Source organism: Castanea sativa, chromosome 12, assembly GCF_040712315.1.
Source record: "Castanea sativa cultivar Marrone di Chiusa Pesio chromosome 12, ASM4071231v1".
NCBI classification, from domain to species: Eukaryota; Viridiplantae; Streptophyta; class Magnoliopsida; order Fagales; family Fagaceae; genus Castanea; species Castanea sativa.
The window spans coordinates 41,723,451-41,867,629 of NC_134024.1; the positions used below are offsets into that span (position 1 = coordinate 41,723,451).

The 144,179-nt window shown below is 34.3% G+C and overlaps 10 protein-coding genes across 11 annotated transcripts; 5 read left to right on the plus strand and 5 right to left on the minus strand.

The window, feature by feature from the left end:
* Nucleotides 1-13,876: 13,876 nt before the first annotated feature.
* On the minus strand, nucleotides 13,877-14,939 carry LOC142620698 (uncharacterized). The gene is made up of 2 exons (XM_075794023.1): nucleotides 14,610-14,939; nucleotides 13,877-14,404 (listed from the first exon to the last, which is right to left on the minus strand). Exons 1-2 carry the CDS (start codon nucleotides 14,937-14,939, stop codon nucleotides 13,877-13,879), a joined length of 858 nt encoding a protein of 285 aa, XP_075650138.1.
* An 11,298-nt stretch (nucleotides 14,940-26,237) lies between these two features.
* LOC142619909 (uncharacterized) lies at nucleotides 26,238-37,401 on the plus strand. Its single transcript, XM_075793271.1, has 5 exons — nucleotides 26,238-26,485; nucleotides 28,171-28,313; nucleotides 28,409-28,516; nucleotides 31,000-31,083; nucleotides 36,916-37,401. Exons 2-5 carry the CDS (start codon nucleotides 28,180-28,182, stop codon nucleotides 37,145-37,147), a joined length of 558 nt encoding a protein of 185 aa, XP_075649386.1. The 5' UTR covers nucleotides 26,238-26,485; nucleotides 28,171-28,179; the 3' UTR covers nucleotides 37,148-37,401.
* Nucleotides 37,402-51,117: 13,716 nt separating this feature from the next.
* Nucleotides 51,118-51,847, minus strand: LOC142618708 (uncharacterized). The gene has a single exon (XM_075791699.1). It carries the CDS (start codon nucleotides 51,759-51,761, stop codon nucleotides 51,381-51,383), a length of 381 nt encoding a protein of 126 aa, XP_075647814.1. The 5' UTR covers nucleotides 51,762-51,847; the 3' UTR covers nucleotides 51,118-51,380.
* A 1,379-nt stretch (nucleotides 51,848-53,226) lies between these two features.
* Nucleotides 53,227-54,024, minus strand: LOC142618709 (uncharacterized). The gene has a single exon (XM_075791700.1). It carries the CDS (start codon nucleotides 53,935-53,937, stop codon nucleotides 53,506-53,508), a length of 432 nt encoding a protein of 143 aa, XP_075647815.1. The 5' UTR covers nucleotides 53,938-54,024; the 3' UTR covers nucleotides 53,227-53,505.
* Nucleotides 54,025-73,300: 19,276 nt separating this feature from the next.
* On the plus strand, nucleotides 73,301-76,924 carry LOC142618255 (UPF0481 protein At3g47200-like). Its single transcript, XM_075791162.1, has 2 exons — nucleotides 73,301-73,876; nucleotides 76,006-76,924. The coding sequence occupies exons 1-2, from the start codon at nucleotides 73,301-73,303 to the stop codon at nucleotides 76,906-76,908; spliced, it is 1,479 nt and encodes a 492-aa protein (XP_075647277.1). The 3' UTR covers nucleotides 76,909-76,924.
* Nucleotides 76,925-80,227: 3,303 nt separating this feature from the next.
* LOC142618867 (uncharacterized) lies at nucleotides 80,228-86,127 on the plus strand. Its single transcript, XM_075791904.1, has 4 exons — nucleotides 80,228-80,612; nucleotides 82,887-82,948; nucleotides 83,092-83,196; nucleotides 85,853-86,127. Exons 1-4 carry the CDS (start codon nucleotides 80,366-80,368, stop codon nucleotides 85,991-85,993), a joined length of 555 nt encoding a protein of 184 aa, XP_075648019.1. The 5' UTR covers nucleotides 80,228-80,365; the 3' UTR covers nucleotides 85,994-86,127.
* Nucleotides 86,128-87,219: 1,092 nt separating this feature from the next.
* LOC142621336 (alcohol dehydrogenase-like) lies at nucleotides 87,220-91,321 on the minus strand. Of its 2 annotated transcripts, none has more exons than XM_075794654.1 (10): nucleotides 91,096-91,321; nucleotides 90,767-90,903; nucleotides 90,152-90,198; nucleotides 89,271-89,500; nucleotides 88,985-89,067; nucleotides 88,806-88,881; nucleotides 88,661-88,722; nucleotides 88,451-88,546; nucleotides 87,853-88,014; nucleotides 87,220-87,736 (listed from the first exon to the last, which is right to left on the minus strand). In XM_075794654.1, exons 1-10 carry the CDS (start codon nucleotides 91,235-91,237, stop codon nucleotides 87,620-87,622), a joined length of 1,152 nt encoding a protein of 383 aa, XP_075650769.1. In that variant the 5' UTR covers nucleotides 91,238-91,321; the 3' UTR covers nucleotides 87,220-87,619. The 2 variants fall into 2 exon arrangements, with proteins under 2 accessions (XP_075650769.1, XP_075650768.1); XM_075794653.1 differs by having other exon boundaries at nucleotides 89,175-89,500; nucleotides 91,096-91,320.
* Nucleotides 91,322-94,341: 3,020 nt separating this feature from the next.
* Nucleotides 94,342-96,659, plus strand: LOC142619212 (pentatricopeptide repeat-containing protein At5g48910). The gene has a single exon (XM_075792282.1). The coding sequence runs from the start codon at nucleotides 94,517-94,519 to the stop codon at nucleotides 96,431-96,433; it is 1,917 nt and encodes a 638-aa protein (XP_075648397.1). The 5' UTR covers nucleotides 94,342-94,516; the 3' UTR covers nucleotides 96,434-96,659.
* Nucleotides 96,660-106,168: 9,509 nt separating this feature from the next.
* LOC142621143 (putative kinase-like protein TMKL1) lies at nucleotides 106,169-110,014 on the plus strand. The gene is made up of 2 exons (XM_075794454.1): nucleotides 106,169-107,728; nucleotides 109,129-110,014. Exons 1-2 carry the CDS (start codon nucleotides 106,300-106,302, stop codon nucleotides 109,767-109,769), a joined length of 2,070 nt encoding a protein of 689 aa, XP_075650569.1. The 5' UTR covers nucleotides 106,169-106,299; the 3' UTR covers nucleotides 109,770-110,014.
* Nucleotides 110,015-116,040: 6,026 nt separating this feature from the next.
* Nucleotides 116,041-121,911, minus strand: LOC142618257 (putative pectate lyase 8). The gene is made up of 7 exons (XM_075791163.1): nucleotides 121,726-121,911; nucleotides 121,477-121,530; nucleotides 120,582-120,647; nucleotides 117,151-117,793; nucleotides 116,963-117,066; nucleotides 116,707-116,845; nucleotides 116,041-116,471 (listed from the first exon to the last, which is right to left on the minus strand). Exons 1-7 carry the CDS (start codon nucleotides 121,833-121,835, stop codon nucleotides 116,250-116,252), a joined length of 1,338 nt encoding a protein of 445 aa, XP_075647278.1. The 5' UTR covers nucleotides 121,836-121,911; the 3' UTR covers nucleotides 116,041-116,249.
* Nucleotides 121,912-144,179: the final 22,268 nt, after the last annotated feature.

Here is a 144,179-nt window from a genome sequence, read left to right on the forward strand (position 1 = left end):
TTCCATATGCGAATAAAACCATAATAAATATCTATTAGTAATTACCATAATTATACATTTAATAGTTTCATATAAAAACGCAATCATAATAAATACTTATTAATGACTGCCATAATTATTATATTTCATATTTAATATTTCATAGGGAAAAGTTAATGGATACTATAAGAGCATTAGTTTAATAATTATTTTTAGAAACATTTTATGGAAAAATGGTAAAGAAATTAATTTTTTACAACCTTTTACATTTCAATTAATTTTCTTCTCTTCTCAAAAAAAAATATCATGAAAGTAGTGTCAAAACTTTCTAAAATTGCTTATTAACAATTTTCCTAATGGTACCCATTAACATGACCATTATTTCATATAGAAACATAATCATAATAAATATCTCTTAATAATTACCATAATTATGTATTTAATAGTTTCATATAAAAAATGAAATCATAATAAATACCTACCATAATTATTAGCTTTCCTATTTACATTTTAGGGCAAATAACACTCCCCTCCCTTGAGGTTTGGGAAAATAACACTCACCCTCAAACTTAAAAGGAAAAAGCATTTTCCCCCTTTGACATTCATTTAACTAAAATTTGTTAAATTGATGTTAAAAATGTTTTGTACTAACCTATCCTTTAGTTAAGAACATATTTTCAAAATTGCCCTTAACTTATTCTTAAAAGTTTTACAAAACCCAAAATTTCGGCAATCATCCCTTCCTGCTCATCCTTTCCCACTTCTTTGAAAACTTAGATTGATGTTAAGGACTTTTATTTACAAATTCAGAGTAACAAATACACCTCAACTAGTCCCCTACAATATCTCATTCCATGGCCCAACAATGATTCCACATTGAATACGACAAAAACTAAATAACCAAGTAAATGTCGACAAAGCCATCAAAATTTCTTGTATTTTAGCATAGCTGAACCATAGATTTTTAGAATTTATGTGTAGATAGATTGTTATGTGCACAATAGTATAATATTCACAAAACAATTTGTAAAACTTTAATTTTTTTTTTTTTGAAAAACCTCGATTTTTGTTATTGTTAATGGGTTTACTTCAAAGTTCAAAAACATTTCCATTGATGGATTTTGTTTGAAAATGCTTGATTTGTTTGTTACACAATGCTTTGGATATTTACTTATGCTCTATTATCTTATTTCTTCTGCATTTTTTTTCGAAGATTTTATATTCGTTGAATGTTCTAAACCAAAATTTTGAAATTAATATAACTAAAAAATTAGTTTTTGAAAAGTAGTTCTAGTATTTGGAAAAAGCCCAAACTATTTCCCTTGTGTCTATAATGCTTGAAAGGTAATTTGTAATTCAGTAAGTGGATGCTACTTGTCAATAATTCAGCCAAAGAGACAATACTTGGTAGTAAAGAAATAAATGTAAAAATGAGTTGGAAAATAGAAGCCAATAGCCATTGACACCTCACCTGACTTGCATGAAGAAAAATAATTAATTTGAACTTTTAGAGTTTCTCTTGTACTTTGAATAATTAAAACTAGCTTAATAAATCTATAAATAGATATCCTGTGTGATGAAAATGTGGTCTAACAAAATAAATTGCAATGAAATAAAAATAGCAACACAACAACACTTTGATAAACATATATATATATACACACACACACACACACATACACACATGCACCTATGTAAATTCTATCCAATTTACCCATGTTTGAAAGTTTTTTATATTGATAAGTGACTCTGAAAATTTCAAACTCATTTTTAAACAATAAAAGCTTGAAAGCTTCGGCAAATTGTTTTATTTCATAAATTTTGAACCAAAGTGTTGGAGAGAGGTGCAATTAAAAAATCTAACAGGATCATCAAATTTTAAAAAATCAATTGGAAAGGTGCTAGAAGAGACTAAAAATTCTACTTAAGCAACATGTTTTATAATATGCTCTTTTCATTTTTTATTTTATTTTATTTTTTGTGAATGCTCTTTGCACTAACCATGGTTAAACTTTGGTAAAGAGAATCTTTTAAAAAATTGGAATATTTCGTTACTAATATTAACAGAAGGGGGAGAGTGTTATTTTTTTCAAATCTCAAGGGAGGAGAGTGTTTTTTCCTTTCAAGTTTGGGGGTGAGTGTCGTTTCTCCAAACCTCAAGGGAGGAGAGTGTAATTTCATATTATATACAAACTCAATCTAAATAACTATCTATTAATAACTATCATAACCAACAAATTTCATATTTATATACAAAATAAAAGAGAGAAAATCATTTTTTGAGATAAAATAATATTTTATTGAACTTTTTTGTATATTATTCAAGTTGTTGACTAGTTTCCAAGATCTTCAACTATTTTACACCATCCACATTATTATGGTTAACTCATATAATTTTTGGTCTAAGGCAAAAATTATATGTGGTTTAGCTCATAATATATTACCACATAAACTTCGAAAGCCTTGTAATTTTACACGTTAGTATTTTAATATATTTTTAAATTTTAGTTTAAAATCTACTCTATATTTAAACCTCCAAATGGAATCTTGCCACGGTATTTTTTTTTTAGACAAATGGTTATCAAGGTTGACTCAATATAATTTGTGAACTAAGTTAATAAATCTAAGAGGTTAATCTCATTGCCACATGAACTTTTGATGCCTCATAGTTTTAAATATCAATATCTAAATAAATATATATATATATTAATTGAATCTAAATTCTATTTTATATTTAAACATCCAAATAGAATCTTGTCATTTTATATTGTTAAGGTTCAAAATTGCAATAAGGAACTAGGCACTTAAAAAGTGAGAGAGGCATAGCCCATGAAGAAGAAAGGCTTGGTCATTAGAAAATAAAGAAGGGAGGAGCTCAGCTTATGGGGAGAAAAGAATAAAGCTCTGGGCCTTAGGAAGAAAAAGAGGTACCAAGGGAAGCATGAGCCAAAGACTTAAGAAATTGATGGCATCAAAGGAAGCCTAAAAGGGGGGCAGGTGGGAGCTAGGCTGGAATGACACAAGATCTCCCAGCCCCAGGGAGGGATCCCCGATGAGAGACTAGCATAGGGGATCCTGGGTGTGAACAACTCAAGATGACATGTTCATGATAAAAGGTGGGCACGAAAAATGAAGGGTGTCCTGTTGGGGACAGCTAGTAATTTCGGGACCAGCACCTAATGAAGAAACCTAGGACCTCAAGCAAAGAAAAGAAGGAAAACCAAGAAGGAAGGTGCCCAGGAGCCTTTCTGGCTACACCATCACCAAGGGGGGATCCGCCCCATTTTGAGAAAACAAACAAGTCATGAGAGGTCAACATCAGAGCATTAGAGTTTTGAAATGTCATTTTTAAGGCCTTGGGGAAAGAATAAGAAACCTTAACCTAGGAGAAGCATTTGGACTTATTCAAAAAGGATCTCCCATAAAAGGATCTCCCATAAAAGGAAGTAAATAAGGGAGCTTTAGATCGTTAAAGCTTAGCAAAATGAAATAAGAATAAAAAGGGTAAGGGACCAGCTACCAAAGCTTTCAGATATGGCATTGGTTCTGGTACCCAGCATACAAAAGAGAATGATGGCTGGTGTTAAGAAGCATCCAAGTAGCACTATAAAAAGGGGCAAAGCACCATCTAAGAGGGGCATTTAGCAAGAAGCACTTAATACACCAGAAAAGGCACTAAAAAGAGAGTTGTGAGCTTGAAATAGAGTGACGAGTGAGGTACTGTAAATGATCCAATGGGAAAATACTTAAGGATACAGTTGGATTCAAAATTATTCAAACTTCACAAGTCTTGGAAGCTCAAAGAAAGCTATCTAAGTCTGTGATTTTTGAACTTTATTGAGCCTTGTGATATATCCCAACAGAGTAGGACCTAATGTATTCAAACACTTGATATAATGAAACATAACAACACTTTATTTAAGTTATTAGTGTTGTAGATAATTTTAGTGGGGCATCATAGTACTTCTATAGCAATCTAGAACAGGTCTCGTGCTTTCTCTTATAGCATCATTTCCCTTTCCTCTCTGTAGATTTCTTACCCTTCCCTTTCCTGTCTGTCTTAAGCCATCTTTGTTTTACCTAAAACCTTTCATTCCTTGTGTCACTAGTCGTTATACTTTATCTTCTCTAAAATATGGAGGTCTTAGACCTCATAGCTTGCACAGAAAACAGTTCGTGGATAGATGCTAGCTTAGAGCTCCCTCCAAACAATTTTTCCCAAACACAAATTCTTGGATCCTATTGGGAAAACTCATAACCCATAAAAACATAGGCATAGCCACCATCTCAAAAGTGGTTAACAGAGCATGGAGACCAGCGTTTCAAATTCAGGTTAGTCGCCTTAATAACAATACCTTTATGTTCCACTTCCAACACGAAGCAAATATGACTAACGCATATTGCAAAAGGCCATGGCCCATTAGAGGCGGGCATTTAGTCTTAAAGCAATGGTTTCTAGCTCTCACATGGCAAGAAATACCATTCATCACCTCCACGATATGGGTCCAGGTGCATGGGCTCCCTGAGCTATGGAAATCCCCAAACAATCTTCGAAAATTGGGTGAAAAAGCAGGAAAAGTCGTCAAGATAGATTTAGCCGGTGAGGGATGTGGAGCTTGGAAGAGGTTCATACGCATTCAAGTAGAGGTCGACCTCCTTCGGCCTATTATGCCAAGTATATTTCTACCTAGAAAGGACCTCCCCCATCTATGGATAAGTTTGAAGTACGAGAAGCTAGCTGATGTGTGCTACCATTGTGGTATTATTGGCCTTGAGACCCATGCGTGCCAAGGAAATATTTTTCTCATTTGTAACCCATTCAGCCATGAACTTCTCGCCTCAGGACCATGGCTAAGAGCGGAGAACGATACCATTCCATCTGAGCTTTTCTATCACGCCGACCAACACACGCCTCCACCATCCCCCATTGGAGTAGATTCAAATATAATGGATTCACACCTAGCCTTGCCAACATGCCAAGCCATGTCATCAAGCCAGGACAAAACACACATTCCTAGGCAAAATGGTGTACTACAGGAGCACAACACTAGTGGGACAGCTCAACAACAATCCATCATTCAGAAGGGGAGTACTGCTGAAGGAACTAGCAGTCACCAGCTGGCATTCTCACCATCACACGTAAACAATCCCTCTCTTATCCCTTCAACTCATGATCTGGACCCAAAAGGCCTTATCCACCCCCACGAGATGGACCCAAAAGCCCAATGCCACCCTTCCTTAAATCCCTAAACAAACAACCTAAGCCCAGCCTTCCCTCCAAGCTTCAACCCACCCAATATTAATCCAAACCACACTCACCTACCCAAACCAGAACCACAACCCAAGGTTAACTCTAACCTAACCCAAGACACATCTCCTTCCCTTCTACTAGACTCATCCCAACCTCAAACACGCCAAGACCCATCAAAGAACCTTACCATCCCTCAGGAAGAACCTGTGACCTCGAATTCCTCTCTGAAAAGGAAAGTTACGAAGCAAGAGATCGAAAGTTTTGCACAAAGGGTTGAGATTGCAGTTCATCCACCAAAAGCAGTATTTTTCGACCCTGTCATAGACACCTCCATCCCTAAATCAAGGATAGACCACTTTATTTTTCAAGAAAGGCAAAATTCGTTAAACCAATGCACCCCTGATTCCTAAGGTGAGTATCTCGAAGTTAAAAAATCCCAATTTGCTATTCCCATCGTAGCCAAATCATGCTCTCTTGCTACTTCTATGGCCAAGGAGGTGGGCCTTATCATGCCCTCAACCTCCCCATAAAGTCCTAGGCTGGAACTGTTGTGGCATTTGCAACGCTGCGACAGTCAGAGCCCTTAAGGCTCAAATAAAAGGGAATAGCCCTGATGTTATTTTTCTTTACGACACCAAGGCTTTGGCCACTAGGATGAAAGAAGTGTTAAAATCAATAAATTTTGTTGATATGTGTGTTGTTGAGGCCAAAGGTACTGCAGGTGGTATCTATATCATGTGGAAATTTGGTCTTTCTATCCATCAAGTAGACTATAATAAAAATCTAGTTAATCTCAAAGTGTCTAATATGATCTGTGATTGGCTCCTCGTGGGTTTTTAAGGCCCCCCATACCTATCCAAAAAGCAAAAAGCCTGGGAAAATTTAATGGCCCTTCTCAACTCATGTCATTACCTTTGGGTCTGCATTGGCGACTTCAATTTCACCACTGATGATAATGAAATGCTTAGAGAAAATCTGTAACCACTAATTATCTGAAGGAGCTAATCTTTGAGTTTAGAGCTATTGACCTGGGCTTTTCTAGTAATGCCTTCACATGGGCTAGAGGAAGATGAAGAAGCTCTGCTATAAAGAAGATATTGGACAGGGGCATTGCTAGCATCTCATGGCATTTAGCTTACCCTAAAGCAATTGTGACTCACTTGGGAGCTATAAAATCTGACTATACCCCTATCCTCTTAAACACCAACCCGCAAGACAGCTTTGTCCACAGACCTTTTAGGTTCGAAGCTGCTTGGATCAGAGACAATGGGTGCAACACAGTTGTAGAAAAGATATGGAATGAGGAATTTAATAGCTCAGCCTTCATTAAGCTTTACAAAAAGCAAGCTACAACGAGAGAAGCACTCCGAAACTGGAATAAGGAAGTATTTGGGCATTGTCAAGCCAGAATCAATCATTTCATGGAAAAGATTGTCGAAGTGCAAAAAAGGCCCCCCTCTGAGCTCAATGGCAGTATTGAGGAAAACCTCCAATTGGAGCTCTCAGAATGGCTTACCAGAACCAAAATTCTGTGGAAACAAAAATCCTAAGAACTCTAGGTTACCAGTTCAAATCAAATTAGGCATCTTTTCTTCTCATCCTTCAAAAATTTATTCACTAAGGAGACGGTCTCCTTCCCTGAGCATCTAGATAATCTCCTTACCAGCTGCATCTCTGAGATGGAAAACTTGAGTCTAAAGATAATTCTAACTTCAGAAGAGATCAAGGAAACACTCTTCCAGATGCAAGATTTAAAAGCACCTGGGCCAAATGGCTTCCCAACGCTGTTCTATAAAGAATTTTGGCCCACAGTTGGCAATGCCGTAACTAAAGCTGTCATTTCCTTCTTCACAGATGGATGCTTAACTAAAGAAGCCAATTCCTTTCTCATTGTACTTATTCCTAAATCATCCAATCCATTAACTATCAACAACTTTCGCCCTATAAGTCTTTGCAATGTTGTGTACAAGATCGTCTTGAAGCTACTGGTTGCAAAGCTAAGATCTCTTTTGCATAAGATTATTTCTCCCTATCAATATGCTTTCATTCCAGGCAAATGGATTGCAGAAAATCAAGTTCTAGTCTGAAAGTTCAAAAAGTGTGTAAAACACCTTAGAACGTTTAGACCCCCAAATACAAAATACCAACACAAGCTTATTATCAAACAATGTATGTGCGGAATATGAAAATAAGCTAAATCAGAATTGGTAAAACAATCTAAGCCGAAATGAATCACAACCACAACAGCAATTAAAAGGTAAAGATTAAGGGAAGAGAGATGCAAACACAAAGACAACATAGTGATGTGTTATCGAAGAGGAAATCGAAGTCCTCGGCGTAAAACCTCTCCGCCGCCCTCCAAGCGGTCAATAATCCACTAGAGAATGAATTTGGGATACATGAACAGCAGAAGACTCTCAAAGCTTAATCTACCCAATGTATCTAAGCCCTCCAAACTTCTTACTCCAACGAGGTTACGCCAAACCTTTGTCTTCTCTAGCTTATCAGATTCTGCTATAGCCTATAGCATCAACCAATATCAATTGGTCCCTTCCTAACTGCTTCCCAAGCACCAAATAGCCTTCTCACAAATGTGTGTATGGTGAGAAAAGGATTTGGCTAAATGTACCTCTCAAGGATGTAACAATGGAGAGGGTGGGAGTAGAGGAATTTGGAGAATCAATGGATGAAGATTGTGGATGAGTCAATCTTGTTTTTCTCTAGGGTTTTTCTCTCAAAATTCTCTCTGGAAGCTCTCTACAATACGTGGGTATAAAGGGTATTTATACTGGTGTGTGTTTGGAATGCGAAAGGTCAGTTTTAGCCAAACAGGGTATTCTGGCGACTCGAGCTCGCGATTGGAACGAGTCGCGAGCTAACTGCTTGGCTAGCTAGAGGTTTTGCCCTGTAGTGCGACAGCTGGCATAACTCTTCAGCTCCCTCTGCATGCTTCACATGTGTGCCTTTTTGGCGACTTGCCAGTCGCGAGCCCCTACTTAAGTGCACACTCTTGAGCTTTTCTACACACTTTCTCACACACTATCCTTACATGATTCCCACCTATATACAAGGGTTTCTAAATGCTGAATTTCAAGCAAATTGGCATGAAATAAAGTCAACACAGTGATTGAATAAATTCAATCTTACAATCTCCTCCTTTGGCTATTCCATGACAAAACCCTAAAACAAACTCTAGACTTAACATGTGAATTGAGAACAGTTGAACAAAACTCACTCACACCTAACTCTAGAATCTGAGAAACTCTTGAACCATATGGACAAGTATATCCTAAAAATAATAACACGATACGATCATTGTAAGCAGAAAACTTGAAATGCATATGGAGCAAGCACAATGCGATCAAGCAAAAATGAATAACAATAGTAAAGCTTGGCTTGACCAAAAATGAGCAATCACTAGAAATAGTGACTACAATGATCATTCTCACAAGGAATGAAAATCCGGATATGCAATCTTGTAAGCTCAATGCAAAGGATCATTTGCATGTCCAACACTCAACCGATACAATAACACAAGGTAATTGCATCAAGGATATAAAATCCAACAAGGGAAAAAGAGTGATGTACTTAAAGAAATGCATAACATAAACAACAAGTACTAAGCTACAAAGCATGGGTACAAAGCAAGTACAAAATAACAAGATGATCTAAAAACACAAAAAAAAAAAACATAGGCCTGTTCTTCAACTTCAATACTCCCCCTATCATCATCATCTCCCCCTTTTTGTCATGGAATAGCTAGTCCTCATTGTCTTCTAAGTGTCTCTGAATCTAATCCAATTGAGTTTGAAGAGAAGTGAACCTTGTATCACAGCGAATGTTGTGATGGTGTAGAAGAGAGGCAAGCCCGGACATCTTGGTGCTTATGTCATGGACGGATGCCAAAATTTTGTCTAACTTCTCATCATAGGAGGATGAACTAGAGCATGAACCACTATGAGAAGTTGAAGTCTCTATCTTGATTCCCTTCTGGCTATGACCAATGCTAGTGTTAAGTGTACGAATGTTGATTGGACTAAGCTTCGGGTAGGGAGACTCATCAACTGATGGATGAATGCCTTTGAGTTTCAGTTTCTTGAGATGAGACAGCAAAAAGGAATGCAAATCCTTGATTCAGTTCTTGCAGCAATTTTGCGCAAAATATGAAAGATATGAGTGCAAATGTCAATCTCTTCATCAGTTATTAGATCATGAAGAAATAAAGCTCTTCCAAGATTCATGTACCCGGTGCTGGATAGAGGATAGAGATTGTGGAACATGATTATTGTAAGCACCCTTAATTCCGAAGATAGGGAAGAAACACTGATTGAATTCCCATTTTGGGAGAATTTTAAGTTTCGTCCAAGAGCATCCCGAAGTAGATCTTCATCCGGTGTCAAATCATCATATACCGGTGGATTAGGGAACATTGGCCGGTTGATATATAGGATATCTACCAGATATACGGGAGACACGGAGAAACTCTTGCCTCTAATCCAACATTTGATATACGGGAGACTCGGATCTCTAACAATGGCATTAGCATAGAACTCTTTTACCAAATTTTCATATGCATCATCAAGATTGGAGAGAAGAAAGTTCTAATCCTTGGTAGCAAACCATTTAGGGATATTGGTGTCCAGGAGAGACGGCTGGTCAACAGCCCTTTCAACCAGCAATGAGGCATCTTTAAAGAATTTCTCATAAGACTGAAAAGTAGCAAAAGATTTGAACTTGATAGGGTCATACTTTCCCATTGGTGATCGAGTCCTCTTTGACCTAGGCTAAAGATCATCGACATCAATCACAAGCTTTTTCCCTTTGTTGCTGCCTCCTTTCACTGCAAATCTTTTGAACGGGGACATGTTTAGGCTGCATCATGTTACGCCAAAACACAACAGAAACCACACAAAACAAGAATCTCTATTAGCACTGAATTAGTCCCAAAACTGAAAATTTAAAGAGAACCCTAAAATCCTGAGGTTCCAAACAAGTCACTGAATGTAGGTGTCCTATATATAACACATTGTGTAACCAAAAGTAGAGTGGAACAACATGTATCTGACACAAACCACACAAAACTCTTTCCAAACCAACAAATATCCATATTCAAGCAGAATATACACAAATATCATCAACAACACCCAAAACAAGAAATCTTAGTAAAGAAACTGAACTACATTGGGTAAGAAATAGAGTCCATATTTTTTCTTGAAGATTGGTGAAGAAAAGTTAAAGACTATGAGAAGTTTGTGTGTGAACACGGTGGGTTTGAAAGAGGGAAAGAGGAACAACAAGATGAATAGTCACTAGTTGTGTGGGAAATCTGAAAATTTTGGGAAACTGTCTAGGAAATAACCCTTATTGTGCAAAGCACGCGATTTTCGCGACTGGATTGAGTCACGAACAAGTCACTAAAATAAGCCGCCAAAAACCCCTTGAGACAATTTTTAAAAATTTTGCTAAGTGTTTTTATCGATTGGAAGCTCTACCCGAGAGTAAGTCGCGACAGGAGTCGCCAAACCTTCTGAGTAAACTCGCAACTGAAGCTTCCACTCGTGAACAAGTCGCCAAACTGAGTCGCAAGAAATTCAAAAACTCAGATTTTTTATATTTTTCTAAGTCTTTTTCACAACTGGGACTTTGACCTGTTGGAGAGTCGCGAAAACTTTCTGGGTAAGCTCGCGACTAAGGCATGTGATTAGCTTGACCCGCGAGGCAAGTCGCTAAAACAAGGTTGCATAGATTTTTGAAATTTTTTAAAACAAAAATACTTTTCAAAAACAACTAAAACACTCCAAAAAAAAAAATTGTGTTTGATCAACATATAGTTGAGCATGTGCAACACATTTAAACAAGTACAATCACACAAATGAATAAGGCATTTATTGAACATAGACTAGTGTGATGTGTGTGAGTACCAAAAATGAGATTGTCCTTAGTCTAATGAGAAGCTTCAATGATCAATTCAACCAACGCATACACAATTAGCACGAGAAGTGATCCATCTCAATTATAGAAATATGCATATATAACCTCCCACAAAACTTGATAGCAATATTTTGAAGCTTTTCATTTGGCTCCATTTACATCATATCATTTGATCTTTTAGAAACAATACATCTCATTTTGAGATCGATGCCTGAAATATTTTATATTTCAATTTGATGGGTAAGCCTTTGGATTTTTTTGCAAAGGCTTTTACAGCTCATTATCTCTTTTCATTTTGAGATTTACATTTGTTGAGCTTTTTAAAAAAAAATAAAAGAGTGGGAAGATATATAAGCACAAGTCTATGCAAGTTTCAAGATCAACAAAAACCATTAGCTAATCATTCATGACAAGTTTGAAGATCTATTTACAACAGTCACATAACTGTCAAGATTTCTCCCACAATGATATGAGTGCACAGAGAACTACGCTCTTAAATGCACAAAGCCATTAATACAAAGGTACAAGGCAAAATATGCTTGTGACAAAACACAACAATGCCGATCAAACTTTTTGGATTTTCTACTTTTTATGTGTTTTTGGATTTTTGACATAAAAGCAAGAAAAGATTGATAAAAACAAATGTAAACACATTCAAAACAAAAAGAAACAAACAAACATAATATGCTATACAAATAGCCAACAAAGTAGTGTGTGCCCTATAACAGAGAAAACATAACAAGATAGAAAGGTAGAGCATACATCACACATGAGATTCAAGGAATTGTACCGACACCGATGGTCTTACAGAGTGATTCAAACCATGGGCCATTGAAAGGCTTGGTGAAGATGTCCGCTTTTTGATTATCTGTATGGATGAATTCAAGACACACAACTTTATCTTCCACTAAATCCCGGATGAAGTGGTATCATATCTCAATGTGTTTCGACTTTGAATGCTAAACTGGATTCTTATAGAGATTTATAGCACTGCTATTATCATAGAAAACACACATTGTATCTTGAAGAATCTCATAATCATGAAGTAATCTTTTCATCCAAAGGAGTTGTGTGCAGCAACTTCTAGCAACTATATACTCTGCTTCAGCCGTAGAGAGAGACACCGAATTTTGTTTCTTGCTCATCCAAGAGACAAGATTGTTTCCAAGATAAAAGTAATCACCTGAAGTACTTTTTCAATCATCCACACTTCCAGCCCAATCTGCATCTGAATATCCTACAAGGCAAGCATTAGAGTATTTTGAGTACCACAAGCCATAATCAGAAGTTCCATTGACATATCGTATGATTCGCTTTACAGCAGTCAGATGAGATTCCTTCAGAGCAGCTTGATATCGAGCACAAACACCCATGCTAAAAGCAATATCCGGTCTGCTGGCCGTAAGATAGAGTAAACTCTCAACTATACTCCTATACAAAGTTGGACTCACTTCTACCCCGAAGGAATCCACGTTAAGCTCTGTGGATGAACTCATGGGAGTGGAGGCATGCGTTTTAGACTCAAATTCAAACTTCTTGACAATATTTCTAGCATATTTTTCTTGTGAAATGAATATGCCTTCCTTCTTTTGCTTGACTTGAAGACCCAAGAAGATGCTCATCTCAAATTCTTTCTTCATCTCCTCTGAAAACTCTATAGCTCGTGCATCAATGGTAGCTCCAAATACTATGTCATCAACATATACTTGGGCCACAAGAAGATAATCCCCATCATTTTTAACAAATAAAGTCCGGTCGGGATACCCTCTTTTGAATCCTCTATCTAGGAGATAATGGGTAAGACGATCATACCAAGCTCTAGGAGCTTGTTTCAAGCCATAGAGAGCTTTCTTCAATTTCAGCACATGGTCCGGGAAGTGAGGATCTTCAAAGCCTTTGGGTTGTTCAACAAACACTTCTTCATTTAGGTTTCCATTTAGAAATGCACATTTTACATCCATTTGGTAGAGTTTGAAGTCCATAGTGCAAGCAATTGACATTAGAATGTGGATAGACTCAAGTCTTGCCATAGGAGCAAATGATTCATCAAAGGCTGCGTTTGGTTCGACGGTAAACCAATTCTGGACGGAAAATCATTTCCGAAAAAAATATTTTCCCGTAAAGAAAATGTACTCATGCTGTTTGGTTGCACCATGGAAAATAAGGGCAGCAAACAAATTCCACTGTTTGGCATTTTCTGAAATTCGTTTTACGGAATTCATTTTCCCATGTTTGGTTTGTTCACACATTTTACGGAAAATATGAAATGCATTTACAAATAAAAACCTGCATTGCCTAGATGAACCTGTAATAGCACAAAAATAATCATCCACTTCAACAGTTACAAAAAGCATCACAAAAATAATCATTGACTTCAACATCAACAAAGAGCATCCGAATATCACGTGGTAATATTTATATCAAAACGCACATAATGTACTTTCACCATTACAAGTCCATGGTATGCAAAATTGATACCTACACGTGGTATACGAACGATACACATGTGCCCTACATGCTTAAAGTCACCACACATAACTTGGGCAATTGTATCGTCCCAATAATACAAAAGAGTTCACATCCTACAGGTTACAAATACATACATAGGCTGCTTACCGATAATACAATTGTCACATATATCATACAATGTTAGGATCATACTAGTACTACATCACACACAATCCCTACCATCACAATCAGCAATAAACAGACAAGTCAGAGTCGAGTGAACAAATAACTATCCATCCAAAGCTTCCTCAACTTAGCAGTCTTGGCCAGAAATCCCCTAGCTACCTTCTTATTTTCACACAGATGGTCAAAGGCAGTTGCGAGCATATCTTCACTATACCCATCCGCCGCCATAGCCATCACCTCAGAGTAAAGACTATTAAAATCAACAGGCCCCCGACTGATTTCTTTCAAGGCCACAGCAATTTCCTTAAGCTGATCAGACAAATCAGTCAGAGCGCTATCATCAAAGGGAGGTGCACGGCTTCTTTTGTGGGACTTTGAAAGTGTGGACCCAGTGGTGGACGATTCTACCACATTCTTCCCCTTATCCACCACACCCTCCTCCCCATTATCAGCCACCATCTCAGTGCTCTCTGCATTCTCATGCTCTGTGTCAATATCAACATATGACTTAGCAAAGCTTCCTGTGGCCAAATCCTTACCCACTACAATGGCCAACTCATCATACAACTCTATCTTCTTGTTCAAAAAATCAGCATGCTTCCGATGCGCCTGTAACGGAGACAGGAACATACAATAACAATGCAATGATCACTTCACTCATAAATTCAATATTCAATTCAATATTGATGTCATTAGATGATTTATGTGAATGATAAACAAGTATAAGCTATTATTACCACAAGAGACATAATCCATGATTTATGGGATAAGAACAATAGAAAATATAATGCACAAATATAGTTGAAAGCCATACCATAACTTCCTCTTGGTACGTCTTCGCATCGCACGTGATCATTTTTAAGCTATCATCCCAACCGAACCCACTCTTCTTTTGAAGAGTTTGAATGGTAGTCCACATTGTCCTCAAAGTACGCATTCGATTCTCAACATACCCAGCATGGCACTCGACCCCAAACTGTTCAGTTATCGCCTTGGCGACAGTAGCGAAGGAACCGGGCTTAAAAGTGTTCGAGGGCTTGTTGCCCTTCGTGGCCTCTTCAGCAAGTACAGTTAGCATCGTCGTGTGCATTGGTGGCAACCATCGAAATTGCTTACTACCCACCTTTTCTTTCCCTTTCGACATTACTACATATGATAATTGCATAGTGAGACTAGCATTTAAACAATCCAAGTAGCATTCACAAATTACTGTGCATATGAACAACAAATCAAACACACATACAACCACGATTATAGATGTGAACAACAGAACGAAACAACTACTGGAAATAACAATGTATTGTTGAAAATAATGATCCTTACACCACCAGAAGTCTACAGTAAATAGATTAAACATATATAAAACAAGAATATAGTACATATGACAATTACATAAATCTAAATAAAGTTCTACTCTCCACTCCTGGTATAATCAGACCACATAGCTTTGCATATCTCATCTCTCTTAGCATTCCACACTCTACTGTCTTCAAGGGACTCCCGACGTGACTGTGTTTCTTGTTGGGAGCCACTACCCTCTACTTGGTTCATTGCAGCTTCCATAATATAGTCAGCAGGATCAACCCCCATAATGTGATTATGAATCACACAACATGCTAACACTACTTTCACTTGTGTTTCAAAAGACCAAAATGGTTCTGCATCCAACACTCGAAAACGTTTCTTCAACACTCCAAATCCTCGCTCAATGGTAGTTCTCAAGGAAGAGTGTCGGAGGTTGAACAATTCTTGTTCATTCTCAAGAGGACGATCACTAAACTCTTTCAAGTGATATCGCACACTCCGATAGGGTGACAGAATTCCATTTTTATTACCATACCCAGCATCACCAAGATAATACTTACCTACATATGTTCAAAAATAAAACCAAATCACTACTATGCTTCGAAAAATGCACAAAATTTATTAAACTAATAAACTCAAAAGGTGAAGTCATCCTATAATACCTGAGGGAATTGAAAATCTCCGTGGCCTAGCAAATGCATCATTTAACACACATGAATCATGTGCACTGCCTTCCCATCCAGCCAATACATAAGTGAACTTCAAGTCAAAACTAATGGCAGCTAACACATTTTGTGTGGTTCCACCTTTGCGACCATGAAACCTTCCTTGTATCTTAGGTGGCACAGATGCACGAACATGTGTACCATCTATCGCTCCAACACAATCCTAATTTTCGACAAACATAATGATTTAGAATTACACAAACTTTCACAATTTACACATATACACAAGTCTTAATATTTACCTTGAAATAGGGGTAGAACCTTCTGCTATCCCTTATCTCTAGGGGTGTATCTTCGCTAGGCAGTCTTATTAGAGCTCTATATAATTTCAGGACCCCCCTAAGGACGACGTTGAAGTATCTATGGACAGTTTCAGTTGATCTATGGAACCGACTACCAATTACACGAAACCTCACATTATGACCAATAATGTGTAAAAAAATTAGCACTTGCTCCGTAACGGACATGTGCGTAGTAGGGCGTATGTGCTCCCCCTCAGTGAGGATGTGACATAAGTGGTGAAAAGCTATAGGTTTCATCCTAATTTGACTAACACAAAGTCTCTCACTTCCATGCAGAATACTATTTATGTAATGCTCTCTTTCGGCTGCATGATTAACATAAGGCGCCCTAGGCAGTCGTCTACGTCGCAATTTCCTTACCAACGCAACCCCCACAAGGAGGACAGATGCAACTGAGGCAAGAACTGCTGCTTTAGTTTTTTTCTTCATCTAAAACATCACAAACATTGTGGTCTAAGAGGTATGCAAACAAGCATGATACTGAGTACACAGTATATAAAAACAACCACAACAGTAAAACAATCCAAATTCAAGCAATCTATAGTTTTTTTTTTTTTTTTTTGAACAAGTGAAATCAAAACCATTATGAACAGCCATAAAATGTTTAATTCCCCTCTAAATAATAATCTAAACATTTTCTACCTAAACAGTAGGGTACCCATCAACAAAAACACCAATAACAGAAAATTCCCAACAAATCACATTGCATTTAATTAAATAATTGTAAGAGCAGCAAAATTGATATTTCTGTATAATTGTAAGAGTAGCAAAATTGAATTTCTGATATCAATAATTTAATAAATAACTAGATAATTAAAAAAAAAAGTAAATCAATAATTAAATAGGTATTTAATTAAATAATTATATATATATATAAGCCATATCGGTTCAACCCAGAGCACCATTTGCAGAGGGTGGGTCGGAGGTTTGGTCGGGTTTTGTAGAGGGGTGGGTCGGAGGTTTGTGGGTCGGAGGTAGGTGGGTCGGAGGTAGGTGGATTGGGTTTTGTAGAATGGGTTGGAGGTGTGTGGGTGAGATGGGTGGATCGGGCTTTGTGGAGTGGGTCGGAGGTGGGTGGTTCGGGATGTGTAAAGTGGGTCGGCGGTGTGGGGGTGTGGGTTTGTCCAGTGGGCCGGAGGTGTGTGGGGATCGGAGGTGTGTGGGTGAGGTTGTGTGGGTGTGGGCCGGAGGTGTGGGTCGGAGGTTGTGGGTCGGAGGTGGGTGGATCGGGATGTGTAAAGTGGGTCGGCGGTGTGGGGCTGTGGGTTTGTCCAGTGGGCCGGAGCTGTGTGGGGATCGGAGGTGTATGGGTGAGGTTGTGTGGGTGTGGGCCGGAGGTGTGGGTCGGAGGTTGTGGGTCGGAGGTGGGTGGATCGGGATGTGTAAAGTGGGTCGGCGGTGTGGGGCTGTGGGTTTGTCCAGTGGGCCGGAGCTGTGTGGGGATCGGAGCTGTGTGGATGAGGTTGTGTGGGTGTGGGCCGGAGGTGTGGGTCGGAGGTGTGTGAAGGAGACTGCGAGAAACGGTGGAGGAAACTCACCGTGGGAGTGGCGGAGCTCGTCGGACGGTGGGTGAAGCTCGGACCGGCTTGAGGCAGGGAGTGGAGCTTGACTGGAGCTTGACTTGAGGCAGCGAGAAGGCGAGAGGGAAAATGAGGGCTGAATCCAATTGAAGGTAAAACACAAATGGAAAAGGATTTCCGGGTCAGAGGCAGTTTTTTACAGTCAAATGTTTGCTATTTTCCATTTGACCAAATTTTCAGCACCTGCCAAACATCCGAAAACGCGTAAAACCATTTCCTGAAACCGTTTACCGTCGAAACAAACGCAGCCAAAATCTACTCCTTCTACTTGAGTGTATCCTTGAGCCACTAGCTGAGATTTATTCCGAATAATCTCTCCATCTTCATTAGTATTGTTTTTGAAGATCCATTTGGTGCTGATGACATGAACATTTTCAGGTCTAGAAACAAGTTCCCATACATCATTTCTTACAAATTTATTCAGCTCTTCATGCATTGACTCAACCCAATTTTCATCTTGAAGGGCTTCTTCTACCTTTTTCGGTTCAAATTGGGCAAGGTAGGAGTGATATGTTACATGATTGGTCAGAAGAATGTTTCCCTTTCTAAGGAGAAGATCTTCATCTAAAGACCCAATGATGTTACTGTCTAGATGGTTTTTAGGTACTCTTGATGATGGTTTCTTTGATGTGGACACTTCATCATTCCTGGAGATGGGAGGATGAACTTCAGGAGGAGTGAGAGGACTTGATGTTCTTGACATTGATCTTGTTTCCATTCTCGAGTTCAAGGGAGTTGATTCCTTTTTCGGTGAAAGTCCTCCAACTTCAATATCAAGAGCTTCGACCTCAGTTGTGGGCTCTTTGGTGCTTGGCCCTTCTTCATTATCAACCATCTCAACTTTTGTTATAGCATCATCAATTTCTACATTGATGGATTTCATTACTGCCTTTGTTCTCTTGTTGTAAACTCTATATGCCCCGGCTAGTAGTAGAATACCCAAGGAAAATGTCTTCATCACTTTTTGCATCAAATTTTACAAGGTTCTTCCAATCATTTAGGATGTGACACTTGCTTCCAAACACTCAAAAGTACTTCACTTTAGGCTTATTTCCATTCCAAATTTCATAAGTGGTCTTCTTTGTTCCCGCTCAGAAGAATATCCTATTACCAATGTGACATGAGGTGTTCACAGCTTCTCCCCAAAATTTTTGAGGAATTTGCTTGTTGAGCAGTATAACTCTTGCCATTTCTTGAATCACCCGGTTTTTTCTCTTAACCACCCCATTTTGTTGAGGAGTTTTGGGGGTTGAAAATTCATTTTTGATCTCATTCTTCTCACAAAACAACTCAAATCTTGCATTCTCAAATTCGTTACCATGATCACTCCTTATCTTGATAATCGAAACCCCTTTCTTGTTTTGTAATCTCTTGCACAGAATTTCCAATTTCTCACATACTTCTGATTTTTCTCTAAGAAACTCCACCCAAGTGTATCTTGAGAAACCATCGACTATGACCATAATGCACCTCTTTCCTCCTAGACTTTCAGTTCTTGTAGGCCCCATTAAGTCAACATGTAGAAGTTCTAAACAACGTGAGGTAGCAATCACATTCACCTTGTGATGACTTGCCTTTGTTTGCTTTCCCATGTGGCATGCACCACAAATTGTCTTCTCTACCTTTCCAAATTTTGGAAGACCCTCAACAGCTTTAAGTTTAGATACTTTAGCTACTTGTTTGAAGTTTGCATGTCCAAACCTGTGATGCCAAAGTTCCAACATGTCAACACGAGCACATCTACAGGAAATTGGTGCCGTAGGAACTATACCATAGCAATTGTCGGTAGTCTTATTTCCCTCCAAGACTTGAATCCCTTTTTCATCAATGATTATGCACCCCTTCTTTAAGAATTAAACAAGGAAGTCTTCATCACATATTTGAGTGATGCTTAAGAGATTTGCCTTCAGCCCTTTGATGTATAAAACATCATTCAATAGAGGTAAACCTGGTATCTCAATAGTCCTTTTGCCGAGAACTTGAGCATGACTCCCATCGCCAAATGTCACATAGTCACCAACCTTCTCTTTGATTGTCTTAAACAGTGATTTATCTCCTGTCATGTGACGAGAACAGCTGCTATCAAGATACCACAAACATTAATTAAATACCTTCAAAGAAGTGTGTACAAACAAGCAAGCATGAGACAAACATTCTTGACCTTCAAACATAAACTTATCTTCATTTTCCATGCTCTTGTTAGATTGAATTTTCTTTTTCAAACTATCAACCTTGTCACACAATATTCTATTTCTTCTTTTATACTTCTTGACCAAAGAATTAGACTCACATAGACTATTATGTAAGATGTGATTCTTATTTTCAAGATATTTTAGCATGTGAACAAATATTCTAGCAAGTTTCTTTGTTTTTAATAACTCTAGGAGTTCATTGTTAGAACAACTTTCAAATATAATCATAGAGTCATTATCACAAACATTTGAACCACAATTCAGCATAGCCTTCTTCATAGCTTCATCCATAGCTAAGGGGTCTAGAATTGCACTTAGGTAATTAAACCACAGCAAGTGCAGCCGCTCTAATACCAATTGAAAGTTCAAAAAGTGTGTAAAACACCTGAGAACGTTTAGACCCCCAAAATACAAAATACCAATACAAGCTTATTATCAAACAATGTATGTGCGGAATATGAAAATAAGCTAAATCAGAATTGGTAAAACAATCTAAACCGAAATTAATCACAACCACAGCAGCAATTAAAAGGTAAAGATTAAGGGAAGAGAGATGCAAACACAAAGACAAGACAACGATGTGTTATCGAATTGGTAAAACAATCTAAACTGAAATTAATCACAACCACAGCAGCAATTAAAAGGTAAAGATTAAGGGAAGAGAGATGCAAACACAAAGACAACACAGCGATGTGTTATTGAAAAGGAAACTGAAGTCCTCGGCGTAAAACCTCTCCGCCGCCCCCTAAGCGGTCAATAATACACTAGAGAATGAAGTTGGGATATATGAACAGCAGAAGACCCTCCAAGCCTAATCTACCCAATGTACCTAAGCCCTCCAAGCTTCTTGCTCCAACGAGGTTACGCCGAACCTTTGTCTTCTCTAGCTTACCAGATTCCGCTATAGCCCATAACATCAACCAATATCAATTAGTCCCTTCCTAACTGCTTCCCAAGCACCAAATAGCCTTCTCACAGATGTGTGTATGGTGAGAGAATGATTTGGCTAAATGTACCTCTCAAGGATGTAACAATGGAGAGGGTGAGAGTAAAGAAATTTGGAGAATTAAAGGATGAAGATTGTGGATGAGATAATCTTGTTTTTCTCTAGGTTTTTCTCTCAAAATTCTCTCTAGAAGCTCTTTACAATACGTGGGTATAAGGGGCATTTATACTGGTGTGTGTTTGGAATGCAAAAGGTCAATTTTAGCCAAACAGAGTATTCTGGCGACTCGAGCTCGCGACTGGAACAAGTCGCGAGTTTGAGTCGCGAGCTAACTATCTGGCCAGCTGAAGGTTTTATCCTGTAGTGCAACAGCTGGTGTGACTCTTTAGCTCCCCCTACATGCTTCACACGTGTGCCTTTTTGGCGACTCGTCAATCGCAAGGTCCAGTCATGAGCCCCTACTTGAGTGCACACTCTTGAACTTTTCTTCACACTCTCTCACACACTACCCTTACATGATTCCCACCTAAATACAAGGGTTTCTAAATGTTGAATTACAAGCAAATTGGCATGGAATAAAGCCAACACAATGATTGAATAAATTCAATCTTACATAGTCCATGAACTTCTTCACAGTTTCAAGACTAGAAAAGTCAAGTCTGGCTTTATGGCGGCCCTCTCTCGTCTTACTTATTTATTCTAGGGTAGGACATCCTTTCTAGAATGCTTGATAAGGAGCTTAATGTTGGAAACATTAGCAGTGCCAAATCAAGCTCTAAAGGAACGCATGTCATATATGCGGATGACATTGTTCTTTTCTCTAAGGCAACAAGGAACGATGCAGAAAGACTAACCCTATGTCTAGAAAAGTACTACAAATGGTTAGGCCAAGCCATTAACAGAGACAAATCTAGCATATCCTTTTTGAAGCACACCAGTCCTAACTGTAGAAAAGCTATAAAGCAGCATCTCCATATGACAAGCTTTAAAAAAGAGTCGCTGTATCTTGGAGCACCCCTATTCAAGACAAGATCGCCTTCTAAAGACTTCAAGTTTCTACAAGAGAGGCTGGAGACCAAGTTATTGGGCTAGAGAAGCAGATGCCTATCTTGGGCAGGTAGATGCACATTGATAAACTCGGTTGCCCTAGCCATCCCTAACTACACCCTGTCATCATTTAACGTCCCAAAAAACATATGTGACAAACTGGATTTGCTCTCAAGAACATTCTGGCGGAACCCGAAAGAGAGAGAAGGAAGATTCATTGCTTGGAAATGTGAGGGTGGCCTTAGATTCAAAAAACCAAAAGAAGTTAACGCTGCGTTGCTCGCCAAGCTGGCCTGGATGGTTGCTTCTAGGAAGCAAAGCATTTGCATGGAGATATTGCGTTCAAAGTATAGGGTAAAGGAAAATTGGCTTGGAGCAGAGCCAATTAAATCTGCCTCCCATACTTGGAGAGCTATAGAAAGAGCCAAAAACTGTTAGAAAAATGGGCATGCTATTTGCTTGGAGATGGCAAATCCATTAATGTTTGGGTTGATCCTTGGGTTCCATGGATTGAAGGTTTTAAGCCGAAGCCAAGAATTGAAGAATACAGTCATATTCCTATCAAGGCTCACCACCTCTTTGACCATTCCACGAAATCATGGGACAGAAGTATGGTGAAAGAAATTTTCACCCCTGCTGATGCACAATCCATTCTTACCATTCCAATCCCACTCTCACCCAGGCAGGACAAACTTATATGGCTCCTTGATTCTAAAGGTATTCTCTTTGTCAAATCAATTCACCAAGTCTCTTTCACTCACTCCGAAGACAACTCCTAAGATCAATCTCATTGGAAAAGTTATGGAAAGCCAAGCTCCCTAAACGTCTCAAAATGCTCATCTGGAGGATAGGAGCTAATGCCATCCCCACCAGGGTGAACCTTAAGTGTAGAATTCAACATATTGACTTTTGTGATTCTAAAAAAGAGAATAGTATCCACCTTTTCTTTCATTGCCACTTCACCAGAGCTCTTTGGGCAAATGTGTGATGGGGACTCCGAATTCACACCACATCAATGACCTCAAGTGAAGACATCATCAAGTTGATTAAAAAACCCTCCAAACGCCCCTATTCCTACACAAGACCTATGGACCATAACTCTTAACTTGTCTATCATCATTGATGAGATTTGGAAGACTAGGAACCACTTTCTTTTCCAAAAGGGCAAGCTTGACTTGCCAAGGCCAAGCTAAACGTGGCTTCAAGGTTCTCAAAGATATTCAAGGTATACTCCCTGATCTCCCACCACTCATCGGACCCTTTCTCAACATCTTGGTCCCCTCACCTCTAGACTGCATTAAGATTAATGTAGATGCTGTGCTAAATTCTTCAAAGTCTGCTCTGGCTATCTTGGCAAGAAATCATCATGGGGATGTGCTTTTATGTGGGGAAAACAACACCATCTCTATACCCCTTCACAGGCAGCAGCTTTAGCTTTTCTATAGGCAGTCTAGCTTGCCATCCAAATGCATTGGAACACGGTTATCTTTGAAGGAGATGCGAAAATTTGCTTCGATGCCTTGACCCTATCTGATCATACCCCCCTGTTGGCATCTGAGCACGCTCATCAGCAACATTCATAGTTTGTCTTACAATTTTTTGTCTTGTAATTTTTGTTGGGTTCGAAGGTCTGCCAATTTTGCAGCGTATGAAGCTATGAAATTTGCTTTAAACTATGTTTTCCCTTTCTGTTTTTCCAATGGTAATCTCCCCCCCCCCCCTCCTCACTTAAGACGGTTTGTAAGGGAGATGCCTCTGTTTGTAGTCCTTCTTAGTAGTTTAATGAAATTGAAGTTTATCAAAAAAAAATTAATAATAAATAACAACACTCTATTTTAAGGATCCCTGATGTTCTTTTATTTGCACTCTTTTAGTTCATTTGCTATTCCTTGGTTATTCATTTAACTCATAAATATATATATATATATATATATATATATATATATATATATATATATATATATATATATGTCTATGCATATTTGTGTTGTGAAGTCCATGTCTTGTGCATAGATTGGCTCGTAAATGGCCCAATAAAGCCGTGGTGAGTCAAGACCAGTCCACCAACTATCTACACCATCTTTTGGAGGCCCAGGATCCCCCCTCAAACCATTGGGCTTGGGCTCTGTCCAAAGTAGGAACCCACATATATTTTCTTTCACTAGGCTATAAAATAGATAGTTACATACATACATACATACATACTACATATATATATATACATACATATATATATATATATATATAAACACAAGCATAACAAATATCTAATAATAATTACCATGATTGTATAATTAATAATTTCATATAAAAACACAATTGTAATAAAATCATATTTTATTGAAATTTGCCATACATTGCATGGATTCTTGAGTAGTATATATCATAATTTCTAACATCTACTACACTTTCATAGTGGGCATGGCCTAATCATGCATCTATTGTATTGTTTCTTACTTTAGTCATACAAATAAATATGCATGTGACCACAACACACTTTGCATGAAAATTTTGGAAGATCTATACTAAATTTTGTTATGCCCAACAGAGCAACTTCTTGTAAGTGTTTTGTTATGCCCTGACTCATCTTGCCACTTAGATTATGCATCCCTAGTCGCTACCAAGTCCAATATCCCAACGCTATGTTTAAACTCTTTGACACGATGTACCCAAGATTATGTTCTAACATCCAAGAAACAACGCAATCATTCCACAATAAATACTAACAAAACAAAAATGTGTTACCAATTAGTCTCCCTTTTACCATCGTATATGTAGATACCCCATTTTGCAACTAGCTTTACACCTAAAATTTAACTTTACACCTAAAATTTAAGGGTAAAGGAGAACTTTTACAAGATAGGCATAAAAATTTCATTAAAATCATTAGAATATTAGATGAGTATAAAGTAAGAACCTAATTCCAAACATCGTCAGAACTCTTAATGATTAAAATGACACATTAGGTGCAAAAGGCAAACAATAAGGCTGTGTTTGGTTCTATGTAAAATATTTTCCAAGTGTAAAATATTTTCAGTTAAAAATGTTTTTCGGAAAAGAAAATATTTTTAGGTGTTTGGTGGTATTTTAAAAAATACTTTGAAAAATATTTTTTAGTGTTTAGTTGTGTTCTTACAAATACTATAGAAAACACATTTTCTACTTTTTGCTCACATTTTCTCAACTTCCAAACAAATATATAATATCATTTCTCAATAGAGAAACACAAAAGAAACAAAAGCCAAAAAAAAATTCATCAAATCCAGTCAAATTGAGAGAAGAAGGAAGAGAGAGAGGTGATTGGGTTCGATCTAGAGGCGAGATCGTGGTGCAGAGGCGAAGGCGAGATCGCGGTGTGGAGGCGAAGGCGAGATCGCGCAACCGAGGCAAAGGTGAAGGCCAGATCGCACGGCAGAGGCGAGATTGCGCAGCGTTGGAGTCAATCTTTGCTTGATCGACGGTGAGAGGCACGGCCCCGACGACGGTGGAGTCTATCTCAAGTTCAGGTGACCGGCCTCTCTCTGTCTCTCTTTCTCTCTCTTGGTTCAGTTCTTTCTTTCTTTCTTTCTTTCTTTTTTTTTTTTTTTTTTTTTTTCTAGAAATGGTTTGAAGGTAAGCTTGGAGATGGGTTTTGGACTGTGTGAGGAGTGTGCTCGAGCTTTCTCTCTTCAGGTGTGGTTTTTGAAAATTTTTTGAAAGTAAAATCAAAGTGTAAATGATTTTCCGTTCAAAGTGGCTTATTTTCCGGTCAAAGCGGCTTATTTTCCGGTCAAAGCATAAATGATTTTTCGTTGACCGTATTTTTTGTAGCGGCCAAACACACATAATGGCGTAAAATAATTTCCTGAAAGTGTTTTTAGGCGAAACAAACGCAGCCTAAGATGGAAAAACTAAGCCACAAGAAGTTATAATGGTTAGGAAAATAATGAAATTCCCATGGAACATACGAAATGACCAAAATACGCCTAGAAAAATTAAAAAAATAGTAAACACAAACATACCATACATCCAAAATACCATCAAAACCAAAACCACTGAAATCATTAAAATGCTCCTAAAATATCAAGTTGACAAGTTGAACTGACTCAAAAAAGAAAATAAAAAAGGTCGAGTCACATGTCAATCTGTTTTTGAATAAAAAATTTTGGATTTGGAATGAGTATTTTTCTTCAAGTTGAGATTTGGGTTATTTGGTAATGTTGTTCTAGTAACGTTGTTTGTATTTTTTAAAAATACATATAAGTAAAAACGTGTGTAAAAATATATATAATGTTATTTAAAAACTGAAAAATGTTACTAAACCTACCGTAACAAACCGCGTGAGTTATCATATAAGAATCCAATTTTGGTGCGATGTAGGGGGAACCTATCGCATGGGATTGAATGGCTTTGTTTTAGTTTTTGGATTATTGGGCCTCCAATTCTGAGCCCTAACTGAAACAAAAAAGGGCTTGCTGAGTTTCTCTTGACTCGGTACCTGAACCCCTCCCTAACTGAGCACAGTCCGAGAGAGACAGAGAGAGAGTGCTGCCGAGACAAGGTCGTGCCCAATCCAGTGAGACGACGCCGTGAAGGTGCTGCGACTGCGACTTGGTGAGTGTATTTTTCTCCCTGTTAATGGGGGGAGAAGATTTTGGGTTTAAAGTTTAAATATGATGCTCCTATGAACCAACCTGTTTCCATTAGGAGTATTTTCTTTTGTTTTTGATTGATGGGTTTTCTTTGACTTGTTCATTACTTAGCTTTGCTTGTCTCTGGGTTTTGTCTTATTTGGTCGTTTCTTTGTTTTTTATATTTGCTATCAGCTCCTTACTGCGTTGTTCACATCTTTCTTTCATCATGTGGTTTTTCTTGTTTATCTGAATGAAATTTTTGGGGTTTCCAATATAGAAATTTCTGCCATGTTTATTTTCTTGATGCATATAACTAATTAGATATTGGCATCAATTCTAGGTTGGCTCTTGACAGAGTAGCTTGTAGTTATTGGTCATTTTTTTATGCCAATTAATGGAATGTTTTTCCAGTAAGTCATCATTGACATCTTTCTTTCATGTTTTTCCAATTTGTTCTTTCTCTTTCCCTGTAACAATGGGTTTTTTTATTTGTGACATTGTGTATGTTTGTGGTGTTAGAAATTCAAATTTGTAATTTTGAAGTTTGAAATTTGTCATTTGTTCACATATTTGTAATTTGATACTTTGTGGTTATTGCTCCTATCAAAAAAAAAAAAAAGTAGTTAGTGGTTGTTACCTTTTATAAGTAATTTGCATCAAAATTAACCTTTTCTCCCAATGATTCTTTACTGTATATTATGAATTGTGATTATTGGTATTTTTCATATATTTTATTTTATTGGAAAGTAGAATCTTATGGTTGTTGGTTGAATACATGGTACCCTCTCACCATTGTTGTGAACAAAATAATTCCACTGGGCTAGCTGTTGGGCCTCTTAGCTCACACACCAGTCCAAAAAAAATAAAAATATCTGAATTAGAGGAAAAAAGGTTTCTAGGGTTTTAATATCTGGGATTCCTACTACTAGGGATTTAGAAAGAACTCTTTCACTCTTTCTTCTCTGTGTTTTGTGAATTTGGATTCCAACAGAGACAAAGACAAAGGTATGGTTGGTTACTTCAGAATGTGTTGAAGATGATCTTTCTTACTTCTTTCTATACCTACTAAGCTGAAGCTGGACTCCCTTAAGTGTTGTCAAAAGTGCGCTTTAGGCGTGCAGCCTGTGTGCTTAAGCTCAAAGCTTGAATCCCCATGTTCTCAATGCTTCACTCTGCCCTGAAAAAAAGCTCATTTAATGAAGCGCACTTTAGGCATGCTTTTTTGGAGCTTTTTGAAGAAGCACAAAGCATGCCTAGGCACGTTTTGTTATTTTATTGCTAAAAAAGATATGGATCATCAAAATTAATTGCTTGATCTTGAAAGAAATTATATGGACCAATGATTTACTACGTAACCTCTATCCTTAAGGTGTTGTATTACACTTTTTTTATAAAAAATTTACGTGTCATAAGATACAAACAAGGTTTATTTACAATTCTTGCGCTTGACACTTTTCCCAACATTGACCTCCTAAGCTTCAATTCTGATTTTTTTTTTTTTTTTTTTTGGGGTTTTGAAGGCATTTATTGAGGTACTGATTTATTATGTTTTCTTTAAAAAGTGTATGCTTGTACATAAATTTCATTAGTTATATATTGTTGCCTCACTTGCAAATTAAGATGTATCCCATGCTATTCAAACTCACTTTGTGTGTGTGAATTTAGTAAATAAGCATGAGGAAGCTAAGGTATCATGAGAAGAAGCTGCTGAAGAAGGTGAATTTTTTGGAGTGGAAGAAAGAAGATGGGCACAGGGAAGCCTCTGTTATGCAACGCTACCATGCCACTCACCCTGATGATTATAAAAAGTATTATTCTCTCTTTTACTTCAATACCCACTTTTTATTTTACCTAGTTTTTAACTGTTTTTTTTACCCTCTTTTTATTTAAATTTTGAGAATAGGTATTCAGGGTTGTGCCGGATGGTGCAGAAGCTAGTGAATATTTTAATGAAGATGGACCACAAAGACCCTTTTCGGATTGAAATGACTGATATGCTACTTGAAAAGCTGTGAGTTTCTCTTTCTTTTTTCTGCTTGTGCTTTTTTAATCGAACAATAAGGGATAAGGAGTAAAGCCTTATGTTGTTGTTGGAGATGTGGAATTTAATTGGCACTGAGTTGAAAACTAGATGAGTAGAATACTGTTTGTTATTTTTTCAATCAGTATGATTGAAACCGCCTTAGAGATTGAACGTCGACTTATCTTATTGCCGTGTTCAATCTAAGACAGCGCTGATAGCTTGTAGTGAACAACCCCCTTATGAAACCAACCGAAGCAGCCTTTGGTACTTAAGTAGTTAAGGTTTGGAACCCTTGAACTAATAATAGTAGTCAGGTAAAATCCATTGTTGTGTACACTGGCTTGAATTTGGGCTACTGAATGTGTTTTGAATTCTGAGCACAAAGTAATTCTTGCATAATAGGCACGTAAATTCTACAAATGGTTGTAGTATGAAGAATCAATGGTTCCCCCCCCCCCCCCCTCCCCCAAAAAAATGAGAAGGAATGATCAGCTCAATGAGGTGTCCTTGGTTTTGGTGCTTTCAAGAATCATGAGATTCCTCATGACCTAGTTGGGTGCTCAATAATTTATGTTAGTTATTTTTTTTCTATAACAAATCGACAATCATATGTCTCTATATTGCTTGATGTTCCAAGTTATTCTTGAGCACAGTTTCCCTAAAAGTGTTTATACAGAGATCCCTTCTCAAAGAAATTGTATAATTTAATGTTGAACAGTGTCCAGGAGACCTTAAGGTTTCTTATGGAGAGAACTTGCATAGCAATGGGGAGTTCACCACAAATATAGTTGTTGGGACTTGTATGTGATACCCCTTGGTCACAGAAAATGCAGCACCAATTACAGACACATTGCAGCTATCTGCTATGGTCCTTATGGATGATGTTCAATTATGGAAGGGATTTTTAGATATTGAATTCTCATTTGTCATCCTTGTTGTAGATCCTTGGTGCATGCACAGGGAGTATCACTTCATTGTTGAATTCTAAACACAAGAGGATCATCCTCATCATCCACAATATAATGATGTGGCTAAAAATTGATATCTTTTGGCAAGAGGAAGAAAACCCACACATTGTTTTATTGTTTGTGTTACCAGAATTATATCTAACTATGAACTATATAATGATGTTTAGAACATATAGGGTACAAGGTTAGGTAGAAGGGCAGTTTGCTTAATGCTTATGTTTGTTGTAGTGGTGGTGCACTTTTTATTTGGCATGGTTATTTTTTGAACTTTTGCTACACCGAATGGGCATATCTTTGAACTGACCCCAAGGGATAGCACAATTGGCTAGGGACTATGCCTCATGAAGCAGAGTTCAATAGTTTGAATTTCCCATTATCCCCTCCGTTCCTTTGGGGCCAAAACTTGAAATAAAAAATTGGCATATTTTTTAAAACTGATTAACCAACTATTCACATTGAAGATTTATATGTTATAGCTCAACTGGTACTTCCTCCTCCCATAATAATGGGATGGAGGTTGAGGTCATGGGTTTGACACCCATTGGGCATGTAACTTACCAATAATAATAAAAAGTTACTGCTAGATTTAACCCAATCACCATGAAGTTATTGTGGGGTGGGGTGTGGGGGAGGGGGTGGGAGAGTTGTGGTTCTCTCAATTCTCTTTGGGAAAAGTCTACTTTCCTATTATTGTCATCAGTCAGCGGTAATATACTGGAAATTCCTGTATAGTTAAAGGGTGTTTCTATTAGTATTGATTTTAAAATTTCCTATGTGACATCCATGAAAGCATTTCTTAAGTTGATGTTCTATAATGTTACCCACTTATCCTCTTGGGGTTTGTACATTTATTTTTGCACCACAGCAGCACCAGGTGACAAGACAGAATAAGCACCTGACCATCGGCATTTCTAGTAGGATTTTGAGCATCCTCTTTCTAATGCAGGAGGTGTCTTCAGCTGTCTAAGCAATAACTTCCCATAAATTTTTAGAACACCTTTTCACCGTCATAGGTTTTTAGGTAATGGCACCAAAGTGTTCAATATCTGATATGTGTTGATATATGGCATAGTTAACCTAGCATCTCTTAGGGACAGACAGCCATAGATGATAGATCAGAACAATTCCATGACTCTGTGGCTTGATTGAGGCTGTCCAATGAGCTCTAGTCAAATGGCAACACCTTCCCGCTAGAATAAGGTGAAGGGTGTGGTTAAGAGTTCAAAACCAATCAGTTTACTTTAGTGTGCAACTTATGAATCTAAAAAGAAACTGATTGAAATTTCATATGAATGTATATGTACTAACTCAATATTTCAGGTCTTTTTGTCTGTTTTTATGTTTGTTTCATGGATTGAATGTTTAATTGAAGGGTACTGACTACTGAGAACTATAGTTCTGACTGAGATCATCCTTATCTAGATAATAATGCCGTTCTTATATTAGTTGTGACTTATTATCAAAGGGTTATGTTGACAGTTGTGTGCGTTTTCTCGATGACAGGTACAACATTGGTGTACTACCATCCAAGCACAACGCTGATGCTCTAAAAGTGTGTGAACGTATAACAGTATCATCCTTCTTTAGGTAAAGAAAAGCTTCCAAGTATAAAAATCTCTAACTGCTCAGTTTCAGGACAACTCTCCCTTGCCTTAAAAGTAAAGAAAGGTGTAGCTACATCACTACGTGTTTTATTCACATAGGAAGGCACCACCATGAATATATAGGAACAATTATAGATATGCTATTCATTTCCACTAGTAGTCATACTATTTTTTTTTTAGAGCGGGTTTGGTAATGCTTCAATCTAGAAAACTTTGAGAATGCAATTATAAAGATTAAGAAAACAACAACAAATACATGCAGGAAACGCATTATTGGCATTAATTAGAGGATGGATTAGAATGGATTTTGGAAGTAATCATGATCATGACCCAATAATAGTTGAATACAAGGAAATTGACTTTTAAAAAAATGGTTGAGTATATTGAAATTGATTCCAAGTTTCAAACTACTTCTGACAATGGCCTTTGGGCCATATGGCACATCCACCCCATTAGTATAGTTGTTGGGAAAGAATGGGGGTTTGCATCTCCTTGGGTGCTTCAGTCTGTCACCTAATAATAAATAAATTACAAAAAACTATTTACTAGTCCTAGGATGAAAGAAAAAGACAGATTGTTATTGTGAAGACATCTTGTATTGCATTTTCTCTGTGGCACTCATACACTATTTTGGCCACTTCTGAATGTTATTTTCTTAAGCTGCATCACATTGGGTTAGAGCATATTCATCTTGCCTGTTCACGTTTCTTGTATTATATGAAAAAGAGATATGATGCCTGTTCACATCTCATGGCTTATGAGAATGTGTGGATTTTATCTCATGTGATCTATAATTCTTTGAAGAATGGCCTAATCCCATGAAGGCCATTTGTGAGTTCTCTTGCATGATCTCAAGGGATCTTGAGACATCAGTAAAATAAATTTAGAGGCATGGCTACCTCGGATTAGTCACAAAAGAGGCCTGGCTACCTCGGTTGAGTCATAGTTTTCTTTTCCTTGTTCTCTTTTTTCTATTTGTTTTTTACTGTTTCTCTTTTTTTGTTATGGGATGTTGAATCCAAAAGAGGTCGAGATTCTTCCCATTTTGTTGCTTTGGGGAATGAGAGTGCAAAGAGGCTGTTATTTAACGTGGAAGAGTTGGTGGCAAAAAATCTCCTGTGCAGTTTTCCTGAATGTTTAGGGCAGGAGATAAAATCTTTATTCTCCAGTTGGGTTCTAATGATCGTGGTAATTTCTTGCTCATTGCTGAACTCATTCAATGTTGGCGTAAGGGGTCCATCATGATACCACAAGGAAGGTTGGGGAGGGGATGGGGAGGCTTTGGACATCACCTGAGGAAGAAGTTAAAGGCTTCTCTTCTCAGACAGGGACATCCTGGAATTCAAAAAGGTGAATTCAAGCAGCCTACGATGGTGAAGGGGAGGCAGAATAATTATGGAATTGTGAATAAAGGAAAAGGGAAAATTTTGGAAATTCAAATTTCGAAAGGTAAAAATTCTGGTGAACATCACCATGATTTTAGCAATGTTTATTCTGGGTAAGAGAAGGCTGGATTTGGGGCAGTAACATCGGTCATAAATGGGATTGTCTCTAACTGTATCCAGGGAAAGTTGACTATGGATATATGTTCTCGTGTGGAGTGTGATTTTGAGGGAAGGTAGGGTGTGGTTTTTTCTGAGTTTAAGGAAGTGGGCCTGGGACAGCCAGCCTTTGTTCTAAAAGAAACCGGGCCCACAACAAAAATTCAGCCATCTCCAGCTGTTTTTAAAGAGACTAGGCCCACATCAAAAGATTCAAAATATTGGAAGCCTCGGGGCCCTTTCGTGAGCCAAGTTGGTCATAAGCCCAAAGACCAACAAGCTGTTGTCCAAGATCCCACTCTCAATAGTCATATCACAGTAGAGCTCCCCAGTGTATTGAGTGCCTCAGTTCTTCCTCTAATCAACCCAAGGTCTTAATATCCAAATAAGGTAACTACGGCGATTACCATGGAGCTCTCTTCCTCTACCGGCAATAAATCTGATGTTGGCAAATCTACACTCGAGGTACATAACCCGTAGGTCAGTTCACATGTGTGTGAACTTTAGAACCCCGAGCTCTCAATCAAGTTCCTACCCATATTCCTAAACCAGTTTCGGTCATCATGGAGCAGATTTCTGAGGAGTTTGCAAAACCTCATGATGACGTGTCAAGCTCTATTTCACAAGTATCAGTTCCCACATGCACCGACATGTTTTCGGAGATCAATCCCAATTCAAATGTCGATAGGGACCTGGTGCACCATCAGATCAAGCAACTCTTATTTGACCATTCATCATGCTATGGACAAGAATAAGTCATGGGTCTCTTCGGACAAGTGGGTTTTAGAACTCGGTGATGGGGAAGAGAGTGGTTGTTCATCAAGATTTTGAGGCTTGTAGAGGTACAATCCAAGTGGGATAGGGTGGTGGTGGAGGATATAGATTATGAGGTTTGGTCCGAAGAAGGTGGTGAGATGATTGAATTTGATTGGCGTGGTTCGGATTGTTAAGAACCTTTGAATGTGACTCAGTTGGCTATATCGAAGTCTATTGAGACCTAGGAAGTGGAGAATCTATCTGCCCTTTTGGAGGATGGTTAGTTTGGAAATCATTATGGTATGTCACCCTGATTACAAAGCAAGTTTCAGGTTTTTGCCTTCTTTCTGGAGACTCTAGTTAAAGTTTTGGAAGAACTTGCTTCTAAGTTTCTTTTGCTAATGATAAACCCAAATAAAGATAAAGATAACATAAATGATAATCTCTACAGATGTGCTATGGTGTGGTGTCCACATCAACTCCCCTAGGGTGGGAGAAATTCTACCCTGTCGAGTAAAGCTCACAAGTATCAAGTGACATCAAAGGCACCTCCATCATCTATCCACAAACTCACTGGGTTAGCATGGCGCCTTCGTCAACGCTCATAAGTGTGGGTGATTGGAGGTAGAGATGAGGTGGTAGTAAGTGTATCCAAGTAAGCCTCCAAAAGAGTGGGATCAAGCTATTGCAACTCCACTCTAGTGATCCATGTGCAATTAAGACTCAGGTCATCCTCGCCAATGAACCAAGAAGCGTTGAACTATTCCATCCCTAGTGAAAAGAGAATGATTATTAATATTGTTCAATGATTATTAATGCAAAGTTTGCATTACATTTGGTGGTGAATCCAAACAACCTTAGGTGGTGAAGCCTAAGGTCTATGGTGGGATTAATCTAGGTGGAAAGCCTAGGCTGTCCTACATCATCAGCTCTATTAATTTTGATTTTGATTTTGATTTTGATTTTGATTTTGATTTTGATTTTGGCTAGCTGATGTCATTTGCTTGCAGGAGACAAATATGGAGCTTATCACTAGGGGCTTTATTGAAAGTCTCTAGGGTTGTCAACATGTTGATTGGGTTATTTGAGCTCAATAGGTGCTTCAGGTGGGATTTTGATAATGTGGGATATGAGGGTTGTGGAGAAGTTGGAAGAAGTTGTGGGTCAATTTTCAGTGTCTTGTAGATTTAGGAATGTGGGGGACAATTTTGAATGGGCCTTGCCAGTGTAGATGGTCCTCATGTGAATAGGGAGAAAAGGTTGATGTGGGAGGAGTTGGCGGGTTTGTATAGTTGGTGGAATTTGTCATGGTATGTAGGTGGTGATTTCAGTGCTGTTTGCTTTCCTTCTGAATGGTTGGGGGCCTAGGAAGCACTGGTGCGGCTCCAGGGCCGCCGCACCCGCACCGGACTCGCGGTGACACGGCAACTCTCCTCCGACGCGCCGATTCGCCCTTTTTTTTCTTTTTCTTTTTTTCAATTCGCGCCAATTCACACCGATTCCGGCCGATTCGGCTCTGATTCTAGCCTATTCACGCCGATTCTGGCTGAAACTGGCCGATATTTGCTTCCTTTTCCCTCTCTGAACCTACCTATTTCATCTTCTTGCTGGGTCTAAACTCAAAGCCACACTGTTTCTTGAAGAGAGTTCTGCAGCACAAGTAGAGGCACTCTTTGGAGCCGACAGTCATCAAGAAGAAGAGAGTCTAGACTGTTTAGAGAACTAAAGTCCTGAAAGCTAAAAAGAAGAAGAGAACTTCAAAGAAAATTTTGAATACACGGCTGGGATGGGATTTGGGAATTGGGATGTGGAAATATTGGGATTTGGTAGAAATAGGACTTAAAAGAGAAAAAGGAGGATAAGGGAATACGTAAGAAAGAGAAGATAGAGAAATAAATAAGATAATTGGTAGGTGGGGCCGGTTTTAGAGTGGAATGAGAGAATAATATATATATATATATATATTTTTTCTAATATATGAACCTAATCTTTTAGTTATTATCTCCAATTACTCTTAAATTGGCATATATTTACAATTATATAAAAAAATATGCTTAGTAATATATAAAAAATATTAATAAAAATATTTTTAATAATTTTTAATCGCCGCACCCGCACCTACTTTTTTAAAAATTGCCGAGTCCTGCACCCGCACCCGCACCCGAATCCGAAAACGCACCTGTGCTTCATAGTTGGGGCTGAAAACTTCACTCAGGTTATGCATAATTTTTCAAAGTTTATCTCTATTAATGGGTTTAATTGTGGAAGTCTATTAGCTGTGGCTGGCCTTCTTTCGCTTGTCACATCTAGGTAGAGGTTGGAGTTGGGTTTATTGTTAGATTCTGGCAAGACATTTGGTGTGGGGACACCCCCTTTGAGATTGTGCTATCTGGAATTATTTGCTATAAGTTGAAATAAGGAGGCTTATGTGACTGATTTGTTAAAGTTCCCAAATAGTGTTCTCTTCTGGGATTTAAATTTTGTAAGAGCCATTCAAGATTGGGAGTTGGAGTCCTTATCCAATGTTCTAGATAGTATTTATGGAGTTTCTTTGAGGGGAGTTAGGGATGATAAGATTTGTTGGAAACCTACTAAGGGAAGAGGTTTGCAATTTGCTCATATTTCCAAATTTTGATAAAAAAGTATATGTGAGTCCTCTTGGAAGACTATTTGGAAGCCTAAGGTCCCTTCTAGAGTTGCTTTTTTTGTTTGGACTGTAGCTTTGGGGAATATTTTGACTATTGATAATCTTCAGAAACGGAAGATTTTGATTTTAGATTAGTTTTGTATGTGTAAAAAAAATGGGGAATTAGTAGACCACCTCCTTATCATTGCCCCCGTGCTTCTGATTTGTGGTATATGGTGTTTACCTTGTTTGGCATTCACTGAGTTATGCCAAAGACGGTGGTAGAGTTGTTCGCAAGGAAAGTTTGGGTAGCATCGGAATAGTACTATTTGGATGGTTGTCATTCATTGTTTGATGTGGTGCATTTGGCGGGAGAGGAATAACCGGCATTTTGAGGATTTAGAGAAAACAGTCTTTGATCTTAAACTCTTCTGATATGGGTTGCAGTTTTAGGTTTTTATTATTATTTATTATTATTATTATTATTATTATTCAGTTAATGGTTTCATGAACTATTGTAATTTATGCTCTTGATTTGTATTTTGTCCCTGATGTATATTTCCTGTATACTCAGGTGACACCCTTCAATTTTTTAATATATTTCTTATTACTTATAAATAATATATTAAAAAAAGGGGATCTTGAGGCACATTTGGCTTTCTTTTTAAGTGTGTAAACAGTAAGAATTTAGAATAAGGCCTCTAATATCCTTCTCATAATGTCATGCTCTTGAAAAGGATTGTGGACAATTTTTTCCCCATTTTTCTCAGATAAACGGACTTGTGTTTCTGTTCACCTAGCCACTAATTTGGTTCAAAGCCTCATCCTTTCACTGGCTTACACAATTTGAGTCTGACATTGACTTTTTTTGTATTTCACTATTTCCTTGTAGGCGTAGGCTCTCAACTGTTTTGGTGCGCCTGAAGTTTTGTGAGCACTTGAAAGAAGCGATCACATACATTCAGCAAGGACATGTGCGAGTGGGTCCAGAGACGGTTACTGACCCAGCATTCCTTGTAACAAGGAATATGGAAGACTTCATTACCTGGGTAGATTCATCCAAGATAAAGAGAAAGGTGCTGCAGTATAATGATCAGTTGGATGACTATGATGCAATGACCTGAGAGCATAACACTGGATATTGATATTATTTTCTCACATCTTCCTAATGAGGCAAGTTGTTTGTGATCTTTGAACATGTGATTTTTCATATGAAAATTTTCCTGTCTTTTATGACTTTTGATTATGATTTATAGAATTTGGTAACTGGAGAAACTGATCATAGATCAGATTTTGCATACAGCGGTTATTATTTAAATGTAAAATGCAATTAGCATCAGAATGTTTTTTTTTTTTTTCCTCAATAGACTCTTTTACAGATATTGGTACTGGACTTTGTCATGCAAAACCATCCATAGAGCCATTTGTTATACTTTTTCATTAGGGCAGCGATGTATTCTGATATGTACATATGTGGTGAAAGGCGATGTGAAATGTTGTACCTGTGACCAAGAAACATACCCGAAAACAAAAGGGACATACATAATAGTCCTCCCCAGCTCCCATTCCGGTTACCCCTTATGTCCTGCACAAGCTTCCCTTTTTCTCTTAACTATGCATATAGTAGTTTCTAAGTTCATGTACATTGCAAGGAAGTGTTCTTATGTTACTGTTTTCTGTGGGCCATCATCCGTTTCGCTTCACTTGGGTTTAGGTTTATTTTTGAGGATTTAGGATTTTGCAGTTTAGTAAAAGGTTTCGAAGAGATTGATGTAACGAAAAAATACATAAGGAGAGGGATGTTTAGGAACATTCCTAACTGGGAAAAAAAAGGGTGCACCATTTATGAATTACGGCCTCGTAATTTTAATTGAATTGATTTTTTATTATCATTAAAGAAAACAAATTTAGTAATTTCATTAATTCAACATGGAACATGCTGGCTGGCACCTCAATCCAAATTATACAGTCAGAGCAAAGCCGTAGAGTATTTTGCTAATCACTTGGCCACACGATTGGCTTCACGGCATACATGGGAATAATTCATAGATCTGAAGGAAGAAGCATTCAAACTTGCAAAATCAACCTTAGTATTGTTTTATTCAGATGACTAGAGGGCCTTATTAGTTATTTACCATCAATGAATCAACTACAGTTTCATAGGACAAACAGTCTCCATTCATTCTCAAAAAAAAATAAAAATAAAAGTCTCCATTAATTCCAATGCTCACATAGCCACTAAAAGTTCTTCTTAATTGAGAATTCCAAGTGATGTGTTATTAACATCTAATTAAGAATCTAAACTAAATTATAAAAGTTGGATAAAAGAATGACACATGTCACATTTTAGTTACAATAGATACAAACATTTAATCTAATTTTCTAATTATAAAAGTTGTATTCAGAAGAACATCCCAAAAAAAAAAAAAAAAAAACCCAGAACTAGTATTCAAATACTCTACTATATCCAGAAAAGCATCCTTAAAACTTAAATCCCCACATCAAACACGAATACCTACTTTAAACTGTAAAAGCCTTGAGAAAGCTGTCATGTTTCTTCGAATATGCTTCCTTAAGCTAACCCCATGGACTTCCAACTACCCCATGGCTGTGCCATTAATATTTCAAAGCAAAAACGCCTCCCCGTTTGGCGTTTAGTAGCAAAACGCTGCTACCATTTACGAAGAAAATTTTGGTTAAAATTCACAACACTCCGAATACCCGAATCTCCTTGTTGAATTGGTTCATATTCCAATTCACCAAATAGAATTTAGAACCATCCAAATCCCCCAAAGGAAACCTCTTTGCAATTTTTCATGGTTAGTCAGTTGCTCAGTTAACAATAATATATATATATATATATATATATATATATATATATATATATATATATATATATATATATATATATATATATATATATATATATATGTTTTTCTAATGCTACAAGAACAATAAATCTTCTATCAAAAATTTGTTGAAGTTGTTGAAAAAATCAAAAAAATGTCTTGATAGTGAAAGATAGCAAGAAAGATTCCTAAGGTTCCCTTCAAGTTAGGGTGAACTCACATGACTTAAAATAACTATAAGAGTGCAAAAATTGTTTCTAGAATTGACGTGAACAGGAAAATAGGTGGCCTGTTTTATCCAACCAAGCCATATGGTGCAAAGGTGACATACGATAGGTTCCTTGAATTGTGCATGGTCAACATTTCACTAGCATAAATATCACTAATTTGTTATTAGTTTTCTCCTCTATTGAACTAATTTGTTATTAGTTTTCTCCTCTATCTCAATAATTTTTCTTGTAAAAATTTTGTAATGCTTAGTGTTTATTTTAGACAAAATAGAAAGACAATAAGAATAATGTAATAATTTGATCATCTACTATATGAATTTACTAATTTGAAAATTGCATGACATATTGACTAATAATATAATGTTTCATGCCTACACAAGAATGCAAATATTGTTTTGATAAAATAAAAATGCAAATATCAATTTCATAACAAAGCCTAGGTAACAAGTTGTTAATGGAAAGTACAAAAATGTTGTTAGTAGTAGACTTAGATTGAAATCAATAACATTTTGCCCCTTAAGTTTTGTTGTGAAAATTTTGTGAAAAATGTTATGCCCATATCATGTACCTATATTTGAAAACTTATTATTGGCAACTTTGTTTTTGTATGCCATTTTTGATGGTTGGAAAATAATCTTTTATATTATCAGAATTATAAAATTTGGGTAATCTTCTCTTTTCCGATAATGAAGTTCTTATCTGATAAAACTTCTCTATTAGAAAAACAAAAACTTCATGAACTCTTTCATAATATCTACCCAGGAGAGTGCACAACAGTAATATGGAAGCATAAACAATGATAAAATAGATGATAAAGAAGAAAATAACAAAATAGATATATTCAAAATAAGGTTAAAACGGAATATGGAATATGAAAACAGAAACTAACAAAATCTTACTTGGATAAAACTTCTGACTTTGGTTAAAATCGAAAACTTTTGTCTTTAATACAAGCTTTAAAAATAAAACTGTCTGAAGAGTTACAAGATTACAAAGTCTATCTGAAGGAAAGGTTACAAGATTACAAGAGGAGAAAGGTTACAAGAGTCTATTTGAGGGAGAGGGAAGGCTATCACAAAGGCTTTCTAAAACTTTAAGTTTCTAAAATTTTTAAGCTTTCTAAATTTTTTAGCTTGTCTTCTGTCTTTAGAGTTTTTCCCTTTTATAGTTGAAGAGAACCATGGTAAGTCTTGAAAAGAACCTGAGTTTGTAGAATTAACTCAAGTTAAATTGTTGGTGGAGGCTTATCCTTACTAAGCAATGGTCTGTCTGAGAATCTGTCAAGTCTTTTTTTACGCATGCTGGTAAATAGTAGTGATAAATATCTGTCTGTCCGTCTATCTGTGTTTGTCTACACTATCTTGGACTGTCTTGGATAAATATCTGTCTATCTGTACCTATCTTGGACTGTCTTTTGGCAGGGTACTATTCACGCATGCTAGTAAATAGTGATCTATCATGATTCTATCATTTTGTCTTTTTATCATATATCATAGGGATCCTGAGAATCTTGAAATAATTTTGGATGAGTCTTGTAATTTGGAGATGAGGATTCCATTACTGTGTCATCTTCATCATCCGAAATCTGTGATGCGGCTTCAAGTAGTTTTTTAAGTTGTTTTCTATCTGATACAAAGGCGAGTTGGCACTGAACTTGACTTTTTTCCAAAAGAAAATGAGAATTAGAGGATTTTTTTTTCTGTAATTCTTGGCAGATATGATCAAAATTAAACTTATTCCACCACTTTAATGAAAACTTTCTGGTAAGCATAGGAAAAGGATACTGAAGATGTTTTTCTATCTTGTATTCCCATCTGATAATCCACAGAAGATTTGAAAACCTGTAAAAGAACTGTAGAAGATGAGGAAAGTCCTTTAGATGAGGAATGCCTGGTTCTTTCTTGAAAATCTCATAAGCTTGTAGGAGATCAGGAGGAAGAATCCTAGCTTTTGGACCATAGGAATTCCACCAGTCAATGAACCATCTTGGTATCATTATATCTTTCTATACATACCAAAACGGAAAAACCAAGTGTGTCTATAAATATTATTTTAGAGTAGGAGGATCCTATCCCAGGCTTCCATATAATCATAGTAATTATAAAACTGGGGTTCAAATTGTACTAAAATGTTCCTAGTAATCCAAGGTTGTGCTTTCCATTGAGAGGGGGTGAGAATCTGTTTTATGACTACTTTAGAGTAGCCAATTCTTTTGGGGTCTTGGGAGCAAGGCATATGTGTTAGTACTATTGAGTTTGTATCAACTAAAAATAAAATGTTTGGGTCTTAAAGGTTTCTGTCTTAGGGTGTTCCCATCCCAAGGGTACAAGCTATCTGACTAGAGAAAGGGTATCTATTATGTGCTGGTATTCTGGTTCAATCCATAGAATAAAATTCCAAGAGTCTTTCGAGAGTTCAATATTGTGGTCTTCTTTTGGTGTTGGGGCTTCTTGAGAGGTAAAGGATGAGAATTTGTATTTTGGTTGACTGGAGGGAGAGGCTAAAGGGGGAAAAAAGGCTGCTACTATATTAAATGGTGTTTTTAAGGGAGGAGTTGAAGTTGAGGGCATGGCATATGACTGTTTGGTTGTTGGATTAGAAGTTGGGGAAAGTGGGCTGAAAGGGTTTGGGCTACATATCACTTGGGGTTTGGTTGAAGAAGTAGTGGGTGAAGTGAAGGAAGGGGAAGGAAGAAATCTGCTAGGGGGAATAGGAGTAGCAACATAGGACTGTCTGGTTCTGGGTTTTGGGGAGTTGCTATTTTTTGAAGGGGAACTCATCTTTCCTGTAAGAATTCACGGGTTAAAAAATCAGGAATTGAATTAGATTCTCCTTTAATATATTCAATGTCAAAGTCAAAAACACTTAAAATGGCTTGCCATCTAGCAAAACTTTGTTTAGAAACGAGATTTTGAACATCTTTTTGTAGAACTTCTTTAGCACTTTTACAATCAACTCTGATTAAAGACTTTTTATTAAAAAGATCATTTTGGAATTTTGAAACACATAATATAATAGATAAAATTTCTTTTTTAATAGTGCTGTAATTCTGCTGGGTAACTGACCAAGAGCCAGAATGGAATCTAACAATTTGTTCGTTAGCATCCTCTTTTGCTACCTGTTTTAAGATTCCACCATAACCTATATCAGAAGCATCCGTTTCAATAATCTTGAAGGCGTGGGGTGAAGGAATAATAATGCAAGGGAGTTGTTTAACATATTTTTTAATCTGTCGAACTATCATAGTATGTTTATTTGTCCATGCAAGAGGATTCTTTTCAAGCCTTTATAATAGAGATCTACATAACTTTCTTAATCCTTGAAAATAATCTGAAACGTAATTTAGACTGCCAAGAAATCTTTGTAACTGATTTTTGTCTTTTATCTCATCTGGAAATTTATCTGCAAATTGAATGGCTCTGTCAATAGGACTTAGGGTTCCCTTATGAATATTATGTCCTAAAAATCGGATTTTGTCTTGAAACAAATTTCTCTTAGTGGCTGAGACAACTAATCCGTTGTGTTTAATTATTTTGACAAATATATCTAAATGTTTCCAATGGTCATCAATTGATTTAGAAAAGATTAAAGCATCATCTATATAGACAATTGAAAATTCTATAAAGGGTGTAAATATATCATTCATTATATTTTGAAATTCACTAGGTGCATTCTTTAGACCAAAAGGCATAACATTCTATTCATAATGACCAAAAGGAACTGTAAAAGCAGTTTTGTATCTATCTTTCTCATCTATCTATATCTGCCAAAATCCACTTTTCATATCAAACTTAGAAAATATAGTTGCTTCATGAAGTCTGTCAAGCAAATCTTTTTATTAGGAATAGGATATCTTATCCATTGTAATGCTTTATTTAAAGGTTTATAATTTATAACTAATCTTGGAACTCCTCGTTTCAATTCTGCCTGTTTATTGACATAAAAAGCAGTACAGCTCCAAGGAGACTTGCTTTTCCGAATTAAACCTTTATTCAAAAGATCTTCAATTTCTTTCTTACAATGTTCTAATAACTCATTATTTATTTGTATTGGTCTAGCTTTAGTAGGTATTTGTCTTTCATTAAAATCTTTTTCATAAGGTAATTGTACTATATATCGTTGTGTATGCCAAAAGGTAGTAGGGAGATTAGAACAAATTTCTATCTCAATCTGTTGTTTGAATAATTGTATTTTATGCTTCAATATGGGGTATGTCAATTGCTGAGCAATTCTTTCATATATTATTTTTGCCTTTAAAGATAACAAATGTCTATCTTTTCTGTAAATCCTTTCTTTGTCAATTTCCTTTATTATGGAGATATTATCAAGCGAGTAAACTTCTTTCGGGATTGGTGGTAGAATGAACTTAAAAAGTATGTCTTTTCCTAGCACAGTAGTTTTAATTCCTTCTTCTACTGTTAAAAAGGGGTAAAGTAAAGTCATAAATGGATTACCTAGAATAATCTTAGAAGAAAGATCTTTAATTAAAACAAAAACAGTTTCAAAACATACTCCGTTATTACATATGTGAACCTTAGGTATTTTGTAATTAATTATAAGTTTTTCTCCATTAGCCTGAGTTAATTTTTCAGATGACTTTTCATAATACTTTAAAGGTATTAGTCCTTCTTGTATACAGTTCATATCAGCACTTGAGTCTATTAAAGCAATTTCTATCAAAGAGAGCTCTTTATTAATTACTAAAGTGATTTCTGTATACCATTTTTGAAAGATTACTCTATCAATTAAGCTTAAGAAATTATGTCTACTATCTGAAACATCATTTTCTAGAGCATCTTTGTCTAATAAAGGAGGGTCTATCATGGGTTTAGGAAATTCTTTCAGATTTATTATTTCTGTAATATTTTGTTCATTTATGTCTATGGAATTAATTTCTTTAATTTCTTGTTTTACCATTTTTGCTTCTGTCATTAAGTCTTGTAAAGTTACTAGTTTTACATCTTTTCCATCTTATGTCATTTTTGTCTTTTCTTTCTTGGCTTTTTCTTGTTTTCTACAGTCCGTAACATAGTGTCCATATTTTCTACACTTAATACAAACAATAGGTATATCTATAGAATCTTTTAAACTTAGTAAATAATCTTTCTTATCTTTTAAATGATTAGGTAGATTATCTATTAATTTCATTATTATGTCTTTTTGTTTTCTTTTTCTTTTATTAACTTTAAGTGGGTTTGTTGATTTTACTCCTTCTTTTTCCCTTACTTGGTCTATCTCTCTTTGCTTAACATTAAATATTTCTATTAATTCGTTTATTATGTCTTTCTCAAACTCTAATTTATTAATTTGTTTAACAATTTTATTATGTCAGTCACATTGTTTTTTAGTATGTCCATATTCTTTACATTTATGACAAATAATATTTCTTGTATGTCTATCATCTCTCTCAGTGTCTGATAACTCAGTAGTATTTAAAACTGCTATGCCTCTTTTTCTGTCTATATCTAAAGGTGAATTTAAAAGTTCTATCTTTTTAGCTAATTTTGTCAAACTATCATTATGGGTATATATGATAGATCTTTCAATTGCTTTTATTCTTTTTATCTATTTTTTCCTTTAAACTTTCATTATTATTATTTTTATTTTTATTCCTTCCTTTGTTGACTTCATCAAAACTATCACTATTATGTCTTTCTTTTTCTATTTCCTTTTTTGACATGTGTTTTCCTATATCTCTTTCTATATGTAGTTCTTCTCATGAAGTTCCTATGCCTTCTAGCTTTAGGGTGTTGACATTTTGTCTTTCAATTATTTCTTTTACTATGCCTTCATTCATTATTTCTAGTTTGTCATGCACTATTGTATTATGACTATCTTCTTTGTCTTCCATAAAAGTTGGCTTAGAGTCTTTCAAATCTTGTTTTTTGCTATCTTTCTCATCCATCTTTTTACGTATAGGTTGTAATGAATTAGCTTCTTTATTATTTTGCCTTTTCATTCTTTCTATCATTTCTTTTACTATCCCTTTCTTTAATATTCTTTTATCTTCCATACGTGTTGTTCTTTCCCAAATCAAGAGATCTTTCATATTATCTTTTTTCTTTCATTTTCTTATATCTTGAAGCCTTTTCTCCTTAAGTCATTTTCTTTGTCTTTATATGTTATAGATATAGGTCTATCAGTAGCTTTTGGATTTTGAAAACTATTGCTATCATCACATATTAAGCTATCTTTTCTAGTGTTTTTTATATCTATAAGATTTATTGATATTTCGGTACTTGTAAAATTATTTTGCTGCCTATTATACCAGTTATCTGTCATGGTTTTTGTTAAAGATGATCTATGATGGGGTTCAAATTCTCTTTCTTTTTCTAAAGGTGAGTTTAAAGCTGTCATAGAGGTCCAAAAAATTGTCTATTCTATTATTTCTTTCATTTTTTCTTATTACAGTAGTGGGTCTATCTATAGCTTCTAAAAATTCTAATTTTTTTTATTAATTCTATGTAAAAAACTATTATTATGTCTATCAATCTGTCTGTTGATTTTATCTCCTATTGATGCTCTCCAATTATTAGTGTTGCTATAGTTATAATTATAATTATCCAGATCACTATCAGAATCAGAATCTCTGTTTCATAATCCATATCATCATTTAACCAATTATTGTCTATATCTCTGATGCTATAACCTTCATCATAATCTATATCTTCCTAGTCCATGTTTCTAATTAGTGTGTGCCTAACCTAAGTGTCAACAAGCAAACAGATAATGAACTGATAAACGTATTTATTTTATTTCCAAGCAATTAATAATTATTGGCATAACTATTACTAATCATTGGTTTCCTTGCTATCGGGACCACCTCCTCAGGAAACTCCATTGCGGGACCACCCAAACACACGCCTGTCCGTCGGCTAACAAAACGGGCTGACCAATGCGAAACTATGGTTTGCCAATGAGTCTTAAGGCTAACCTACACTACCAAGGAGCAAGTAGTGGCTATGTAGTAATATAAGTTCCTAGTAACTTCTTAATTGCAGAGAAATAAAACTCATAATAATAATAATAATAATAATAATAATAATAATAATAATAATAATAATAATAATAATAATTTATTCATGAACTCACAAATATATAATTATTTTAACTACTTTAATTGAATAATTATTTAGATATTTTTGATTGCATGTATTATTAAATTCTTCTTCTTTCAAATTTTTTTTTTTTTAATTTGTGAAGAGCACTTAATCACACTCTTGCATTGACAAAGAGAAAATGCATGACATTGTTATATGCATCGATAAAGTGATACATGTCATCATTTTTGTGTATTCCCATTTATAGGATCTAATTTTTATAATATCTTTATGTGACTGGGTTAAAATTACATTCAATGTAACTTTAAATGATGTTATATCACTCAATATATTTTAATTGAATGAGAATTTTGACAAATCTATCGTTAGATTATATTGTCTTCGTATATTCTTCATACTTTGAAAATTTCAAGATAATCATAGATCATTAATTATGTCATCAATTAATTGTTTAAATTTAAGTTTTTATAATTCAAAATAATGTATAAAAGATGAATTTATGGATCGAATGATAAATTATATCTGATTGGCATGGCATACAAGTTAAAAACATATAGAATATGTAAATTAACAATAGGATTTTTAAAATATGAATTCAACAAGAAGTTATTAAGTAATGTAACATTGCTTACACTGTTAAAACTTTAAGCAATGTTAATTTATAAAAAACTGTTAATTTATTGTATCACAATTAAAAAAAAAAAAATCATGTCAAGTAACAAAATATTTTTATGAACAATTGCATCTTCTACCAAATGATATTCCTACCATTTTTTTTTAAATTAGCAAAATATAAAAATGAACATTAATAGTATCTTAATTTTGTAGGAATTTTAATATGCATCAAATTATGTTTATCTTTAAATGTATTCATTCATATTTGTTGGCTTCCAAACTAGTTTTCAAGAGTATTGTGATATGCAAGCAATCAACAAAAAAGGTAGGAGAATGCGAAAGATTATTGAAGGCTAAGTGTTGGTTAGACCTTAGAAGCTAACTGAATCGAATGCAACCCTTTAAAAGAGAATCATTGTTGGAAGCAGAATTGTAGGGCTATTCATAGAATCAGAATTGGAGCATCAACTGCGGAAGCCTCCAACTAACTCCGCACATGGCTTGCTACCAGTTACTACATGTCCTTAAAAGCCTACCCACTCTCAAAGAATATTGTTTATATGGAAATTAATTTAAACTATCTATCTTAAACCCTACATTGGATCGAGCACCCTTGTGGCTTTTACTCTCTAGCAATTGAAAAGTACTACGTCTACAATATTTTCACAACAAATTATATGTGGTAAGTTGTTATCGGTTTTAATTTAAACTTAAAAATTATATTATTTTTTTGCCCACTAATAACAACCCATAACAATCTCTATGAAACTATTGTAAAAATATTGTGGACATAACATTTTTTCAAAATATTATAGCTAGCTAGGAATGCTTTCATATTCCAATCCACGTGAAGTTAAGTTACGTCTCGCTTACATTGCATTTTTATGGAATAGTTCATCTTGCTAATTAATAAAATTTTGTTTTACAATAAAAACTTCAATGGAAGGGAATGAAATTCTGTATTACAATTAATCAAATACTCCAATGGAAGGAAAACCACGTACAAATTAATCGTTTTATCTATTGAAATCCTTCAATAAATTAAAATTTTTTGGAAGTGTGAAAATCCAGGCAGAGCAGGGGCGAGAGGAGAGGGATAGAAAGGGGCATTAATGAAAAATGGATAAAATGTTTTTCTTTCCATGCATGTTGATGTAGGGTATGCTACAAATAATACGGCCAACTAGACTCTCAATTGTGTGGCTAAGCTTGGGCTAATTAGGGATATCATTTTGCAGTCGGATTCGGCTCTTATCCTTCCTATCATTACTAACTACAATTAATTAATGGACAGTGAATCCACATCATGTGCTCCGAGAGACTAATAAATTGCTATGCCTTCATTTTGCTTTTCAATGTTTTAATTTGTATATGATAATTAATATATATAGGCTTGGGATCATACAGAGATTTTTCCCGTACTACTAGTGAACCTCTGTTTATATGCCAAAATCGACTTGATTCAGCTCAATCCGCCAGTTAGGCTAGTTTTTAGGGGTTGGTGAGTTGGGTTGGGTTGTAGAATTTGTTTTTACAATAGATTGGGTTGGGTTCAGGTCATAAAATTCAAAAACCTGCCTAACCCAACCCGACTCACCTATATTTAATATAAATATAAGTTTAAAATTAAATATATTATACAATTTTGTTGTTTACTTTTTACACATCTTCCTAAATAAAACCTAAACCCTAAGTTCTCCTCATGTAGGGTTTAGGTTGGTTTGATGTTATGCTTAGGATTATTTGGTTATAAATTTGCTCTTATTTGTGATGATGGTGTTTTAATTATCAATTTAATATTAATAATAGTAATTAAAAAATAATGTCAAAAACCCATAGGTCTAACCCGATTAACGTGGATTGGATTGAGTTGGGTTAAATCTCTATGATGAGTTGGGTTGAGTTTGATTTTTTTTAACTCGTCTTGATGGGTTGAGTTGAAAAGTCTTTTAACCCAACTCATGCACACTCTTACATTTAATTATGTCACTTCAAATTTTTGTTAGATAAGAATTAATACATACACAACAAATTTTATTATTTTTAAGGTAATAAATTATATAACATTACTTTCAATTTTACTATTCACTAATTACAATTTATTTTTTAAAAATTGTGAAATTTATTATGCTACCCATAAATTCATGTACAGATGGGAGATAAATACAGTGGTCTCCACGGTGTTTGAAGATCGAGCTTGAGTGCTGCAATATTATCTTTGACTGAATAATTCCCACCTAAACAAATGAATGTGAAACCTAACACCTAAGCTGTGGAGTATTGTAGTAACATTTTGATTGGGTGGCATCTCTTGAGTCTTTACTACTGACACTGCAGAGTATTGAATTCATGAGCAGACCTAGCTGCCATTGCCATTGCCATTGCCACTGCCAGAGCTAGAAAATTAGACATGGCAGTCCTGCTGCCTATTTTAAGTAACAGTGGGTCACCTCATTAAATGCCATTTTTACCAAACATCATAATAACATCTGTCAAGCACAACGTGTTGCATCTTCTTGCATTTTATGAGATGAGATGGAGATCTCATAAACTTTGTCAGGTGAAAGAGATATGTGCATCACTTTAAGGGGTCGGCTAGCTCTTTCAAGCTTGGTGCTACGTTATTTCAGGGTCGGATAACACTGAAATCAAGTGTGATAGCAACTAGCAAGTAGCAAGAGTCCTTAACTCGAGGAATTTGTGGCACCTCAAACCCCAACCAGATCGTGTAATTGAAAGAAAATATATATATTACCCAAATGGAGGAGTAAAAGTAAAAGGCTAGCTCAATGTAATCAACAAGAATGTATGTGGTGAAGGTGCTTTATTAATATATCCAAGGTTTTTGGTGCAACCATTTACAGTCATATTATTGTCTTATCTGAATTTACTGATCTACAGCTTCGTTTAATTTATTAGTATGTTGGTTTTTGGCCATCTGTTTCAATTTTTGTCCTACGGAAGGTGTAATCTTAATTTTGTTTCCTTAAATGAGTTTGGTATGGAATTAGTTGTCACATTAAATGTGTCGGATAGAGAAGATATAAAAGAGTATTTAATATATATAAATCTCAAAGAATTTGGTGTAGCTGTGTAGCCCCATGCTTTTTTTTTTTTGATAGGATGTGTAGCCCCATGTTGCTAGCTACTATTAGGCAAGATTAAAGTTTAAATTTTAAATGTTTAAGAACTTAAAAAAAAAAAGTCTTAATTATCAAAAATTAAAATTAATTAAGATTTGGATGTTATAAGTGTGTGTATATATATATAAATAGGTCTCCAAAATTTGAGACATCCTTGTATAAGCATTATTTATTTAAGATTTGGATCTACTACCATTTCTTTAATGCAATGGATAGAAAATTGCATGTGATAGTATTTTTAAATTTAAATTTAAATTTTTTTGGTTGCTTTTACTCTTTTTAATAATTTTTTGGTTGATATGTAGTTGATTTTTTTTTTACTAAATTTTATAATGTTTTCCCTTTCAATTTACGAAATCAAACAGTACTTTAGAAAATCTTTTTGAAATTTAGTTTTCATAATATTTAAATATGAAAATACTCGTTTCATATTTTTAACAAGAATTGAAAAAGTACATATAAGTACAACAATTTGAAAAACAAGTTGATAGGCCATTGGCGTTCAATTAAATATCAACCATTTGTCACAATTCAAGGGAAAAAAACGATGATATATGGATAAAATAAATGTGTGCTTTAGATCTACCACCATTTCGATCAAAATTTCGAGAATAAATATGAATACACACATACAAGTCTCTTATTTCTCGGCTTGTCCTTTTTTATATGAATGAAAAACAAAATTTTCCAAATACAAAATGGTGTATTTTATATACAAAGGAGTGTTACAGGGCAGGGAAAAGGTCCCTCTTGGCTCTAAAGTAAGCCCGTCTCTAATTAAAAGCTCTTAATTACTTTCCAAGATATTAGAATTAATTTACTACTTATTAACATATAATTAAAAATGCGTTTTGTAATAATCAATAAAATTGATAATACGTTCCACCATTTTGGAGTTGCATTTAAACTTTAAACTTTTTAGCCTGCATGCGCACGTTTGTCGTGATTACTCCATTTGTTTTAAAGGATTTTTATTTTATTTTTATTATATTTAAAATATTTTAGAGTATTTCTTCTAAAATTAACAATACTTCGGCTCCCAAAAAATAAAATCTTGGTACGTTATTGCCTGTAAATTAAAAATAAATCTCTGAGAGTAGACGTGAGGCTGAATTAACCTGTAGGGATCGCTTTCTGAATCAACATTGCCAATTTGCCACTGACTGGGAAAAAAAAAAACCAACGAAGATAGAAAATGTCACACAAAGCAATGTATTCCGATAATGTTTGAATCCGAAACGTTACAACGCCATACAAACCTAAGTAACTCAAAGACTACAAATGGAAACACCTTTCAAACTATTATTTCTGACTACGTTACGTAGACATAAGGAAACACAACAAAGTACTAAAAAACATGTTCTCACACAAGACACAACTCACTTAACTGCCAAAATACTAACAATAAGTTAAAAACACTAGCAGATCGTAAGCTCAACTCAAAAGCCAAACTTCTAGCTCAAGGGAATGGAAGAGCACCGTTTCCACCTCCAGCGCCCCCACCGGCTCCACCGCCAACACCACCACCAAGACCACCCAAACCACCAAGACCACCGAGTCCACCTAAGCCAGATCCACCTCCAAGACCACCACCTAAGCCAGATCCACCTCCAAGTCCTCCACCTAAGCCACCTCCACCTCCAAGTCCACCACCAATCCCAGCAGCTCCTCCAACTCCACCAAAGGGAAGTCCATTACCGCCAAGTCCGGAATAGCCGCCAACCCCACCGAATGAGACGAAGTTCTTTTGGTCGTCGAGGCCAGCATCACTTGGCACAGATCTTGCTGTAGTGTGGACTACAGCAAGAGCAAGAATCACCATGATGCACAATCTTGTCATCTCTCTTCCTCTCTCAATCACAATCACTCTCTCACACACTCTCTCTCTCTCTCTCTCTTTACTGTCGCTCTGTTTAGACTGATGAAACCACACTGCTGGGGGTCACCTTTTATAGGGCAAAAGAGAAGTGGGTGACAGTTGGGAGTAGTAAGTGACGTTAAATGCGAGTTCAGAAGTTTGCTGTCCATGGCCGAGATTTTAGGGTCATCATCACAATATATTCAAGAATAAGCTTTGGAACCTTGTTTAGAGATGTTATACTCTCATCATCACAATATCTAAAAAGCAAAAATGGAAGTTTTTTTTTTATTTTTTATTTTTTGGTGAAAGCAAAAATGAAAGTTGTAACTTCGGTTTCCCTTCTCTTTGGAGAGTGTGCACTATGTGTACGTAAGGATGCGCACTAAACATTTTCCTAAATTAAAACTATAAAAATAATAGGTTATAAATAAAAAATCCAGTTAACAGTTTATCTTTAGAATATTTATTAATTGATTTTTTTATAAAATTTTTAATATTAATTTTAAGAAAAATGTAAAAAGCTGTAAAAAAAAAAAATTTAAAAATATTTCCCAAACTAATTAATGCTCTGCATTTATTAACTTTTTTTCATAAATGAAGTATTATAAATGTAATGTTAGTATCTTTCTTATAGATACTAAAACGATAAAATTTCAATTATTATATGATGTTCCTTTCAAGATTTTTGCTCTTTATCTTCATGTTAAAAAAATCAATTAATTTATAGTGTAAACAGATTTTAAATCTTAGACTTCTTATTTAATAATAAGAAATTTATCCAATTAAGCTATTTAGAACTCATATATTGTTTAGGGTTAGTCTTATGTGAAATAATGTTATATTAATTACAATTTACCATTTCAAAAAAATTACAAAATTGTATTGTGTTTTTAATTTGAAAGATAATAATATATTTATTAATATTATTAGTGTACCATTTTTGTGGAGTATATTAGAATAATTAAACTTTATTTGAAGAAAAAAAACCTAAATAAACATCATTTAATCAGCCTCAATATTTTTCTAATAAACTTTATGATTAGGTTATTGTATATACATCGAAGCTAAAAGAAGATGAATAATTTAATTTGTACCTAACACTTTCACATATACTTTACCACAATCAGGTTATTGTAACTCCTATTTAAGCCTGCATGGGCACGTTTGTCGTGATTGCTTTTATTTTTCTTTTTTATATATATAAAATATTTTAAAGTATTTCTTCTAAAGTGTTTTTGCTTTCACCATACTTCGGCTTCCAAAAAAAAAAGTCTTGCTTTCACCATACTTCGGCATGCCTGTAAATTAACAATTTGCCAATGACTGAAAAAAAGGGGCAACTTTGCTATGCATGGAAGCTCAAGCATTTTAGAGTCATGAAATGACTATCTGAATTCTTTCGTAAACATCAAAGTGAAAAAGAAGAAGAAACGAAGATAGAAAATGTCACACAACGCAATGAACGTATTTCGATAATGTTTGACTACAGAAACGTTTACAAGGCCATAAAAACCTAAGTAACTCAAAGACTACAAATGGAAGCACTTTTCAAATTATTATTTTTGAGTCTTTTGACTACGAACGTAGACATAAGTAAATACAACAAAGTACTAAGACATATCGTTCTCACACAACTAACTTAACTCCCAACATACTAAATAAGTTAAAAACACTAGTAGTCGTAGATCATAAGCTAGCTAAATTCAAATACCAAACTTCAAGCTCAAGGGAATGGAAGAACACCGGTCCCACCTCCAACGCCACCACCGGCTCCACCGCCAATACCACCACCAACACCACCCAAACCACCAATACCACCACCAACACCACCCAAACCCCCAATGCCACCAACACCACCCAAACCACCTAAGCCAGCTCCACCTCCAAGTCCTCCACCTAAGCCAACTCCACCTCCAAGTCCTCCACCTAAGCCACCTCCACCTCCACCTCCACCACCAAGTCCTCCACCAATCCCAGCAGCTCCACCAACTCCACCAAAGGGAAGTCCATTACCGCCAAGTCCGGAGTAGCCGCCAACCCCACCGAATGCGACGAAGTTCTTTTGGTCGTCGAGGCCAGCATCACTTGGCACACTTCTTGCTGTAGTGTGGACTACAGCAAGAGCAAGAATCACCACAATACACCACCTTGTCATCTTTCTTCCTCTCTCAATCACTATCACTCTCTCTCAATCTCTCTCTTTTTGCTGTCGCTCTGCTTTAGTACCTGATTAAACCACACTGCTGGGAGTCACTTCTTATAGGCCAAAAGAGAGTCGGTGACAGTTGGGAGTAATAAATGAGATTAAATGCGAGTTCAGAAGTTTGCTGTCCATGGCCAAGATGTTATGCTTATCCTCACAACGTATTCAAGCATAAGCTTTTGGACTTGTTTAGAGATGTATCATGTATGTCCTCCTTTGTACGTTGTGTTGACTAGAAGTGTAGTACGTAGGCAGCAGTTAAAACGAGGAAAAGTCTCTACAATTTTTTGCCATAACCTTAGCATAATAGAAGGTGAATGATGGAGAAGAAATAATGAATTTATGGGTAAGTAATGACTAACGTTAAAAATTTGATAAAAAGTTTGAGAAATAATTTATATGATTATAGAATTATTATTAAAATTATTATTTAAGGAGCTTCTTTTATTTGGATTCCTCATTTTTTTAGTTTAAAAATTTCCCTACAACTTTATACTTAAGTAGAAACAAAATTAAAGAATAATCCAGTAAAAATACAACTTTAACTCTCATTAAAACATTGTCCAACAAATAGAACCACTCTCCTGTTAATTTTTAAATTTCTTTATCCACTTATAAATTAAATTTTCAAAATAAAAATTATATATATATATAAATTAGATTTTTCATTTTCATGGTTCTAAAATGCCCGTATATCCCTATATTTAAATAGAGACAAAACTAAAGGACAATCCAGTAAAAATACAATTCTAACTCCTACTAAAACATTGCCTAAAAAATAGGATCACTCTCCTATTTATTTTCAAATTTCTTTGTCCACTTATAAATTAAATTTTCAAAATAAAAATTATATATATATATACACACACAAACTTATAAATTAAAATTTCAAAATAAAAATTATATATATATACAAAAACTTATACATTAAATTTTCAAAATAAAAATTATATATATATATATATATAACATACTAGCCTCTGAGCACGCGCTCACGCATGTGCTCAGAAACTCTTCTATATTTTAAGTAAATTTTAATAATTTTTTGATCTTTTACATAAAATGTACTAAAAAAAATTAAACATGTGAATTTGGGCTTACTAAACTTAGGAAGACACTTCCCAAATCCAACTCCCACAATACATTCTAACATATATTTAGATCCAAACAACATGAAATAATTACTATGAAGCACGGGTGCGGGTGCGGGTGCGGGTGCGGGTGCGGGTACGGGTGCGGGACTCGGCAATTTTTGAAAAAAGTGGGTGCGGGTGCGGCGGGACTCGGCAATTAAAAAATTATTAAAAATATTTTTATTTATATTTTCTATATATTTTTACTATTAAAATATTCTTAAAAAACATATTACTAATTTACTATGCCTTGATTCACAAAACAAAGAAAGAAAAAAGCAAGAAACACAAAACACAACACAAAACCAAAAAGAAAACACAAAAGAAGCAACAAATATTCAAAATAAAATTAAGGAAGGATAGATTTAGGGTTTTTGGATCTCATTTAGAGCCGATTTCGGCTGTTGCAACCTGATTCTCGGCATGTTTCGGCCTGTTTCGGCCGTTTCGGGCCCGTTTCGGCAGTTTCGGTCGCCGGCCGATACGGACCGATACGGCCGAAACAGCCCGATTCTGGCCGAATCGGCCCGAATCGGCGCGAGCCGGCGCCGCGTCCGCGCGAGTCGGCGCGAGTCGGCGGGAAAAATAATATGCCACGTGGCCGACGCGGCCGGACGCCGCACCGACGCGCGAGCAGCGGCGTCCCTCGCGCGTCGGCGAGTCCCGCCGCGTTGGACGCGGGTGCGGCACCTCCGGTGCCGCGTCCGTACATCCCAGAATAATTACTTCTAGAGATGATGTTGCTCTATTAGGAATGTAGACTCTATAATGAACTTTAGCAGCTGGGTTGTCAACATGAAGAGACTTCAAAATTGTGGCATATCATTTGTAGCACGGACTTCGCGTCCCCTACCCGTTGATTGCAAACTTTTATCCTGAAAACATAAAATAACGTTCATTACAAAGGCTACATACAAAAATAGTTGTTGCTATGGAGGATAGGAATGGAGGGAGAACATTATAACTACTTAATGATGATGGGTGGAAGTTTGAAGTTGTGTTTGTGAGAATTTGTAGGCAGATTTTTTTAAAAGCGATAGTTCATCATAGTTTACCTTATCCAATTGTTAACTTCTTTTTATTTTTTGCTGGGAATATATATATATATATATATTTATATATATTTTATAATTTTTTTGTTGGGAATATTGGTGGTTAGTTACGGAATAAGAAATAATTTTGAACAATTAAATTTTTTTTAATAAAAATAAAAGATAATGACTAGAAGTTAAAAGTAAAGATTCAATTGAAATTAGAAAAAAAAAAATGAACTCAAATAGGTGAACGTGTACTTGGGATTTGAAGAGGTATATATGCTAAATTTTAGGAACATGGGTGAACGTGAGATTTGATTTTTTTTTTTTAATTTAGTTATTTAATTTAGGATATGTATAGTATATGTAAAAAGTGTGTGGAATATATCTAAATAGAGATAATGTATGTTAATTTTCAGGAAAAAAATGTGTCAAACTTTTGAAATTTGTTAAACCGTTTAGTGATAAAAAGTTGCAAACAATTTCATTTTGGCAATTAGGAAAAAAAAAAAAAAAGAGTACGTTTATGGGAGAGAATAAAATAGTTTTATATATATATATATATATTTTTTTTTTTAAAGAAAAAGTTGTATTAGTACTTGACTACTAATGTGAGAGTAAAATGTGGAGGTGGGAGAAAAAATGTTTTTTTTTTTAATTTAGCTAAAAATTAGGAGTTTTTAAGTTACTAATTTTACATGTCTAACCCTATTATTTAAACTATACAAACAGATGAATTTAAGGGTATTTTAGGCATAAAAATTAAGGAATCTAAATAGGGAATACCCCTTAAATAGTAGTATAAAAAAACACTTTTTTTTTTTGCTACAAAATAGAACCACTAAAAAAAAACCTCACTTATAAATTAAATTTTCAAAATAAAAATTATATATATAAAATAAAAACTTTTTTTTTTTTGCTACAAAATAGGACCGCTAAAAAAAAAAAAAAAAAGCCTCATCGTACATGCGAAACGCATGTGATGAGGGTAGTATAGATAAAGAGAATTGTCTATTGCATATATAATAGATACAATTTCTAAAAAATAATTTGAAGGTTAAAACCTTGACTTGAAGTTATGGTTCCCCTTATTTTTGGAGAGTGAGTATACTATATAAGGGATGTGTACAGACATTTTCCTAAAATAAAACTAAACATTTCATTATAATTTAAATACTTAAGTCTAGAAGAAATAATAAACTTCATAATTTTTTTCCTAACTATAAAAGTAATAGATTATAAATGAAAGATCCGGTTTTAATGAGTATCTTTAGAGAATTTGTTAATAAATTATTTTAATAAAGTTTTAATATTAGTTTTATGAGAAATATAAAAAGTTGTCAAAAAAGTTAGTTACTTTTTTCCCCATAAAAAGTTTTTAGAAACATTCTCTAAACTAATACTCTTAGGACATTCGTTATCTTCTCCCATAAAGGAAGTATAATAAATGTAATGTTAGTGTCCTTTTTTATAGATATTGGTGCGATAAAATTTTAATTTATGATGTTCACTCCAAAATTATTGTTCTAAAATTATTGTTCTTTATCATCATGCCAAAATACTAATGGTTTTTGGTGTAGGCAGAATTTAAATCCTAAATGTCTTATTTAACAATAGAAAATTTAACCAATTGAGCTACTTAAAATCCATACAATGTTTAGCGTTCAGCCTATTGGAAATAATGTTATATTAATTACAATTTATAATTTCTAAAAATTACAAAATTGCATTGTGTTTTTCAAAAAATAATAATATATTTATTATCAGTTTACCATTGTTTTTGGAGTATATTAGAATAATTGAACTTTATTCGAAGAAGAAAAAAAAGACTAAATAAACATCATTTAATCAGCCTCAACATTTTTCTAATAAAATGTATGATTTGTGGATTCCAGCTAGCTCAACTGGTAAAGTCTTTGATGGTTGAATAAGAAATCTGGGGTTTAATTCCCGCCTACACCAAAAACTGATTGGTGTCTTGGTCTAATGATATCATCAGGAGCGGATGCCATAGGTTTAAACTCTCTCTCAAAAAAAAATGTACGATTAGGTTATTGTATATGCATCGAAGTTAAGAAGAAGAATAATTCTAGTACTTAACACTTTCACACACACTTTGCTATTATTGTCTGTTACTATCACATAGACCTATCATTTTTTATCTACTACTCATAGTCTATCATATAAGATAGTTATAGCAAAGTGTGTAGTATAATATTAAAATTATTCCATGATGATAAATCTATAACAATTGAAATTGATGATGTCATCTAATAATGATATTTTATAAAGATTATACATATGTTATTGTTCTTTGATAGACACTATTATAATTGTATCTAAAATATATATAAGGTTTTAATTAATAAGCTATATACAAATAAGTTTGAGTTTTGGTTGATTTCATAATATTTTGCTTAATATTTTACCACATTAGCTTTTAAGTCCTCACAATTTTACACAGCCTCGTAATTTAGTTGATTTCTTATGTTGATTAGTTTTGTAAATGATAACTCCATAACTTTCTTTCTATTGACCCTTCTCTCTATCTCACAAACCTAGCAATTAATTGATAACACCATAACCTTCTCTCTTTATCATTCTCTTCACCTCACAAACTTAGAAATTACCTTATTCCAATCATCAGTTGGCAAAAACTGCACTTCTCAAAACTAGTGTTAGATTTGTTTCATGTAAGAAATTCGAAACATCAGAAGAAAACAATCATACCTTTAACTATTGTTGTTCAAATGATTTCTAGAGAAAGTTGCACAACCAAATATTGAATTACGAAGGAAACTTCTTGTGTATAGCTATACCTTAGAAATCCTTTGATGGAGAACACAAACATTTTAAAGCTATATTGGGGATCCTTTTGTAGAAACCCTATTTTGTAACCAAGTAATCCATCAAAGGTAAAATTGCAACTTTGAAATACTATATGAGAAAAAACGTTGTTTGAACCGTTAGATGAACAAGAATCTCACTCTAAAATATAATTGAGTTCAAAACAATCAAAATGACATATCAAATGCAATGATAGGACCATCCAATCAAAACATCATTCCACATCAAGATTCAACAGTTAGTACGTATTCTTATACTGTATAGTATAAACCATACATTTATTAGTATTTAACTCTAATTTTTCCTTAATTGAATTAATTAGATGTCAAAATCTTATTGATTTAATTTTAAGACAACAAAGCAATTAAGAATAATAAGATAAATACACAAGATAAATGACAATATTTTTTTTGTTAATAAAAGATTTCCCTCCTTAAAAAAAAATGCCAAAATTATTTGATCTCATTTTTTTGATGTACATTTTTTTTTTATGTTAACATAATATTGATGTACATTTTTTTTACACAAGATAATTGAAAATATTAACATAATATTGATGTACTTTTTTTTTACATAAGTCACATGTCCCAATTTTATTTGATCTCATTTACACACTTACTAAAAATGCCAAAATAGCATCTGATAGTGAACTAAATCTGATTATCTCCAATTCGTCCATAGTGTTGTCCAGAGGCAAAAATATTAACCCAACGTGAGAAGGTCGTCCATACTCAGGAGGTCATCTGTGGGTGTGAAGGTCGTCCATCAGGGAAGCACCTAATGGACGACCCCTTAACACTTAGAGATTTTTAGAATAAGTTTATATCTAGAAACTTATAACCTAGACCACATTCTACTATTCTGAATAATGAGCGAAATCCTCACTCATTGCTCTAACCTCCCACTATATTCTTAACTTCCAATAGCAGTTATTGAGAATAAGGTTGAGTCTTCTAACTTCTATAGCAGTTATAGAAGATAAGACTAAACTATTTAACTTCTGTAGCAGTTGTGGAAGTTAAGTCTAAACCTTCAAACTTCCACATATATTGGGGAAGTTACTAAACAAGTAACCACTCCAAAAATCCCTATATAAGGACTCATCCACATCAAATGAAAAGAAGTTTTCACTGCGCCTAAAAAGTTGGAATTCTTGAATTCTAGAGAAAAAAACTAACTTAAGCATTGGAGGGTTCTTGGCCAGTTCACCCTAGTCTCCTTTGATCTTGTGTCTTTTTCTTTTCAGGCCTTCCAAGCAATCATTAGCCCAATCAAGCCCGGAGCATTCAACCTACTGATTTTCTATGAATCATCAGTTGGCGCTGTCTACAGGAAAATGTTCAATTTGTACTCTGTAAATTATCTTCCTTAGACAAAAGGTTATATGGTCTGAACAAGGTCAATGGCCACTAGTCTAGGTCATCAGGAGAGTGGAAATGCTTCTAGTCATCCTAACTGTGATCACCAATTAGCACCTGCCATACAACCGCCTTCCATCCAACAAATGCAGTCCATGGCAGCTGTCATGGCCGAGTTAACCCGTCAGAATTAGGAGTTGACTAGGGAGATTAATCTGAGACAATGTCATGAAAGATGCATGGAAGGACAAGCCCAAAGTCAAGAAGTTAGGGAAGGAGAAGATGCTGAGCATGAGAGCCACTCAAGAGGTACCGCTTCACGAAGGCTGCCACACTTGGAGAGGGAAATGGATCAAATGAGGAAGGTCATGGATGAGATGAGGGAGAATATGAGAAGAGCGAATCCTATAGAAGAATTGGTTCATCGAACTGATTCCCCCTTCATAACTTCCATCAACAGTCATCCTTTGCCTTCCAAGTTCAAGATGCCTTCCTTGGATTCTTATGATGGAACATTCGACCCGTGTGACCACATTGCAACTTTCAAGACCATGATGCATCTTCAAGGAGTTCCTAATGAGATAATGTGTAGGGCCTTCCCAACCACCTTTAAGGGGCCAGCACGAGTGTGGTTCAGAAAAATACCTCTGAATACTGTTGGTTTTTTTAAGGAGTTGAGTAAGTTGTTCGTCAACAACTTTATCAAAGGACAAAGGCATAAACGCTCCTCGTCCAACTTCTTAACCATAGAGCAAGGGGACAATGAAAGTTTGCGGTCCTTCATTACCCGTTTCAACAGGGAAGCCTTGACAGTAGACGAGATAGACGATAAGCTGTTGTTAGCAGCCTTCTACAATGGAGTTAGGGCAGATTTATTCATACACAAGCTTTATGAACAAGAACCACAGACCATGGCTGAACTCGTCCATTCAACCCACAGCTTCATGAATGCAAAAGACACGATCATCGCCAAAAAGAGAAAGAAGGCAGAACAAATGGAAGCAGAGTTCCAATGCCATCCAGAATAAGGCCCTCGCCCAAAGAAGGCACGAACAAGAGAGAGGAATGACAGAGATAACAAAAAGGCAAGTTCGTTCTCAATACGAAATCAGCATTAAACGCCTTTAAATGTTCCGCTCGACCAAGTACTTATGCAAATCAAGGACGATCTATCCTTGAAATGGCCAGAAAAAATGAAGGGAGATCCCTACAAGCACAATAGGAACAAGTATTGCCGCTTCCACAAAGATCACCAGCATGACACGGACAAGTGTTTAAACTTGAAGCAACAGATAGGGAATCTCATCAAGCAAGAAAAATTGAGAAACTTTCTTGGACGAGATCACAAGGACGAAAAGTTGAAGGGGAAGGCAGAAGAGTCATCGCGGCCCTCACTTGGTGAAATAAGAGTTATTATTGGAGAAACCTCAACATGGCAATCTTCCAAGTCAAGGAAGACATACCTGAAGGTGGTACAAAATGTCCAACTCTCTAGATGACCCCCAAAGACGAGAGGGGGAAATGAACAAGCCATTACATTCACGGACGAGGACGCTAATAGGGTTCACAACCCACATGACGATGCAATCGTCATCACTTTGCTCATTGCTGATTATACGACTAGAAAGGTGTTGGTAGACAATGGGAGTTTGGCAGACATCTTGTATTACCCTGCCTTCCAACAAATGAGGTTTGGATGAGATCAACTCCGTCCAGTAGATTCGCCCTTGGTAGGATTTGGGGGGATGAAAGTGCAACCCCGTGGGCACCATTACATTACCTATGGTGGTAGGAGCATATCCATAATAGATAACTAAGGAAGTGAATTTCCTCATGGTGGACTGTTCATCTTCCTATAACGCTATCATTGGAAGACCAACTTTAAACAGTTGGAAGGCAGTAACATCTACCAACCACCTATCTACCAAATTTTCAACAGACTATGGGATATGACAAGTGCAAGGAAATTAGTTAGCCACTAGAGAATGCTACCTAGCTATGTGAGCATGTGCAGACCATAAGCATAGAGAAGAGAAGAGTTGTAGCAGAGCCCCCCAAAGTTCTGGAAGACATCCTTCTAGAAGAGGGTAAGAACAACTACTAAGGAAAAGATGAAGCAAGATATCGTTCAGTTCTTAAAGAAGAGCATTGATGTTTTTGCATGGAGTCATGAAGACATGCCAAGAATTGATCCAAGTGTTATTACCCATCGATTGAATGTGCACCTATCTTCCAAGCCTGTTCATTAGAAAAAGAGGGTCTTTGCTCCAGAACGAGACAATGCTATTAAGGAAGAAGTCCAAAAGTTAACCACAACAAAATTTATTCGGGAAGTTTATTACCCCGATTGGTTAGCTAACGTGGTGATGGTCGAGAAGACAAATGGCAAATGGAGGATGTGTGTAGACTTCACTGATTTGAACAAAGCTTGCCCCAAAGATAGTTATCCTTTGCCACGTATTGATCAATTGGTGGATTCAACAACAGGTCATCAATTACTAAGTTTCATGGACGCCTTCTCAGGGTATAATCAGATAAGGATGGACGAGACAGATCAAAAGAAGACATCCTTCATTACCAGTCAAGGTTTGTTTTGTTATAAGGTGATGCCCTTCGGTTTGAAGAATGCGAGGGCAATATATCAAAGGTTAGTCAATCATATGTTCCGTCCACAGATAGGATGGAATGCAGAGGTTTATGTAGACGATATGCTGGTGAAGAGCTTGGACGAGGAGAAACATCTAGACGACCTATAAGAGACCTTTGACACACTTAGACAATACAATATGAAGCTGAATCCAAGTAAGTGTTCCTTCGGGGTTTCATCAAGGAAATTTCTAGGATTTATGGTTTCACAAAGGGGAATTGAAGCAAATCCAGATAAGATCCAAGCCGTACTAAACATGAAACCACCAAAGAATGTCAAGGAAGTCCAGTCCCTCACTAGACGAGTTGCAATTCTAAACAGGTTTGTTTCAAAAACCACAGATAAATTTTTACCCTTTTTCAAAGTTCTCAAGAATGCATTTGAATGGACGGACGAGTGCTAAAAAGCCATTCAAGATCTTAAAGTCTATCTTACCACCGCTCCCCTGCTAAGTCCATCCAAACTAGGTGAGGAGTTATATTTATACTTAGCAATATCCCCACATGTGGTAAGTTCAGCATTAATCAAAGAAGAAGGGAAGGTGCAGAAGCCTGTGTATTATACAAGCCGAGCATTAAGGGGAGTAGAAGGACGATATCCAATGATGGAAAAGTTGGCTTTTGCATTAATAACGGCTTCTAGAAAGCTGGGGCATTACTTCTAGATTCATGTCATTATAGTCATGCTAGATCAACCGCTCAAGAAGGCAATGAAAAAGTTGGAAGCTACAGGACGACTGGTCCAATGAACCGTTGAGCTTAGTAAGTTTGATATCAGATACCAACCAAGAAATGCAATAAAAGCTCAAGCTCTAGCAGATTTCATTATAGAATTCACTCCAAGTCATGGTGGATTAGACAGGGTGGAAGAGGTTAAAAAATCGGTCGTCCATATGGATGGATCGTTTACACTATATGTAGGAGGAATAGGAGTTGTGTTGTAGTCTCCAAAAGGAGATAAGTTAAAGTATAAGGTTCATCTACAATATCAAACAACCAACAATAAAGTTGAGTATGAAGCCCTTCTTAAGGGGCTAGAATTGGCTAAGTCCTTAGAGGCGAAGTCAATAGTCGTCCATGGTGACTCTTAGTTGGTTATAGGTAAAGTGAATGGAAAGTGTGAAGCTAAAGAAGAACGAATGAAGAAATATCTTAATAAGGTGACATGCCTTGTTAAGAAATTTAAAGAAGCTAGTTTCATTCAAGTCCCAAGGGAAGAAAACATGGAAGCAGATGCCTTAGCCAAGGAAGCCTCGACAGATGGAACGGTGGACGAGTCTGATGAAGTCCAATACATGCCAAGTATACATGCCAAGAAGGTGAAGAAAATTGGATGACCCCAATAGTCACCTACCTAACAGATGGAAGGCTTCCAGAAGAAAGAGACCAGGCTAGAAAGCTAAGGATCAGATTAGCAAAGTACATCCTTATAGATGGGGTGTTATACAAAAAAGGCTTCTCTTAGCCTTACCTAAGTTGTTTAGCTCCAGACAAAACAAACTATGTATTGAGAGAAGTCCATGAGGGAGCATGTGGCAACCATTCAAGAGCTAGAGCACTTGTCCACAAAGTCGTCCGTGCAGGTTATTACTGACTAACCATTCAAGCAAATGCCAAGGCTTATGTGAAGGTGTGTGATCAATGTCAGACGAAGCAAACTATGTATTGAGAGAAGTCCATGAGAGAGCATATGGAAACCATTCAGGAGCTAGAGCACTCGTCCACAAGGTCGTCCATGCAGGTTATTCTGGCCAACCATTCAAGCAAATGCCAAGGCTTATGTGAAGGTGTGCGATCAATGTCAACGATTCAGTAACGACCCTAGACAACCGTTGGAGTACCTTACCTCAATGATGGCTTCATGGCCGTTTGCACAATGGGGATTTGATATTTTGGGTCCCTTTCCAATTGGAACCAAGCAGATGAAGTTTTTAGTAGTAGGGATTGATTATCTCACTAAATGAGTGGAAGCTGAACCCTTAGCAAAAATCACACAGCAAAATGTCAAAATCTTTGTCTAGAAAAGCATTGTATGCAGGTTTGGGGTACCCAGAGTACTATTTTCAGACAATGGACGACAATTTAATAACACACCCTTTAGAGAATTCTACTAGCAGCTAGGAATCAAGAATCATTATTCCTCACCCTCCCACCCACAAGTAAATGGATAAGCTGAAGTAGCAAACAGATCCTTGTTAAAGATCATCAAGACTCAGCTTGAGGGGGCAAACAGAGTATGGCCAGATGAGCTACTAGGTATACTATAGGTTTATAGGACAACTGTGAGAACCCCCACAGGAGAAACTCCTTTCAAGCTAGCCTACGAAAGTAAAGCAGTCATACCAGCAGAAGTGCACATGGCCAATCATAGGGTTATGAGGTATTAGGATGAGGAGAATGAAGAACAACTTCACCTTAACCTTGATCTTATAAAGGTAAGGATGGACGCAGAGCAAAGGACAACAAGATACAAGAGTCTTATGGCTAGACAATATGTTGCAATGGTAAAACCCAGGTGCTTCAACATTAAGGACCTCATCTTTAAAAGGGTCTCCTTGGCAACCAAAAATCCAGCCCATGGAAAGCTAGAGCCTAATTGGGAAGGACCTTATAGGGTAATCAACTGCAAAAGGTAGAAGTCATACTACTTGGAAGCTCTAGATGGATGGAAGCTAGAACACCCACGAAATGTTGAGCATTTGAGAAGATACTATCAATGAAGGGTCAGCCTAAACGAGCATCACCATGGACGAGCATCATGGACGAAGTTGAAATTATGTGTTGTTTTCCTCATATTTGCTTATGTTTATTACTACTACTGCAAGTTTTAAAATATTTTAATTCCCTAAAAGTGCATTAGTTTCTAACTTTTGCGCTATCTATGGATGAATTTGTAATGGACGAAGTCATGTTCTTAGTCTATCTATTTGTATATAAGTATTTTTCATTCCCTAAGGCACTAGCTTCTTATCATATGCCATGCTTGTGGACAATGTTTATGTTATGTATATATAGTTTGGATTCCCAATGTATATGATGTTGTGTGAATTTTTAATTCTCATGTTATCTTCATTCGAACTAGTCCATAAGATGGCTAAAGGCCTAAGACGAGTAAAATCTCTAGACGCAGGGATGTAACGTCTATAAGCTTTCCTTAGAATAAGAATTGAGCAAAGAAAAATAACCAAGGTATATTCGTCTAAGCACTAGATTAGGTAAAACCTAAGGTATATTCATCTAATTAATGGACGAGGAAAAACGTGCACGTAAAAATATTTCAAAGTCCATGGATGAATTTAACCAGCCAAACAATCCAATCTTTGGACGAGTAAATGCTGGAAACATCTTGACCAAAAGATGAATAAAGAATCGCCCAACTTATGGACGAAGAATAATGCAGGCTATAAGTCAAATATATGGACGAATAAAGCTAGCAAAAGAAACGTCATTCATAGACAAGTTATACTTGTGAAATTTAAAGAATGGTAGAAGTGTTGAGCATAAAAATTTTATTCTAACATGGACGAGCTAAATGCCTTCATGAGTGGACGGACCACACTTAAAAACCATAGAAATAACATGGACGATGTAAACAAAATTCTTTCATAAAGCATATAACATGTTCAACACCAAGTGAGAAATAAAAGCAGACATTCATTTATAAAATTAAAAAAGGGTAGACGACCACCGTCCAAAAATCTTGAATTATGTAAAGTCAATGAAGGCAATTGTATTTGTTCCTCTTCCATAAACTTGGACGAGGGAATTGTACTTAAATAATTTTGAAATAAAGCCCAAAACAACGAGCATCCTCAACAAATGTAAATAAATAAATGGATAAACCACTGGGGGTATCACCCCCAGACTTCGGGTCGTCCTTGTTGGAAGCAGAGGCGTCCTTGGCAGGCTTTGTTGAGGCGTCGTCCACAATATTGACATCCTCAGAGCTCGTTGGAAGTAGAGAACTCTCAGTGGCAATGGAAATCTTGAAGGAGTCAAAATCCATCTCAGGGTAAGTCTCCTTGGCATCAGCACAGAAGTCCTCATAGCCAGCAACATGAGTGATTGTGCACTCATGTTGGGGACTTTTTGCGACAAGGGCAAAAAATGTGAGAAAGGGCCAAATAGTGAAGACACAAGCCCAAAATGTGAGAAAGGGCCAAATAGCCAGCAGAGGCGTCTTTAGAAGTGTTTATTTGTGAAGACACAAGCCCAAAATTCCAAAAGTATAATGAACAAAGGCTAATTGTGCTTTAACAAGAGAGAAATCAAAATGCCATAACTAAAATACAAGAAAATGCAGAAAATATACACAGGTTTGAAACTTCAACCCACAGTCAGCAAGAAGAAGAAATTAAGAGAGGTTATGAGAAAGTGAGGAAAGATTCCTCTGTACCCATATTTCCACCCCTAAACTTCAGAATTATGAGAATTTGGCTAGCTAAATGGGTTTTTGCTCTAACGTTTCAGCTATCTAGGTAAAACGTGGTTGGTTTTGTTTTAAACTGAATGGAGAGTTTCATAGTAACCTTTAGGTGTCCTTAATAACTAGTTTTTAGGTTAAAAGAAGAGGCTATGTACTTACAAGGTACTAAGTTGAAGTTTGGTTCAAATTTACTTTAGTTGGGTAAAAGAGTTAGCTTGCTTTATGCATAACTTGGGAAAGATTTGACTAAGCCCCCATTGGCTCCTCATTTTTAGTTATTTCAGACTCTTGGGAGGCTCACCTAAGTGAGGGCTAGCAGCTAGAGTTGGCCAATGAAAGCCAACTATTTTTAAAGGAAAAAATGGGTTTGGGGAAAATTTTGAGCCACAGTCAACCAAAGTATTAAAGTTCATTTAGGGTGGAGATTTTAGATACAAGACATCCTCCATAAGTCTAAGATGCTACTAGTATCCATTGCTCACTTGGTAGCACGCATGAGTTGGGCTCATGCAAAAAGTTCGAAAGAAATCGACCCATACCTTCCAAACCACACTTTCTCAATTTTCCCAATATGTCACATGGACTTGGGTCATGTTTAAAAGAATAAAATATATTATAATACATGAACTATACCCACAAGAAAGTTGGGCTTGGTAGAAAATGCGTCGCGTAAATGAGTATCAACAACCACCTTTTAGAGAGAAAGTGGTCATTTCTATATCTATTTTTTTCGCTAATGCCATTTATCTGATGCTTGAAAATCTATGCATATATCTATCTATGCTTTTGTTTCCATGTGTGGTAAGTCTTGGGGGGAATGAAGGATACAAGTGAGGAGCTGCCATCTTCTTCCTTATGTTCCTATTCTTTGTAGGCCCATATAACAAAGTTGGACCGAAGACATTGAGCCGTTCATGATGATTGCAGAATTATGTATTGTCTTAATGTGTTAAACACTAATTTAGTAAGATGATTGCGTACACTAATGGAACAAATTTATATATTTATGTCGGTGATAGTATATGCATTTGTATGAACATGGATGTGGATGTGAATTTTATTTTGATGCTGGTGTTTTGATTAAAATGATATTTTGATGTTATTTTGGTGATGAATATGAATGATTTTTGATATTTTGATGTTGGTATATGTATGCATATGGAGAACTGTAAAACTAATAACACTTGGTTGATTACATCAAGTGTAAATCTTTATCTCCATAAAACATGCACGGTTGATTATATCAAGTCAATGTACATATTCCATGGAAATGCAAAGTTGGTTTTTTTGAGGGTCAAAACCCTCAAAAAAAGTATTGAAATCCCTAAAAAAAAAAAAATTGTTTTGAGAGTCTAGATGGCCCTTGATAACTTTTGAAACAAATTTTCTCGGAACAAAAATTTCGATGGCCTACATGACCCTTGAAACAAATGTTTCATCTTTTTTGAGGGTTTCCCAGCCCGCAAAATAAGGTTTTTCTCTTTTAAAAATAAATAATTAAATAAACCCATAGCAACCCAATTGTAATGAACGAAAGCTTAATGGCTCGTTTGGTTTAGGGCTGACTCAGTTTTCATAACTTAGTACTCAATGTTCATAACTTAAACTCAAAATCCATAACTCATAACCCAAACCCTACTATCGCTCAAAAAATCCAACACTTTTGTTTGGTTACAAAACTCAGTCATATATCTTAGTTTTTAACTCCACTATTTGCTAAATTGGTGGAGTCCACCCATTCACACTACACAAAAGGTTATGGTTGATACCCGCGTCCCTTTTCTTTTTTGCTATTCATCCTTTTTCACATTCTCCCATCAGAAAACCCATAAAATGCAGAGTAGCTAATAATCGAAAAGCAAAGTCACCTCCCACTTCAACGCATGCGAAAATCGGGAACAAGTTCTCTTCTTCTTTTTAATCCTCTACCATTTTTCTATTCAGTTTTCCTTCCCTTTTAATCTCCTTACCTACGTGACTCTACACAAAGAATATGAAACCCATACACCCAAACCCAGCTCCACCACCACCAATGGCAAACCTAGAATCCACCACCACCAACAGCAAACCCAGAAACCCACAACCACAACCTCCACCACCAACATCCCTCAACACAATCACAACCTCCACCAAAAAATCCAAACAAATGCATAGAAAACCCATAACCACAAGCTCCACTAGCCCAAGTCTCAAACCATAACCACAACCAAAAGCTCAAATCCAAATCCTTAGATCAGAGACCCAAATCATGAAAATATGAAATTGAGGAGAGAGATGAACCGATCTGGCAAAGGGGAGGAGAGAGAGAGAGAGAGAGAGAGAGAGAATTCTCGCCCAAACTCAAGAGAGAGAAAATGATTTGGCAAAGGGGAAGAGAGAGAGAGCATAGGCCAAAGTGAATGAGGCTGAGATTGAACTGATCTAGGCTACCTGAACCGAGAGACTCGATTGAGAGCCATCTCACGGTGGCTCGTGGTGATTTATGGAGGAGCAATGGAGGTTTGGTGAGGAAAGAGCTCTAGGTAGTAGAAAAATTTGAAGGGGAGGAAAGATAACGGGCTAGAGAAAAAGAAATGAGGCCAAACTGATTTTTAGAGAGAGACCTGATGTGATGGGACAAGTCATACGGGTGGGTCCCATTATTTGCTTAATTTTACAAAAATGCCACCGAAACTCAATTCTCAAAAACTAAAAACATCAAAGATTTGTTTTCAATTTCCATAACTCATACTCATTTTTTTCAGTATTGAGTTATGGAAATTGAGTTAAGAAATTGATCCAAACAAACAAAGTTGGTGTGGGGCCCACAAATTTGGAAAATGAGTGATGAAAACTGAAAATTGGGTGATGAAAACCCATAAACCAAACGGGCTCTAAGCAACTGAAAGGAAATACACATGGCTAACTCATCTTATATAAAAATAGAAATAAATAAAAACAAAACAAATCTTAAAATAAAATTTTTGGTTAGTATCCAGAAATCAGTTACTAACATCAATAATTTTTCCTTCTTTGTTTCTGATAACTTAAACAAGGTAATTTTGCCTTCTTTGTTTCAGATAATTATGTTATACTATGTCCCTAGGTGTCTTATGAACAATGTTTTATTTTGGTATTTTTGAGTTTTTCTAATTTAATAAAAAATAATTTTTTTAAAGAAAAATTAAAAAAGGGAATTAATCTTTTTATCAATTTAGGGGGAGAAAATCTAGCAACTTTCCAAGCAACTACTTCTTAGTAGGGCTATCTATAGGTCGGTCTAGGTCGGGTTTGTGCTGAACCTGAAACTGACTCGACTACTTTGGGTGACAGGAAGTTTGATCCCCCCCAAAACCACAATTTGGTTCAATTTTGTTTTGGGTGGACAGCTTCAGTTTTGGTAGAAACTGATGGAGCAGCAACGACAGTGAGAACTGGCTAAATCTCAATGAGATCTCGTCAAGATTTGGCTGGATCTTGACAGATCTTGTCAAAAACTAGCCAAATCTCAACAAGAACTGGCTGGATCTCAACAGATCTTGTCAAAATTTTCCTAGATCTCGAAGGATCTCGTCAAGATCTCTCTAGATCTCAACAAATCTTGTCGGATCTGTGTTTGAGAGAGGTGGAGGTGGGTCGAGTCGCTTGAATTCGGTTTTTCATGTGAAGACCCACCGACTGACCTGCCAGTTTCAGATTCTGAACTTGGAAATCTGTCGTTAACCATCGCTAGCGTCGGGTCGGGTGGTTTTGGCAGGTGGGCCAGGTGACAGGTCAAGATGGACAACCTTACTTCCTAATAACCAAATTATAAAATAAATAAATAAAAAAAAAAAAAAAAAACTGATGATGCCTTTCAATTTGGCCAAAATCCAGCATCATAAACATAGATTTTTCATAGCAGCAGCTCTACCACCTTCCACTCACGACAGTAGAACTTTCCCGAGGAATTAGGTGTCCATGAAGCCATCAATATATATATATATATATATATATATATATATATATCATCATGGCAAACTCCGATTCCACTAATCCATATATATATATAACTGAAACCTCTGAAGCACTCACAATTTTCCACATCATCATTTTAATTTATAAAAAAAATTAATTTTTTTAACTAAATAGTGAGAGAGTCTTAACAGGAGTCTCTCTCTTTTTTCCTTAATCCTAAAGTTTGTTTTTTAATTTTAATTTTTTAAACTACATAGTGAGAGAGTCCTAACAGGAGTCTCTCTCTTTTTCCTTAATCCTAAAGTTTTTCTTTTACATGAATCTTTCTTTTTTTGAAACCTAAAGTGAGTCCTTTTAATATAAATATATATATATATATATATATATATATATATATATATATATATATATATATATATATATATATTCTAACGTGACATCATCATTTTAATTTATAAAAGTGAGAAAGTCCTAATAGGAGTCTCTCTCTTTTTTCCTTAATCCAATTTTTTTTTTTTTACGTGAATCTTAGTTTTTTCTTTTTTTGAAACCTAAAGTGAGTCCTTTTTAAAAAAAATATTCTAACGTGAGGTCTACTTAAAAAAAATTATAATTATATTTTTAATCCTAATTCTAATGTAAGTATCTAAAAAAGTCAAAATTTTCAGTTTTATATTATATTATAGATAACAATAATGATGTGGCAAACTCTAAGAATATGAAAATGAAATTTGTAGATCTACTATCAAGATAACATAGATTAGATTGATGGTGGATAGTAGATTCAATTGTAGTTGAGTATTATGTGAAGTCATCACTATAGAATAGTCCACGCTGGAATGTGTTATGTGAAACCAATGATATGAAAGAAAAAGAATTTTTCTAAACTATTATATTAAACAAAAAAATTACTTATTTTCATTTATTTTCAAGTTATACATTTTTTAAAACTAAATCATAAACCTTTAAGCAAAATAAATACTTTTAATTTTTATTTAATTATCTCGTGCATCGCACGGGTTAGTGACTAGTTATATATAATTCCAATTCTGATTTATAGGTTCACTGAGATGAATTTCCACGCTAAATCATGAGGATTGATATGATATAAGCTTTAGGTGTGAGCATGACGTGTCATTGCCTATGTCATGAAGTAACAAAACGTGACTCTTATCTTTTTTTTTCTTTTTTCTTGAACTATTCTTATCATTTGTTTCTGTATGTAATTTTTGAAATGATACTAATGAAAAAGTAAGAACAATTGAGCACTAGCATCCAGGATGAAAAAAAAAAAAAAAAAATCCTATTTTGCATCCTCAAACACTGTTTTATCTATTTTACCAATTTATTTTACAATTCACTCTACATCCCAATTTTTATTTTTATATACAACCCAATAAAATAATAAAATAATATTATTCTCTCTTTTTCCTCCCACTATTTTTTTTCTCTTTACACACAACTACTAGATTAATTTTTTTTTTTTTTTATAACTTATGAATAGTAGGTTGTATATATGCAATCTTACTATTCATAGGTTACAAAAATTTTTAAGAATACAAATTCGAATGGAGTGAGTTTTTACTATTTTAGCCTTTTATGTTATTAAATAGCAACTGAGTGGTGTTTACGCCTAATATTAATATTCTATTTCATTAATAATGGGAATAATGGTAAATGTTAACAACCTTTTCCACGCAAAATAGTTGCTAGCAGGGTAAGTAGAGTAGGGGTCAAAAAGGTCATATCCTAGCTATAAAAATGGGGTCTCTAAAAGAATTGAGGAAATATTTAATTTTATCTGCTAGACTTGACTTGACCCTGCAGATACCATAATAAGATTAGAGAATTATTGAATCCATTACATAATCATTTTGAATTGCTAAGATCATAGTATCTGGTCATACTTTGCATTCTTCAAAATTTCTCCAAGAAATGGAGAACAACTTCATGAACCACATGAGTAGGGAAGCAATTAATAATTCAGATTCACTGCTACTGGGGGTGGGAAGCACTGGTCTGAGAGAAGATATATCCCTTAACCAAAAGCTTGACTATCCCACAATTACAAGTACAAGTTCAACTCCTAATTGGGTGCTCAAGCTTGTCAATGAGTACTCCATGAAAGAAGAATCATTTGCCACCCGAAGATGTTGTCCAATGCGATGCACAATGTTCCGGGCTCCTACAAACATGAAACGAGTAAATAAACATGCCTATGACCCTGTGCTTGTCTCTATTGGCCCTTTTCATTACAAAAATGCCCTGCTACAAGAGATGGAAGAGCATAAACTCCGGTTTCTTTTCGGTTCCATGCGTTATGAAAGCAAGGAAGAAAGAGAACACTGGCTCCAACAACTTGCTGACGCCATGAAGAGGTTGGAAGGGAGAGCAGGATGGTGCTACTCAGAGGCCTTTGAACACATTTCTACAGATGATTTTGTCCGCATGATGGTCATTGATGGTTGCTTCATAATTGAGCTCTTCCGCTATTATCTAAGGAGTGGAAATGTAGCCACTAATCCATTCCAATTATTTCATTTGCCTAATTTATTTATTTATTATTATTTAATAATTCGAAATGAAGGAATTTGAAGTTTTCATCGGAAGCACTAAGAGATATTAAGATATTAGTTCAATTACAATACTTTTGAAATTTGATTGACTTTGAGGACTTCTTATTCGTATGATTTAATAGAGTATAATTAATCTATAAGTTTTGATTTTTTGCAGTAATTGAATTTTTTTTTTCTCTTAAAAAACATAAAAAATTATTTTTTTCAAGTTGGAACAAAATGAAGAATTTTATAATTTTCAGTTCAACAACATAAAGTTTAGGTCTAGTTTGTTTCAACATAAAACATTTTTCTCATTTTTGGATGTTTGGGATGGCTGAAAACTTCATCAGGCCTAAATCATACACCCTCTTTAAGACTCAAAAGTTTTGGAAATGGCTCCTAAATTTTTAAAAGTAGCACAAAAATAACTTTCAACTGTACTTTTGGGGAGGTTTCAAGTGTTTGTAGTTATGCATGTGAATTTGTGAATTTATTAGTGTAGGGGGCAAAACGAACAATTCGACTCAAACTATATAAGAACAAGTTAGAATGGAGGCTCAATACAATTAATTTGTAGAGGTGGATTGTCAAGGTCAACCCTTCAAGCCTTCGTAACTTCGTTTGATAATTTAAAGAAAGAAAATTGGCTAAGATAATAATTTTAGTAGAGAATAATAACTAGCAAGGAAATAGAGATTCATATTCAAGCTCTTCCTCTGGATAGCCAAGGAGCAACAGTTCTTAGGATATACATTTCTCAGTTACACAATTCTCAATTTCTCTCTCTATATCTCTATTTCTCCCCCCTTAGATTTTTCTGATCCCCTTTCTAGGAGGATCTTCCTTCCTATATATAGTTGCTATGATTGCTTCCAAGCCTTCTACTTGGATGGTCATTGATCCCTCCTTAGATACTTGTCCTATTACTGCTTTGTTAGTGGTGGTAGAATCGGTTGTAGGCTGTAGGCTGTGAGTGCACTGATCAGGGTTCATTTTGCTATTAATGCGGCAACCTAAGTTAGTATAGTGCATTAAATAGGGAGGTGATATATAAGTACTTTATCTAGAAGGTTCCTCCTTCCCTTTCTTGCACGCCACTACTTCCTTCCTCAGTCTTCAACCTTATAGCCTTGGTGATTTGTCCCCAATCTCCCGAGGAGTGTTTGCTCCTCGGGCTCCTTGGGCGAACTGCCTTCCTCGGTTTCACTAACTGGATTATCCTAATAGTACTAAGCCTGATATGATAAATAGTTGGACCTAGTTGTTCCTCAAGTTGAATCCATTTGGCGATCATCTTTCTTTGGGCTTCCCCCTTCCACAAGTAGTAGATAGTTTTATTATTCTTTTTTGTTGCACTTCTATTTTGACATTTTTAATTATTAGTTAAATTTTCAACAAATTTTATTTTGATTGTCCTTATTTTTAATTTTTGCATTGTTTTTTTAATATTAATATTTTAAAGTTGTGAATTAACGTTTTTATTTAATATTTATATATAATTATATGAAAGTTTGGGATTTTTTCATATGGGTCAAACTTTTAATAAAAATTAGAGCATTTTCAAGAACACAACTAAATACAAATAATTATCCCTAAATTTTTTTTCAATTGAAATTATTTTAACAAAATTTTTTATCCCAAACCCTTAAACTCAATTCATTCTCTTTTCTTTGGGGGGAACAAAACTAGCTTCTAAACCAGTAAAAAAAAAAGATGTATACGAAACAAAAGAACATGTTGCAAGTCATATAATTAAAGACCTTTTTCCTTGTTGCCTTATACTGGGAATCATATATAAACACCTTTTTCCCTTGATTATGACATTAAAAAAAAAAACCTAGAAATGATCAAGACTAACATTTTCTTCAAAAGAAAAAAAGGAAAAATGATTAAGATTCCCCTTTCATTACGAAAGCAAGTCAAGTAAAAAAGGAACCCCCACTTATAATCCAAAAAACTAAAATATTGATGTTTCTAGATGATAAGAAAAAAAAAAATTTTAAATAAATAAATAAAGTGGGGAAAGTGGAAACCTACATTTTATTGAAGGAAATTTTGTTAATCCAATGCATCTTCTTGCAGGAAATTTTAGATGATCCCATCTTCAGAACACGTTGGAAGCTACCTGTTATTAGGTTGGATTTGGTGAAGCTCGAAAACCAACTACCATTTTTTGTCCTACAAGAATTATATCAACTCACAAGCTTAGGCCATGAGCCTCCTCTCATTCATGTTGCACTTAAGTTCCTTGACCCTTTACTCACTCGAGCACAAAAAACACCAATACAAGACCACTTTCTTGAACAAGCACCTGACCATTTACTTGCACTTTTTCACTCAACTTTCAAACCCATATATCATCATCCCCTTCCAAGCTCTTTTGGGTCACTGATGCAAGAGAAAAAGTGTTTAATACCTAGTGTTAGGGAGCTCCAACGAGTTGGGATTTTCTTAAAGAGTGGAGAGGGTGACCTATTAGACATCAAATACCATAGCCACCACATGACATTCTTGACTGGTAGGGCTTTACTAGAGATTCCTCCTCTTTTCATTGACCATAAAACTGGACCTATATTGAGAAATCTTGTTGCCTATGAACAATGCGATAAAATTGTACGACCTTATTTCACATCTTATATTATGTTCTTCGATGGACTTGTGAACACTCCCGAAGACGTTCAAATTCTTCGTAAGAAGAAGATCTTTTATCATGTTCTGGGCAGCGACAATGAAGTTTCTGAGCTTCTCAATGATCTTACCAAGGATGTTGCTTATGATTGGCATGATTGCTACCTTTCTCCACTGATACACAATATTTATCTACGTAGCAATAAGGCGTACCTCAAGATCCAGGCAGCGATAAGACGTGAATATTTTTCTTCACCAGTCAATTGTATATCATATCTTATCACGTTTCTTTTATTGTATCTTACGGTCATTCAGACCATGTTTACTGCTATTGCTTACATTAGACCACGCCCATGATAATTAAATTTCAAGTAGGATTGAATTGTATCATAATTTGCTGTTACCCTTGTGACTATTAGTATTTCTCAAGTAGTAACATTAAGATGTATTTAACAAGATTGTGGCCTGGAAAGGAAAGTGTTTCTTTGTTGCTGTGCTTTGTTATTATTTTATTTTGTAATCACTAGATCATGGAACGCACTCGTGTGCAATACAGTATTTGGGGGAGCCGCTGAAATTGTCCCATTCTTCAAGTGTTTTAAAGGTTTTCAAATAGCTATTCAATAATTAGAGGTAGAGACTAATCAATAAAATCAAAATCCTTTGTTCTTGTTTTCTCAAAAAAAAAAAAAAAAAATCCTTTGTCCTTGACATTAAAAAAAAAAAAAAGACCGTTGTCCTCCGATTTATGTCATAGAGTCCTTAACTTACAACTATTAAATTCCCCCCAAAAAATTTGCGCATTAACATTTTATTTTACTTAAGAAAAATAATTAACAAAAAAAAACTATTTTTCCATTTCCTATCTCACTCTTTCTGGAATCACCTTATCACCATAATCAATTAAACAAACAGGATTCCGGTGCAGATCTGGGATTTGGGATTTGGGAAGGTCTTTTTTTTAAATAGTTAGATAGTAGAGGAAGGAGAGATAGAAGTATGATTTGAATCAAAACTACACGAACCCTCAAAAGATATCATTACTACTAAGTTGTTACTCGAACCCTTCTTACATGGGAAATTAAGAAAGTTGGATTGACTAATCTAATACACTTACAATAATGCTATAAATGCAACAAAATTTCACATCTTTGTTTACAATATCGAAGGCAGTAGATGTTGGAGCATTTTAATATTAATTAATTAAAATGAATAAATATTACAATTTAAATGTAAAGTTGTGGGAGTGAATATGAAAAATGAGGAGTTAGTGAAAATGTTTAATTCTACATTGAAAATGAGAGAGACTATTCTATTTTTTTTAATTGTAGTGATTAATGTGCTAATATAAATTTAATCAAATATTGGGCTAGATACATACTCCAAGAGGGAGGTGAAGGGTGGAGGTATCAAAAATCCATCAAATTAATATTAAGCAATTAATCTTGTAACACTCACTACATCAAAATAATAGACCTAATCGCGACTCAGTCCAAATAGTGTTGTGTAATTTCTCTCTTTAAATTAATAAGATTTAGAAGTATTATTCAGTTTCTCTTTGTGTTATTTCTATTATCATTGTGTTTGCACCAACAATAAATAATAACAGTGTCTTATTAATTTTTAATGAGACTATTATTAACATCAATTTTATAGTACAACTGTAACCCATCTCCTCAGAAATTGTAAAAAAAAAAAAAGGTTGTACATCTAGATGAACTCACACATCTCTGGATGACTTATTAGAGGTATTTAGAAATAGGCTAAATTACAAAATACAGTTTCAAACTTTGCTCAAAATTTAATCCAGTCATATAAATTTTGCTTCATTAATTTTCAATCCTACAACTTTTACTTTTATTTAATATAGTTCTTATAATTCCATCATATTTTGTCTTTAAGGGCCCTAAAAATGACATTATTTTGGTATTTTTGAGTTTCTTAAATTTTAAAAGCATATTAAGAAAACAAATAAAATTTTTTGATTAAAAATAGAAAATTGATTTTTGTTGGGGTCAAATTAAGGGAAGAATACTTTTTTTTTTTTTTTAAAGAGTCCATAAACTTTCCAAAAAACTACTTCCTAGTTCCTAGTGACCAAACCAAAAAAAAAAATGATTCTTTTCAATTTGGCCAAAACCTAACATCATCAAATCAAATGTTTCACTCCTCCACACACACATTCTTTCTCTCACCCTCACAACCACCATTCACAATGGTTCTACCATCATCCACCCCACGGTTGTTGTAGCTAGACTTGAAGTTTGTCACAAGGCATAAACAGATCCCAAGGAATTTGGTGTCCATCGCCACAGATGGGGGAAGTCACACATGATACCTCATATAGGGGAGAACTCCGATTCTAGATTATCTACCCATGCCTCCCAAATTTTGGAACATCTCGCTCTTCAATAACAATGATTTTGGATCACCAAAAATGTGTTGAGGTTTATGTCCTAAAATCCAATTTATTGGCATATCATAAATAATTAATTTGTTTAATTATATAAGACCATTTATAAATGAACTAATGAGACATTTTCTTAGTCCATCAAATGCATAATATGTGATTTATGTGAAAAGTCACAGAAAATATAAATTACAAGTTCTTTGTAAACTTAAAATGTAGTTTGTAGTCGGTAATGAAATTGGGTGTTTCATCTGCGAAAACTATAGTATATCAACTAAAATGAATTATTTTAATCATGAAAATAGAGATTTCCAGTTGGTATATTGATATGTTTTAATTACACTCCATAAGATGTGTAATTAAAACTTATGCTAAATAAACATCTTCCATAGTCATAGTAAATATTGAATAGACAATTATTTTAATTACACAGGTTCATCACCAATAACACATGGTTGTAAATGTGAGTACAAGCTACATTGCAAATTAGTTCCATGTACAAAATTGTTGAATACAAACAGGTGAATATGTCACATTCCTCCCAACAAAAGAATTTAGCGGACAACAAAACCATGTTCACATGCTTCCTGAATCAATATTGACAAATGAAATCCCTCCACATCCTCTTAGCTATATAATCCCTAAACCGGCCTATTTGTCTTTGTGCCCCTTATGAGAATTCCTCCAGATTTTGAGGATTGGTACTACCACTTGTTAGAGTTACTTTCATTGGGGTCCGATTACTTTATGTCTTACAATGAGCATTCTCTCATATATAAAATGCTACAACACAAAATACACCTATTTTTTGCTTGAACCAAACAACCTCTAAATACCCTTGAGAGAGTTCTCCTACTAAACAGATAACTTAAAAGTGGGGCTCATAGTTTTGAGTGTTTAAACTTTAAGGGATGTTTGGTAGAGTAATTTGAGATGAGATTTCTGTAGTTTTTTGAAATTTGTGTGGGTGTAAAAATGTGTAAAAATATATATAAAATTATTTAAAATGTAAAAATATGAGTTTGAAATTGTGTAACAAACCGTCCTCTAATACTGCTACCAAATGGGTCTTTAATTTGTAATCAGTCCTCAAACTTTTGCATCTCCACTATGGGCCGTAGACATCAAATTTTAGAGCTCTCTCTTCTTGGGCAAAGCTGTTTGTTTGACAGACTTTGGGCCGAGTAAGATCAGCTTCCTGTGGGCCCTTCCCCTCTAAGCTTGTGAGGTTGTGACTCACAAGCTCTAGATCCCTGATACTTCCATACGGATACGATTCTAATAAACAGACAACAAGGTTCAAACTCAATAGAGTGAATACCAAATTTACATAGCTGTCTGAACTTTGATATCCAAAAACAGAAAGAAGAAAAAGACATACAAGAATTCCGCAGAGTTAATTTTATGACTATGATGAATATGGCTTCGTCAGTTATTGTCCATAACATGTGCTCCATTCCACTAAATTCTCCAAAAGGTTACAAAAATGAAAATTTAACTCTCACCCACTCCCAATTTCTTTCCTCCAAATCCCTTTTGAATTTAAACAGACCTTCTTTGCTCTCAACTATCCATATTAAGAATCGTACAATCCAATCATCTCGCTCAGCAGCATCCATTGTCTTCGCTGCACAGTCCAACTTTTTGAAAGGTAAGCTCCACTCACTTTTTTTTTTTTTTTTTTTTTGTGGATGTTTTTTGAATTTACTGAATTGATCCTATCTGGTTTGCGGACTTTTTGATTATTTCTGAATTGGTTTCATTTGACATTTGTTACTTAGTGACTGAAACAGTAAAAATTTTGATGTCTCATGCTGGTTAATAGGATAATTTGGTAATTGTGAGTAAGCACTCTAATTTAGTTACTGCTTGATTATGGCAATCTTTTTAATAGATTCCTATGGAGAAATCTAGAGCTTGTGCAATTAAAAAATCCCATGAAAGTTTGATGGTTTTTTTTGGTTGGGTAAGATGTTGAAGTCACTAAAATAAGATGAAACCATGACATAACTGTTAAGAGGAGATTCAATTTGAACAATGCCTTCTTAGCTGCATTTATCAGTTCCTTTTTTATATATATACAAATTAATAATAACACCATCTCAAATTGCTTTGTCACATAAAATCATCAAACACAACCTTGTGAATAAACAAATCCACCAGAGTCTAGAGTAGAATTCCATAAGGGTTGTCTTAATTTGGTCAAAAAATAAGCAACTATTGTCTTCAATATAAATATGAAAAAGTTGACCCCCCCTGCATGGTTGAATAAGCTGCATTATATTTTTGAATAAAATTTCCCTGGAACAATCTACTTGCTGATAAATTGAAAATCACGATTGTCTTGTCACTTCTACGTGCAAATGCTTTAAAACTTGCTTGCCAATACCTGTATCCAAGCCCTCTCCTAAAAATGTTCCTCAACATAAACTGACTAATACATCTAGTTTCCCTTTTCAATTACACCCTTATTAATGCAACTAAGCACTTACGTAAGGATGTTTTGGTTATTTTCTTGTAAACTTTTGCAACATATGCATATGAATCACATAAGCTAGTGCCCAAGAGCTTTGTATTCAGTGTTTAAAATTTTAGTTGCTACAATAAAAGGACTCTAGTGCCATGTATATGAACCATTCCTTGTTGATTTAATAGTTAATACCAAGTAATGGGTGTGCCAAGTGGTGGGTTTTTCATGTTTATGGCAAGCAGATTTGCTAAGGAAGTTTTTTGTTTTTTCACATTCTGTTGTTGGCAATACTACATAATTATAGCTGATAGGAAAGAAAATCTTCTCATCAAGGTTTGTTCCACCTGAATTTTGTGATAGAGAATTTGCCAATTTTTATGTGTGATAAGTTGATCCCTGTTATTTTGAGATCATATTTAGTATTAAGAGTTTTCCTTGAATTGGTACCACTCTCGGGGCCTGCACAAAAACAATGCTTTGCCCCCTAATGTCCAATCAACTAATGTGCCTGAACACATTTCAAGGAAAATCATCTATCTCTGGGTTTGAGTGGCATTTCACCCTAATAACAACAATTTCTACCCTCTGTCCCTGTTCGCTTTCCAGAACCTGTGGAATTATGGAGGATCATAGTTGTTTGAGTCTTATTACCAATAGATAGATTTCCTCACCCCATCAATTGTTATGACGCAGTTGGGAGCATGATGAAAAAATAACACACTCCAATTTATTTCAAATATGAAGTTTCTTAGAGGAGAACAAAGGAAAAACCTCTTCATTGATGCTTAATCAAGCAAATGTTAAAGTTCTCAAAAGAATGTAGAATCAAAAGGGAGTTGTTATTAGCCAATGAACTCTAGCTCAAATAGCACCATAAGAGTGGATAAAGGGCAGGGTTTTAGGTTCAAAACCCACTAGGTGTATGTGTGACTTATCAATAAATCAAAAAACCCCTTAATTAAGTTTAGTCCTATTCATACATATCGGCATAATTTCATAATTTAAAATATTTGAAAAGACTAATAAGAATAGTATCGCTCCTGCATCAAGATGTCAGTCAAGTTCCATGGATGGTCCCTCGCCTTTCACATATCATGGGGATTGAGCATAACTTATTTAAAATTTAAAATTTAGCTTAGAGCCAGTTTTACTTTTAAATATAATCTTAAATCTTGACAGAACGTGATTTTATCCAAGAGGCCTAGCTAATATTGATGGGCTGGGTTTGTTGAAGTAGGTTTTGATGAATATCTCTGTCTGATGTGATGCATTTGTATTATCTAAAAAGGTTCTGTGCCAGCATTGAATTTGTAGTTGGTCATTGTAAATCAGAGTGAACAATTAAGGTAGCTTTCTGCATTGCATGAGTTCCTACTTCCTTTTGCATGAGTTCCTGCTTCCTTTTGCTGGTATGTTTTGAATGTGCTAACTTTCAATTTGATCTTTGTCAAATAGTTATTCAAACAGTGTGGAAGGTTGGAAAGGATGGAGTTGAGGCAGGAACCAATTTGGTGCCCGTAAGTTTATTTTGTTTCACTTCCAAGTCTACACTAACAAACTAATTAGCAGTTTTATGTATGATTGAAAGTTTGAAACCATCCTTTATTTTCTCAATGGATGATCTAAATTAGTTTTCTTGTCTACATCTTTCTGTTTCTAGGATTCTGTACCAAGACCAATAGCAAGGATTTCTGTCACAGTAGTTGCACTGACTATTTCACTCTTTGTTCTCAAGTCTTTCCTGTCTACAGCTTTCTTTGCACTGGTATGTTGTCTACTTCCTTCCCATCTGTAAGGATTGATGATTGCTTATTCCATTTGATCCTTACTGCTGCATATTCTGCATATGAAGTGTACTTCTTATCTTTTAAATGAATGCAATTCAAAGCTAATGCAGTTGGTTTAATCTAACAAGAACTAGCAGATGGCTTTTTTGGGGAAAGCCAATTCCTTTTTAGCTTGATTATGCATGGTACTCATACAATAGTGTTGTTTCAGTAACAAGTTTTTTCCCTTTTTTTTTTTTACTGATTTTTTACTTTGGAAGCAGCAGTGCACTATCTCTCTTTTAATTATTAAGTTCTTTTTGCATAAAATGCATTTTTTAGATTTTTTTTTTTTTAAATATCTCTTAGGAATGAACATATAAGCTTGCAGTGAGAAGTTTGCCTTTGCCACTCAACTCAAAGCTGCCAAGATTTGAGTCACAGGCACATGTATCTTGGTTTGCATGGTGATAAGTCCATGAACTCAGAAACTTCTTACATTTTAGTCCCAGGGACACAAAAAAAGAAAAGAAGTAAAGAGTAGAAAGATATGTGCTTCAGGTCTGTTGATATTTTCTTAATTAAGGAAAAATTTCTTAATCTTACCAAAAAAAAAGAAAAATTTTAAGCTGATCTGTCTTTACTGATGCAGGACAACACTGGGGGGGAGGAGGGGACTACAGTTTACACTACTGTAGCTGTATTGTTTGCAGTACCATATTGGCCTAGTATATCTAACATTAATTAAGGGTATTTGAGTATTTTTGGTTTCTTTTAATAATGCACGGTTAGGATTAGTCTAATTGAAGGGTCATGACTAATTCTTTCCAGGGTTGCAGAGTCTTGTCTACTTTTTCTTTTTTTAATAACTTAGTGAACTTTTCTAAAGAAAAGCCTTTTGGACTTGCCTCTAGCTAGAAAACCTACAGGCAACTAACCCAACCTACTAGAACCAGTTGTTGGATAATCCAAGGGCAAGCAGTTTATGTTATGGATAGAAGATTTTAATGCCATTTTAACCTCTGGACCTTTTGACATCAATGAAAATTATCTTTGGTTTCTAGGTTCTTTGCAGCACACTAGGGTTTGCTTAATGAAGCACTCAAGAAGTCCTCTTTGTTTCCTTCTAAAAAAACATAGACTTCAGTGGAAAATTATACTAAATCATTCTCATTGCACTCCCAATAAAAAGGAGTGTTGCGATAGATTGATAGCCAATTTCAAAATTTAGTCGCATTATTATGAATGGGACATTTATAGACAACTTGGGGTGTTCCCTAGTAGCAATTTATGTGACCGATCATAATTTTTATTTTGAGAATCTATAACTGACCATTTGACCCCAAAATTTTGGGACTAAGGGTTTATTCGTTGTTATTGCTGTTCTCGATTGCATAACTTTTTGCCAAGAGCCTTTTACTTCAACTAACACCTCTTAATGTTTCTAACGAGACGTTCAAGATTCAAATCTCCCCTTCCTTTATTATAGTTATTGAATTATCAAACTGAAAAAAAAAAAAAAAAAAATTTATTCACCTTTGGGTCAAGAAGATCTTCTTAAGTATGCTAAAGTATTAAACATGTTTCTATCTCAGAATTTGTGTATTTGGATAAATGAGGTTTGTTTAAATTGAAAGTCGAAAAAATTAGTAAGTAATGAATTTTATCTAAGAAAGAGGTTATAAATATTATTATTCATACAACTTAGTATGGTGATGTCTGTAAAATACAACACTTCTTTTGTACAAACTTCATAATGAATAACACATACTAAAGAGCTTAAGGTTCCTTTCAAATTTAAGAGACTTCATGACCTGAACTGCATAAAATGGGATAAACATAGCAAGTTCCTGTTAGTCCTTTGAGCATGAAATTAACTGCTACTACTTCAACCTAAATAGTCTACTCCTTCAAATATAGGCAAGATCCAGTCACCTGCATGTGAATGAACATATAATCTATGACCTCAGTAGATTAAAATATCATTGCACTACACCCTGGTTATGGAGATGAAACAATATATCAATCTCTTTATACATCCAGTAATATGTTCCTCTCTTAGTCAGTCCAACACCCTGCTAATATCTTTTATACATTTTTTCTCTTTGAGCTATTATTAGTATGCTCACATGCGGGCAGTCATTCATTCATTTGGTAATAATAACTCCTTTCATTTGTTTAAATCGGAAATTCAACTCCCATTATGATTCTTATGGGAAAATATTTAGTACTCTTTTTGTATAACACAACTAATTGCCAGAAACTCTCCTAAATATTCACTTATTTGACTTCTGATGACTCCTTAACATTCACTTCTGACTTCTGAGATGCATTGGTTATAGAAAGAATTTTTTATTTCTATTTTCTTTATGTAAATAGTTAAGGCACAATTCTTCAAAAGTGGACTATTTTGAGAATCAGTAGTTCACTTCTGCACTTCCAAATATAATAAAAAATAAATAAAAAAATCATCTCTCAATTAATTATATTCTGTTTCTAGAAGGGGCTGAAAGAAAAGATAAGGTAAGAAGGGCATAGGGGATGGGGGATTTGTCGAAGTTTCAAGTAATGACATGATATAATAGTCAATGTTTATAAAGTGATTTTTCATCCTCAAATTTTAATGGCTAGAAGTAATACATTGCTTGATTTCAGGCCACGATGGGACTCATATATTTTGCATTCATAGCTATGAATAAAGATAATGGACCAAAAGGGGGTGGAGGGCCTGGAGGCACCACCTCTACGGAGGACTCTCTAGAAGAAGCGAAAAGAATAATGGAAAAGTACAAGTAAAATAGGCAATGAGTAAGTATGCTGGTTCCCCATTATTCAATTTACATATGCTACTGTTTTCTCATGTAAAGTTGTGGCAGACATGAGGGAACAAGAAAGGAATATAAGCATACCTTCTTTTCTTTTCTTTTAAATTGCTTGAATCATATCTCAAGTTTATAGATGCTTCTATACTTTGCCAAAATCATATCTTGAGTTCTGCAAAGCTTTATAATATGTCCAATGGTTTTAAGTTGAGTCAAATTGAGCCTATAATCTCGGATGAATCTCACTACAAATACAATGTCATTTTCTGTTTATCTTGCATTTGAGTTGCTGTATGGGGGGGAGTTCTAATGTTATGCATACACAAAATGGTCTCTGCATGTTTTTGTTAGTTATTATTCAGATATTGGTATTCCTTCCATTAGAACTAGCCCATCCCCTTTCATCACCTATTTATTTCAAGATGAGGATCATTGCTGTTTATGCACTCATGTAGAACATTACCAGGCAATCCAACACCCAATCTGCCAAGACGATAAGCCTATTCACATGTGTATTGTACTATTGTTTCACTTTTTCAAGTCCATCCATAAGCTTTGCTCTAATATGCTTATGAGAATGGTCCAGCTAACTTGATCATCAGGCTGCTATCTGAGTCTACATTAAAGCAGTCATATCATAAGATATAAAATGAATGCTTCTTTCTCTACAAATCCGAGTCATGATTAGGATGGTCAAATTTTTGTTACGACACCAGCAAGCATACAATCACACTCCCATCTTTTCTTTGAAAAATTATAATATAAAAATTTTCTTGGAGCTCTTGCGAAATAAGAAAACAGGTGGGCCATGATTTGTCAAAAATTGGTGGACACAGCAATAGAGAACATCTAAAAGTTTGATTGGAACAATGCGGACAAAAGGATTTGGTTATCACTTATTTGTCACAATTCCATTCTTGATAATTGTCAAAGAAAGATATTCGTTTCCTGTCACAATTTAATATCATGATCTCAACATCTTCTTCAGTATTATTTCTCCAAATTGCCCCATAACCTTCTGTTATCTGATCAATGAACCATCTAACAGGTTCTCCATAAACATTCATTTACTTTTCAAAAGAAAGTCGTATTACTGTGAGTTTAGATGAGCTGGAGGTGAAAATATGGTAGAATTTTAAGCTTAAAACAAACAGGGATTATACAATATGGAAATGAAAGTGCCTGGTACAAATTTGGCAGTTCTATACAACACAACTTTCATTTAGATTCCAGAAAAATACAATACCTCAGCACCTGAATTAATTCTCAAAGTACAAGTTACTATCATACATGATGTATGTATATGCGTCTCAGAAAGAGAGAGCACAACCCGGGCTTTTGGGGCCCATTATTTCTATATGATTACATTTAAACGGCCAGAGGATGGCCCATTCCCATAATACATAAAAGGATCCTGGTTTAGTAGTGCCTGTAAAAGTACTACACCCATGACAATTTCACAACAAAGCTTACTATTAATAATCTCTACATAGGTTCGTTGTGAAAATGTTGTGTTTATAGCTTTATTCATAAAAGATAAATTAAACCTGAGAATCCAGGTTCAAAAACCCGTAGTTATTTCTTAATTCTGTCGAAAACTCTATTCTTCCATACTAATTATACACCGCAAACCCTCTCCCTTCAACATGTACTCGAAGGCCTTATTGATGTCGGAGAAAGGGACCCGGTGGGTTATAAATTTCTCCACTTCCAATTTCTGCAAGGAAAATTTTAAAAATAAAATAAGGTAATTTTTTCCTCTTTGTTTCTTCATGACATTAGACAAGTATTTAAATACCCAATACTCGTTAAAGCATGAGAAAATGAGAGTACCTTGTTCATGTACATGTCAACAACTGAGGGAAGGTCAGTCCGAGGTTTGTAGTTTCCAAAGAAAGTTCCTTTGAGTGTCCTCTCATTAAGCACATTAATGGGCTTGGTCATGAACACCGCATCCTTGTTGGGCACCCCTACGAGCACAGCTACACCCCATCCCTGCATTAACCAAAAAAACAAGAATCAGATTAAAGTTTTGACTGTACTAGAGTACCAAGCCAAGTATTGGCCTAAAAATGATACACACTCTCCAACTATAACTACTCTATAATTAAAAGAACAGGGAATATTATAAGCAATTCTTGAAGGACAGCAACTTGGTACTTTCGGAGTATAGCGACGTAGTATTCCCTCCTATGATATGAATGATAATTTACACAATAAATTTAAAGAAGGGATCTACTACTATCTAACAGGGGGGGAGTATCACATTGTTGTACTGATAGTATTGAATAATTATCATCCAAAGAATAGACATTCAAGCTACTTTAGTTTACATTGTTATCATAGAACCAACCAATGTCAGACCAAGCTCTACCTTTATTATTACCAATAAATAAGAAGAGTTAATTGTTAAATTATCTAGAAAGCATACATCATGAACACACTCAAAAGCAGAGATCATGGCATTGATGTTGCCGGTGCACTCTATACTCCTGTCAACTCCACCATTTGTCATCTCAGCAATAACCTGAGTAATTACAAAGTATTAGAAATCTAAAATATGACTCACTTATACTATGGAAATTGATGCAGCAAGATACTATAGGAAAAGTGAACTTCAGAATACAGGAGAGTTTTACACCTCTTGAACTGGTCTGTCGTGGTCCTTTGGATTTACAAACTCAGTTACTCCAAATTTCTTGGCTAGCAATAAGAGAGAGAATCATAAAGCTCAATATCCTGGAAAATAAAAACTCAATGAACAAAAATGATGAAAGAGTACCTACCTTCCTCATACCTCTTGGGATTCAAGTCAATCCCAATAATCCTTGATGCCCCAGCAATTCTTGCACCTTCAGCAGCCTAAAGAAATAGAACAGAAGTAAATTAAAGTATAGAAAGGATCCAAATCTTACAAAAAGAATAAACAGAACAAAGATTTCAAACAAAATTTTCCATAACATACAGCCAGCCCAACAGCTCCAAGACCAAAAACAGCAACTGTAGATCCCTTCTTTGGTTTTGCAACATTCAAAGTTGCACCTAATCCTGAAATTTTTATTTTTTTTAAAATTCAGATTTTACATAAACCTCTAGGTGGAAGTTTCAGATGTAATACAGAAATCACCAATACAAGATTTCATTGGACATAAAACCTGTTGAGATGCCACAACTGAGGATGCAGACCTTATCCAAAGGTGCTAGCGGACTAATTTTAGCTAGGCATCCTGAATGAATAACAGTATACTCACTGAATGTGGATGTACCAAGAAAGTGATTTATAGGAGTCCCACTGATAGAAAACCTGGATTTTCCATCATTAAGCATAACTCCTCTGTCTGTATTTATTCTCAGAAGGTCACACATATTGCTTTCCTCAAACTTGCAGTGCCTGCAGTCCCCGCACTCTCCAGTGAACACCGGAAGCACGTGATCCCCAACTTGGAGGTCTGATACACCTTCCCCAACGCTTTCTACAACCCTGTTAGAATAAAATCTTGGCAATGAACATGCTATTGCATTTACGACAAACTATAGTAAAATACATAACTGTATAAATTCATCATTTAAGAAAATGAACGAAGAACAGAATCAAGACTCAAGTTGTAATTAGACACTTCACAGGGACAAAATTATCTTATTTTTTTCTAGTAGTCAAATGCAGGATCTATGTGCTTGTCATTGTTTTGAGCATGCAATCCATCTTGATGATGTGAAACTGCTGCAAATTCTTTTGTGCATTTCTTATGATGACTTGTTTTCTTCATAATGAATCATTTCATCATGTAACACCTTCATTCTAGAGGATTTCTGCCCCAAAAGCTTCTAAGATATTCATCACGCCTGCAAGCCCCACGCGCAGGGGGGGAAGCTTTTTAGATAACCCATATAAGTACTAAATGAATAATGGGATTAATTGGCAAAATTGTCCGTGTGGCCTGCTGCATTACTTGAAGACTCATACTACTGCAGTATTCAAACATAACAGATCTCACGGACATAGATCATGGCTAATTCCATCAAAAACCTAAGATTTCTCACTCAGAAAATTTGCTTAGGGAATGTGGCACTCAGTGTAAAGTATTACTAATTAAAAACAAATATGCCATAGCAATATAAATCTACAACTTACCCAGCTGCTTCATGGCCAAATATTCGAGGAAACAGTGGATTCTGGCCCTGAAAATTAAAGAGAAAATGAAAAAATGAAAAAATGAAAAACAAAAGAGAGAGAGAAATTAATTGCATTCTCAAACGATTAATAATAAAAGCCAACTCAAACTGTTGTTTCAAACAAGAATCACCAAGTTTACGCCTTTGTTTTCATATGAAGAGAAATTAAGGCCAGAAGGTATTGACTCTATTAGATAATTTAGATTCCATGACATATGAGTTGTAATGACAATCACAAACTGGACAATTAATGTATTCAAGAAGGAAACAACGGACGCCACTTTTTTGTAGTATAGAGGCCAACTGCATTTGTTGTAAATAATACATCAATCTACTTTTAGCACAACATGGAGGTCCAGGAGATTTTCAACTACCATATTCCTAAGTTAGTCTTAAATTTCACTTTACTGTGAAAGGCTGAACCAAGATATCTCTATCGAATTGAGAGTGAGAACTGTGCAATTTCATAACATATGACTCTGTAGCAAGTAGCAACTGTATTCTTTTAAAGAAATATGTAGAAAGGAATCCATTAGGAAAAAAAAAATTGATACAAAAACATTTCATATCCAACCTTGGCCTCCCAGAAATAGAGATCGGTATGGCAAAGTGAAGTATATTTGATCTTGATCCTCACTTCCATAGCCTGTGGTGGAGCCACCTCCACTTGCTCTATCACCAGTGGCTTCCCTGCCTCCCACGCAATGGCGGCTTCAAATAAATATGCACAAAATCCACACCTCCAATTATAATTCGAATACATTGAGCACATACATAGTCCTAAAATATAGTGAACAAAAAACCCACTTGACCAAAACAAAAGATTATAACCACCAAAAAGCACAGAAATAATAAAATAAAAACAAAAAGTAAATGCATGATAAAATATAAAAGTGTTCATACCTTTGCAGGGAATCACAAGGCCAGAAGTAGTAGACATGGTTGGTTCAATTTCAGAATGAATGAAGCGAAAATGTTTCTGTGTGAGGAGTTTAGAGTTATGAGCATAGGAATAGGACACCAAAGAACCCAACCGCTTATACATTTATGTATTACTGTGCACAGATATTTTTTTGATGACACTGTGCACTGATACAACTTACAGTCAAACTCAAACACTAATTGCTGTTGGCTGCCCATGGATTTACAAAGCCAAAAATATAAACCGCTCCGATTAGGAAGGCAGCACGCAAAGTTTATAGGCATATATTCCATTTGCTTTCTCTGTAAAACTGCGTAATAAGTAGGCTTGCTTTCTGTGGATTGCCAAATACTTTGCTCCTTTCCAGACACAACATTGCTAAACCAAAAATTCTTATGATTTGGATTCAATACCTTACACGATTGTTAAGTTTTAATGTTACCATTTGCAATGTAGATTCTTTCCCTCTTCACTCTTTTGCTATCAATCCCATCAACCATTATCATGTTTTTTTTTTTTCCCAGAAAATATTTCTATCACAAAAAAGTTCTCCGGCCAGGCTTTATTAACTACATAAATTTTTATTTTTATTTTTTGGAATTACACAAAAGGTTGGAGTTAACATCATATATATATATATATATATATATATATATATAAAAGAATTAGGTTCAAGTTACGCCTAGTGTAACTCTAAGTAATATTATACCACTTAATAACTTGTTATTAAATTCATATTTTAAAAATTTCACCGTTGAATTACATATTCTATATGTGTTTAACATGCATACCAATTTTCATGCCAATCGGATATTATTTACCATATGATCCATAAACTCATCTCTTATTAATTATTTTAAACTACAAAAACTAAAATTCAAACAATTGATTGATAATATGATTATTAATCTTTGATCATCGTGAATTTTTGCAAGCATGGAGAGTATATGAACATAATGTAATCCAAGAGTAGATTTGTCAAAATTCATATCTAACAATAAGTTATTAAGTGGTGTAATGTCGCTTAGAGTTACACTATGTGTAACTTGAACCCAACTATATATATGTACGTGTATTGATAGGAAACTGAAGCTACATTAATTAAGAAATATAAATAACATCATGGACAAGAGCTTGTTCAAGAAAATAATGACTCTTTTCAATCTAAACAGAAGAATCATCAATGCCAAAAACATATTTTGCTAACAAATAACTAGGCATATTGCCTTGTCTACAGACATGGAAGAACTCAACACCTGCAAGGATGAAACTATGGCTAAAATGGCCCAATATCACCTTCAGCCAAAATTATTAGTACTCTACCAGAGAAATATTTAACAATGTACCACCTTTTTAAAATGTGAAACTCAAGTTTCACGTAAAACTCGATCTTCAGAAACTCGAGTTATATAAAAATATGTCATAGGTGAATTATATGAATTAAAAAATGCCATGTGAAACTCGAGTTTTTACGACTTGAGTTCCTTGTGATATAAAACTCAAGTTTTATAAGCTTAAGTAATGAATAAATTTTACAATACTTGTAATCCTCAGATGGGCTATCTTGCAACTAAAGTATTTGATACGCAAGATCACTCTTGAAATATTCAGGAGAAACAAACCCAACACAGTTCAGTACATGGGTGATCCCATCCTTCCTCAAAATCTCGCGGATCTTTGTAATAGCATCACTTCCCAAGTGAAAGAACGGAACCAAAATTAATATTGAAGCAAAAAGAAGAGAGTGAGTTACCTCTCCAAGCAAGAACGAAGGAACGGCTGAAATTTGGTTGAGAGAGAAGAGAAGAACAGAGTGTTAGACTCAAAGATAACAATAGAGAAAAGTAATGTAAGTTTTCATCTCAGATACTACCAAGCAGTACACGTGAAGAGTGTATGATCCAGCTTATAAAGTTTTCATCGTAGTGAAGATGAGTCATATTGGACGGCTAGTTTGTGGGCCATAAGCTAAAGTATATGGCTAGCTTATAAAGTTGATCTTTAAGAAATTAAGTTTTATAAACTCGAGTTTTATGTTAAATTTTTCCTTGACTTCTACGTGGACTTTTTAAATTTAAAAAGTTAGATTATTAGGTGTCACCATGGTTTTGAAACTCAGACTGTTCATTGAACTATAAAAAGGAGAAATTCAAGGTTTTTGAAGTCGAACCGAAGTCGAACTGTGATGTCATAATTAATTTAATACTTAATTAAAACCTAAATATAGATATTAAACTTATAAAACTAGCAAAATTGACTAATATATCTATATATGTGAGGGAAATTTAATTAAGTAGAATAATATTGTGTTAAATTGTTTTTATAAATTTTTTTAAAAAAATTGCTAAGGGATTGGACCGCACGGTTCTTGCCTCCGGTTCATGCAGTCCAACCCCGTTTTTAGGGTTCACAGAATTAACAAAAAATCCAATTCTTTATGCTTAAAAAATCGATTTTCATCTCGGTTCCCAATTTTCACAATCCGACCTCCCAATCCAGTTCGGGTTTGAAAACAGTGAGTGCCATTATGATCCAAGGAACTCAATTTTTTAGAATTCAAGTTACATGTAAAACTCGAGTTTGTAGATTACTAAATATTTCTCAAACAGTGGTAAAATACTAATAATTTTGGCCAAATGCATGAAACTATGTCATATTATAAGACAGGACTTAGGAGCCACCAAGGTGGGTATAGGACTACGCCGTGAAAGAGTTAGAGATATTCTAATGATCCCTCTAAAATAAACTCCTTATTAATATAAAATATGACATTATCTCTAACTTTAACCTTTTTTTGTTTTATTTTTAATCTACATGAAATTACACGTGTCATCTTAATTGGCATGAAAATAATATTATATTTTGACCGGTAAATATGTCAGCATTTTTCATCCGTCAGTTAACGATAGGGACAATTTTTAACATAATACCAAAAGATTAGGAATTAAATTGACAAATTTAAAAGGCCATAAACTAAATTGATAAACAATTTAAAAGTTAGGAATCTAGTATCAAACATGATATAAAGTATATATATTTAATGTCTAGTCTAGCAAGCAATTTTTTTTTTTTTTTTTGAATTTCACATTCCCTTTTTTCTCACTTAACAATAAATCCAATTACTCAAAAAAAAAAACGATATCCAAAAATTAAATGATAATAGGTTCATAAAAAGAAAGACAGAAATCAAAGTAAATTCTAGTGTGATTTTTCAAATGAATCAAATCCTTAGTTCTATTTTCACTGAAAATAAATAAAAAGATAAATCCTTCATTTCCACTAGATGAGATTGGAAAGACTAAAGACCATTTACAGTTATAACAGTTATCTCCAACAGAGAATCATCCACAACTAACTAAAACAAGTCTCTTCTCAACCTCTGACTGATACTCATACTGATCCATGAATTCCACAATATACACCACACCACCATCTCACCCATCTTCACTCTTCCCAAACATCACACTCTGCAAAACCATCAAACACTTGAAGCAAGTCCATGCCCATATGATCAAAACCGCTCAAATCCACGACCCTCTGGCTGCTGCCGAGGTTCTCAGATATTGTGCTCTTTCGAATAACCGTGATATCCATTACGCACGCAAGGTATTCGACCAAATGCACCAACCAAATTGCTTCTCTTGGAACACTATAATCAGAGCTCTTGCTGAGAGCAATGACGATGGTAAACCACTGTCTGCCTTGTTGTTGTTCTTCCAAATGGTTTGTGATGCTTCTGTGGAACCCAATCAGTTTACATTTCCTTCTGTGTTGAAAGCCTGTGCCCAAACGTCGAGGCTTAAAGAAGGGATGCAAGTTCATGGGTTGGTTGTGAAGTATGGACTGGATAGTGATGAGTTTGTAGTTAGCAATCTTGTTAGGATGTATGTGATGTGTGGGGTTATGAAGGATGCCCATTTGTTGTTTATAAGGAATTTGATTGAATTTGACGAAGGGGATGAAGTTGTGAGGAATAATAAGAAAAAGGAAGAGGGTAATGTAGTTTTATGGAATGTAATGGTTGATGGGTATGTGAGACTTGGGGAGTTTGGTGCTGCTAGGGAATTGTTTGATAGCATGCCTCAAAGAAGTGTAGTGTCATGGAATGTGATGATATCTGGGTATGCTCAAAATGGTTTATTTAAGGAGGCAATAGAGATGTTTCGTGAGATGCAGATGGGAGATGTGTGCCCAAATTATGTGACTTTGGTTAGTGTTCTGCCAGCAATTTCATGTTTCGGGGCACTTGAGTTGGGGAAATGGGTACATTTGTATGCGGAGAAGAATGGGATTGAAATTGATAATGTTCTTGGTTCTGCTTTGGTTGATATGTATTCTAAGTGCGGGAGCATTGAGAAGGCACTTCAAGTTTTTGAGAGATTGCCAAGAAAGAATGCAATCACTTGGAGCACAATAATTGGTGGACTCGCAATGCATGGTCGAGCAAACGATGCACTTGATTATTTTTCAAGGATGGAAAGATCTGGAGTGACACCTAGTGATGTTACTTATATTGGTGTGTTGAGTGCATGTAGCCATGCTGGTTTGGTGGAAGAGGGGCGATCCTTTTTCAGCCACATGGTTAGGGCAGTTGGCTTTGAACCCAGAATTGAACATTATGGGTGTATGGTTGATCTATTAGGTCGTGCTGGACATTTCGAAGAAGCTGAAGAGCTTATCTTAAACATGCCAATCAAGCCAGATGATGTGATCTGGAAAGCCTTACTTGGTGCTTGTAAGATTCATGGTAACATAGAAATGGGCAGACGAGTTGCAAAGGTTTTGATGGATATGGTTCCTCATGATAGCGGGTCTTATGTGGCTCTCTCAAATATGTATGCGTCTTCAGGAAATTGGGAGGCAGTTGCACGTGTGAGGTTGATGATGAAGGAGATGGACATAAGGAAAGACCCTGGATGCAGTTGGATAGAGCTTGACGGAGAAATTCATGAGTTTCTAGTAGACGATGACTCCCATTCTAGAGCCAAAGAAATCCATTCAATGTTGGATGAAATTGCCAACCAATTAAGGTTGATAGGCTATAGGCCAGACACCTCACAAGTCTTGCTCAACTTGGATGAAGAAGAAAAAGAAAGTGCCTTGCAATATCATAGTGAGAAGATTGCAGTTGCCTTTGGCTTAATCTGTACGAGTCCTCATACACCACTTTGGATTGTGAAGAACCTACGCATATGTGAAGATTGTCACTCCTCAATGAAACTAATCTCAAAAATTTACAAACGTAAGATAATCATACGTGACCGGAGGCGCTTTCACCATTTTGAGCATGGGTCTTGTTCATGTAAGGATTACTGGTAATAACTCAATCATATGTACATATTTGGCAGTCTCAACTCTCTGGTGCAACTGTATAAACAATTTATTCAAAATATTTTAGAACATTACATGGACATACCAATTGTATTCAATGTCTTATTTCTTCAAAATTGAGCCTTGCTTGTATCCATTTGGTGGATGTATGTCTATTAGCATTAACATTGGGGGTGTAAAACTCTCCAAATTGCTATTTTATATTCTCAGAAACCCAAAACAGCTTTTTCCAGGCTGCTATTGCTAATACATTTTAGCAACTATGAACACTGTAGCATGGTTGTAAAACAAAATTATTTGATTTTATTTGGTTTGTTTCAAAGGAAGAGATAGAAAAGTAGTGAAAGAGAGAGAAATGAATAAATAAATGAATAGGGTTGAAAAATAAGAACGGAAATGTTCAGTGAGTTGTAAAATAGATAAAAATAATTTTTGCGTGTAAAATAGGTATTTTTTTAGATACGTAGATGCAAATGTGCAAGTTTGCATTGTACTGGTTGGAACTTGGAAGCTTTGTATATAAGGTGACACACAAGTAATTGCAACCTTTTTAAAAAAAAAGTAATTGGAAATAATATCATCTAAAAGATGTTCTCCTCTAATCTAATTGTGTTTATTTTATAAGTACCTCTCATCTAATTGTGAATCCTTGACTTGAATTAACTCAATTCTATGTTGAGAAATGGACCGGTGCTTACTTGGTGGTTTAAGTTTTGACATAATATAATTAAGTTTGTTAAAGCTAATAGTAGAGTTACAAGCCCTGATCCATTTTAAAACCTCATAAAAGAGAGATTAATTACACATATACTTCTTCTTTTTTTGAGAAGCAAAATTTCTTTTTAATGATCGCAAACGTAACCATTAATTTTAATGATCACTTGCATAACTATTAACAATACTAGGTTGTAACTTGTGAATAGGCATGGAAACATAATAATAATACAAATAATAATAATAATAATAATTATTATTATTATTACTATTATTATTATTATTATTATTATTATTCAAAGGATATAAACTCAGTTATAATAATATTGTTCAGAACTTTGAAGTTGGATATCGTAAAAATTCCATGACTTTTTAGTTCAAATAATTGTATATCTACCCATACAAAAGAGAGAAGCCAAATCCTTATGATGTTAATAAAAAATAAAACTGAGAAATCTAGTGATTGTGATTATTCTATTAGTTGCTGCAATAAACAGTACCATAAGCTATTAACAAACAGTGAATAAAATTACGCAAGCAACAAAAACAAAAAAAAGAAGACAAGAACAGTGTTTTTACAATTTCTAAGAAAATATTTTAAATTTATACATATATTCAAAGCAAATAGGACCAAAAAAAATGTGAAATTTTAGTGCTACAATCTAAAATCTATATGACTGAAATGAGTGTAGATACCTTAAAATTTCTAGCTGAAAAAAAACACAATAGAAAACTATCATTCGCATGTATGTCATCATATTTCTTTTCTTTTCTTTTTTAGCTTTTTTTCATACAAAACATTGTTTTTTTTTTTGCTTTGGTGACATTATCGACAATTTTAATCTACATTCTAGTTCAAATGAAATAAATCTCTTAAAGGAAAAGAGTATAGTGTAAATCAACTTTGTGAAACCAAAATAAAAAGAGAAAAAGAGCAAAATGCGACTTGCACCTTACAATAAAACGAGCTAATATACTTAAACCATTTTATACTTTTTTCTTTTTTAGAAACAAACCATTTTATACTTAGTTTCCCAGATATGAAATATAATGTATATTAATAGAAAAATTACTACAAATTATATATGAAATACTTATCTTAATAGCTAAGCAAAGCATGTATCTTAAACCCCCCCCCCCCCCCTCCCCAAAAAATAAAAATAAAAACTAAAATCTAGAAGGCTAAAGTATTTATTCATTCAACTATTTATCTATTGTATATTTTTTTTTATAAAGATAAAAACACTATTTACGGATTGTAAGGAATAAAACTATGTAGGAGGAGAACAACACAGCAAGGATTCAAAGAGAGGCCGACAATTTATTACCTTGTAAAAAGTCCAATAAATATGTATTAGAATAAAAGCAAAAACTTCCTGTTCATGAAACATAAAGTATTAGGGAGCATTTGGCATGAAATAATGAAGGCCTTCTCTTTTGGTAAACTCCTGTTTTGGTCTAATCTGCTACCTTTAAAGCATGTTATTTTCTTGGAGCATCATATATCATATCATAGCCTCCTCTTTTGTTCAACTGCTGTTTTGGTCTCATCTGCTACCTTTGAATTATGTACTTTCTACTATGTAATGTTATTCTTCAACGTCCTGGTGTTATATTAAGAAATATTATAGTCTAAATGCTCTTGGTTTATGATTATTGTGTCTCTTTGGTGTTTTACATTTTGGCTATTATTTCTCTTTTGGTTTTCACACTTTGGCCAAAAAATTTAAAAAGATAGATGAGACACATAGTACAAATTAAACTTAGTCCACAATTGAAATCCAATTAAGAAACTAATTGGATTATCTCTTATATTTAGCTTATATATATATATTAGTTAATCGATTTTTAGAGGTACTTCTATTCATAAGCCAAGGGATCCAGAGGTCAAATTATTTACATAATAATTTATTATCATCCATATCATAAGTAGGTAGTAAAATTTGAAAATAAGTATATAATAAACGGAATAATCTAACTAGTTTTGTAATATTCCTGTACTAAATGTCGTTTTAAACCAACAAAAAAAAAAAAGTTAGACCATGTGTAGCTCACTAGCTCTAGCACCTCTCTGGTCAATGGACACGCCAAGTACATGTAGGAGCAATCAATTGGAATTGCACTAGACATGTTCAATCTCTAATTAGAATTTAATTTATTACTGAAGAAGGTAGTGAGGGAAAATGTATCTTGTTTTTTGACTGCATGCAGAAGGATACTCAAAACAAATAGTACTATAGTCACTCCACAAGTATAAGTTCTTATGAGGTGTGGGGGGCAAGGATCGGGATTCAAGTCTCCAAGAGGAAATTTCACACACATATACACTTAAATTAAGTTAGAATAAAATTTCTATCTTGTAAATAAAATTAAAATTAAAAACAAAAACAAAAACAAATAGGCCTCATCATTGTTGCGAGGCTCATATTTTGTGAGTGTCTCTTTTCAAACAAAGAAACGTGATTCCTTTTTGTAGCGAGGTGTTTGAAAATGACTACAACTTTTATGGTTTGATAACAAAAGAAAAAATTTAAAAGAAAGAAAGAAAGATATAATTCACAAATTCTAAATGGCAACACAACTTAATCTATTGGCTTTGGCTTATTATGGGAAATGTAGGGCTCAAATATGGGTTAACAGTACATGCATACAACAATAGAGTGACTTTGTTGAGGACACCAGTTATATCCATTGACTCGATTGTGCTAATTGATTCTACTGGACCTCATTAATCGTAATTGATGATGACATATGTTGAGACCTTTTTTGAGATTTAATTTAATTTACTTATTTGGGGTTAATAAAACTTTAATTGGGAATATCCTTCTAGTATTTGGTACTTTTGTTTGTGTGTGTATGTGTTGGGGGGGGGGGGGGGGGGGGAACACAGTAAACATAGGACAGAAAGGAAGGAGAAGGGTCAAGAAGGGCAAGACAGGCCCAGCCCACAGGCCTCAAGGAAGCATACCGAAAATTCATCAACCTAAAACGAAATAAAGAAAAAACATAAGAGTGAGAGAGAGAGAGAGAGAGAGGGAGAGAGAGTGTTATAGCCTTTTTTGAATGAGAATATATATATATATATATATATATATATATATAGAATAGAATAGAGAATATCTAATTTATAGTAAGAGGATGAGTATAAGAATAGCCAAAATTAAATAAAGATATGAATAAAGAAAGAGAGATGTTAAGGTTGAGACTTAAGAGTAGTGAAGAGATAAAAATGTAAAAATAATGGAAAAAAGTTAAAGAAAATGTAGTATTAAAATAAAACATTAACAACAAAAAGAATAGTAAAAAAATAAGAGAAAAATAGATGAAAATTAGTGGTTGATGTGGCTCAATAGAAGCGTAACAATAATAAATATTACATTTTAGTTTATATATATATATATATATATATATATATATATATATATATATATATATCTTGTACCCTTTTTTCATGCTTTTTTATTTCAAGTTGAGGCTTTAATTCATAATTATTATTTTTTTGCATTTTCTGCAACTTGGTGCTAACTCCTAGTAATATAGGTTGATTCCTAAGCAGTACCTTTATTATTCTTCTGATTTCCAAAGAAGTCTCCCTTTTCTTGTTCATCCACCTCAATATTACTAAAATATTTGAAATTTGAAACTACGAAGTGTCTACTTTTAGCAAGGAGCTGCAAGCAGAGAGTGATCTCGTAAAAAGTCATGAGCTAAAAAAAGTTGTTGTCCAATATTTATGAAGTAATCAAGTTGTCCACATTATTCCAAAAGTTGTTGTACGTTGTAACTTATAAGCCCTTCGAATAGTATTGAAAATTACGAAGTGAATACTTTTAACAAGAAATTGAAATAGGGAGTGGTCATATAAAAATTCAAGAGCCAAATTTTTAGTCCACAATTCTGAAATAATGTGTTTAACAATAGTTTATAATGCATGATTTAGACATAATTTTGTTGGTGCAAAACCAATAGAGCAATCAATATGTTCCCACCATGCCTTACAATGTTTGATAGAAAAGAAAGATATGCAGCTAGTAAGGAATAGTAGTGGTCAATCAACAAGTATCTATAGCTTCTATGTAGCCTCGGTGATGGGACTTAACTTTTTTACTTTCTTTGTAAAATGCTGGAAAGCTGTTGTACAAAATGGCAGTGAGAATAGGGTGTTGAGTGGAAGATAGGGCATGCTAGAGACAATGACATGATCTTCTCTTTTAGAAAAGTGACTTTGCAGTGACCATTTACAACATCTGGGTTGAAAGTCGAAACAATTGGCGGAACCTCTCTATCTCTATGGACTATTGACCTGCGGTGATCGAAAAAGTGCTGCATGTTGTTTGAGCTTAATTTTATGGTATGGAGTCTATGGACTATGGAAGATGTTGGTGTATCTTAAAAAAATAATTTACATTCTGCTTCTCTCTCTCTCTCTCTCTATTGGCCTTGCTATTTTGACATGTGTTTTGATTGGGGGTGAAAAGGCAGATGGAATAAGGAAAATTAAGTGAAGAAGAAATGTGACTATCCACTGTTTAATTGGGATGAAAGAAAATGGGATGGTTTGAATTTTCCACCGAATCTACCATTTTTTCCCATTCAAATTAGGAAAAACATGAGAGAGAAAAATGATATTGAGAATAAAATTACGAAATTATCTATTTTATGGTTTACATTTACTCCCAAAATGCTATGATACGAAACAGAATAGGAACTTCACTCTTACTTAAATACTTCAATCAATGAACTCCTTGCTTCATCGATGCTCGAGGAAGCAAGAGCGGGATGAGTTTCTAGTACTCAAATGTCAATAAATATAAAAAATAAAAACATGTTGAATCATGGTTTTTGAACTTTAAAAATTTTACAGCCTAATTACAGTAAACTTTTACTTAAAGTATCAGCATTCAGTTATAAAAATAATTTAGCATTTAGTATTCTAAAAAGTTATTTCATCTATTTTAACAAATTACCTGTTAAAAATCTATTTTGACACATCATTTTACTACTCACTCTAAATCTCTCGTTTCTTATTTTCACATCACACCCAACACTATTAATTTATTTATATATATTTCTCTCTCTCCATCTGCAAACCCACAGAGAAACCATAACAGAAATTCACCAACACCACAACAAAACCCACCACCACCATCATGAACCCATATTGCAACAAAAACCCACAAAGCAACACCATAACCAACAACCCACCACCACAACTAGTGCCAATCAAAAAATCCAAATTCAAAATTCATCCCAAAATCAAAACCCACGAACCAATAAGATCAACGATGAGATTGAAGAATTGGGTGTGAGGAGAGCAAAGACAAAGGAAAGAGAGAAGAGAGTGAGTGATAGTCACCAAGAAAGGGAGAGAATAAAAACCAAAAAAAAAAACTAATACTTACTATAGTAAACTCTTATAATAAGTAAGACTTTATGGTAGCAAAGTTGTAAATTTTTTTTAAATACAAACACCTGAAAAATGCTAGTACCGTAACTTTTGTCACAACTTATACATGTGGCAAGTCTTGAGTGGTAGAGTTGTGGACCCACCACTTTTACTCCATCACTCACAACTTGCCACGTAAGTAAATTGTGGCAAAAGTTATAACCCTAACATTACTCATAACATTTAAAGGTGTTTTAGTGTTCTACAATAACCATTTGGTAGTTTTATACCCTTGGATACTAATGCTATTTATAAAGTTTACTGTAGTATCTTTTACATTTTTAAAGAGCGAGACTTCTCTCTTGTGGACAAGAGCACAAGACTTAACACAAAATTGACACAGGTCTTCTTTAAGACTCTTGTCAATATCATGTCCTGTCCAATACTCAAACAACTGTATCAAAGCCAAACCCTTAACTTAAGATAAGAGTATTGAAGTATATTATATATTTTACTTTTAAGTCTCAAGGACATTTTGGATATCTTGAGTGGTTCTTAGGCTGAGATTTTGGTAGGTAAAGTCAAAGAAATATGAGATTCACTTTGTTGAACCCGGAGAGCAGAGCCCACAACGGTCAGTGATCATAATAAAAGGAAACGATTGACTGACGAAATTATTGAAGGTTTAAGGAAACGAATGATTCCTTTACACTGGCGTGAGTTTGAACAGAGAGTAGAAGGAAATATTCAAATATCAATTGAGCATCATTTCATTGAAATATCAACAGCTTATTAATTATTAACCCCTTTCGTTTCATACTTAATCTGAGGTCCACATAAAGGCTCTTTAATGGATGAGGTTTTCTTGTCTGAATCATCCTCTCTAAAAAGTTGAACATGAATTTAGAAAATATCCAAAGCATACTAATTAATTGTCAAGTTTTGCAACTTGGGTTTCTCATGGTATGTTGATGTTCATATTAATTTGAACCTTAAAAAGGCAGAAAATAATTGCTAAATATTTGTGAAAATGACATTTGGTATAGGTGAGAGACCCACTGGATTTTCATGTATAGGCGGATCTCACTCCACGTGAACAACACTATTAAAGTCCACCTTTCACCATCCATATGAACATGAGTAATGTTATGGGTATATTAATTTTTACAATAAATTTACAACAAAATCTGAATGCAAGTTATTATTAGTTCTTATCTTATAGGGTTTATCACTGGCATTAAAAAAAAAATTTGTGAATTTTAGTTAGCTTAACTGGTAAAGTTTCTGTTGATTGAATAAAAAATCTAAAATTCAATTTTCGTTTACACTAAAAACTGATTAGTAGACTTGATATGATGATAGATAACTATTATTGTAAACTAACATATATAGACTGTATAGTTACTAGAGTATACTCATGGATTTGTGGCTTTATTCATATGGACATAAAGATTGTATAGTATATACCGATGGATATGGATCATTCATGGCCCTCCAATTGTCTTTCAGTAGCTGTGGAGCATATATATATAGAGAGACCTTTTTCTTTTCTTTTCTTCTTTAGCTTTGCTTTCGTAGTCTGACGGACCCACAAAGCAAAACGGCCCCACTAGAACTCACAAAATAGTTCCAATATGCATATACATTTCAAGGGCATGAGGACAAATAATAATGCACCCTCGTCAAGTTTGTACCGGAAATGTCAGATCGGACGTCAAGGATCAAAAGATCAAGAACACGTGGTCGGTGGTAAAACGTTTGGGAGTACCAAATGTCAAATGCTGGTGTCACAATGAGTTAGAGTTAGAGTTTGAGATTGAGTTTTGAGGGGTTTGCCTTGAAACTTGAAAGGACAGGTCTGTTTGTTTGGTTGGTGGAGTCCTGCAATTGCAATGCATCCTTGCTATTTGCTATTGCTTTTGTTATTTGCATGTTGCTTACCTAATGGCAAAGCGTTTCTCTTTCTCTTTCTCTTTGATTGCAAACTTAAAAAGAAAACAAAATATAGAAATCTGCAACTCAAAGGTTGGTGTGAGTGAGAGCGTGCAGATAAAAATAATATTAAAACTAGTAATAGACCAATGCTTTCATTAATATGATACCTTTGTCGTTAGACCACCTTCTTTTCTTTTTATTTCTTTATTTATTATTAAGACTAATAAGATTCAAACACAGTAACTTTCACATATTATTTAATATTAACAATTTTGCCACCTTGCAAATTATGAAATATTTTCAACCTGTTTATTTTGAAATAAAATATTTTTAAAAAAAAGCTTTTCTATTTTTCAGATGTTTATTTGTAGGTAAAATGTTGTCAAATTTATAAATTATTTTTCATTTATTACAAAATCCTTTATAAAAAGCCGTAAAATACTTTACATTTAAAAAGTTGGTAAAACATTTTACAAAAATACACAGTAACTTTCTCTCTCTCATCTTGTGGCTAAGTCACCGGTTTGATGGATAAAGTAACTAGTGCCATCGATTTGAAAGTCGGTGCTACCGTTCTGGTGACTTACAATTTAGTGACCAAAGACGTTACTCTGACAATTGGTGTTGGATGTTCGATAACTAGAGTCATTGTTTCGGCAATAGGTGCTGGTGATTCAGTGGCCATAGTGGCCGTTTTGACAATTGGTGTTGGTAGTCTAATCGTCGAAGACGTTATTTCGACTATTGATTCACGCAGTCTAGTCATCAAACCTTTTGCATTGGTGGCTTTGGTGGCTAAGCCACCAGTTTTGGTGGCTAAGCCACCAGTTTTGGTGGTTTACTTGAAAATTTTTATTTATCATATCAAAAACCTAAAAATGTTTTACATGTAAAATATTTTATGTTTGAAAACATTTTATTTCAAAACAAAAAAGTTTTTACGAAAATTGTTGTGATGCTATAGCTATTATTTTAAGTTCTTGAAGTAGTAGTTGTAGCAACATAAAGCGGTACAAAACAAACGAGAGTTAAGAGCCTTATAACTCAATTTGTACTCGTTGGTATTACACATGAGATAATGGTAACCCATGAATTAATAATATTGTTTTGTGCTTATGACATAGTATGATGTATTATATATTATATGATATGTACAAGCAACATTTAGATACAGGTGCACTATGATAAAGTATTTGAATTAAATTTAAACACATAGAAAAAACATAATAATCTACTTTTTTCTTAAAAATAATTAAGTTAAATACTCTCATGTGTTTGAATAATTGAATATGATGAAAGATTTTATATATTTCACTAAACTAAGTTTTATAGGCCAAGAGTTTTATAACTTCAGCCACATTTTTTTGGTGTTATCAATGAAAACATTGATGGTTCAAATCATTTTTCCATTTTAACCATACAAAATATGTATATTACATGTATGAAATGTTTATATGTATATTACATGTATGAAATGTTTATATGGTTAAAGGTGTCTTAAGACATTTATTAATAAATTATTTTAAGGTTTTAATTTTATAAAAAAATTGAAAAACAGTTAAAAATTTAATTATTAAATTTTTTTTTATAATGGTTGATTAATAAACGGTTGAAAACGATATATGTTAGTAACATTGTTCATAGTTAAAAGAAAAAATATATATAGTCAAATTATTAGACAATGTAATGACTCGTAGTCAACACTCTCTGTCAGCTTTCCCAAAAAGGAGAACCTCTCTTTAGAACTGCCCACCACCACCACACTCACCAGCTTTTTCCTCCATTCTCTCTTTTTCTCTAGGCTGCTACGTTCTCATTCATGGCGCCTCCGAACTTTTTCTCTCTCTACATTTTATTCATCTTCTTCATCAGTATTCAAGGCTCTACTACACTCACTGAGTCTGAGTCGGCTGCTTCTCTTTCAACTTCTGCTTCTTCAGATGTTGAGCTTCTCTTGGGAAAGATCAAAGCTTCACTGCAAGGTAACTCTGAGAACCTTTTGCTATCTTCATGGAACTCTACTGTGCCTATGTGCCAATGGAGAGGCCTCAAATGGGTTTTCTCCAATGGCTCTCCTTTGCTTTGCACTGACCTCTCTTCTCCACAATCGACCAACCTTTCTCTCTTCAAAGACCCTTCTCTTCACCTTCTCTCCCTTCAGCTTCCCTCTGCAAACCTCACTGGTTCACTGCCTAGAGAGCTGGGTGAATTCTCTATGCTTCAAAGTCTCTACCTTAACATCAATTCTCTGAGTGGAACCATCCCTCTTGAGCTTGGCTATAGTTCTTCACTCTCTGACATTGATTTGGGTTACAATATGTTGAGTGGTTCTGTACCACCATCTATATGGAACTTGTGTGACAGACTTGTTTCTCTTAGGTTTCATGCTAATTCACTATCTGGGTCAGTCCCAGAACCTGCACTGCCAAACTCTACCTGTAAGAATTTGCAGGTTTTGGATATGGGTAAGAACAAGCTTTCTGGGACTTTTCCAGAATTCTTAACCCGGTTTCTTGGGCTTAGAGAGCTTGATCTTGGGGATAATGTGCTTTCGGGTTCAATTCCAGAGAGTTTAGCTGCGCTAAACATTGAAAAATTGAATCTTTCACACAATAACTTTAGTGGAGTGTTGCCGGTTTTTGGAGCATCAAAGTATAGTGGGGAGGTTTTTGAGGGAAACAATCCAGGGCTTTGTGGGTTACCTTTGAAAAGTTGTACCGGAAGTTCTGGATTGAGTCCTGGTGCAATTGCTGGCATTGTGATAGGTTTGATGGCTGGAGCAGTGATTTTGGCTTCATTGTTAATTGGGTATGTGCAAAATAAGAAGAAGAAGAGTAGGGGAGAGAGTGAAGATGAATTGGAAGAAGCAGAAGATGAGGAAAATGTTGATGTTCCTTTTGGTGTTGGTGGTGGTGGTGGAGGTGGTGAAGGGAAGCTTATTCTTTTTCAAGGCGGAGAGCATTTAACCTTAGAAGACGTGTTGAATGCGACGGGGCAAGTTATGGAGAAGACGAACTATGGGACGATTTATAAGGCAAAGCTTGCTGATGGTGGAACCATTGCTTTGAGGTTGTTAAGGGAAGGCAGTTGTAAGGATGGGAGTTCATGTTTACCTGTGATAAGGCAATTGGGAAAAATTCGCAATGAGAATTTGATTCCATTGAGAGCTTTCTATCAGGGAAAGAGAGGAGAAAAGCTCCTGATATATGACTATCTTCCTCACAGAAACCTCCATGATCTTTTATATGGTATGTTCATTTTTATTATACATTTTTCTTTCTGCATTATATTTATCTGGCATTTAATATAGAGATGGAGTAGCAGAAGCTTTTCATAATCACTATCAAGAAAATTAGGATCACAATCTTAATCAGTAAATGGCCCTAATCAAAGAGTAAATCCTCTGGTTATTGTGAACTTGATTCTTGACTTCTTGTTGAGATAGTGGAAGCCTTGATACCAATTTGTTGTCAGTATAGTTAAATTATAGTGGGTTCATATGAAATGGAAATAGAAGAATTAGAATATACAATCACATAGGGAACACAAAAATTTACATGGTTTCACCTTAGGTCTATGTCCAGGGCGATGTCAAGGAGAAATTTTATCTAAGAAAATAAGGAGAATACAAAGGTATCACAAACGCCAAATACACCGAAAGAGTTCTCTCACTCACTAGCACACCACAAGAAACCTGACCTGTGAAAAGCCAAAGTTGGGTGTGTGTAAGAAACTAAAGGCTGGTTGGATATTTATATGTGCCATAAGTTGGCACAGTAGAAGTCCTAATACAATTTAAACTTGGCAAAAATGTAGTCAACCTATAAGGTGAAGTTTTTGAAACCAAACATAAGGATGCCTAAAGGGTTGGATTAAAATCAAAGAGTATGCTTGGTTGCCAAAACTCATGTTAGTCCTTTCCAAGTTAATGAAAGCCAAGTCTTAGAAGAATTCCATCAATGGCCAAAACACTCTTTAGGGCAAGACCAAGTAGAGCTGCACAAACAGCTCACTCGCTTTAAGCAGGTCCAAGTACCTTCCTACCAACTACCAGGCGTCTTTAGTCTCAACATATGCTTAATAGATTTTCCTCAAGCCATGATTTTTAATTTTATGGTAATAAAAGCCTTTTAAATTCTTTTTAATTTTTTTTTTTCAATTTTTAAATCCTCCTGAATGAATGATGGCAAGAAATTCTGTCCTCATATCATGCTTGAATTCTGAATTCTTGACATGTGATCTGCTTTTAGGCTTAGTCATGAGATTTAGGCCTGTAGCGTGTACTATGGATTTACAGGAGTCTTTCCCATTATTCATGCCAAGAGTCACTGTCAAATTCATGATAGATTCCTTTCTATTATGTGCTTGTAAGACTTAACTGAGCCATAAGGCACACCTGACACCACACAACATGGACTGGAATGGAGCAACCAGTTTTGACTTCTAGTCCCAGAAACACCCTAACTTAAAAGCTTTCCATTACTTGTTTAAACAGATAATAAGATAAAAAAAATTAAACAAATGAGAAAGTAATTACAAAATCCATTTAAGATGATCTATATATTATCTAAGTCCCCCTATGCCTTTATCTTTTGCAAATTATGAGCGTTCATGCAAATTCGTTATATTGTATTCTGGATGATTGCAGAAACTAGAGCAGGAAGACCAGTGCTGAACTGGGCTCGGAGACACAAGATTGCATTGGGTATAGCCAGAGGCCTAGCATTTCTTCATACAGGTCTTGAGGCACCCATTACTCATGGAAATGTGAGATCCAAAAACGTGCTAGTTGATGAGTTTTTTGTAGCTAGGCTGACTGAATTTGGGCTTGACAAGCTAATGATTCCAGCAGTAGCTGATGAAATGGTGGCACTTGCAAAGACTGATGGTTATAAAGCACCAGAGCTTCAAAAGATGAAGAAATGCAATTCCAGAACGGATGTCTATGCATATGGGATACTGTTATTGGAGATTTTGATAGGAAAGAAACCTGGAAAAAATGGGAGAAGTGGGGAATTTGTGGATTTGCCTTCAATGGTGAAAGTAGCGGTTTTGGAGGAGACAACAATGGAAGTTTTTGATGTGGAAGTGTTGAAGGGGATAAGGAGCCCCATGGAAGAGGGGTTGGTTCAAGCATTAAAACTTGCAATGGGCTGCTGTGCTCCAGTGGCTTCAGTTAGACCAACTATGGAAGAAGTTGTGAAGCAGTTGGAGGAGAATCGACCAAGGAACAGGTCTGCTTTGTACAGCCCTACAGAAACAAGGAGTGAAATTGGTACACCATTTTGAGCTTTGTTTTTTGTTTTACCCAGATGTTGATCTAATTATGAGTTCCAAATATGTTATTGTGTATCTGATACTCGTTAAAAGAAGGCAATTGTAGGGTATGGTGCTAATGCTTTTCTTAAGGTTATATTTCTAGGAATTGGCAAATGTGTAATTGATGACAATGCATCTCTTAAAACAGCTATCTTGGAATGTAGTTATTGATGACAATGCATCTCTAAATACAGCCAATCTTTGAATTGTTTGAAGTGTTCAGATATCCGCAAATCATGTGTGGGCTGCATCTCCTATAGTTAACTTTTTGCACAAATAACTCTGGTGAGATGATACAACCAATGCTTTGCAAGCCTAGGGAGTGATTGCTATCGGATGTACATAATATATATTAAATTATTAGTCGTCAGGGTGCAGCCCAGCCTAGTAGTTTGAGGCATATGATTAGAATTTTGGATATGATTCCCCTTAGAAGTCCGCTCCTGTTTTGTGTATCTATGGTTTACTTTTTTAAGAGGCGTGTTTGGTTTGCCATAATGTTACACTACACTATGATATTACGTTATTGTAATTTTACATTAATGTAATCTCAACACAAAAATACAACATTATATTGTTTAGGAATATAAGAATACAACATTACATTATTTAAGAAGGTAATGTAATATATTTTGTAATTTTAAATTATAATAATGTTAGAAAAAATAAAATAAACTATAAACCTTAGGCCCTATTTGGTTAATTTTTTTTCATCACTCCTCACTCAATTCTCGTCACTCATCACTCAAAAATACCTCAATTTGTTATAACTCTGTTTGGTGGCCTGTTTGGGTGGAATATCTCAGTGGGATTTTCAATTGGCTCACTCACCTTTATCTCACTCATTGGGCCCCACAAAAATCAATTGCAAATCAAGTGTACAAAACGGTCACAAGCCAACCCGCGTTGTCTCTCTCTCTCTCTCTCTCCTCTTCACGCCCTTTCCACAATAAAACACTCTGTCCCTAAGTTCAAAAACCCACACACCATAGCACCGTCTCCACTCTCTCACCACCGATCTTCAGCTCTCCAAAACCTCACTTTGCCTCTCATTTTCTGCCCCTCAACAGATGGAGGTGCTAAATTGTGCCAATGGAGGAACATGGAAAAAAAATATATATCAAAATAAAACCCAATAGATGGAGGGGCTGAAAATCCACTAACAACACAACTGAATCATAAACAATAGGAATGACAACACTCATCACAAAAAATGGTGGAACATGGAAATGGAGGAACATGGAAAAAACATAAAATATCAAAATAAAACCCAACAAATGGTAGGGCTGAATTTGGGTCTCACCGGAAACAAAAATCGGTAAACAGAGCTGTGTATAGCTCGGGCTGAAGGTGCTGATCAGCAGAGAGCTCTGCTTCAGTTGTTGGTGTGCTGTGGGTTTGGGAGAAGGAAAGAGGAAAGTGAGATGAAAGGAGTGAAGCTGGGTAGTTGGGAAAGTAATACAAAAGTGTCGTTGGGAGATTTAGGTGCTGTGCAGTGATGTAAATGGTCTGCAGTGATGTAACTACACACTGCTTTGGAACTCAACTCTTGTCCAAAATTACGCCAATGCCACTGAGTTAACATAACTCATCACTTGAAAACAACTCACGGGAGTTTCCAAATTTGTTAACTCAAAATCCAAAAAACTCAGTTTTTTTAATTGAGTTAACACCCTTGAATTCAGCCAAACAAACATTATACATGTGGGGCCCACAGTTTTTGGGTTATGAGTCAACAAAACTCAGTTTTGTTAACTGAGTTTTGCAAAATCCAAACAGCACCTTAATATCACATTATTGTAATGTTTGTAATGAAAATAACATTAAGGGCACATTACAACAAACTAAACAGCTTTTAAGCAGACACACGAACAATGGCTGGAGGGACCCATAATATTTGGTTAGTTGCAGCCTTATGGGGCATTGCAAAATGTTGGGTTCAGGCCAGTGAGTAGAAAGATTGATGAACTCCAAAATCCGAAGATCTGAAGTGGGATGGTTTTATTAAAAACATAATAACTTATAAACTAATTACTAATTATCTAGATTCGGCCCAAAACCAACCTCCCAAATGAATCCAACAAATTTGTATTATTTGTTAACTGGACCTAATCAGCGACAGATAACAAGTTGCACTTAAAAATAAAAAAATAAAGGCAAGTAACACTAGCACCTACTCGTACATTTCAAAATTATATCAAGCACGACATCTCTTACTAAAAAGGATTGGCGTCTATCTGGTTACCATACCATCTATATACTATATAGTATATACAAGGAACCAAGCAACAAGTGGTCATCCAACAGGGTAGTGTCGAGTCAAGTGGCAAGTTGACATTAGGTCCAATTTGGCTCAACCCATGAGCATCCCTTATATATTCTTTATATCTAGCCAATTGACTTAGTTACAAATTAGATTAGGGTAAATTGCAAATTACACCCTTAACGTTTGGGATTGACTGGATTTTACACCCTAATGTTTCGGAACTTTGATTTTACACCCCAACATTTGGTTCCGTTAGCAATTCATCCCCCCAGTTAGTTTCTGTTGTTAACTGCCATGTTATCTTGCTGATGTTTTTTTTTTTTGGTGCTAAATAGGCCCCAAAACGACACGGTTTCAACTAATAATAAAAGCTTACTTGTCCTGTAAAAACGGTGGCGTTTTCCACAATGCTAAAACACAACAAATCTAATCATAAACTATACCGTTTAATCCTATTTCTAAAATCCCAAACCAAAATTAAAAACCCACGAAGGAAGCAGCTCCCTCCCAGCTCGTAGGGCAGAGACCCATTGTGAATCTACAACAACAGCCACAACGGCAACCACAGCTACAGCCACAGCGGCAGCCACAATGAGACTCTTTTTCTTCTCTCCAGCTCTATTTCTCTCTCTTTTTAGATTTCGCTTTTTCTTGTCATTGTTGGATTTGGATTTGTTGGGGATTCATAGCTGTGGTTTGCTTTCTCTTTCTTTAACAATTTATTGGGGGTTCTATGTTCATTGTTGTAGTTTTTTCTGTCTAAGTTGTTGGGACTTTTTGTTGTGTGTTAGTTATGATGAAAAGAGTTGAATTGTGCATTAGGGTATGTGCATAAATTGGGTCCTGCAAGAATTGAGTTCTAGCAACAAATCCATCACCCAAAAAATTTAACAAAAACTCCAAACATTCTGTGCATCCAGTAACAAAATCCTAAACAAAAAAAATTGAACAAAAACCTGAACAAACCTAAACAACAAAAGCCCCAGCAAACCCAATAAAAAACCCAAAATTACAATCTAGCAATGACAAGAAAAATCCAAAAAGAGAGGGAGAAAGAGAGCCATAGAGAATTTTTGGTCGTACCCATTGCCGCCGCTACTGCCACCTTGGAGCTAACTTGGAGCCTTTGATGAACTTACTCACGTTTGCTTCCTTTGTGGATTTTCAGTTTTGGTTTGGGATTTTAGAAATAGGATGAAACGGTGTAGTTTATGATTAGATTTTTTGTGTTTTAGCATTGTGGAAAACACTACAGTCTTACTGTGACATGTAAGCTTTTATTATTAGTTGAAACTATGTTGTTTTGGGGCTTATTTGGCACCCAAAAAAAAAAAAAAAAACACATCAGCAAGATGACATGTCAGTTTATAGAAGAAACTAACTGGGGGTGATTTGCTAACAGAACCAAACATTGAGGTGTAAAATTAAAGTTCTGAAACATTGAGGTGTAAAATCCAATCACCCCCAAACGTTAGGGGTGTACTTTGCAATTTACCCATTAGATTGTTTAAACGTGTTGTGTACCTTGTATCTGCATAATGTGAAACCTAAATAGAGAGCCATAGCCACCCCCTCCCCCCAAAAAAAGAAAGAAAAAAGAAAAAGAAATTAGATTGTTTTCAAGTACTGCTAGGTTCTAGGGTGTTTAATGTGGACCGTGTGGTTGGAACGAAATCGTCGATCTTTTGAGGACAAGGAGAAGACGTTGGATGAGTTAAAGGTTTTAAGTCATTGCAGCCTTTTGGAGTGGTCTCGTTGTTGGGGGTTTTACTGATTGTTTTTCTCTCTCTGAGTTTATGACTTCCCTTAGCTTAGTTTCCTGATTTCCCTCTTTGTGTTGTGTTGTGTGCTCTTTTTGTCTTGTTGTTCATCATCATGAACATCTTGTACTTTTCTTTTTTTGTTTTATCATTAATATTATTTTTCTGTTTACCTATCAAAAAAAAAAAAGTACTACTAGGTTTTTTATTTTTGGTTTTTAAAAGTTTCCCTCTTCCCTTTTTCGATTAGAAGATAAACAATATTAAATACTCATATTAAACAATGTTAGGTACTCAAAATTGGGTTTTTTATTTTAGAATCAAATTTGATTTTATTAAGGGGGAAAATGACCATGTTTTAAAACGAAGATAGTTCATTTTATAGTAAGAATTTAATAGTTAACAAATAATATAAATACAGTGTCACGTCATTAAAATTTTTATTAATATTCCTTCTTTAGTATAATAGATTTTTAATTAACGTGACATCTTATATCTCCTTAGATTCATGAAATTTAATTCTGAACTATTAAATAAAACCTCTATTTGGAGGCAAATCTAGCTAGACCATTACCTAATCAAATAGATAAATAATGGAGATCGACCAATTTGGGTTAGAGTATTCCCATCCATAAATGCATAAAAAATACATTTTGAATTACCAAAAAAACCATTTAAGCTGTATATCTTTTTTTTTTTTTTTTTTGAGAGAGTTTCAACCTATGATATCCACTCCTAATAATAGTTCTTTTATCATCAGACCAAAATACAAATCAGTTTTTGGTGTAGGCAGGGATTGAAACCTAGATCTTTTATACAACCATAAAAAACTTTACCAGTTGAGCTGACTGAAACCCACCGTATATCTCATTCTTTATTTTAAAATTCATCCTATTAAAATAATAATAAACATACAGCAACAACATAATAGTAAACAAGACCCAAAACCAACAGTGTCCAAACATAATCACTGCGACCAATCAAAACCTAAAACCAAACTCAACCATTGCTACAAAAACCCAAAACCAAACCCACCAACACTAACACTGACAACCCACCACAATCATGACGAGTGACGACCATTGCAACCAAGCCATGAGCCATTCCACCACGTCCCAAAGCTGTGACCCGTGCCATAGTAGATCTAAATGTGCGTGTGGGTGAGAGAGAGAGAGAGAGTTTCTAACGAGGATGTAGGGACGAATATTAATTTTATTAAGTATTGGACTGAATACCAACGTTTGGAAATAAAATTAAGGCCCAAGAAACAAAGCCCAACAGAGGAGGAGAGAAAAATCGAATAAAAAAAAGGAAGAAATAAAGGTTAGATGTGTGACAGTGCATGTTGTATATTTAGATAATATTTTAGCAAATTGTAATTAAAAAAAAAAAAAACATTTTGGCTCTCTAGATATGAAGAAATTTTATTCATTTTTGTAAGCATTAAAATGGGTTTTAGCTCTCCCAATGGAATGCTCTTTGGAATCCATATGTTCATAGTCCATGGTTGGCTTGATTTCGTGTAAAATGATTTTTTTAATGTTGTTATTGTTGTGCCTTTTTTTTTTTTGGTGAGGAATGATGGGTGTTTGAGTTTCTGGCTTTCTGCCTACTCCACATGCCACAGTTCAGTTCCTGCAAGTCTCGCACATCCACATGGGGATAAAGTCATGAAACACACTGGTTGGCGCAAAGAAGCTAATGTTTTTTAGGTGAGGAATGCGTCACATGCTTATGTTATTCCTAAGTCCTTAACCTCACATGCTAGCAGCGTGGAAGATCCTCAATCCTCATCCCAACATCAACTTTTCATTTAGCTGCAAATTTAGTTTTTGTTGCATTGAAGGCCAAGACTTACACAGCGAATTACATCATATTAATTGCACTCATGCTCAAATCTAGTTTAAAGTAAACAATGAGAACAAAGGAAATTAAGCACATATAGGGGAATGAGTAGAAAAAAACAGACATTTGTCTGATTATTTCATTACAAAGCATTATGATAAATTGCAGAAATCCAAAAATTGGTGACAAACATTATCTACTACAAAAGCTTTTACAATTCAGCTTTTCCTTTTCTTTTCTTTTTTGTTGTGCTGTTGAAGCCACACTGAAATTAACATTTTCAAGCTAAGAGAGAGAGAGAAAGAGAGATGGGTACAGAAGCAAATGGGCAGGTGCTTGGACACCTGAACAACCATTTGAGATATGTGAAAAAAAAAAAAAAAAATTTACACTTTTCAAATGTTTGACTGGAACAAATACAATACAGAGATGGGGATGTGAACAAGCTAGCTGCAAGCTCACTGAGTAACGCTATGTAATAGTAACAAGGGAAGAGAAAATGAGTAATTCTTCTTTCCTCTCGTTTTTTGCTTTTTGGTAATTGTTTTCTCTATTTTTTGGTAATAATGAAATTGAGAATTAACACGGGTGGCCCCTGCGGCAATTAAGGACCCCAGAATCAGAAGTAATGGTTCCAACCATGGAAGAGGACTTGGCCCCTAAACTTGAGGCCCTGGCATAACTGGCTGCAGCTCCTGCTCCTGATGGAGTGAAGTAGGCTCCATTCAGCAAAAGGTCTCCCTCTGACCTCCAATTCCAGCCCTTCCATACACCTGTGTCTGTATTAACCCTCTTTGTCACCTACATGCCCATATCAGTTTTAATCATTAACTGTCAATCATTGTTATAAGTTGATTTTGTATCAGATATTGGGGTTTTTTTGTTTAGAATAAATCTAAGGGACATGCCCAATTTCACAACATGCTGAAGTGATTGTGAGTAACAGGCACTTTCTACCCACCACTCATAATCGATAATTTAAGCACATTATGAAATTGGATGAGTCTGTATATTGTTTTTTTGTTTAGACAAGTACCTCCTTAGCAAAAGGGTTGACAGGGGCAAGATATCTATTGCCTTGGCTGTTAATGGTGGGTTCAGCGCTTCCACCAATGGCATACATTTCCCAATGTGTGTAGTCATTGTTTACCACGTGGAAGTACCCATGCCTACACCTGCAACGTTATTAACCCCCAAAAATTGTCAAAATGAAGCCACATTTTTTAAAGTATCCAAATTCCAAAAGGGAATAGTGAAGGAGTACTAATTTTGGCCATGGGTACGTATGTTACCTTGGCATTCTCTGGATTAGACCTTCACCAAAATGGTTGTAGGCAATTGTCACTTGCATCTGCTTATCATTTGTGTAGGAGTCACTATGACCCAATAGCATTACCTGTTTAATTTCCAATTCCATTAGAAACTCCTATATAAATTGGGATAGTGGTAATATTAATACATATAGAAAATAATGAATGACCTCATTGTGATGGGTGAAGTAGTTATTAGAGATGGTAATAGCCGTAGAGCCCATAATAGCATCAATAAGGCCATCAGCACAATTAGAGAGTGAATTGTGGTCAACCCAAACATGGCTTGCACCAAAAAGCGAAACACCATCTCCATCAGCCATTGTTCTCCAACCATAATGACTTGGTGAGCTCCGAACCATAGCATTGCCAGTTGACTTGCAATCATGGATATGTAGACCATGAATAATGATATTTGTGACGTATTGAATTGTGATGCAAGCCCCATTAGCAATGTGAACATTGACACCTCGACCATCAATAGTCTTAAAGCTGTTCATAATCAGCTCTTGCTTAAGTGTGATCACCATGTCCCTCTTGAACACAATCCACAATGGCCTATCCTGAATCACAGCATGGCGGAGAGTCCCGGGTTTAGGATTCACGGCGTCATCATCGCTGGAGTCAGTAACCACGTAGTATTTTCCGTCGCGGCCGCCAACGGCATTGCGTCCGAATCCAATAGCACAATCGGCTAGACGCTTTCTGTGGAGTTGCCACTGTGGGTCACAACGCCAGCAGTCATCAATTGGATTCCCAGTTCCACATGAAAAATATCCCAATTTCCTTCCTTCAGTTCTATTACGAATGCTCCTGTTAATTAACAAATGTTAATTAATTAAAACCATAATTTTAATTAATTAATTAATTAATTAATGCACCACTATTATTATGTTGAAGTCACCACACTCATGTCTGTGATTGTGAAGAAGGGAATTTCATAAATGTGGAACAACATTATTGTTCCATATTCATGAGTTGGCCATGTGATAATAATGTGGGATATCAATAAATCATATGTATATATATCGGAATTTCAATTTTTTTTTAAATAAAAAAAACTAAATTTGGTTGTAAGAAATAAATGCAAAGGTGATAGACTGACTAAAAGTAATTCAAGTACCTGTGTTGTGTAATAGTACTTGGCGTGTCGGTGGGGGTGACTGTTTGTTATAAAGAAAGGTGCATGGGGTAAATTTATATATATAGAATTTGATTTAATGAGGTCATGGATATGGAGGTCTTATTGACTTATTGTATGGTCCTGTGACTGTGTCAGTATGAGTGTGTTGGATCAACAAAATTGTTGGGATATCATGAAACCAGATCTGTGATTTGGGGTTTTGGATTGAGCTTCATGCCGATTGACAGTCTGGAAAAAGCGAAGAAGATTTTATTTAACTACCCTCTACCCCACAAGTTGGCATATGAAGTCACAAAATGAATGATGAATGTAATGATGAGTGAATTTTTCACCTGGTTCAGAAATTATTGTGAGGGTGGTGTAGAATCTGATACGGGGTTAATTTTCATCCACAACGACAAAGTAATAATCATGTTCATGTGTGGTGGATGATAGAATTTCAATGCATTGCATTGATTACACAAAGCGTAGGATTCCCTCTTAAAGACATGCAATTTGCTTGTGAATTCTTTAAAATTAAAAAAAAAATTAAAATCTAGGTATAAAATTATGTATAAATTTATGTAAATGTGACAAATAATTAATTATAATATACTATATAGAATAGTTGTGAAAATAGTGTAATGAAGTTTTTTTTTATCTTTAGAATGTAGTGTAATGAAGTTTGTGATCTTAAAATCACTTGTTAGTTAAATAAGTCAGTAAATGCTTGTTTTGTTTACCAAGTTAAGAGTAAAAAATAAGTAATTTGTCGGTGCATTTAAAAGTTGTGATTAGAAAAGACCAAAACTTCATGCAGGGTCTCCCACGATCCAATTAAAGGGATTGGAGACATAAGCTTTCTTTCCCATCATATGATTATACCCGAAAATACAAACGTATAAATAAGGGAGTTTCACGTACCGTCAAGTAATAGTTTTACAAACAAAAACCATTAAAGATAGGACATATAGGAAAAAATAACAAAGTCGGACAAACATTGGTTTAGGTATGTAAAGCTAATGTAGTTAAAGAAATATATTTGGATAAGCAAAGAGAAAAAAGACAAGCAATTATTAATACGCGTGACGTGCGGATCTCATCTCAAAGACATGGGGCATGTGAGTTAAAGCTGAGAGAGAATAGTTTGCAGCAGCAAATAGAACATGGAGGATTAAATTGATTCCTCAGAATCCTAAAAGGTCCAATTACAGGTGATGTGAGTAATAATTTAAATGAAGAATTTTATTTGATATATATATATATATATATAGTAATCTATACTAGAAGGTATCTTGGTATTTCTATCGAAGACATTTAAAATTTAAATTTCTCGACCCTCAACTATCAACACAAAAAATAAAGATAATAAATAATTCAGTACAAATAACTTATTGAGTTGGACGATGTATGACAAGTTACGGTAAGTTTTATTGAACTAGAATGATAAGGATTATACCCAACTTTCAATTCCAAATTGATGAATAGTAAGGAGTTGGTTTATTGATTTTCAGATTTAACGTGATCTATTATGAGATATTGGACATAAATCACTTATCCAACCTTTTGGGACTATTCTTAATGAATTATATGTGTCACGAGAGATTTTGGACACTTGAGCATTAGTCAAAATGCTCTAAGAACTGTAGACACCCATGTCAACTTAAGAACAAAATTCCACATTTTGATCATTGCTTCTCTCTCATCTCATGGTTAATGTCCATTTTCGCCGACTTTCTTTCCGTCATCATCGTGGTCCATTGTCAATCATAAACTCTTAATGGGCACCATTACCAAATTGTGAAATATTCTGACTGGCTCCAGAGTCCAATCAACATATCAAGACAATTTCGTGTGACTAAGTAATAAATGCTCTATTTTGGCCAAAAAGGAAAGGAAAAAAAAAAGTGGGAAATAGACAAATGGAAATTTGCAACTTCAACCGGACAAGTAACTTTACTCGATCGTTTTGACGGGAAACTCAACACATAAATACCACACATGTGGTTTCATGAGGAGTTAGAGAGAGGAATATTGAACTTGGGACCATGTGGGGTTTCTTTTTTTTAATTGCTGTAATGTGTGAAGGTCATGTGACCCATATTTAATTCTTTATTCGGACTCATCAAATGAAGGTGAGAAAAAAAGAAAAAGAAAAGAACAATATTAAATATGAGAGATATTAAAGAATGCTCCAAGAATAATAGTTTAGAAATTATTTTTTAAAATATTTTATAAAAAAATAATTAATTTTATTCACAATTTTTTATTTTATTCATAAAAGTGATGTTTAATATAGTTTATTAAAAATTATCTTAAAAACATTCGTTAACATGACACATGCATACAATATAAAGAATGAAGATTATTATTATAAGAGAGAGTGAATTTTTGTACTTGTAATTAAATAAAAACTCAGAATTATATGTAACTAAATTTCTGATTTGAAGAGAGGCAGAGAGAGATAGAGAGACTTACATATCAACCATAGAAGCTATCTCCTCTGGATTATTAACAGCGTGCTCATTCAAAGCATTATCTGACCTGAACATAACCAACATATATAATATATTAATAATTGATATCAAACATCATCATTTTTTCTTCTTCATAATATATAGTTTTTTAAAGTTAATTTGAATTTGGTCGTTTCGAAGACCAATCAGTACCCAACACATTGCTTGAAACCATTGACCATGTGCAGTAATTGTGTTGGGTGTGGAAAGGTGTTCCGCACGTTAAAAAAAAAAAAAAAAAAAAACAACAACAACAACAACAAAATCTTGGGCACGTCAGTAACTAAACTAACGATGCAGATTTTTCAGATCCGATCTGAGGTTGATCTGTTTGCCACTTGTAGCATCAGATCAGTGTGGAAAAACTAAAAGTAATGCAACTCACGAAGATCTACATTAATAACTGAGAGAGAAGCTGAAATTCTCAGCACCGAATTATGAGTTATATATGGGGAAAAGGATCTTGAATTTGCTCTAGAGCACTCCACCGAGTCACCGGCCCGTTAAGACGCGACACGCATCCACTTTTAATCGCATATTATAATTTTTACCAAATGAAAAATTTGTTAATAACTATTATAAAATTGTTGTATTTTTTATCTCACATTTAAAAGATGAGTTATGTTAAATGAGTTATGCTAAGAGTGCAAATAGAAAAATTTTAACATTATTTGTATGAGAAATGAAAAAGTTATATATATATATATATATATATATATATATATATTTTTTTTTTTATTACTTTTTCAATAAAAACTTTAATTACTCTGAAAAGCTTTAACATTGCCGGTTATCATTTCCCTTAAAAGATTTACTTTTGAAAAGCTTTTTAATTACTCTGATTTATGAATACTGACCTGTTTGCCATTGATGCATTCTTGGAGCTAAGCAATTCCTCCGCCTCTGCAAGCCTATTTATGCCCATATACATATGAACGTCAATATCAAATCAAAAAGACAAACTAGAAGAAGAAAACGTTTCTATTTTGTTTTGGTAACAAACAAACCACACAATGCAAATGCATTTTCAGGAAGAAAAAAAAGCTTGCGATCGATTGTGAAGCGTTTATATATATTGAAGAAAACTACAAGGTTTTGGAACAAACCTTGAGTGTACAAGCTGCTGGTCTTTCTCTGTGGAGGCCTTCACGCTTGTTAAAAGCATGGTGATAACCAGCAATGAGGCTATACTGAACCATCTCACAGAGAATGCCATTGTTTCTCTCTCTCTCTCTCTCTCTCTCTCTAGCTGTGAAAAAATGAATGAGAATGTAAAAGAAAGAAAAACAATTTGAGTCAAAGAAGAGCTCAGACAGCCGTCTTTTTATAGCCCAAAAAAAAAATGTTTTACCCAACTCGATTAAGCATCTAATTAACCTTGGTTAAGTCAGTTAACCACAACATTTAACTACCCTAACTGTCAGTAACTGATTCCTCTTCACACGTGTCGTGTGCATGGACCTCTCACGTGCCTCACCTCGGCTTAAATGACCACCTCAGCCACGTCAGTGTTTTTATTTTTATTTTTATTGTACTGAAATTGTTATCTCTGAGACTCTGTTATATTATGCTGAACTTGCTGTAATTACTCAAATTTTTTTCTACGTGAAGACGGTGAGCACTGGCTAAATTCTCGGTGACCGTACAAATTCTTTCTTTCGGAGATTGACAGGTGTCGTTCTGAGACGTACATGGTAGCATGTAAAGTACGAATTTTCGACTGCCAGTCTGCCATATCCACTATCTCACCGCTTCATCTGGTGAAGGGTCTTTGGTCTTTTAAAATTTTGCTAAAATGGGTCAATTTATATTTTTAAGTTGGGAGTTAATTTTGTCCTAACGATCAATTTATAATTTTTCATGTATTTTCTTGACAACCAAATACAAAAACACAAACTAAATTTACTAATCTCTGACTCTACAAAACATAACTATCAACTCAGCAATTAAGTGCCTGTTTGGCACCTTAGTTTTAACACATTTTCATTCATTTTAAATAACATTATACACTTTTTCTCTCACTTTTTCACCCATACGTATATCAAAAACATCCAAATAACATAATTTAAACTACTTTCTCAAACACCCTCTAAAACACCTAGATTTGGATAAAAAAATGACAAGAAGTTGAAAATAACAGAAATCAATTTGACTTCAAGTTAAAAATAATAAGAACTAATTTAACTGTTATCAAAATATAAAGACCAAATTAATTGTAAATTAAAAATAATAAGAACTAAATTGATAATGACCCCAAAATGTAAGGACCATAATAGTATTTACTGTATTTTTGCTTTTTTAAAATTATTTCCCTCAATTTCTTAGTGGTAGCAATGGATTACTTTATAAATCTATTTAATCGGAGCCTCAAATCATAAATTCAGATTGATCTTTCTTAGGGAACCTAGGCATGCTGGGGAAGGGCAGATTATAAAGAAGGCCTTAAGAAAATCCTAATAATTAGAATCACCTATAGTTAAAAAAAAACTAACAAGTGTATTGATGCACTTACAGAAGAAAAGCTTTGCTTTCCCAAGATTTTATTGTTTTTTCCATTCCCCACCTGACGTCTCTACCCAAATGTTTCTACTGTTTCTGTTGTTTAGTTAATGAATTTCCATTTCTACCCCAAAAAAAAAAAAAAAAATCCTACTCAATAAAGTAACACTTGCCTGACCTGTGCAGCACATCTATGCTGAGACAATAGGTTAAGAATCTCATTAGCTTAGAGATGCAGATAGATTAAGATTTATGGTCCAATAGAGGTGCTGCATCAGTGAGCTGATTAGTTGCTATTGCTGCATGCATTTGTTGTGACAAGTTACTAATTAATTAGTCATGTGTTTAGTAGTTACTACATTGTGTATGTGTATGATTACTAATTAGTCATCTGCTTAATTAGCTACAGCCATAATAGGGCAGTCTGTTAATCTGTTGTTATATGGTTACAATTGTGTCAGTCGTGAGTTTGTCAATTGTTAGGCAAGAATTGGTTAGTGGATTGTATTTTGATATAGCCATGTACATAATAAATAGCTGCAGTAGCTAAAGTAATGAATCGATAATTAAGCATCCAAGCATTAGTACTGGTCAACACACCACCTTGCAGCGGGTGTGTTTTTGGGCCGTTTGTTATCATTTAAGCAACAAATTTTAGTGTTTAAACAATATTATACGTATTTTTACATGTTTTTATTTACACTCATTTTTAAAAAAATTCAAATAGCGTTATTAAAGCAACATTATCAAACGGATCTTAATTTTTTTCTTTAATTCATATGTATTTATTTATTTATTTATTTATTTTTGAATAAGCATGAATATTTACACTTTTTGAATATCATGAACATGTGAAATTCCCGTTCCACAAATTGGATTACTTTTTTTTAAAAATTCTTTTTGGGCATACATATGTTGAATGAAAGTGCTGCAAAAGCTTCCATCATTGTATCACTAAGGCCGAGGTTTTGTCACCAGAATTCTGGCAGGTTTCGCTCATTAAGCATTGAATGACTTTCATCACCTCAAATTTCCTACCACTTGATTAGTGGTTCAATTCGAGATTTCGAGTCTCTATTTTTTTTTTTTCCGATTTATGATTCGTTTGTCTCAAGAAATAATGTCTTGGACTACGCTCACCATTAACCTGAAAAAAATGCATAATTGGCTGCCTGACAATTAAACTTATTTTACAAGTTATCTAATAGTTATAATTAATTAGAAAGTGCGGCGCCATGTGTTAGTTAGGGGGGCACTTGACCACCTGACTTGAATTTTTTTTTTTATATACCCTAAAAAAAAAAAAAAAAAAAACTTGAACAATCAAAATAAAATTTGAGTTCGTTAAAATAAATTTTCATCTTCTAAAATTTTGTCACCTAAAAGGTTAAACAAAAAAATTGTTAGAAATGTTATGTCCACAACATTTTCACAATACTTTTATATTTTTTTTTTATATTTTTTGAGTAACAAGTTCAAATTCAATCAATAACAACTTACCACGTAGGATTTAAAAAAAAAAAATGTTATGGCTGTATACAAATTAGCCCAAAAGCCCAAATAAAAAGTTTAATTGTGATTTTTTAAATTGTGTTTTCAAAACACGCACTTTCAATTAAATACCTAGTCTATTAGTGCTTACTTTGGTCTTTACCTAAATGTGTTGGATTTATGTGATACATTTTGTGCATACGCATATGTACTAAAATAATGCATGGATACTTTATTGAACATGATTAATGTAATAATTTTTTTTTTTAGTTGAATGCCTAAGTCTAATATGTTGAATGAATTTATAATTTACCCTTTATTCTTCTGCTAGCACTACAGACAAATTTCTAATAAAGAAATTGCTTGAATTACAAGATTCATTTTCTAAGCAAACTCTTATTAACTTGAGTAATCTTCTTTCAGATTTTAGGTTACGAAAAAATGTCTCATGTTTTCATCTTATAAATCAAGATGAAATAATTAAGAAGATCATATTTATAAAAGAGGTTTTTGTTAGAAAATTCAAAAAATTCAAGTTCATCCTTTAGATAAGAGGAGTGATGGACTACTCCAAATTGTTTGTACCTTTTAATATTTAATTTAACTAAAACCTGATTTTTAATTAAATCAACCTTATCTAAAAGAAGACTCAATGAAGTAAAGAAAACGTGTGCCGGTAAGTTCGGCAATTAATCTAAAATAATAAATTATAGGGTAAACTACGTATTTGGTCCCTATCTTATACATCATATTTCAATTTGATCCTTAACCTTTTAATTGCATCAATTTGGTCCCTAACATTTCAATACCGTATCAATTTAATCCCTACAGTTATCTTTTGGATGAAAATTAATGACGTGTCTAATGACCAAAATAAAAAATTAGCTTCTGTTGATGTAACAATAAACTAAAATTTTATTTTGGCTGTTTGCTATGTAAGAAATTTTTATCTAATATATAATGACAAAGACTAAATTGACACATTACTAAAAGACTAAGGACCAAATTGACACAATTGAAAGGTTAAGGACCAAATTGAAATATGGTGTAAAGGCTAGAGACTAAATATGTAGTTTACCCTAAATTATACGTAGTTTAGGGGAAATCCTTGAGAGCTTTATAAAGAAATGCATCAAAACATTTGAAAATGAAGAGTGAAAAAGATTTGGCAAAATGTTCAATTTTTTCTATGTAAATAGAGTGGTTCAAAAAGGACAAGGGAAATAGTCAAGGAATGGATTCCTCTCTTCTATATCTTCTATTGGATTGTGAACAGTGTGTGAGCGGGTGTGAATTCACCAATATTTTATATCTATCATTATCTACTAAACTACTTGAGAAGTTTTAGACCAATGAAAGGTGTTTTACTTTTCTAGTAGAGTTCAGAACTACTCAACAACTCTAGAAGTATGGTTCAAAAGATAAAACAAAGTTTTGGGTTGTGGACAGGCACGTAGTTCTCTTCAAAATATTCTCTCCTAGGTTAAGATTTTCGTGTAAAATTTTCTTATTAAATTTGGTCAACCTCTATTCCTACAATTTTGACAATTGATCTACAGGTTAGGTTCATGCTAATCCGACCACCTTCCAATTAAGACTTGGGAGTGAATTATTATTATTAATATTGTTATAAAATTGAAATTTGGAGGTTGTTTTTGTTTAGGTGCAAATTGAATTCACACACCAACACCATACCAGCTGAAAGAGAGTCACATGGCCAGTCACCGCAAATCAAGGGGAGCTGGTTGATTTTTCTATTCTAATCCTTTGCTTGATTGGCTCCTCAAATTCATTCTGTTGGGAGACTTGAGTTTTTTCTCAAGTTGGTCGTGGACTTTGAATATCGACGCTTATTTTCATCAAGAATGCCCACTACTATACCATGAGTTATGACTTATGAGAAGCTTTACTTACATAATAATATTTCACAACATTTTTACAATATTTTCGTTTTGAGTTATGATATATAAATCCCTTATGTATTATCTTTTACATTATTTTATTTTGGATAAAAATACTACGTTCACAATATTTTTATAACAATTTTACAATAAATTGTAAGTAACATTTTATAACTAGTTCAAATTTGAGTCCACAATTAAAATTACTTTATATCTAGAATTTGGTATGAAAATGTTGTGAACTTAATATTTCTCTTTATTTTGACATTTAATCGGTTAACACGCTAATTCGTTGTAAAAATGTTGTAACCTGAAAAGCGTGGAGGATGTGAAACATGTTATAACTGTTTTTCATTGAGTGTCGTTTTGTTATGTTCAGTTTAGTGTTAACAATGTATCCCAATCCCAAGCCCTTGCAAGGGCTGGCCAAGTCAGGACGAAGTCCTGAAGCAGTGAACTGTGGTTGATTGGAGGACTATCCTCTAGATTATAAATCTTCGGCCGTTTTTATTTTTTTTTAAATTACTCTATCCTTTATACGTCTTAATCTTTAAATTATATATAAATATAAATATAAATATATATATAGCCAAAGTTTAGAAAAAATTCATTTAAATTCTAAATTTGATTGCAATTGCGTTTTGAATTTTGTGCCTATTTTTTTTTATAAATAAATAAATTTTTGCCTAGTAAATTATTAGTCCAAAATCACTGTTTTCAGAACCGGTCCAAACCGGGAGGTCGAACCGTAAAAACCGGGAACCGGAATAAAAACCGATTTTTTAAGCATAAAGAACAGTATTTTTAGTTAATTCTGTGAACCCCTAAAGCTGGGATTGGACCGTACGAACCGGTCAAGAACCGTGCAGTCCAACCCTTTAGCAATTTTTTTTTATAAAAACAATTTAACACAATTTTATTCTACTTAATTAAATTATCCATATTTCATAAGGAATAAAAAAAATTATAATTAAAATCCTTCAAAGATATTCAACTTTACTTCAAAAATTAATCATAAATTTTAATATTTTCATGGTTATTATTTTATTCTATTAACTTTCTTATTTAATTATTAAATATATGCTTGAAAATCATTAAATTTTCCTCACATATATAGATATATTAGTCAATTTTGCTGGTTTTATAAATTTAATATCTATATTTAGGCTTTAATTAATTATTAAATTAATTATGACATTATCAAGGTTCGACCCCGATTCAACCTCAGTTCGACTTCAAAAATCTTGAATCTCTCACTTTTACGATTCAATGAATGGTCCGAGTTTCAAAACCTTGTCCAAAATACGAGAAATCCATCATCTCCCTCTAGCAATCAACCATAAAAAACTTAATCATATATCCTATATCATATAATTTTACGTCAAGTTTCTATTTTAAATATTTTTAAAATAATTTGGTGCCAAGTGACTATCATAATACTAACACAAAAACCAAGATGACCATCTCACTTATCTAAATATTTTTAACTGCAAAAATTCCAATTTGCCACATCCATATCAGTGCACTATTATATCTGCGTGATATATATGTCTTTGATACGGATGGTAAAAGGTAAATTATATGAAACAATATCTTTGATAATAGTCAAGACTGCAATGTTGTCTAACTTTGCAAAACCGATTCTCAAAAATAATAAATAAATAAAATGCAAAATGGTTGACAAACTCTGAAAAATTAGTCGCAATGAAACGATAAACTAAAGAAAAAAATTTGGTCAAAAAAATTTAAAGGAGTAAAAAAAAGACTGCTATATTGAATGAGAAAAATATCAAATGATACATGCATGTAACGTAAAAACGTTGGAAAAGTTTTGTTCTAGAACATTTAAATAATCCGTGGGGTCTAAATAAAACATGTTTATCTATTTATTATTTTTTACAAACAAAAGATATTAACTCCATATTATCCAAAAGGATGGTGAGATCCTATAATTTTGGGGAGGGGTGGGAAGTAGAGAAGAAAAATAAAACATTACCTTTTCAAATACATCATTAACTTATTAATTTTTTATAGCATTCGAAAAAATGTAAGTATGTTAGTTGGAGCTATTTTTTCTTCAAGCTTCTACTTAAATTTGAAGTGGGGGAGTGACTTCATTAATTATTAATGTTAACAATCATAGTTGCGCACGCGCACACACACACGCGCACACACACACACACACATATATATATATATATAAATTAATTATAGTTAAAGAATATATTCCAAATTAGTTTTTAACTGTAATTTAATTTTGTGTCAAGCATCATTTTGATTTTTATTTATTTAAAACTTGGGTGCTAAGCATAATAATACTCAACGTGATAGCTGAAATGATTATTTCACTCATCTAGGTAATAAGTTCATCTTTTCATCACTATTGCTGACTGTTTCCGTGCATAAGCACCGGTTACAAACTAGTTATAATAAGGTTCAAGTAATAGCCTAATCGTATATAAAACTTTTATATATATATTAAAGAAAATTAAATATTCAATAATATAATTACAATTGAATAATAAAATAAATAACAACTATTAAAAAAGAAAAAATTATGATTAAAATAGAGGGGTTGATATACCATTGCAGTTGCAGCTCAATTCATATACCATTGCAGTTGCAGCTCAATTCCATAGAATGTCTGCCAATCGATCCATCTTTGCAAGAGCCGTCCATGCAGGTATAAGCCCTAAACTGAATTACTTCTCTACACTATCAATTTTCTGCAAAAATTCTTTCCATTGATGATATAGAATGATTGCAACATGAACATGCAACCAATAAAATAGGTTTTAAACATGATTTTATAACATGAAATTCTAACTTTGAAAAACCCTAATATGTTGAATTTGATTTTTTTTTTCCCCATTGTCACATGTGTAATTTGTTGTTTGTGATGTGTTGGAATGCTCTATTAAGCTTGTGTGTTTGCATGACATAGATTCATGGCTCTTAATTCCTAGAAGACCAACTTTGGTCCCTTGGTATTTATGTAAACATAGTCTTCAAAATTAGATCATTGCTTCTAGACTAGTACATACCCATATAAATTTTACATTATTTTATAATGTTATATATTAATTAGGAATCAAAGTGACGTATATTTTTCTTAGATTGTATCTAGGAAACAAAGTTTTGTAAACTTCTATCTAGGAGAGATACTTTCGTAAATCAAGCCATCATTATGAGAAGCAATATTTTACAATCCCTTGTTGACCCATGTCCAAGTTTGCCATTTCTCACAATAGGTTAAGTAGAGAACGCCTTATAGGCAATCTCACAAAGGTCTCTATGACCACATGTGAAATTGTCAAATAGGAAAATAAGAAAGAAAACCATTTGAAAAGGCCACTAGGCCTCTCTTTCATTGCAATTTGTTCACTCAGATATTTGTTACCTAGCTAATGAATGTGAGGGTTAGGCATGGGATGGGAGTTGATAATTCATCCCATTCCATTTATTGATGATTATACATGTTACACACACACACACATAGAGAGAGAGAGAGAGAGAGAGAGAGAGAGAGAGAGAGAGAGAGAGAGAGAGAGAGAGAGTATACACTATAGGTATTTTTTTTCACTCCTTCACGAGTTTATACTAAATTACTAATAATTAATAACTAAATTATAATTGAAATTATACTATTTCGGTTAAATTCACAAAATAATTTTTTTTAAAGATGTACTTATAAAAATTAGCAACCTTGTATTGTTAAAAAGTAAATATAATATTTACTACAAAATGTACTTTAATATTATCAATAAATTACAAATAATAATTTGATATCTTATGAACATATTTACAATCTTAAAACAATATAATCTTTAAGTTTAAATAAATATATTTTTTACACACACACATATATAACATTATATACTCCTAAATTTAATCTCATGCTCACAAAATTATTTATGAGCATATTATTATATTTAATTTAATTTCTAAATAAAAAAATAAGCAAATATTTTCCAAACCAGGCTATTTATAAAAAGTTTGATTCATTTATGATGCTAATGAAACTAAATACAAGTATAAGAGTTTGTAAGATGTGGAGAGAAGAGTCGGAGTTCAAGTTTTTAAGAAAAAATTACATATGTATATACATTTAATTTAGCTAGAGTTGAATTTCTATCTTTTATATATATACACACACGCCTAAAAATTAGAGGTGTAGACTGTATGGTACTTTTTGTGCTTACTAATTGTCTAACAAGATATATGCTTAGCAGCGCCACCCTTTGCAGGAAAGGAATAATAAAGAATTAAAGCCAAAACTAACGTCAAAGTGTTTGTCCCCATATAGCAGCCATCTGATTTTACTAAGAGGAAGTTAAAATCAAAATGACATGGAAGTGTGTTGGGTGAGAAAGAGAGAGGTGGACGAAAACACTTATTCTTGGCCAGGATTGGTGCCTCTGACGAAGGGGTCAAATTAAGTTTGGTTAAATCTGACATCAAATGCCCACATCCACATGCTCATCCACATGCTCATCCAATAATATCATGCATATATGGTTCCACTTCAAAACAGTAGGCCATTACCATCTCTTTCAAACAAATTAGATGAAGTTGAAAAAAAGGAGGAATTAAGTGGCTGACTTTGAAACATCTTTAGCTTAGTTTGAAGAATTTGTCAAGTTCGAGATTGATTGCTATTAGCTAGGAAGTTGCATTCGCCCATTAATATTCAACGGACTTCTGGACAAAAGTAATTTTAATTTTACATTATTTGCGTCAGTCATTAGGATTGTCAAAAAGAGACAATATGGGCACAAAGTCATAGAAGAAGTGCTATGTTTAGTATCAACGCCAACCTAACTAACTGCCTTACTCGCCAAACCCTAAACCACCCTCCTAACGAAACCTACCTCTCTCTCTCTCTCTCTCTCTCTCTCTCTCTCTCTCTCTATATATATATATATATATAATTTTTTATTTCATATTAATTAAAAGTAATTCAAAATCATTGTTTTATCAAAATAGGACAACCCAACACCAACCAAATTCTAATTAAATTATATATAGTGTGTATATATATATATATATATTTTTTTAATTCTAATTAAATTATGTTCTAATATATATACACATCTCCAAACGAGTGCGAAAGAATTTTCTTCCAACACACTATGTGGTGGTTGCAAATGCCATTCATGTGTAGTTTTAGTCACTTACCTTTTGTAATGAACTATGTAACTTGTTTAAAAAATATACATAAATAATCTTATAAATCACCATATAATGGACTAGAGGAGATTCATTCAACCTAGTTTGAAGGTAAGCTTTGTCTAATAAATAAGGCAGTTTCTCTAGGTAACACTCTTTCCTAAATTTCAAGAAATTTAAGATAACACTACCCAAAAATATTCCAAATCACTTTGTAAATGCTGCTAAAAAATGATATTTGCTCACTGTTTTGATCATAAATTTTGAAAAACAAAGCAGCTCTGGGTGAAATTTATTCTATTGGAAAATAGACATCTTGGGTTTCAATTTGAACATAGATTTTGTGTAATTTTTATTTAAAATGAGTAAGTTATAACCATTTGAATTTGGGGCTTCAGTGTAATCAAAATTGGAGTTTTTGATAAGAATGAATGCTCATCTTTAGAAGCATGTGCGCCCCATGCTCAATATCCAGGTCACCTAAACTTCCTTTTTTAGCTCTCCAATCACTTCAATCTTTGGGGTGTGGCCCCTAGACTCTTAGGAAACCCTAAAACCCTCTTAACAAAACCCTAGTTTTTTAGCGTATATGTGTGTGTGTGTGTGTGTGTGTGTGTATCCTATTATGCACCCAACTAAAACCCTAGCTAGAGAGAGATTATTTTTCATGAAAACTCTTCCAAGAACACCTTTTCACTTTCAATCTTCTGATGTCACAATAGCTAGCACATTTTTGAATCCTTCAAAACCTTATTTTAACTTGTTTCAAAATCATTTTAAAGTATTTTGAGAGAGAAAAAAAGCCATTTCTAACTAAACCATATTTCTTACCAAAAAATTTTATTAATGCAAATTTAAAATTCCCTAAAATTTTACCATATTTTTTAAAAATGGTTGAATGTTTTCAATAGAATTTTATTTTACCATATATACATACATATATATATATATATATATATATATATATATATATATATATGTATGTATATCTATTCCTACTGGAATATGGACCAATTAATAATAACAATTTCCATATTGTAGACCAAATAAGATTCTTACAAAGGTTTTTCAAAATCTAGCAAAAATTCATTTTTGAAAGGGATATTTTGTCCAATGATAGTTATTGTCAACTACGAGTACAAAGGGGTTTTACTGATAGCCCAATATTAATGACGTCTATTGTGATGTCCCATGTCTATATTTCAAACTCCTTATCCTCTCCAACTATTTACCTATCAAATATATACATACTCCAATACATATACAAGAGGTTTACAAGCTTGTTTGAGGGGCCAATGAGGTTATCCTTTTTTTTTTTTAAACCCCTAGTGTTTTTGTTTGAAGCTTTTTGAGAGTCTGACTATTTCTCCTAACGTATATAGTGCTATTTTGTTCCACGCACAGTAGGTAATTACAGAGATAAAACCCTGAAACATAACCACAAGATGTTGGCTATGAGATTTTTGATCTAGGATATCATTATTTATTCTATCATTAATAAAAATATGATCTGATCCCCCACTAGAAGAATTGCAGGAGGAAGCAAGAAAATGACTGAAGAGATAGAAAAATTCCCTTTTATGGCAGAGTTTTTTTTTTTTTTTGGGATAAGAATGGCAGAGTATGTTTTGAGCACCTTGAAAGCACTTATGGAAGATGAAAATTCTCTCTTTGGAGATCAACCAAAACTTTAACTTCTTCGGTTTTCTATATTATATAGATATAGTCATATTAACCTAAATTTAATCAATAAATATTTTAATTAATGGAAACTTTAAAATCAAGTGAATAATTATAATTATTTTATATAAAATAATAAATAAAAAGTGTGTGGTGTGATTGTTCTTGACTCTAACCTATCAAATATATGATAAAAAAAAAAGGTAAAAACCATTGAAGAGTTTCATTAGTCTAGACTCGAGTGTGACAATTGACCACTACAATCACGCCTCAAGTGCTGTTAACGACAAGTGATTAATTTGTTGTTGTTGTTGTTTTTATTTTCTTTTATTAGAGTATAAAATTCGTTATTGGTGGTAGACTCTATACATGATGTTGAGGAAGAAAAGCCAATATTGGCTTTATGTAAAGGCCATTGGGTTTGAAGTACATCAAGCCTTTGACAATATTGTCATGACCCTATTACATTTACATATATCATGGATGGCCCATGGCCCTCATTTTGTCCGCTCCTGTCAGATCACACAATCATGCTGATAATGCAACTGTTGTCTCTTTCTTATTGGTCTTTTCTCTTTTAATTATGCAAAAAAAAAAAACTCTCTTCAGTTATTTTTGTTTTTAATAATTCGAGAAATAAAATTTGAATCCTATACGTCTTAATGTGAAATACTAGGAGTTGTCATTATTATTATTTAGTTATAATAAAAAATAAGGATTTGAATCTTGACCGTTTTGCAAAATTTGTTTCTTTCTTATTGATATTTCTCTTTTAATTATGCACCCAAAAAAAAAACTCTCTCCAGTAATTTTTGTTTTTATTAATTTGAGAAATAGAATTTGAATCCTAGACGCCTTAATGAGAAATACTAAGAGTTGTTATTATTATTATTTTTAATAATTCAATAGTTATGATAGAAAATGAGGACTTGAATCTTGACTATTATACAAAATTTGTTTCTTTCTTATTGGTTTTTCTCTTTTAATTATGCAAAAAAGAACTCTCTCTCTAGTAATTTTTGTGTTTAATAATTTGAGAAATAGAATTTGAATCCTATACGTCTTAATGAAAAATACTAGGAGTTGTTATTATTATTATTTTTAATAATTTGATAGTCATAATAAAAAATGAGGACTTGAATCTTGACCGTTATACGAATTTGTTTCTTTCTTATTGGTCTTTTTTTTTTCAATTATGCAAAAAAATAACTCTCTCCAGTAATTTCTGTTTTTAATAATTCAAGAAATAAAATTTCAATGCTAGACGACTTAATGAGAAATACTAATAATTATCATTATTATTATTTTAAATATTTCGATAGTTATAACTTATAATAGAAAATGAGAACTTGAATCTTGACATCTCCGTTATACAAAATTTGTTTGTGTATATAAAACTTGAATATTATGCAGATGAGTTAATGATTGTTATCCACTTTGTAACGTGCTATGCATTATGAAACTTGTATTCCTCATTTTTCAATCTTGTTATTTGGGTAGGTGTAATTCGACTCTATAATGAGCACATTTCACGGCACGTAGGCTTCAGCTATGGCATGTGATAATGGAATCTGCCTATATCTCAATCTCACCACCGATACAAACCATCCTCTCTATCACATTGTTTGTTTGTTTTTTATTCCCACATGGGGCTGTAGTACATAGATTTTTAATGCCTAAATAAGTTGCCAAATTCTACTTTTCTTTGATAGTCTTAAAACCAAATCTTTTTTTTTATAATATAGATAGGAAACGAATATTCTGATCATTCTAATACGTTTGCAAAACTAAAACATTAAAAAAAGAGGAATGCCATGTATATAAAAATTAAAAACCAATCAAAACTCTGCATTGACAGTCCTATGATTGCTTTCCTTTTTTTTTTTTTGTAAACAAAGAATTCATAATAGATTTTTTTTATAAGAAACTAAAATCATGGACCCAAAATAAAAAAATAACAAACGGATTCGGATTGAGACCATACAAACCACTGTACCAGTATATAAAAGTTTTGTTAAGTTTTTTTTTTTTCTTTAAAAGAAAAAAACAAACTCATTCTTTGATATGAACACGATTGCATGGTTCTCTCCGAAAATTTTGGGCAGCGACATAATTGCTTTACAAGGCGGGTCTTCCAAGATGGTTAAGTTAAGGTTAACTAGAGTTAATCTTTACGTACTTTTTGTCAGAGTAAAATACATTATCCTTTCGCAATATGTTATTATTTTCCACAGGCTTTTTCTTTTTTATATATTCAGAAGATCAGCTTTAGAACCTATGGCAATTGGTGTTCATAATTTTTGTGCTCTCGATAATTGGTATTTTGGTAGGGAGTTGAGGCATGATAAATGGTAGTTGCACGCCATGTCTCCATCATCCTCTAGGTTTTAAGTGGCATGCAAATAAGGATATTTATTTTAAGATGATTAGTACGTTTTATAGATTCATAGCTATTTCCGAATCATTGTGATATTTAAATTCCAAATTTTTGGAAATTTTTATCAAAATCAAATATATTTTCTTGTTGTTTAATTAATTTGTTAGTACTCTATTCCATTTCAAAAGCTCTAAAAATATGATTTTTTTTTCAAGCATCTTGAAGTTCAATTAATACTTTCTAATTTTCACAATGGAGATATCTAGGATTAAAATCTCTTCCCTATTCTATCAAATTATAATTTTTTTTAAAAGGTCATTTTGAAAAGTTAATTGATATAATATTAATAAATTCTTCACCTTAGTTGAAAAGTCAATGCTTTTTTTTAAAAAAAATTAACTACACTTGAATTTAAATTAATAAGAAAGACAAATTTAAAAATTAAACTTTTTTATTTAAAATAAAATTTATTCAATGATGTTCCTTTTTAAGAAAGATCAACAGAAAATATGTAAGTTGTTATTTTTCTTACTTTTTTTTTCTGGTATTATTCCGTGCCAATTTACTTGCAATTTCTTCAAATATGTACCTGTATTTAGGTGCATTTATTGTACTAGGTTTAGAATTCAAGATGGTAGAGATTTGCTCAAGACAGGAGTTCTAGTGACTGGCTGGCAACTGGATCAAGCCGCCAGAAGGCATGTGAGCAGCACATGAGGATTTGAAATTCTGTTATGCCAGGTGTTCGACGACTAACTCGCAGGTAGGCCAACCTACCAATGAGTTGCCTGACACTCTAACAGCTTATATTGTTGTGGCTCTTTCTTTACTTCGCCCACACTATATATACCATCATTACCCATGACATTGCAAGAAGAGTTTCTAAGAGAAAACCTTAGAAACACCATTTGAGAGTTAGTGATTGTCATCCATCAATCCATTACGCAATTCTCTTAGTTTTTTCTACTCTCTTCCCTCTCCAATTTCCATACTCATGAGAGGAATTTAGCCCAAACCATGCATAATCTGATTATTAGGTGTTGATTTGGAGCCTTTGGGAAGAATTTAGTCTTGACCAATCTTTGGTGGTGCAACCAGTTTGAGTTGCGGGATCTGGAAAGCTTAAGAAGAAATGAAATTGAAAAGTCAGTTGGAAGCAGTGGCTTGGACGGCCTAAGTGTAATGGTTAGATTTTGTTTGGAGAGTCTCTTTGATTATCCTTGTACTTCAACTTATTCTCATAGTGGGTCATTTCGGCTTGTCGAGCCATGGAGAGGTTTTTCTGCCAGGTTTCTTGGTTTTCCTATTCGATAACACATCGTATGTTATCTTATGTTTGCACTTTATCTTCCCTACTACTCTTGTTTAATTTATTTTGTCAATTATGTTTATCCATGCTCTAGTTGATAGCTTTGATTGATTAATTTGATAATCACGTACATTTTAATTAGCTTTAGCAATTAAACTAGAGAGATTTTTTTTTATACAAGATAGAAATTTTACTCTAACTTAATCTATGTTTATATGTGTGTGAAACTCCCTCCTGTAAACTTGAACCTCGGCCCTTGCCCTTCACACCCCAAAAGCACTTAATAATTGTGGAATGACTATTGTGCCAAGAGTGCATGGTAGTAACTAGAGAGATTTCAAAAAGAGACTAAATACGTATATCTGAATTCATCACTAATTTTCACATCTTCACCTCCCTGAGTTAAGCCCATTTTCTACATAAGAAACTTGAATACATTAACATCGTCAACTTCAACATTAATATAAGCTCTTTGTCCATAGCAACATGACAATTAGATTTTCTTTAAATTTCGTAAAATACAACAATTTTCTACTAACACTATATTAATTAGACTTGGCAAAACGGACAGGTTCAGCTAGGACAGTTTGATTCTTAAGTCTAAAACGAGTTATTTTAAGTGGGTTAGAAGTGAGTTTGGTCAATTGGTTTGCGGGTCGGATTGGGTTGACCCATTTTTTACATGAATTTTTTATTTTTCTAAAAAAAATTGTATTTGCCACTTGGTAAGTCATGTAGCAAATTATTTGGTGTGAAATGTATTACTTTTAATTCACGACCTATATCAAGAAAGATCTCAACTCAATAAATTGATACTTGTTCAATAATTATAAAATTATACAAATCCCAACATTGCTAACCAAGATAAAATAACACAAACACAAAGGAGTCTAATATACCCTTTGACAAGCTAATTATAGACCTATAAGTTTTATTTCTGCACAATATCAACATTCTAAAACATAAAACAAAATTATAAATACCCAATTGAATAGCTAATTTGACAAAGAACCAAAACATATAAGAAATTTACAATCTTAAAAACTAATTTCATAATCTAATATCTTGAAAAATAATTTAATAGTTGTGCTTAATTTTAGATGCACTGTGACTTGCACTTTATTTTAATTAGGAAATATACATTAAAGTTTGATTGTTTACTTATTTATACATGGTATTTTTTATGAATACCATATAATTGTTAAGCAATACACACTCTAAAAAATATCATATTCTATTTTGAAAAGCCATTTATTTTGGCTATGGATTGTTAAAAAAACAAGCCTAAGCATCCATATTTAATGTCAATTTCACTGATATACTTCGGTTTTCACTCTTTTCACATTTATAAATATTTATCATTCATGTTTATAATTTTAAATATATGTTTTTGATTTTATTGCAACCAAATTATTTTAGTATGTACTTTGTCATTTGATATATACAAGCAAGAAGAATGTCTCAATAATTCATTGTTTGCATGCAACTAGATAAAGGTTTCAATTGTTTTCTTGAGGCCAATATATATTGAATGACGTTATCCAAAAAATGTTTTAAAAAAAATTGATGTTTTTTTAAAAAAAAATGATAATCACATGCATTATATTTGTCATTTGAGTTTGAGGGATCAATATTGTAGTTTTGCCATTATTTTTACTATATAAGTATTACAAATTGATGTCATTAATCATGAGAAGTAATTCAAATACTCATTTATTATCTTATTGAAACGCCACTAATCATTCTCATTATCACATTAGTTTATCAGTTTTTATGGTAAATATTATTTAAGTGATATTTAAATATAAAAAATCTCATTTAAAGTTATTGTGTTAAGCTTCAAACTGCATTAAGTCAGCCCTAACGAAAGGGTTGATTTTAGAATCTAGACCCAAGAAAATTGAACTTTCCCCCTATCATAATCTGATAATCCTTGGCCACTAAAATGATTTTTTCTTTAAGAGCCCAAATTAATAACCAAAAAAGAAAAAAAGCGAAACAACAAGTCAACAACAAAAAATTGTCCGACAGATCAATGTATCGTACTACCTTTGCTTTGGAGTTTGGACTTTGGACTTTGTACACTACATGTGGCTAGCTACTAGCATCATTGCGCTGAATCACCCCCACTCCACGCCATGAGGTCGATCAACAAACTGCAAGTAATTGCTTGTTAGATCTGCATCACACCGTGTCTACGCCTAATATGCTCATTTCGAATTTTTGCATCTTGTATTAAGGTGTATGACACTACTTGACGAAATAAATTATTAATTAGTGTATATCAATGTACTGGAATCATTTATTTTTTAACTTAATAGCTTAAAAGTTTAGTTGTTTTATGTCTTTTTTTTCTTATCCATTTCATTAAGGGATCCACTACTTTTGGGGGGGGGGGGGGGGTTATGTTTGTGGTTTGCATCTCTATGTATTAAACAAATTGTCGCCAAAACTAAGTTTCACAACAAAATGTAAGTTCTTAAGGGACTAATTAATTTTATAAATTGAAAAGGAAATTTTTATAGCATTTAGTACAAAATCAATTAGTGAGATCCAATTAGCTAGGCACAATAAAGGTTGGATAGAGGAAACTCCTTGTATGCTGGGCATGTTATTAGTTATATAACTTGGATAGAGGAAACTCCTTATATGGTTGAGTCTGTTGTGACTCATGATGTAGTGTTGTTATCTTCATCTTAATAAAGGTTACCATCTTCTTATCAAAAAAATAAAAAATAAAAAAATAATTAATAGGTTCCAATTAGTTCAACTGATAAAGTCTCTGATAGTTATATAAGAAATCTAGGATTTAATCCATGTATACACCAAAAAATTATTGATGTCTTGATCTAATGATAAAAAACTATTATCAGGAACGAACGTCATAGGTTGTTTTGCGTTTTTTCATTTGTTAATGATTTATTAATACTAAAATGAATTTTGGTTTGGATTTTCATTAAAAAAAAAAAATTGTTCATACTCCTTCTCAACCCTCATTTTTTTTTTTTAAGAAAATATTGGGAATCTACTTTGCTTAAACATATATAACAAGTGCAATAAGAATCTTAATGTCGAAAAATTTTGACACCAAAAGTCTGCTTCCCTGAAAACAAATGAATTAAGAGCCTTAAGGTCTCAGACTATAGCCGTCGTTAAAAACGCGGCTTTAGGCCTGACCTTTAGCCGCGGTTATAAAAACACGGCTACAGACCCGCAGGGCTGTTGCTGCGCTGCTTAGGCCTGGGTTGTAAACGTGGCTATAGCCTATAGCTGCGTTTTTGAAACGCGGCTATAGACCCCGTTTTTTGTAGTGCGAAATCTTGACGGCAAATGGAAATTCTATTTCATCGTCAGTACCCCACGGGCAAGAAACAAATTAACTTATTACTACCACAATCTTCTGGCTCACACTACATCTACATGGACAGTTTAATTAATTGGTATATGATAAGACAGTGAGTTTGTTAGACTTTGTGAGAAAGCAATGCATTAATGGATAAGAAGATATTATGGTAACCGGTTAAGAAAATATAATGTTAAAGAAATATAGAAAATTACTTGAAATGATGAAATAGAACAGAAAACTAGATACAACAAGCTAACTAATATTATTAGATTGAACAAACTTTTTACATAAGTCATAATTAAGGAAAGCATTCCCGAAAGAGGTTAAGTTCTGTCTTTACAATAAAACAAAGTGTCTATTTATAGGCCACGGAACTCAAAACAAACTCAAATACAATTTACAATCATCAACTTTGCATGAGATGGTAGGGGTCTGCCTTGTAATTGACAGGTGTTAAGGAAGTAGGAGCCTAGCTGAGACAAAGTTGCTACTCAAGTTTGTCAAAATCGGGATCCTACGTAAGATCGTGGGAGGTAGTTGAGATCATAGATTGTAGAATCAAATTGTAGATCGTAAAATTCTACATTATTTGAGAAAAAAAAAACAAAAAATACGCATTGGTATGTTAAATAATCACATAAATTATACATTCATTGATATAATTACCATACATCACTACATCCATATGTAAGCATCATTTAAAGAAACCAAAAATCTTAAAATGTGACACTCTATTGGGATATTTTTTATTTGGGTCCAACTGACACTCTCTCTACATTAGGGTGGAAAAACTTCGTCTATTGGGTTTTTTTTTTAATATAGATCCAACTGAGCCTTCTGTAAGTTAAAGAATATTACAAGAAATCAAGATCATTTGGGATCGTCAGAATCATACGATCCTACCGATCTTGAACGATCGCAAAGATCCTTGAAAGATCTGGATCGTTTTGGGCAGGTAGGATCGTAAAATCGTAGGATCGTAAGATCTAAATCAAAATTTTGACAACCATGCTGCTACTAGATAAGGCTGTTGTAGGGGCAATAAGTGCTCTTGACATGCATGAATAATGTGTGTGTGTTAATATATATATATATATATATATATATATATATATATATATATCATATTGACCTAGCTAGCATTCATGAATATAATATTTGGTTTCCAAACGGTGTGTCATAAACACATGCCATATGGGTTGTATCGTGCTGAAACTGTATTTCCGCTGACCTGTGCTTCTTGATCCCAGCCCAATTAAACTATTTCCAACTTTCCACCAAGATCCAATATGAAATGGTTAACCCGTGGGCTTTTCCTTAATGGGTTGGGTTCTGCTACGATAGGCCCACCCCTCTTTCCTGAATAAGGCTGTCTTTCCCTTCTTCTTTTTTTTAAAAAAAAAAATAAATAATTTTAAGTTCTTTATAGTGTTGGCGGGGTTCAAATTCTAAGTTCTTTATTTTTTTACTCGCTTCATAGTTTCAGTTTTTTATTCAAAAAAAAAAAAAAACTCTAAATTCTTATGATTTCAATAATAAATTCATTTATACTCAAACATTATATATTTCCCTTCCATGTTCTTATGATCTCAATAATAAATCCATTAAAATATCTTATGGAGAAATTGATGCAAGATGGTAAGGCTGCAAATTGGAAAACCTCTGAAATCCATGAAACCTTGAATTTGTCTGTAATCCTTTCTCATGGGGACAATGTTGGCTAGCCAATTTGGGTGATGACAAGGTTTGATAGAGCCCGCCTTTATGATCATTTCTATTTCAACCTTGATTTATACTTCAGCCCCTAGTTGAAAATTCTGCCTAGGCTCTGCTTCAAAGGTATGACCGTCCGTATGACACCGGTTGGGTCATTTGCAACCTTATGGGTTATCTTTAAGCAAAAAATAGATGCCATAAAGACCAAAGTTGTTTCTAAAGGTACTAGGCAAATCATCATCAAATCTTTCACAACTAGGTGGGGGAACCAAGCCACAGCCATAAAGTTGTTTCTTAAATTTTTTTTTTTTTTTTTTTTTTTGGGGATATAGAAAAAATAATAATTAGTTTTACATTTCCCTTTACTTTTAAAAAGTTCCTACCACCACCACACACCCTTGGTGCGATGGTCACTCCACAAATATAAGTACTTGTGGGGTGTGGGGGTAAGGGTCGGGGTTCAAGTTTCCAAGAGAGAGCTTTCACACACATATACACTTAGATTAAACTAGAGTAGAATTTTATCTTGTATAAAAATAAATAAAAAAGTTCCTAGCGCTTTTCTGTCAAAAAAAAAAAGTTCCAAAGAATTTAGTAATATTAGATATATGACAACTTTAAATATATATATATATATATATATATATATATATATATATCTTATAAATATACTCATCCCCCTTCTCTTATATATGTGTGTGTGTGTTTCTAAAAAAAAAAGATACTCAGTGTTGTTGAGTCATCCCACATCAGTAAGGTGTGATATTAAAGAGGGGTTTATCACTTGCTCCATGACACTAACTGTCGCATGCAATTTTGGTGTTAGTATGTGAGTGTATTCCCTTATCTCATCTGTTTCTCCTATGTGTGTGTGTGTGTTTATCTCAAAAAAAAAAAAAAAAAAAAGATCTTATAAATATGTCACTAATTACAAGAATTAATTCAGATAGAAAAGTGCTAGAAATACTTTATATTTTACTTCATAGCCTTTTACAAATTAATGTGACAATTAATATGATTTGTGGATTTCAGCAACTTATTAAATGCATTTTTGAATTACCTTTTTTATTTTTTTTTATATACAAGATAAAAATTCTACTCTAGTATAATCTTAGTGTAAATGTGTGTAAAGCTCCCTCCTAGAGACTTGAACCCTAACTCTTACCCCCTACACCTCATAAGTTTTTATACTTGTAGAGTGATCACTGCACCAAGAGTGCACGGTGGTGAATTACTTTTTGATTAGTGATACATCTTTGCAAGCCTCAAGTTGTAAAATTTATAATATCCCTAGAATCATTCATTCAAATTCTTGTTTATCATCTTTTTGAAGTATCATTAATCACATTCATTGCCACATTATTTATAAGTTTTTTGTAGTAAATTTTGTTATAACTTTAGCATTCCCCCCCTCCCCCAAAAGTATAATAAAAAATTAAAAAACTATTTTCTTTTAAATGATATTATGAACTAGTTAAATATTATCTAATTGATAACAAAAAAGCCCCACTTGAATATGTCGCCTCAAGCCTTCAAATCTGTTAGGTCGGCCCTATATACATATTAAGGCGTAGGATGTGTATGTCTCAACTTCATATGGTAAAGGTTGTAACAAACACTGTAGAGAAGGTCAAAAAAAAAAAAAAAAAAAAAGAGGATTTGGAGGTACATTTAAGAGAAGAGATGAATTCCAAACTTGCAAAATTAATTTAGGAGAGGTTTGCTAAAATGTTGTAGTTGATGGGCACACCACAACAATTTAACATAGTACCAACTACCACAATACAATTTCAAACTTATGAGAAACAATAAATACATGCAAATAAGTCATATATAAATGCTATAAGTGGTTGTTATTGATTCAATATTATTGTGTTATCAAGGTTGTGATCATGTGGGTTCCTTTTAGTTGTGGAGAGAGTGGTTAGGTTATTATTGTTACTTACAATTATATATGTTGTAGGTGGTGTTGCAACTATGGTGATTATTTATTGATGTTGTTAAGCAAGATTAGATATATTAATGTTGTTCGGTAATTACACAAAGAACAAAGTTTAGCTACAAAATCGGTT

Excerpts from the sequence above, each read along its gene's own strand:
- LOC142621143 (XM_075794454.1), top strand. The coding sequence starts at position 106,300 with ATGGCGCCTCCGAACTTTTTCTCTCTCTACATTTTATTCATCTTCTTC. Across the intron at positions 107,729-109,128 it reads CCTCCATGATCTTTTATATG|AAACTAGAGCAGGAAGACCA; the intron begins GTATGTTCATTT and ends GGATGATTGCAG.
- LOC142618255 (XM_075791162.1), top strand. The coding sequence starts at position 73,301 with ATGGAGAACAACTTCATGAACCACATGAGTAGGGAAGCAATTAATAAT. Across the intron at positions 73,877-76,005 it reads ATTATCTAAGGAGTGGAAAT|GAAATTTTAGATGATCCCAT; the intron begins GTAGCCACTAAT and ends ATCTTCTTGCAG.
- LOC142618709 (XM_075791700.1), bottom strand. The coding sequence starts at position 53,937 with ATGACAAGGTGGTGTATTGTGGTGATTCTTGCTCTTGCTGTAGTCCAC.
- LOC142618708 (XM_075791699.1), bottom strand. The coding sequence starts at position 51,761 with ATGACAAGATTGTGCATCATGGTGATTCTTGCTCTTGCTGTAGTCCAC.
- LOC142619909 (XM_075793271.1), top strand. The coding sequence starts at position 28,180 with ATGAGGAAGCTAAGGTATCATGAGAAGAAGCTGCTGAAGAAGGTGAAT. Across the intron at positions 28,314-28,408 it reads CACCCTGATGATTATAAAAA|GTATTCAGGGTTGTGCCGGA; the intron begins GTATTATTCTCT and ends TTTTGAGAATAG. Across the intron at positions 31,084-36,915 it reads ACAGTATCATCCTTCTTTAG|GCGTAGGCTCTCAACTGTTT; the intron begins GTAAAGAAAAGC and ends ATTTCCTTGTAG.
- LOC142618257 (XM_075791163.1), bottom strand. The coding sequence starts at position 121,835 with ATGGCATTCTCTGTGAGATGGTTCAGTATAGCCTCATTGCTGGTTATC. Across the intron at positions 120,648-121,476 it reads AATGCATCAATGGCAAACAG|GTCAGATAATGCTTTGAATG; the intron begins GTCAGTATTCAT and ends GGTTATGTTCAG. Across the intron at positions 117,067-117,150 it reads ACTTCACCCATCACAATGAG|GTAATGCTATTGGGTCATAG; the intron begins GTCATTCATTAT and ends GAAATTAAACAG.
- LOC142621336 (XM_075794653.1), bottom strand. The coding sequence starts at position 91,237 with ATGTATAAGCGGTTGGGTTCTTTGGTGTCCTATTCCTATGCTCATAAC. Across the intron at positions 89,501-90,151 it reads TTTGGCCATGAAGCAGCTGG|GGTTGTAGAAAGCGTTGGGG; the intron begins GTAAGTTGTAGA and ends TTATTCTAACAG. Across the intron at positions 88,547-88,660 it reads ACGACAGACCAGTTCAAGAG|GTTATTGCTGAGATGACAAA; the intron begins GTGTAAAACTCT and ends GTAATTACTCAG.
- LOC142620698 (XM_075794023.1), bottom strand. The coding sequence starts at position 14,939 with ATGTCGAAAGGGAAAGAAAAGGTGGGTAGTAAGCAATTTCGATGGTTG. Across the intron at positions 14,405-14,609 it reads CGTACCAAGAGGAAGTTATG|GCGCATCGGAAGCATGCTGA; the intron begins GTATGGCTTTCA and ends TCTCCGTTACAG.
- LOC142619212 (XM_075792282.1), top strand. The coding sequence starts at position 94,517 with ATGAATTCCACAATATACACCACACCACCATCTCACCCATCTTCACTC.
- LOC142618867 (XM_075791904.1), top strand. The coding sequence starts at position 80,366 with ATGACTATGATGAATATGGCTTCGTCAGTTATTGTCCATAACATGTGC. Across the intron at positions 82,949-83,091 it reads CAGGAACCAATTTGGTGCCC|GATTCTGTACCAAGACCAAT; the intron begins GTAAGTTTATTT and ends TTCTGTTTCTAG. Across the intron at positions 83,197-85,852 it reads CTACAGCTTTCTTTGCACTG|GCCACGATGGGACTCATATA; the intron begins GTATGTTGTCTA and ends GCTTGATTTCAG.